At 48.0% G+C, this 121,896-nt stretch overlaps 1 protein-coding gene and 1 pseudogene across 3 annotated transcripts; both read left to right on the top strand.

The window, feature by feature from the left end:
• The first annotated feature begins 20,191 nt into the window (after positions 1 to 20,191).
• On the top strand, positions 20,192 to 61,797 carry LOC149353496 (nose resistant to fluoxetine protein 6-like). 3 transcript variants are annotated; one of them, XM_089577360.1, is made up of 15 exons: positions 20,192 to 20,683; positions 25,262 to 25,473; positions 27,756 to 27,867; positions 29,729 to 29,813; positions 29,920 to 30,011; positions 34,194 to 34,373; positions 36,570 to 36,663; positions 38,383 to 38,469; positions 40,571 to 40,742; positions 42,260 to 42,342; positions 46,331 to 46,453; positions 49,253 to 49,373; positions 54,553 to 54,742; positions 59,279 to 59,421; positions 61,264 to 61,797. In XM_089577360.1, exons 1-15 carry the CDS (start codon positions 20,383 to 20,385, stop codon positions 61,555 to 61,557), a joined length of 2,289 nt encoding a protein of 762 aa, XP_089433486.1. In that variant the 5' UTR covers positions 20,192 to 20,382; the 3' UTR covers positions 61,558 to 61,797. The 3 variants fall into 3 exon arrangements, with proteins under 3 accessions (XP_089433486.1, XP_089433487.1, XP_089433488.1); XM_089577361.1 differs by lacking the exon at positions 46,331 to 46,453; XM_089577362.1 differs by lacking the exon at positions 59,279 to 59,421 and having other exon boundaries at positions 61,264 to 61,560.
• Positions 61,798 to 105,292: 43,495 nt separating this feature from the next.
• On the top strand, positions 105,293 to 121,835 carry LOC149353495 (uncharacterized; annotated as a pseudogene).
• Positions 121,836 to 121,896: the final 61 nt, after the last annotated feature.

Below are 121,896 nucleotides of genomic sequence, written 5' to 3'. Positions count from 1 at the left end.
CCCTCCTTTCCCTTACAAGTGGAGAGGGCAATTTCCCGCTCTCCACTTACCCCCTGCCAACCATAACGGGTGGAGGCTTCTCACAGACGCCGACTCTTGACTGCTTTCGCCTTCATGGGACTGCTAATGCTACTGCAATACAAAATGTGGCTAAATGTCAGTCCCACATTGCAGACTCTACTATTACTCACTCTTCGCGCACTGTGGCCTCTGTGAGCCGAACTAACTTCTAAAAGTTGGTTTCTGGCTACTTGCAACGAAGACCAGGCACGACGCCCTCTGGAACCCAGTGCGTAGGACTACGCTCTCCTCCAGCGCACATTCTCGTACACCGAACTCTCCCAAACAAGGGAAGAACGGAATGCGAAAAGGCGTCGTTTCTGACTCCTTCCACTGATTGGAAAGCGAGCGTCGAGCATAGCGCACTGTAGACGCCTGCCGTGCCTTCCTGCACCAACTGCAATCTCATATTTCCGAACATGAACCAAAACAGTTTCAAGCAGAGCTAAACTGAACGTACTGTAGCGGTCACATGTTTCAAAAAAACCGACAAAACGGGTTCCAATAGAAGTAAGCTGACAGGACTGTAGCGTTCACACGTTTCAAGGCAGCAACAAAACAGGTACCAGCAGAAGTAAACTGCATCGCACTGTGGCGTTTGCATATTTCAGAAAACAAACAAAACAGGTTCCAGCAGAAGTAAACTGACCGTACGGTAGCGTTTAGTCCGCTCACGTATTAAGGCGAAAGCCTTGAAGGCCTCATCGTTTTAAGCAGGAATTGTCGACAGAAATGTCACGCTTTTCAATTGGCCGAAATGGTCGTGACGTCAAAGTGCGCGAATTTCAAACGGGGCCAATTTAGCTTTGGCAAGTAACCATGCAACCAAGTAAAGGGATCGTGTAGCGACACTCCAACTAAGCGGGACTGAGTTTAATTCACTGCTTAATTAACCGATTAGCCTAATTGAGTTTTCTAGTCAGACCAGATAAATAAATAAAACCGAGAAGGAATTTGGTCGAGTTTGGGAATCGAACCAGGGTCTCCGGAGTGCGAGACGAGCACGGTAACCAGTCCGCCATGCCAGCTCGATGGTCTGGAATGAACAAAGGCGCGTCTAGTGAGTACGGTGCCTTCGTTCACTCCCATAATCCTCCCTTCCCGTTACGGCGAGGTTCAGGTGTCCACCGAGATATGCGAGACAGATACATTTCCTTTCCTCAAAAACTGGTTTGGTTTGGTTTATGGGGTTTAACGTCCCAAAGCGACTAAGGCTATGAGAGACGCCGTAGTGGAGGGCTCCGGAAATTTCGACCACCTGGGGTTCTTTAACGTGCACTGACATCGCACAGTACACGGGCCTCTGGAATTTCTCCTCCAAAGAAATTCAAACGCCGCGGCCGGGATCGAACCCGCGTCTTTCGGGTCAGCAGCCGAGCACCATAGCCACTGAGCCACCGCGGCGGCTTTCCTCGAAAACTAATTTACCGGCAAGCAAGGCGTACAGCCGAACGGGCGATGGCGTTCTGTGGACTCCCTGGCAGCGTTGGAAGGTACTATCGCGTTCCACACTCAGAGGCGAAGCTTAACATCGTAACCACACATCAGTGACACAAAGCAGCAACACTGTGCTTAAGGCTTTCGCCTCTCCGCGCTTTAGGTCAACAAAGCGCCCCTCTGAATTTTTTCACTGTTCGGGGAGGTATATCGTGCTCATGGGCGTCAGCATTTGCGATAAGGCCGCGCGCAGGCGCAACAAGAACTGTTTATTTCTGCCAGAATTGGGGCCAATGCATTTAAATTGACGCCGCCATTTCCTCCGTCATAATCACTTTAAAGCTTTTTTAGCTGCACGAAAAAAAAGGGCTATAACAAGAAAAAGATAAATATGTAAAATATATTGTTATGGACTTCCTATTAGACGTACTACTATAATAGCATGAGATGTTGACAGAAAACACTCGGAACCCCGGCAGCCATCATTCAAGTCGATTTTATCATTTATCTCGTAAATGGCGTTCCACGAAAACAAAAAGCAAGATTTTGTTTTCCCTAGCGCGATGCCTATCACGTTTTGCTGCTAGCCCACTTTGCACCAGCCGTGTTTTGACTTAAGGGGACGGTAAACAAAGCCGAACCAGGAGTATACCTAAAAGCAGACGTGCTGCGAATCTAATCCTTACGCCACCCGCCGCAATGGCTCCAGTGGCTGTGGCGCTGCACTGCTGAGCACCGAACGACAGGCTTTCCTGAATTCACCTCCTGTGATTATCTTCTGCATGCATTACTGCACGTGGATTGCTTAGCTCTGGCTGCCATTGGCTTTTTTCCCAGCGTAACCGCTGCGGTTTGGCTGACGCCTGACGTAGCACCTGGGGAGAATCGCGAGGGAGACTGGCATGTGGAGACCACGTGGAAAGCATGCGAGGAACAGCATTGGGTCAAGCTTTGAATGGAGCTGAACATGGTAAGTGCTGATGAGAGTCGACGGCACGTGCACTGGGTGGTGCAGGAGTCGCAGTGTCCGCAGAAAAAAAAAAGAGAAAAGGCAGACTAGGAAATAGAATAAAAAAAACTCTAATTGACTCCCTGAGCTCCCAGATCAAGAATGCTGTAGGCTGAGAGGCCTCGACTTGTCCACAGCGTCTAAAAAATAGAAGATGAAAAGAACAAAATAAACAAGAGGGATCAATAACCCGTTCTCAGCGTATGGGCCATCACAACTGAAGGCCATGGGACACATCCCGGCTCTTTCGGGCTTGTCTTTCTGCACGCTGCCACAGAGAACGTTTCCTTAGCACCTGCTGAACGGACTCCAAAGGCGATCGCACGTCTAGTTCATAATCCTCCCTAAAACGGTGCACAGGGTCCTGAGACCACGTACACTAAGTTCCATGCACGCCGAAATGTTCCCCCCTCTTCTTTCTTTTCTTCAAAAGAGAGGGCACTTCCAACCATATTGCATTTTCGATAGTCTTGAAGGGGCATTGAAGGCAAAATTAAGCTAACCTGTATCAATCGACTATGTCATTCTAACAATAAGGAAACCACTCCTGCCGAGAATGAAGCTTTTATAAGCTTTGTAAGATAGAAAAGACCCCGGAACGAAATATAGGTGTCGAGATCACCGACCGATTTCGCAAGTAAACTGCGCGCATGCGTCGACTCCAAATTTTTCTGCTGATCCAAGAGGCTATGCTATACTACCGTTCACTTGAAATTGCTGCAACCAGTCCTTCTCGGTGTGGACGTCACAAGTTTGAAACAGTGGCGGGAAAATTTTCTAATTCTATTTTCTCAACCATAAATTATTTTTCTTTTTTTTTTTTTGCAGCCGGAAAAACGTTAACCAACCCAGAAAGAGCCTGAGAATTAGTTTTTGCTTGGAAAAATAACTGTACTGAGTTTTCTTCGCGGTCCTTTTACGCTACTTATGACGTAATTCACTACAAAAGAGCTGATAGAGGACGTTTGCATGGTGCTTCAAGCGACCTGTTATTTATTCCGACACCTTTCGAAAATTTGTTCCCTTGTATGCCTAGTTTGTTGGCGTTTAAATTTCTCGGAGTGCAGTGAGGCAACTATTTCATCGATATGCCTAGCTTCTCCAGTACTATAGCAGTGAACTGTATTGTGTAGAATACCCTGGAGATCAGCTTGCTGGTACATGTTGCAAGAATTCCGCCAGCACGGAAAAATGCCGAACAGACAACGGAAGCACACGCAGGAAAACGTTGCCAGTTCGTATTGCGTAAACGCATAGATAGATGTGTAGTTGTAGCGGAAACCTACCGCCGGCCTGCAAGACAGGCCTTGGGAAGAGCGCTGCTGAGTGCAAATGAAGTGAACTGGTGGCCCCGCCTGCCGGAAAAAGACAGCATCTGCATGTGCCAAGGGCAGGTTTGCTCATTCGTTTGCCGGCAGATGGCAAAACCAGTTGATTCCACTGTGCGAATTCAAAGGCTGCGTTCATTAATACCGCGCGAGAAATTAAGACAGATAACGTCGCTTAGTTTGTTACTGTAGAAAACAGGGCTCCACTTCGACATCCAGGAAAGACTTGAGCGCCAGCAAACTAGTGGAACAAGAGATAGAACTTTTGAAAGGTGCCAAAATGAATACTCAGGTTCATGTATTAATTCTGTCTGAAGCTATTAGTTTGGCTCGTCTTGGTCCTGCTGGCTTAGCTAACGCATGAGCCGAGGCTTACGCCAACATACTCAAAACAATGGGACTAAAATGGCAGCCAGCCTACTTTAATGCCACACCAGTGGGCCGCGTCAGCGCCGACAATTTAGGGTCACATTTCCTTTCTACGCTTCAAAAACAAATTCAAACTGGGGCATAACCGAATGGCCTAATAGGGTTCTATGCTATTAGTGTCTACCACGCGCAGACATAGCCTAAATTTATTGTGATGATCTCTAGCTGTTGCAGCAAATTCTAGCCTAGAAAGTCGCCGTTGTGTTTGAGTTCGCGACAGCTCGTGTCCGTCCGCCGCAGTGGCTCAGTGGTTACGGCGATCGGCTCCTGACCCGAAAGACGCGGGTGCATCCTGGCCGCAGCGGTCGCATTTTAGTTAAGGCGAAATGATAAAGTCCCGTGTACTGTGCGATGCCAGTACACGCTAAAGAACCCCAGGTAGTCTAAACTTCTGGAGCCCTTCACTACGGCGTCCATCGTAGCCTGAGTCGCTTTGGGACGTTAAACCCCAATAAACCAAACCTAACAGTTAGTGTCTGAATGCTGGGTTATCGTTTTTAAGCTAAAAATATTCTTTAAACAATAATGATTGGGTGCCACGGAAACCTTGTTCTCAGTATATGTCTCTTGATCGCAACGGACACCTGCGATTGTGTCTTATTCTGGATATTGCAACATTTCTGGTTACTATACGAACCACAAATGCGGTTTCCATACGAACAAAGAATGTTGTTATTAAGGCTGTCTGCAAGTATTTCTGCTTAATTGTGTGTCAATTCTTTAGTGCGATTTTTTGTACTGAGTGAAAATGAAAATTGATTTTTTAAGGAAAAGAAATTACCCAGCAACTGCTTAACTTCTCAGTGGGCGCCTTAACTGCGCCGCAGGGGAAGGGTGGAAGGTGGGAGTGAAAGAAGAAAGAGAGAAAGAGGTGCCGTAGTTGAGGGCTCCGGAAAAATTTCGACCACCTGGGGATCTTAAACGAGCACTGACATCGCACATAGCACGGGCGCCTTTTGCGTCTTTCGCATCCTTCGAAACGCGACTGCCGCGGCCGGGTTCGAACCCGCGTACTCCGGCTCAGAAGCGAGCGCATGGAGAAACAGTGGGGTAACTTTGCCTCAAGACGACAGTAGTGGCGCGAAAGCCAGCTTTGACGAGCAGTTACTACCGCGTTTCGCATGGCCTCACTAACCACAGTAGTTCCACTCAGTGTTGCCAACGCCAACAAATCGACTGAGGCTGAATGAACTGCATTCTTGTGAAACCTCGAAAATTACCCTGAGCACAGACGCATTTCAGAACTCTGTGAAGGTGCGGTAATTTTCCTGCGCTGCACGAACTGCGATAAGGCGTTGCACCCAACTGAGCCAAGGAGTTAGAAAAATGGTATTGTGAGCTTGAAATCATAGCGATATTAATGGACAAACAGGGCTACTATTCAATGCCGCAGAATTTCTTGGAATCGCCTTCCTATGGAAGTCTCTGAATTAATAATCGAAACGATTTGATGGGAGATTCAAATCGGAGATAAATGATAGTCTTCTAATAATTTCCACCCTTGATTTGTAACAGTTATTTACTAATACAGATATTTAGCACTAATAAGAAATAACATCTTAAAACATTAACAAGTGGAAGTCTATTAGTATTAGTTAATAATAAATTTAGATAGTAGCGTAGAGAGTTAGTGATACCTATCCGCAGTGGTCAATCGCACCAGATTGTAGATAAGCAATACTCAATCTGCACCGCAGCGATGGCCTAGTGGTAGAGCGCCCGCCTCGCATTCGGGAGGTGCGGGGTTCGATCCCCAGTGCCGCCGGGTACCCACCGGGGATACAATGAACACAAGCTTTTGCCTGTCTTCTGCTCGGCTACTTTAGGGTGAAATGCTTTGGAAATGGACCTCTGACCCCACCTTGAATAGAACAAAAATGCCTTGTGCCATGGCGCTTTTTGGTCAAAAGCTATCCTTGCGCTATTGCATTGTGTCATCGTGATCATCATTACTTAATCTGTTATAATATGTCATTGTCTTAATCTGTTATAAATTGTCAGGATATCATTCAAAGCAAAAAAAATGCATAATTAACGCTTAATTCCTGCTGATGATTCGTTGTAATGGCGCAAGGACATGTTTACCAGAGTGCGCCATTGTGGTTAATTCTTCGATAACACGCAGTGAGTGAAATTACCCTTGCAACCACTCACCTTTAATTTGTGATGAAATATTTTATTGCTATTTATTTCGTCACTCAGAAGCCATACAGTAATAGCTACTTCGTAGGTATTTAACAGCGAGTTGTCAATACTTAGTTAATAGTTCATATCTAAGACAGTTCGCGAACCGTACGCGTAGTGGCAGCTCTTTCTACCACTCCAGCAGGACATCGCTCGCGTCTCTCACCTTTTTCAACGGCTGAATACAAAATGCGATCTGCCGAGCGCCGCCGGCTTTCTCTCGGCGAGCTGTTGAGCTTTTCGCATCCGTGTCTTGTTTCTGCATGGGGCCCATAAATGTTAGCGCATTCCATCGTTATCCCGAACGAAGTGCGTGGAGACCCTGTCCATGTTTTCATTCGGAATTACGCTGTGCACTTAAAAAGCTTTTTTTTTTCAATGTCATCGAGTGATCTCTTATATAGCTTTAAGTATTTCCCTGTGAGTTAATTTCGTTTTTGCATGGAAAAGCCGTTCTAGGAATCTCAACCGCGACGGCCTTCAGTCCCCCGTCCACCTTCGACAGCCTGACGAGCACGAGCGCTCCTCATGCACCAATGGCCGCTTCGTCTTGTTTGCGACTCGGAGCCTAGGCTGCGCGTGGCGTGCTATGGCACACATTGGGGCCTTCGGATCAGCCGCGGTAAACAAGCGAGGTTCGACGTGCTCGCTAGCGAGAGAAGAAGCGTTGGCAGCGGCAAAATTCGGCCGCACGTGAGGCGGAATGCGAAGCCGCCAGGCAACGCGGCCAAACCAAACATCGTTGCCAAATGAGCGCAGTATGCATTCTAAGAGCCGGAACGCCGCAGCGGAGACAGCATTCCGCAAAATCGTTTCGTGTCGCTTTGCCGTCGTGCTTTTTTTCCCAACACTATAATGGAATGTGGTTTTTCAGATCTCTATTTAGTAGCGTTTAATGTTGACTCTGCAAAAGATCAAAAGGATTTACCCCAGATTTTTGTTTATCGCGCTTTAAAGTTGCGGAAAGTTATTTTTTTTCTTCTGGGGATTTTTCTGCTTTAATTATGCCCGTAAAAATAATATATTTGCGTATGGTGGTATCAAAGTTAACTGTTAAGCTGAAGAAACGTCATGAAATTGAGCATGTTTCTGTCTTAAAAGCCATCAAAATATCATAGAGACAAAGATCTATTTTCCTTTTATTGCGGAGCACAGATCCAGAGATCCGCAAATATTGCACCCAGTTGATCAGTGAGCTGGTCTTACAGATGTTCCCTTTCTTTCACCCCCTTTCCAGAAGGGAGGGGGGGGGGAAGTAAGGGTGCGGTGGGAGTGAGAAAGGAGACAAGACAGGGGAAAAAGCAATGTTCCAGGGTTCAGTGGGAAGGAGTGCTTTTGGGAAATGGAGGGAGGGGGGGGGGGGTCAGAACGCAAACGAAAAAGGAAGAGTCATGAGGGTATTTGGATTTTGCGAAGTGTCTGCGCTGCGTCGCGTAAGCACTTTGAATGGGGATGCGGTAAATGTAGGAATGAAATTTTGAGATGTTTAGCGTTGCCTAATTGTGCGTTTGTAGGCAGGCGTCTTGCTCCCCACTGGAAAAGCTAACCAGTGGATCACAAATGCCTGGGTGGGAAAATCGCGATCTAGTGATGACCCCGCTCATTTCCTGCAATCCCCGTGACACGCCCTATGGTGATTGAGGGTGGAGTCAGAGATTGCGAAGCTTCGTCAAAGTTCTTTGAGGTAGGAGGGAATTCACCGGCGCTGGTGTTCGTCACCCCTTGCGAAGTCGCTTCTGCAAACACTTCATATGAAAAATAAAAAATGTCTGTGTTAGAAAACGAGCGTTTCAGAACTGAATGTCTATCATAGTCTGTATAGCTACATTGTCAAATTCCTTGTTCGCTCTCTCTTGAATTTGCCTTCTTTATCATTTTCTTGAACTAAGCTTCTGTTCAGTGTCACAAATTGTGGCGCGGCTGCCGCCGCCACTGCATGATGTTTGTAACGGAGGCGCGGTTCGCGTCAGGCCGACGATTTTGTTGGCTTTTTTTTTTGACCGCGCTCCCAGCAGCATAAATGTGAAGCTGAATAAGGAAATTTAAAGTTAAATGTTACTGTTTCAAAGCGGCAGCTGTTAATGGCACGTTTCCCGGTTTCGGCGGCGTCGCCGTTGGCGTTGACGCAACAGCGCGCCACGCTTCTTTACATCATGATTGACAGCACTCTGACGCCATGCACATCCTCCCAGGGAAGAAGGCCAATCACGAAGCATAAACAATATTACATGTAACACCACGAACAACTGCCGCTGAACCTCACGTTACACGCTGATCACCGTCCAGTGAGTATCTTTTTTTTCTTTTTTTTTTTTTGCAACAAAACGGCACCATTTCAAAAAGTGAGTACTTACTCAATGGTATCCACCCAAGCGCAGCCAAATGGCTACAGATGAAAGCTATACAACTTTCTCAGAAACTTGAAAGTTCAAAGAAAATTCGTCCTGGCCCGAGGTTCGAACCTGAGACCACCGCTTCAATGGAGCAGTCGCTCTACAAACAGCTAACCGGGACGGCTAGCAACAGGAAGGGCGAGAGAAAACTTATCAATAACTCCAAGTGGAAGCCATGTTCGGTGCCACTGAGTAATTATTAATCTACTTCACCTCGGGGGATTCCCCTAGGGCATTTCACCAAACGATACTGTTCATTGCACAATTAATAATAATTCTTTGACTGATACGTCGTTCACTGTATTTCGGTACAACCTCGATAAAATACCCCTCTCATCGAAATTTTCAACTTACTTGTGTTTTAAATCCGAAGTTTCACTAACCGTATCCTGTTTGACTTAATATTGCGAACGCGGAAATATTTTATTTCAAGTTGGGGCAGGAAATCCAGTTTATGCACCGGATCTCATTGCAAAACCGGATTACCGCGTATTACCAGGCTGGAGCCGATCAAATGCATCCAGGTCACGTTTGCCGTGCTATCGAAAATAAGCGTGAATTTTTGCAACGGTGTGCCCCCACTGAGAAGAACGCATGCTCAACTGCATGGAGGGAGCCAAGTGAAAAGCTTTGTGCACACAAAAGGAAGAAATGAATCACTGCACTCTGTTCTCCTTATAGTCGCCCTCGATCACAATTCAGGAGATCCGAAGCGGTGTCGGCACAGATAAGTTGTTTATGAGGCTACGTAAGGGCGCATCATTGTTGGCAGTGTATCTGCACAGGAACTATATTTCTATAGCGCACGTACTAGTACTACATCGAAGCTCGGCACGCACGTACTTTAAGTCCATCTGAATGTTCGTGACTATGGAAACTTCACCACGCCTCTCTTTCTGATCGGTTGTTGTGCTCTTACAATTGCTGGGCACTGAAGACAAACTGCGCCTGGCGCCAGAAGGCGAGTCATCATAATTCGTTCACGCGTAAGAACGCTGCGGTATTTTCCGACGCTTTTGCTACCGTGTGACTTTAATGCGAGCCATCGCGAACTGTTCTTTATGCGCGAGATGACTCGATGGGTTCGCCTCTGATTCGGTGGCGTGTTGCTTCCACGCCAGTGCAAAATTCATGTGGTGCTGCCGCTGCTCCATGTAAGGATGCAAAGCGCCCCGTGAGCAGTGCGACTCTCACTTCGAATAAGGAACTCACCGAGGCTGCACTAGCGCCCCCGTGTCAATACAGAAGGCGAATTAATGCCATTGTTCTTTAGGCAAATTACGCCCTGAATCTGAAACACGAAATATATCACGTAGTTGCAAAGATGAAAAGTTGCACTGCAGACCGATAGAAAGCGTACTGCCACGTTCCGGTCTCAGAAACACCCGCTGCGGTGGTTCGCAGGCTGTGTCGTTTGGCTGCTGAGCCCAGTGTCGCGAAATCTATTCACTGCCTCAGAGGCCGTATTTGCATAGAAAGCCCCGTATGATCGCGCGCAGTGCCTGTCTGCAGTGTGATGTCTGTGCTCGTTAAAGAAAACAAGGTGGTCTAAAATAATATATAGCCTTCCGCTACGTAGACTCTCATGGCACACGTGCAGCTTCAGGATGCTAAACCCTACATACCATATCGTAGCGTACCGGTTTTTTATTTCTGACATGCTATTTTTTGCACGCATTTAGGTACAAGGTAAATGGCTATTCACACGCTATCTTTTTCTCAGATGCTATTTATTACATGCGTTTAGACACAAAGAAAAGGCTACACACCTTTTTTTTCTCACATGTTATTTATTTCACGCGTTTATGTACAAGGAAATGGCTATATAAACAGATTATTTGCAAAGAAATATAGCTAGTGTCTGTGCTGCACTAACTTAACAGGAAGCACAGCTACGCACAACACAACTAAAATGGTGGCAAGGGAAGATCACACATCATCAATGGAAACCGTGATCCGATGGAAAGCCATTTTCCTGTGAGACGAAACGTCACTGCTCTAAAATACATGTATCTATACTTCGCTTCGAGTCTTGGCACTGCTTCCTGAGTACGTTCTGCGAACTCCAGTGGTCCAACTGGCCAGTAATTCACAGATCACTGTCGTGTTAGCGTTTACACAGTTGAATAAACGATGAAACAATCCAGACAGTAGCTGCACACCGCGGACATTCTTCATTAGGAAGCAATTTGGTGGTGTACGGTGTGTCGAAGGCTCGCCCATCGCCATTCGGGTCCTGTTACATAATTCATTGTGTTAAGAAGTAAATGTATCTTCACTTACGCTCACCTTGATAACTCTCCACGTGACTGCACTGCAATACGAAGTATTTAAGAGTGATTATTCGGAGCGAACGATGAAGTTTTAAGGAGATTTCACGGAAGTGCTGTCATTTAACCGAAGCATCTGTCGTTTCCGCGGAGAGTTTTTTTCTGGGAAGGTTGGTGCTTTGAAAGAGACGTGAATGGTGCTCCAGATGGGCACAGAATGTTTTCGCTTAGCGATGGCGCTGTGTTGCGGAGAAACTGCGGCAGTTAGGAGACAGTCTCTTCTGAAAATTATGTACACCAGTGTATGCCTTCACTGTATGGTGCTTGTTAGAGTTTCTGCTGAGGTGTACCATTTTCTCCCCGCCGGTTGAAAATCGATTCCTTTATTTTTCTTCCAGCTCAATCTGCGACGGAAGTAATTTGCGAGAGATGCAGGTGACAGGCGACCATATAGCTCTGCTGCATTATAAAAGCAAATAAAATACAACCATCCTCCAACGTCTTTTGCCCATAAAGAGAGTGCGCAGGCAGTTTTACTCTGCACTAAAAAAGGCATTTCACTCCTTAGCCAATATAGGTGGAGCAAGCAGCTTCTAAAGAAAATACAGCAGCCGTTTAATTTTCGTGACAGAGTGTCAGTTTTTAGAGTGCGCACGAGGTGTGTTGACAGTACTATTGAAAGTCTGCAAAGCCGCTCCCTAAATTCTTCTCTAACCGCCTCAAGACTCTAAAAAGTGGCTTTGCGTTTTCCAGCCTAAGCTCGGTTTTGACAGTCATGTTGTCGCAAAGTAGGAATTTGTTTTCGTGATAAGATATCGCGGATATCGGTAGCAGGTTCCCAGTTGCTACCCAGTGTGCAAAGGTGCTGGTATGGGGTGAGATAATGGGGTTAAAAGAGCGAGAAGGACAGATGATTAGCTTTTAACCTACGGAATGCTCCTATGGGATAGCCTGCACTAAGGGAAACGGAAGACGGGTTACATAGGGTAAGCAGATAAATAGGGGCGAGTTCAAAATGAAGTGCTTCAAGTACAACACAGTAATAAGGCGCCAGCACGACGTCCTCGGGAAGCGGGAACAGTGACTGGCAAGCCTTAGTAGCTGATGATCGCTTTAGCCACCGCCTGAGGATCGAGACGGGCTAGTGCACAGCGTAGCGATTGTCTCTCAACGCTTAACACAGGGCACACACAAAGTGCTGTGTTCTCCGGAACACATAACGCCGACTACAGATATTTAGAATAAAATGTCGCACCTTGCGGACAAGCTACAGGTGCAGACTATGCAATATTTTTGTTTCCAAAACTGCTCATTATTGCACTTTTATGCTTGCATATCACTCTAAAAGCCCGAACGCTTACCCCTTCGTTAGCATACGGCGTTCTTGGCGCGGCTAGTGGAGTCGAAAGGTTGGTCGTGCCGCATTGGGTAAAGTGACGACCTTGCAGTCGCGGCGTCTCGCCTTCGATACCAGCGACTTAGTCAGTCAGGACGCCTTTTGAGCCGCCGAAGAGTTTGTGAGGCGTGTATAAAGGCGACAGCCATTTTTATTTTCTGGATCCAGGCGGAGAACGAGTTTGTGCTAAGTGTAGTGGCAATTGTTGGAGTCCAAAGAATTTAAATCACGTTTCTGTTAATGTGATCGATGAGGGCATCAGTACTATATTTATATTCCCATCGGGGCCACGTTTATTGCGTAGTTAGTTCTGGTATTAGTTACGGAGATAAGCAGCGTGCTTCGCTAATGCAAAATTTGAGAGAACTTTAATTTACTTTCTCCCGAGATAATACCACGCATGTATTCACTGGTAGTTATCATCTTTCAAAGGGGTTCCAATTAACAGCAAAAAGTAATGGGAACGACTGACACCCATGACGAACACAGCCTGGTGCATAGATTTTCTCTCTGGCGCGCGGAACCCTATTCATAAGCCTTTCCAACTCTGTTAACAAGAACTGAGCCCATACCAACATATTCAAGCAAGGAAGCACAGTATTTCGTGATATCCCCGGTCGAAGGCCTCATCGAGGTGACTTTGAAGCATAACAACCTTCCCGTGTAAGGTATTAAGGCGGATATAATTAAGCATCCGCCCACATTTTATTCCACATGTTTGGTGATGGCCGACAAAATCTTTTACAGTATTTTTAATCACTTCAATTAGTCTTTCAAATGTATTAATATTTTATAATCAACGTTCGTTAGCGTGATCGGCCTACATTGAACTTAACGCGCAGTGTCATGAATTTCCGAAATTCACACAGTATCAGAATTACTTCGGGTTGAAAATAATCTTCACGAAAACACCCTATAAAAAGGACATAAAACCAACCTGCTAATAAATTACTTATAATACGCGTCGCTCTAACCATCTAGTCCCTATGGTGTGCCGGCATTGAATTCATCAGTGCCCTGCTGGATTTCATAGATTATTTCACTCTCGTCTTTCGTAACCTCGTAACCTCGTTGTCTCTTTTTCGAATTAGTGGCAATTATTTTGTATATCAATCTCTTCTTCCCTTCGTACTTCGTACGCCTGGAGCTCGTGGTAACTCTTCGACGAGTCACCTTCCCTTCCTTTCTGTTGGTTACGCAGTTGCTCCTTATATTCGATAACTGCGGTTTAGTTCTAGCGTGCTTATCGCTTCTTTTATCCGCGAGCGGGCATTTTCTTGGAACGTTGCCGACGAACCATTTTGCCCAGCTCGCTCTTATCGCTGCACCTCGCTGTATTTCCGCCCATTGAAAGCTTCTTTCTTCGATCCCTTTCTTATCGATAACGAACATGTAAGGTGCTTGGTCCTCTTGCCGCCTTAATCAGCCAAGAGTGCACGCAAATTATTTTCTCCCCGCCTTCGGCTGCGTTTATGTTAAGCTTAAAACGTTCCCAAGTTTCAACGCAGGTCATTCCTCTATTGTCAAATATGTACGCGTGTTCCTGAATCGTACTTGCAAATGGCTTGAATCCAACTTCCACAAGTCACGGTCCGTTTCTTCCTTCTTTTACTTCCTTGCACCCACAGTAGCCATGATGACGCAGTGGTCGCTAATGACACTTGTCTCTTTTTATACTGCTCACGTGGAAGTGCTAACCATGGTGTCACCTAGGTTTTGTGAGCTCGTGCGTAGCTAACACCCGAAAAATGCGTGAAGTTCTCGCGCTTTTCGCCGTTCACTATGGCGCGTTAAGCCCTCTCGGCTGCACTCGCCAAGGAGGAATCAGCACTCGCACCTTTTGCAGCTTTTTCCGTTACAACTGAAATTAGGCTCAGAAAAACAATTTCAGTTCAATTCAATGCAGTTCATTTTTTCACGAAGTAGCCGGAGGGTCTCCTGGGCTAAAAGCTGCTAAAGAAGCTTGACTGAGGCCCAGGAGACCATTACTACAGAGTAGCAGTTTTCCGGATTGTGTTTAAAACAAATATGGCACAATTAATTGCAGTTTTTATCGCAAGTTAATACAAGAATGCAAATCACTAAAAAATAAAAATACTACCACTTTAACACCGTGAGTTAAACACTATACATCAAAAACACATCTCAAGAATAATACATCAAACACGATCAATTTTTAGAAACACAATACAAAAGAGAAGGCAGTAACAGAGCTGGAACAAAATATAACCGGAACATCATAACTGAGATGGCCCTAGAGCGGTCGAAAGGCATGAGCCCCGACCGCTTCCAAGGGTCTCGATTAATCTCAGACAAGGGATCATGCCGAATCTCGCAGAGAGAGGGAGGCAAGGGGAAAAGCTTAACAAAAACACTTTATTGGTTGCCCTTCGAAGGTGGTGGAAGAGTATGGCGACTGGCTCACCCGGCGCGTCGCATGATCTCCTTCATTGTGGTCCTGTGATAACCCATGTCGATAGGAGCCGCGCGGGGTTTTTTAATGGCCCCTCGATGGCGAACTCGGCGTGCCGGGATGCTGGGTGCTGGCGACTTATCCGGAGATTGCTCGCGGGAAGACGATCGTCCCTTCCCAGTAGTGACCAGAGCTCTACTGCCATCAACAACCATATGGGTCGTCACAGAATTACAAAGAAAGCAGATCTCAAACCTCTTGGGTTCAGTCCTGATGTGTGTGCGAATTTGTTTGGTATAAATGAGAGGTTGTGTGACAAAGCTTGGTGTTTATAAAACGTTGCAAAACGCGGAGCTTTCCATGCGTCAAGATTTCTTGTGTGTACCGACTGTTTCATAGAGGGAAGCAGGGGGCGCGCGCCCTTATAAAAATGGTCTATAGAAAGTCTATAGACTTTTCATTGACTCTGTTGGCTTCCTATAGGTATTGCTTTTTGTCTATTCATAGTCTATAGACTGTCTATAGACAAAAGTCTATTAAAAGTGTATTGTCTATAGATTGTCTATACACTGTCTATGGCATTTGTACTCCCTATAGACTGTTGTCTAGGATTTGTCTATAGACAATCTATAGAATTTATAGACAGAAGTCTGTAGACACTCTATAATCTGTCTAAAACTTTTTTTATAAGAGCGTGACCGCTGCGCTTCGAGCACCCCGGCCTCGAGCTTCGAGGCTTCGAGCGGCGCCGGCCGTGCATATTGCGCATGCGCCTTTATCGCCGACTCTACCCGACTATTTGGTGGCAGCGCTCCGCGAAGCGCAGGGGTTACTCGCTACCAATTTCCCCCTAAGTTTGAAACAGACTGTACATTAGGGTTTTGGTGCTATGGTGGTGGTAATGACGTTATTTGGTTAATGGCTGCACGGGAGGAAAAGCAGAATGCTTTCAATAGGCGAAATTCATAAATATGCTCTACGCGAACTATTTCCAATAACTTAAAAGCATTCTTTCTAGTGGCCAAGGATAGCATCTTCCGAATATGACGAACCGTTCTCTTCTGTATTGTCAGAAGCCTGTTTATATTTATCTTAGCTGCTGTGCGCCGTGTCAAGGGGGAATAATTTAGATGAGAGTTAAATAATGCTTGATATATCTGCAGTTCACCTTTCGAAGGACGTATATTGCTGCAACATTCAAGTTCCGTAATTGAAGATAGCTTTGTAGACAGATAATTGATATGAGTGTCCCAGCCTAAGTTAGTATACTCCAAGGATTTTGTGGCCGTCGACAGTCTCAATTTCCTGGTTTTCGAATTTAATTTAAGATTAGTTGTAACTTGGTTATTTCTAGCGCAATAAATCATGCTTTTAGTTATGGTGACATTAATTTTAATTCAGTTCACTTTGGACCAGACAGACAGTTCTGTGAGAACTTCTTTACATTTCTTAATTAAATTCTCTAGGTTTAAACCAGAAACAAGAAGAGCGCTGTCATCAGCATATGTACGATAAATTCTATTGAACTGTCTATATCTTAAATGTCGTTTATGTATGCATTGAATAAAAGCGGGCCATTCACGCTGCCTTCTGGGACTCTGTGTTTTACTGGTAGAGGCGTTGAATTTTGGTTGTTTAAGTGCAGAAACTGAGGTCTGTTTATAAAGTAAAATACAAATAAACTTAAGCACTGTCCGCGAATTCCATAAGATTCGAGTTCATTCAAATTTAGTTAAAATATCACAACCACCTGACCAGTCGTTTGCATTCAAGGAACATCAAATGCTGTGCAAAAAGCCTGCGCCATTCCTTCCGCTTCGTCGGCGCATAAACTGCGATCGCCTTCTCATCAACATCTTGGAATGGGAATTCACGCACAGTGAAAAGCTCCCTTGTAAAGGTTGTAACTCGCTCTTACGAAATTTCTGTTTTTCCTCAGGAAGAGATAATATCCCGCTGAAATACCAATCGCATGACTTACATCGGCGTGACTAACACGTGCGTCATCTCCACTGCCGACTATTTATCCTCAAATTTTGTTCATTATACGCACATTATATCAAAATCCGATTCGCCCAACAACTGCTCAAATGCACTTGTTTCAGCCTCGAGGCAACTCAGCGGCGGCGGTGGCTGTCTTGCCTTCCACTTTCCAAGGTATTTACGTCAGGCTTCACCGAACCTTCAGTGTGTTCACCAGCGCCACACCTCATTATAGCGGCGGGCGCGGTATATGAAGTTTGCATAGGTGAAGGAAAAATTTGGCAGATGAAAGAGAGTGACCAACAAGCCTAATTATGAACCTTGGCAGTCACTATTTCTTCTACAATGGGCCCTGTTAAATAGCTTTTTATGTTTCAAAATCTTTCCATTAGGTACGCCATCTTGACTGCCCTTAAAAGACTAGCGTTTGCCCTGTCTTTGCTCTCTTTTTAGTGTCTTTTTGCGCTGTCTGACAGCAGTGACCTACTAGCCCATTTAAGAGCCTTGGCTGCAGCTGCAGCTCGGTTGATAGAGTACTGACGAGACACGCGGACGTCGTGAGTTCGGATCCCACCAGCGCCACTTGGTTGTCTTTTATTCGGATGTGTATCAAATTATCTCTTTTCTAATGCGCAATAAATTTTCTCCTCTAATCAAACCCACCATAGAAAGAATTACCATTCCTCTTTGCTTCCCTTGGTTTCAATTAATGTTCCGTCCTCTCTGCTAAATATTAACAAAGCAATCGGTTTCCATATGGAAGACAATATTTAATCTGCGCCGTTTAATTGGAGGAATCGATTTTTGTTTAAAGTTTCTGAAAGAAGCTGTTCCATGTAGCGAGAACCACGCTTTAAAAAGTGGTGCATTTAGGAGAAACAATGAGTCAGCATCTTTCGAGGCCCCCGAGCGCAAACACGGACATTCACTATTCCTCTGCTAATTTGTTAAGACATTAATTAAGCACTCTTTAACCACAGGAAATACAGGTAGAAAGTGGCGGAGCGTCACAAGAAGCGACAGACTGCGCCATTTTCAAATACGTTGCTTTGCCTTTAACGCGTTTTTGGCGCACTGAATGACGTGCGGAACCTCAGACGCCTGCTTGATCGTGGCCGCTGGCGCATGATTTTAGGCACCGCATAAAAGTTGCCACAGCGCCCCAGATGTTCCCTGCCGCGCACATTTTCAATTGCGATCAAAGTGTAAGAAAAAAGAAAAACGCTCGAATTCACGCTGCCACTAAACTAGACGCATCGTACGGGGTTTCTTGTGGTGCTCTCCAACTTTGTAACTGAAACGGATTCGTTCTCTTCAGTAATTGCAAATTTAATGTCTCTACATTTACTGTTCAGCTACCTGGGCACGAAAATCTAAAACCTTGGTCAAAAGCACTAATCCTCTTTAGATTGCCACTTGTCACAGCCCCAATGTCTGGACAGTAAGCTTTTGAAGTTCACGTTCCTCATCTCGCCACCCTTCCCCTATCGCACCCTCCTCACCCTCACCGGCACTTCCTCCTCGGGGCGAAGGGCCTTTTTATCCCTTGCCAACGATAAACGCGTTGCCCAGACGAAGATAAGTTCTATAGTCGAAACGTTGGCTAGCTAGCTCAGGCTCCCCTTCGACCCTTTTTCACTTTGTTTTGTGTTATCAAGAATCCTATCTCACAGCCATTTTGCTGACGTTCGAGTTAGAGAGCTTGGTTTCGAGACCTATAATGGAGCCCTCACAGCGCCCCTAAAGACTGAAAGGTAGTGAAAGGTGATGGCGATGGTCCTCCTTACTTTACACTGATTTAGAGCATAAGGGATGCCATAAGGTCTCCACTGCAGGACGAGAAAGTAAACCACGGGGCCTAAAGACAGTGAGGGACCAAGGGACTGGTGCAAGGTAAAGGTAGTAAGCATCACCTCATCAATTTGTTACCCTGCAGAGTGAGCCCATCACTTTTACGAAAGCCTGGCTTGAGTTATGTGCCAATGCATGCCCGTACACACACGCACGCGCCCACACGCTCACGCTCATTCTGTGCCAATGGGTCGGTGAATATATCATGAAAAAATTTCACTGATCCTTCTGCAGTGAAAATGAGGTGCGAAGAAGAGGGATAAAAATAACAAGAGAAAATGAATTATCGCTTCATTTCATTCTTTAATTTCAGTATTGTTCGTACGAACCAAGATAATTCTTTTTCAACACACCAGTGTAACATGACTGGATAGGAAGAGTTCGCTTGCAGATGACTAGAAAACAGATTTCAGGGACCATGCGGGGAAAAACTACTGTTCACGTGCACAGTACTGCGGTGTGTGAATGAGCTTAACAAGTTGAAAGTGAAGAGGAATAGAAAAAGAATGATACGAAATCGTTTCGAATGGTTCTTTCCTCGTTGCGTTCACCACTTCGGTGTACTCCAAGTGTTATTACAAGTCGCGGAATGCCGATGCGTCGCCAAGTGAGCTTGGATGCAACTGCGACGGGAAGGCAATGCAGACGGCCTTGAATGTTGGCTGTCAGGCGCTGCTTTGAATGGGCGCTTCCATATTTGCATCAGAGCCGCAGTGCAGTCAGCGTCCCATGTGGACGGGCAGCCAAATGCAAGATGCACCTACGTGCGGTGGTTAACAAAGGTAGCCCATGGGTGATACACGAACGTCCTACAGCTGGCGGGCAGCATTTTTATACGGTTGGAGTCCCATGCTTCACATGAAGCTAGTATATTTATAGGTGTCTGTTTCGTGCGAATTTATGACGGTTCGCATGTACTCGCTGTTGAACCTTACGAGGGTCTTTGTTTCTTTAAGTAATCCTTATTTAGTGATATTGAGAAAGGGTTTTTGGCATTGCACCTTGCCAGGATTTTTTTCTTGATTCATCCCCCACCTACCTCCTCTCACTCGTTGTCATTGCCTGTGAATCCAGGACAGCTAGTTAGCAAGCAATATATAAGTTGCCGTCTCCTATCAAATGACGTCCTTACCACTTATGAATAAGCAAAACAATTACTCGGGAAATTAATTGTTGCAAAATATAGCTTCTTGTTGTTTAGTAAATTCTACGCAGAGAAGAAACGGTCAGCTTGGTGAAGAAAATGAAGAAAAGTCAAGGATACCGACTCATCTGCACCCTTCTCTCCTCGAAAGAGAAGCTACTTTAGGAGCAAGTTGTGCACGGACGTGATGATAGTAGGCCTGATAAGGTGTCGCGTGCCAAATTTACACCCTCTCCACGCTCCAGTCCCTTTCCCTTCGGGCACCTCGTCGTCGATTGCATTTAGCTGCTTGGCTCTTGGCATCGAAGCATGCATCAGTCGTCGCTAGGAGTGAAGTGGTCAACATGAAACTTAGGTAACCTGAGAAGAAAATTGGCTGCGGTGTGACAAATATCCGCCTTCCTCTGTCTGAAGGCAAATAATTCCGTTCGTTGCTGCCCATTGGACTCAAGCTCCACGGAGTTGCAAGGTTCAAGGTTTCCACCATGGTATCGTTAGTGAGAACGGACTCCCTTTCAGCGGCACTGTTCTTTTCTGTTGTTCTGATTCTGTTTGCGTGCTTGACACCGTGCATCGGCGACGGCAGTGAGAGCTCCGGGGCATCGACCGAGCAGCCCGAAGTAAACTACGTGGACAAACTCAAGGAATGGATCGCTAACGCTATGGACAGTGCGCCAAAGTCCTTGAAGCGCCAGCTGCTGTCATTGGACCTTTCGGTCGAATGTAGCCTCGGCCTTGTCAAGTTTGTGCGCGGAATCCGCAACCTGGACCCGTGGGCTGTTAGACGTGAGTTCCTTCCGTGCTCAGATTTCTTGTCCCGGGCAAGCGGCTTGTCGGCTGCCTTACACAAGGTTGTTCGTAGTCGATGAAATCGATTGCGGTTTATCCGAGATATTGTCGGGGCATTTCCCTGAAAAGACATTTCCCACCGGTACGTATTGTGAGAACTGTAATTTTGAGTAATTCTATTGGAGACACCTCCCCTTTTCCGAAGTTTCACTACCACGGGCCGGTTTTGCAGTGATACTTCTGTGGGGGACAGAGCGGGTTCGTAGTCATAGCGGTAATGCTGATAAGAATGTGATTAAAAAAAAAGAGGCATGCCAGCCGCGAATAAATCTCGGCATACGCGCTAGGTTATTGTCCATAACATGTCTTTTCTTTCGTGTATGTCCTTCACGTTGTGTCATAATTTAAGCGCAAAAAGAGAATTTGACGCTAAAAAAAGAGGAAAATTCAACCACTTGTAGGATTTTAATGAAATTTTCACGGTTGATGCATATTAGCTCTATATGCAAGGCTGAAAAGGTACTTTTTTTTGTCGCGCAGTTTAAAAGCAAGTCATGCGTTGAAAGGGGAAACTGAGCGTACTACCTTAATCACGGTTAGCGGGAACACCGAAGCGGAGCTTCCGTGTTCCCGCTAACCGCCGCGTAAAATGGCTCTTCCAAAGCTTTTATCCTCTCCCAGATGAGCTCTTTTCGAGCGCCGCAGGCCGTAGGCTCATTTTGAAAATTGCGTTCGGGGGAAGTTCTTCACAACACTTCACTAGCTTTAGCGACATCGAAATTCTTGTTTTCTACCGTACAAATAAAAAATGAAACTCTGAAGACTAATTTTCGAACAACTGAAGAACCGATCGCAACAATAATCCAAAAAGGGGTCTCTTTTGTGAAAAATTGCGAAATTTATGCCGAATCCTCCTTTAAGACAACTCAAGGTTGTTTTGGTGTGACGTGTGGGCTACGTGTTTTGTGCAGATCAGTGAAACACACACCATGATGAGGAAAGGGGGGGGGGGATTGTATGCATCTAGATGAATGCTTTGCATGCAAGTTTGTTCTCGCGATGAGCAATCCGTGTTGTAATGTGTGCGTAGGTAACCTATGAGAAGCTTATATTGACGACAAGCTTAGAATAGAAGCTTGTACAACGCGTGTGCGTTACATGGAGGGTGTACTCACATAAACCATGAGAAACGGCGTTTACCCGGCTTGCGACGCTATAGCAGTGCTGCCGACAGACAGACAGACGGACGGACGGACGGACGGACGGACGGACAGACAGACAGACAATGAGAAACGGCGTTTCCCCGGCTTGCGACGCGGTAGCAGCGCTGCCGACATACATACATACATACATACATACATACATACATACATACATACATACATACATACATACATACATACATACATACATACATACATACATACATACATACATAGATACATACATACACACGCACATACATACATACATACATACATACATACATACATACATACATACATACATACATACATACATACATACATACATACATACATACATACATACATACATACATACATACATACATACATGCGCTGTGAGAATGCTCGTGTTGCGCGCATATTGCCGGGGTTAGGATGATACGCCCTTGGATGTGGCCGTGCTTCGGAGCTCGCAGCTGTGGCAGGCTCGCCTTTAACTTCTCGAGATAGGCGCCCAGCAACAGTCTGGACAGTTACGCCGATTTTTGTTCTTATAAGGTTGATGGATCGACGACGGTGCGCTTGAAAGCGAGGAAAACTGGATACTGAAAGCCATGCAAGAACTTAGCAGCCACGCAGAGCAGCGGATTGCGCAGTCCTTGCATTTCGCTGCACCTATATTATGTATTCGCCAGGAGTTGCGCACTTGCCGCCCGAAAAAAAAAGCAAAGACGGTTTCTGACTTAATGTTTGCTGCTAATGGAAACCGATGAAACAACTACTGTTGTGTGGTACAATAGTTAAATGGCGAGCCACGGCAAGCAACGAAATTTAGCTCAACAGCAAAATACAGAATTCGCCATTGCGCAGGACTTGTCAAGCGAGTGATTTAAATGGTTCGCTTGTCTAATATGTTGTCCCTTGTAGACGAAATAAAATCCGGCGCCCGCCTGCTGCCATGCACCAGAAAATCCCTCTCGAACGAGACAACAGTCGTCGAGTTTCGCGCGGACAAGCGAACAGTTCAACAGTACATCTCGCTAGTTGGTGGAGCACTGCCTAACAAAAGGTAACAACAGCGCTAAATTTAACATAAACCACACAGAAAGACGGACAGGAGGGGCGCTGACTCCAACTGTGTTTATTGAAGGCAACATGTTGCATATAGATAGTTTTCACGCGACTTCACGGGCGCCATCTTTGGGTACTGCGGCTAGCTTCCACAGTGTACGCGAGAACAACAAAACGCCAAGGCTTTCGCTGCGCTTTAGGGACACAGAGATGGCGGCCGCTATGACGTCGGTGAAAACTATGTATATATAGCCCGAAGAAGGTGAACGCATGCGCCTTTTCATTATGGTAAAAAAGAAAAAACTAGAAAACCACGATTTGTTGTGGTCAAAATTCTAGCTAAAAGTAAAGATAGATTAGCTCGCGAACTGGCAGGAGCTTTTTTTATCAAATAGAGAGGCGACGCGTACGTCAGCACGACTTCTATCTCCCTGCAAGAAAGGGAATATAAGTGGCTAAAAAATACGCGATAATGAGTAGTTTTCGTCTCTTAGGTGTTTTCTAGTTTTTTTTTTACAATAATGTAAATGCGAATGCGTTCGCCTTCTTCGGGCTATATATATATAACATGTGGCCTTCAATAAACACAGCTGGAGTCAGTGCCCGTCCTGTCCGTCTTTCTGTGTGGTTTTTGTTAAATTTAGTGTTGTTTTTACCTCTTGTTGGACAAGCGAACAGTTACCGAAGCTTGCAAAACAAGGCACCTTCGTACTCATAAACAGCTCGACACTTAAGGTAAGAGCGCCTGGAAAGTTTTAAGCGTGGATCATGAATTAAGAACTGAACTCAAGAGTATTAAAAACTCACGGCACGTAAAAAAATCTAGAGCCGCTATTTAGTATTCTGCTCAGATTTCGGCAGCAAAGTTTACAGCTTTGAGAGAGAGAAAAAAAAAGAGAGCTGAAGGCGTCTCCAAGTTGCCAGGGCCGGATGTAGCCTGAACTAACAGAAAAAAAAAGACCTTGCAACTAAAATTACATAAGAACTGCGTTGTATAATGTGGCCACATTTAATTTTAAAGAAGTGGGGAAAATTGAGAAGCGCAGTTCCAATTCCTTTACCACGGGCTGTAACTTCTATTTTCAAAAACATGCAAAATTTTAAAATGGTTGCATTAAAACAGCAGAGGAGTGATTCGAAGAGCATTTTGTTTTGTGAGAAGAATTGCGTTCCCGGTATTCTAATAATGGTGACCAAAATTCGAGGAACCATAGAATTCCAAACTCATGTTACTCACATTGTAGCCTAAGAGCAACGTGAAGAAAGTGCGCACGTCGGGATATATAGGAGCAATAGGCTTCAACAGCCGAGCGTTGGCTAAGATTTCTAAAGGTCTATAAGCCAAGGTAGCCACGAAGAAAATTACAGTATAATTTCTGCTTTTTCATTCGTTATGATTCCGGCTCTTGACGCTGGCTGGCTTTATCGTTGTGGTGAATTAAAACAGCGAAGCAGTGGTTATTTCGCAGTTTTTCATGCCTCAGATGACCTATACTGTCCTTTGGCATCTTAGTCAGCTCTCGTCTGTTGAACCGGGTGAGAGAATAAATTCGATTATATATTATTTAGCGGTCGCAGGCGAATAACACGTGGTGAACCATGTACACTGTCTTACGCATAATAACAAAGAAGAAAACGGACGACCAAAAATGCCCTGCCTATATTCCTTTAATACCCTAACAAGTGTACTTTCAAGAATCTTAGTGATTGCTGTTCTGTTATATTACACATAAAAACTCGCATTTAAGTCATTTCATGTCTTTCAGTGTTTGTTTACTTATATTTGGAGCATTTTAACTCCACAAAAAAAAACGGTTCTACTTTCTAAAGGCTGGTAAATAAGCAGATTTGCGTGGTTCGTGAGTATATACGGAGCCTGAACTTAATCGTTATGTTAAAAACCACAACATCGCACGTTTACTTTGTTTTGATTGGACCCTTCTTCGCAGTGTTTCGTAGCTATGAGATGCAGTGCTAGCAAGCTTGGGCCGTCATACTACAGCCACAGACCTACAGGCGCAGCCCGTTGAAAAGGTAACCCCAGCTCAGGGGGGTAGTAAGCCGCTTACAGGTTTCTTAATTTGTGTTGAAAAACCTTAATTAAAAGCGTGAAAAAGGCTTCTAATTTTTCGCCCCTTCACTAGGATGAAAAAGTGACAGCTATAGATTTACTTAGACAGAAAGCAGCTGAACAGTACCACTAGGCGAGCTCTGGGTACCTTTATTACCGTTGATATGTCAAGACCTTGGTTTACGCTATAGTAACACATACGTGCAAGCGGGGCGCACTTGAACTTGAAAAGCGCATCTCGTGCAGTGTTGGACGCGACCGGCAAGTTCCCCACCGGAGCTCTGCAGATGTCACGGGCAGACCTGGGTGCCTTCGACGAGTGCGTCGAGACTGTGGTGTTGGACAGCTTCGGCCACGAAAGTGTGCGCGGGCAGTACTGCAACCTGCAAGTTTACGCCGGCAACATTAGCAAGCTGGAGGGATTCATTGCTTCCGCCATTGCCTTTACGCACCCCAGGGTAAGTGGCATTGCCTCTCCCGGTTACACCGCTGTGTGCAGTCATGATCTCGGTTAGGGTGAACACGGGAGCATGTGACCTCGCACGGCCAACATATTTCAACGGAGAATGCGTGCTTCGCTGACGACGCTAACAAATGGACGGGGACGCGGTTAAAGTTGTGATTGGTCTGGTTTGGTTTATGGGGTTTAACGTCCCAAAGCGACTAAGGCTATGAGAGACGCCGTAGTGATCGAATTTTAAGTTGCATGTGGTTTTGTAGGGTCGGGCTGAACTGTGTTCAGCAGCCCATCGCCTCGTTCCATGTTGAAGGGCCTGACCAGCGTATCGCAGATTCCCTGCAATCCTTGCATGGCCCTGTGAACTCTACTCATCCCCTTTCCTGCGCGCCTGAAAGACCAGCTCGCCAAGAGAAATAAAACATACTGTTTCTTTATTCGCCCACCTCCCATGATAAGGGCCCTAGATTAGATGAGCAGATTTGGGTCATAATCTCCAACAAGAGTCCAGGACGTAACACAGCCGCTTCAAGCCGACCGTTATAAGGCACCTGGTTTAATTTTACGCAGTAGAATAGTTGCAAGGTGCGGCTCATGAGCACTTTCAACAAGTGTGCTGACACTCTACCTTGGAGCGGTAAAACAGCAGGTGGACACTGGTTCAGTGCTCGAAAGACAGCCTAGCAGCCGTCAAGTTGAATACGTCTTACTTTTGAAAAGAGAAATGCATAAGCGTGCAAGAGCTGGTGCATGCAGACTGCCTTCAATGCGCTAAGTCTCACTAACACAATGCTTTCTGCATCTGGAATCCCTCAATTTTCACAATTTTGAGTGAAGGGATGGGACTCGGGTATCGACTCACCGACGCGCGGCTAGGAGCTAAAGAGTGGTCAATGAAATGGACATCTCATAAATAGACCTTCTGTAGACATGTAAAGCAAAATGATTCCGGTTCTGGCATCTTCACCCCTATAGCTGCACTAAACAGAGGCATGGTAAATGTCTGGATAACCTGGCATATTGGCGCAGGGCAAATGAATGACGATACAAAGCAGTTAACGTGTGTGGTTAACAATAAAAGATGGCGGTGTGGCATGGCTTTTCCTGTCCTGCATAGCAGAAAAACGGCCAAAACAGCTGATCTTCGCCAACGAAACGCGCGATTTGTACGATGCGCCCAAGAGGAGTGGTCTCGTCAGACACTGACTGCCCACGTGCACTATATGCACGTTCACTGGCCGCTCGAGACTCCTAAAGAAAGCGTAAATACTGCGAGAGGCCTAGAGAGGCCTACAGTTCACGTGTAGGTGCTCCCTGAACGATCATATGAAGAAACCCTACAGAGAAGCGACGCGCTGCCGCGTCTCGGCTAAGGCTTTTTCTGCAAACTGTTGTGGGTCGGGCTGAACATCTACAAAAAGGGTCTCAAGCACTCGGACCTCAAGCGGCATGCGGCCCGTGCAGCCTTCTCGTCCGGCTCTCTGGCCCTAAGAATTTCAGTCTTTCGTCCTGATGCCCTGGGCCAGTAGTATCTTCGTTTCTTATCCATTAACTTCCATCTTGTAATCGGTGTTAGCGGTTCCGCACCGGCCGGTAGCTCACCCTTTCTTACTTTCTGATAGAAATACTTCGTGGGAAAATCTTGGGATAGCAGTCGCCTGCCTGCACTATTCAAGCAGTCATAGATGGAATGAGAGGTGCGCTGTCCTCTCCCCTTTCGCCTCTTTTCTCGCTTGGCTACTGGCCTGTGGAGAGCTGAGTTTCAGGCCCCTTTTCTGCAATAACTGAACTTCTCTGAAACTGTATCCCTAAACCGGCATCCGTATAATGTCCTTTTAGGGAACTCATATCTGAAAGATTATAGAACTGCTCTAAAGGCATGTTCACACTAGAAAGTTGGGGACGTTTAGGCATACCGGTTTTAACAGATTCGTTTCTTTCGCACAGCCTCAACCAAGTCGCCAGTGACAGGACTAAATCGGCTAACACTGGTCCCATAGCCTCTTTCGTTTATTACCAGGAATTCGAGACAGCTCCCAGCCAGTGCCGCTAAGCCTAGCGGGCTGTCACGTTTTGTTCTACAGCCACTCGGTCACTCTCTTTATTTCTTACGTCACGGATTATGTCAGCGCGCTATTTTTTAATGTTAAAAGCCATGTTACTGGTAACATGGCTGGTAAAGTTTACTGGTAAAGTTTACTTGTAAAGTTTACTGAAGGGCATGCGTGATAAAGAACGAGAGTCTGCCGTTCATATATAAATGCAATTTGTCTCTTCTCACAGATTAAAAAATTCAGCGATCATATTAAGGAGCCAGGAGCGCCGCTCTTGCGCATCGGGATTTGCGCGATCGACGCCTGCAGTGATCAAGAAATTCAATCGCTGATAAAGGCGGGTAAGTTATTGCATATTTAAGTTTGCTCTACCCAAGTCAGTCTTAAAAGACTAGTAATCACCGTTAAATTTGTGCGCAAGCGTCAACAACCTTTAACTTAAAGACTCTTACGACGACCATATGAAAACAAATGTATGTACATATATATGTAATGTGCTTGTTAAGAGATCATTCTTTCGAACTGACGCGTTCACTTGAAGTGCGCTGGTTTTTATTCCTCTTAATTTATGAATTTTTGGAACTTTTCATTTCGCTCCTCAACCGCCTCATTATACCAATTTTAAAAGTTCTGAAATTACCTCACGCTAAAATGGACCTTACAAAACCACTGCACTGTGGCCCACTAAGCCTAATTTTTCTTCTTCTTGGACATTAGATCAGTATTACTGGAGTCATAGTACACAAATTATTTTATTGTATAGACCAAGTTTTTCAATGATAGCGCCTAGGAAACAAAACTTTATAGCTTTGTGCAAAACACTTTCGTTTGTGAGGGTTTAACGTCCCAAAGCGACTCAGGCTATGAGGGACGTCGTAGTGAAGGGCTCCGGAAATTTCGATCGCCTGGGGTTTTTTAACATACGCTGACATTGCACAGTACACGGACCTCTAGCATTTCGCCTCCATCGAAATACGACCGCCGCGGCCGGGATCGAACCCGCGTTTTTCGAGTCAGCAGCCGAGCGCCATACCACTGAACCACCGCGGCGGCTCAAAGCACTTCTGTAGTGACGACAGTCGAGCGCATGATATGTACTAACGCAAATACTTAACCAATCTTTACACATTATTATCATCAATAGCTTTAGGGTTATGCGTTGCACTGCGAAACTGCAGCGATTAGTTGCTCAACGGTTTCAAAGGTATTGGTAGCAGTGGTAGCAGTAGCCACCTGGATAACAATGAAGAGTACCCATGTCTTTGTAAGCGTCCACTGTACACAAGACCATGTACAGCGTACACAGCATACATGCCCGCGTATGCAGGATCATAGGTTATCTGTGTTATGGAGGTAATATTGCGACAAGAGGAAGAAATAGTAGGGGAGATAGATTAAGACAGCTTCGATAGAATACATGGGTTTCTATGGGAGCTCCCTCACGAAGAAGAAGGGTGGAAGAAAGGCGCAATTACCCGTCACCAACAGCAAGTGCAATCAGTGGGGAAGCAGCATCCGTGCAGCACTTAAACCCTGCGTATCACGGGCGTATCTTCATCTTTTTTTATTGTTAGAGTCTACATGCGCTGAATTAGTTGCAGCACTTGCTGTAAATAAAACTGCGCCTTCAGACATTTCGCTGATTTTAGTCTGTTTAGTTTACGTACTTTCGCTGTGATTTCGATAGTTTCAATAAGGAGGTCTTTCTGTTTACCTAGTTTGGTTTTATTTGCGCTTATGACCACCACGCTTTCAGAAGGGTGTATGCTTGGGCTTGTTGGTTCATATTTGAAAGGTAAAAACGTAGCGCAAATAGACAAGGACACAGAAAGACAAACAACACACGGCGCTAACTTCCAACACTGGAGTTGGAGTGTTGGAAGTTAGCGCCGTGTGTTGTTTGTCTTTCTGTGTCCTTGTCTCTTTTCGCTACGTTTTTACCACTACGCTGTTCATTTTTGGCCGTGAATACGATAATCACGTGGAATGAGAATGCAAAGGGGAAACTCAAAACACGTTTTCTTGGAATGGAAAATCCATGTGGTCGACATTATTTGCTGCCCAGCTGCGTGTTAATGCCGTTGGCGGAGCTTAAACGTTTCAGCTTATAGTTGTTTATGGAAATGAAACATTTTTTTCCGTAACTGGCAACAATATTTCATCAGTTTCTGCATCCACTGCCCCTCTCCCCTCGTTTTCCAGTGCTTCCACCCATTGTAGATATCAGCGTCTCAAACTGCGTCACCGCAATCCCTCCTGGATGGACGAAGGCGCAGTTCATGATCGCGTGAGTTCGTAACTTGGCAAACCTTGAGCGAAGCGCTGAAATGAAATTCATAGAACCGGTATTGGGCCATTGAGTACGGTACTTACATTTCGGTGTTCCTTTGCAGGGCATTTTTAGCGACCCTAGCCCTCATTATCGCACTCGGAAGTTATGTGGATGTGAGGCGGTCACGAGGGGATCACGAACCTGGTAACCCTGGTAAGTCGATGCGCTCAGCGCACCTTTTTAACCACGTAGCATCTCAACCATGCGTTTGTAATAAATACCCGGGAAATTTAAATCATGTTCAACCACTTCTTTTCTTATAAAAAAAAACATTTAACATCGTGTTCTCGGTTAAAGACATGGAGCAGGTTTTTTTACCGCGCAAATAGGCCTTTTGACGCGGAAATTCGTAACGCGTCTTTATTGAGAAGACTTCTTCAAGGGGCCCTTTTTCCGACGCATGGTAAGTCCGACTCAGGGCATTTAACAAATCTCGACCGAGTAAAGTAATCTGAAAGCAACGAAAGGCAGAGAAAGCGCACAGGGTTTTTCTGTCGCTCACTGTGTATAGGCGCGGTGTTAGAAACACTCATGTGTAAGCCGAGGCCTTGCAGGATACCAGCCTTTATACATAGGCGAGGACCTGTACACGAAATTTCAACGACCCCTACCTGAACGGAAACACGAGAAAAGCCAACGAGTGAGGAAGTGTTTACGTAAGTACAGTGACGGTAGTATGCAAAAAAAAAAAAGAAAATGAAATTGCGATCACTTCTCTCACAAACCATACACAAAAGTTTTGGAACGAGAAGTTCCAGACAGCAATAGTCCAAATCTACATACATTAAAGATATTCCGCTGACTACTAATAAAGTTCGTGAAAAACTTGTGAAAAACACTGTCTGGGGTGGCGAAGTTCGCTAAGAAGCTACTGTAGTTTAAGTCTTATTTTCTGGTTTTGCGAGCTAATTTTGAATCTGCGAGAGTGAGCCATTAGTTTTAATATATTTAGGATCAAGACTCTCTGAGCTAAGATCTTGTCGGGGCAAAACGCAGTACGTGCATGCTGTACTGGGGTACAGCATGCGCGTACTGCTGTTGACGACCAGACAAGGTGAGCGGAGATGCTTGGTCGGATATGTGCTGCGCGACTCGTCATGTGTAGGAAGCGCTGCAAATGTTAAGAAGGTGAGAGGAACTCGCGTTCTTAGCTCTCCTAAAGTTAGGGCGGCTTAGATGGAAATCCCCTGCGTTGCTTACTTTTGACAAGAGGGTGTCCCAGCTAACTGTAGCCAAGGTTTAAAGATATGCCATGGCACTCTAAGCCGACGTGACCAAATGCAAGTTGCTGGCTATTGTATGCAGCAAGTCAAACTATTTTTTTTTGTGTTGTGCGTAATTGCATAATTATTCGATATTAATTAACTAACTTCACAATCAACGAAGATGGGCGAAAAATTCCAATGGGAATGTTGGAGAACGGTCAGCGAAACGTCCGATGGAACAGTTTCTAACTTTCCATCTATTACGTGTTAGCTTTTTTTTCGCTCACTGCAGATGCCCGCGAAATACAAAAAAAAATGCCATGTGGCATGCCCATTTGCGCGCCGCGATTACAGTGCTCTCTAACGTTCCGCGTGGGAACGAACAGATCATTTAGCCTGGTGTGCTGCCGCTTAAAAGGCGACAGGGCAGCAACACAACAGCTGGCTGTTCAAATCATGCCAGTGGTATGCTCCCCTCGCGACGGTTCATGACAGGGACAGTAAGACGCAGCACTTATCGCTTGCGCTGGCGTAAATCGCACAGCCAGCGCCTGCGTCGCAGCCCTGTCCCCTTTACAGCGACATCACACCTGGTCAAATTCGTCCGTAGGCGGGACGTTTGAAAGCGTTGCATCGCGGCGCGCAGGCGGGCATGTCACGAGGTATTTTTTTCATTTCGCTGGCATCCGCAGAGAGCGAAAAAAAAAAACTACCATGTAATGGGTGGAAATTAAGAAACTGCTCAATCGGACGTTTTGCGGACCGTTCTACAACTTTCTCATTAAAATTTTACGCCTATCTTCGTTTGCGGAGTTGGTTAATTAATCTCGACTAATTATGCAATTCAGCACAATGCAAAAAAATAGTGCGACTTGCTCCGTACAACAGCCAGCAACATGCAATTGATCGTGTCGTGTTAGAGAACCGCTGCATATTTTTAAACACTGGCTAAAGTTAGCTCAGACGCCCTGTATATTCGGAAGTTTGACTCTGGCGGCTGGTATCTTTTAGAAAGTCCAGTGGACCAATAGGCCATAGATCGCAGCCGCGTTAGAGCTCGCACAGCTCGATGAGTGAAGAGACAATTCATAGAAGAGCTGCGCGCCGCAGAAACTCCTTGTTCGGAAGCGAGTTCATGGCTGGCGTTGAAGGTTTGCACTTCGCGAACGAAAAGCATGGTCATGTTCTTACATAATTCATTTCATTAAAAAAGCCCATGCAGCTTCACTTACGGCCAGCTCGCGCGCGTTCACACGCTGCAATGGGAAGTATTCCAGGTGTTTCAGAGAAGCCGGCCAGTAATTTTTAAAAATAGGTATTTTGAGGTAAAGCGAAGTTTTTTCTGCTTAGTAACACCAGTGTTGGCGGACGCCAGAAAACAGGCGAATCATGTTAAGTAATAAAGTGATTAGCTAAATTCTTATAGTTAATTTTTTAACATGTTATCGATAGGCGCCCGATTGCAATTAAAAGTTTGTAGCCGGCCGTTAGTAACAGCCATATAAGTTTTTAGAATTTGGAAAACGCTTTTATCCTCGCCGTGGCTCATCTAATTTGGGACCATTACTTGTACCATTCGAAAACGAAAACATGGATCTTTTGGGCTAGCTTTTTTAATAGCAAACCCGTGTTCTGTAACATATGCGTAAAAATGTGGAGAGCGACTCCGAGAAGGCGTATAATCTCCATGTTCCAATGAAGCTATACTTGTTTCGCAAAAAGTGCCACAACTATCAGATAGCTCGTTCAAACTTATGCAAGCAAGTGCATGCTTTCGCCTTTTATCTGGACTACAGATCGTAGAATCTTACGCAAACAGCACTTGCTCTTGTAATAGTCCCCTCGCAATCAGTCCGACATGATCAGCAACAGCGTTGCCAAAAACTGGCGCTAATTTCGTACGCAGAGCGAAGCGCGAGGAAGAGAACGAAGATTTGGCGTTAAGGGCACCGCGCGAGAGGTAACCTTTATCCGCGTACGAATGCACACTATCCTCACGTGACGGGCAGCGTAGAGACTCCTTGAAAGCGGCGCAGCTTTTTCACCGCGAGGGCCGCATCTGCAACGTCTCCCGAAAAGACGTGGGCGCCACCCGAGCACGTAGGCCGTGCCTGGTGCAATGTGCCATCTTCGTTGTCATCGGGTATACAGGGTGGGCGGTCGGCGCCGTCAGTCGCTTAACCCTTTCAGCCCTGAATTTTTTTTGCTACTTCGGGAATTTTTCTGAAGTGTTATTTTGCTTCACTGCCACCCAAGGAACACACTAATGCAAAAAATTTCTCTAGGACTCCCTTGGTTTTAAAGATGGCGCCGTGTCCAAAATATAGGACACCAGGGCTTAGTGGTCGGAAGAACACAAAAAAAAGGAAAGTTTGACGTTACTCTTTATTTCAAGACTTTCACAAAAATTCAGATATTGAGAAAACCCTGGTAACCTATCGCCTGTACCGGCGATAGGTTACCATTGTTGCCACGTGAGCGCTTACTACTGATGTCACGAAACCAAAACCCTTCTCGGACGTTCTGTATACGCGTCGGTGCAGGCGATCGTCTTTGCGTGGGGCGCGTGGTCGTTATAGACGCCGTCAAACACTTCGAAACGCTTTCAGAGTGGTCCGAAGTTCGAATGCCGCCTGGATTAGGCGCGTGGCGGGCTCCGATTCAGGTGGCCGTGAGGCATAGCCACGCTACAGCGTCGGAATCTAGAGCCGCCGCATGGAGGCGCGAGTATGGTTTACGCTCTCTCTCTCTCAATTCGTCGCGTGCATTAAATGTTTGCGCTTGTGCCAACTCTGGCGTCCTCGTTTCTTCACCTAGCCTCACCTGGTGCACACGTGTCTCCACACCGGGGAGAAAGTGAAAACAAAAGCTAGTGCCAAGGCGCCTAGAACAGGCGAGGACTCTGCAGGTGTAGGCGATAGGTTACCATTGTTGCCACGTGAGCGCTTACTACTGATGTCACGAAACCAGTGTATAAAGCTTTGTTTAGTGATACTACCTCGTGTGCACACGTGGTAACGAATCTCGACAAAGCACGCACATATCTGGCAGTGGGGGTAATCTAGGCCTAGCACTGATTAGACCGCAGATTTTTTTTTAATATATTTTTTTTTCATCCTTTCTCACCCAGGTGGCCTGTTATCCTTTCTGGCCTTATTTTCTGTGATTTCGAATACCATGATGATTCTGAAATCGGCGGCAGACGACAGCACCGACTCCTACAGCCTGAGGTTTCTGCACGGTATCCGGTTTTTGAGCCTCACCTGGATAGTCATCGGAGGGTGCTACGTCTCAACCTCGGTTGTATGGTGTACGTATTGCGCCGTCGCTTTCTGCAAACACAAACATCCCGCTTCTCGCGCTGCACGCGGAAGAAGCGAGCCCAAAGTGAGCGCTGCAGAGCCGAAAACAGGAACGAGTCGTCCGCGTAGTTTCTGTGTGATGCGCTCCCAGATATGGCGACCCGAAAGCCGGTGTTTAGCGCTCTGCGCCCATCCAAGTTGCCCCAATCATCCGGTGCTCTTTGGCTTGGCGTGAAGCGAGCGCTATCATTCGCCACTTGTTGACTCCACGATCAGTGATCTGGCACGTTTCCTGCCCAACCTGACCGCGGCGCATTTAGACGGCTATAGGAATTACGCCTGGGGGCACGGTGCGCGCTGGTGCGTGTTGTGCAATGAACAAAAGACGCTTATTTATAGTCCCATCTTTCCTCCATGCTCACCGTTTTATGCCGCACTTTCTGTTCCTTCTCTTTTTTTTTTTTTTGTCCCTCATAGCCCGTTTCAAACGTTGCTACCGACAAGTCTGGCTCAATGCCGCGTAAATTGCGCTGCACCAAGAGATAAGGAAGAATAGCCGGAGTGCATAATGAGCGGCTGTAAGACTTCTAAAGCGGAAACAAACTAAAAAAAAAAGTTCGCTCTGCAGAATCGAGTACCTCGGGAATGCGCCGCGAGCAAAAAAAAATATTTTGCTTTTTTCATTTCGATGATGCTGGTTCGCCTTCTCCTTAGAACATTATAGCTATTTAAATGTTTTTGAGGCTGACTTTAGTTTGGAAACGACTCCAACCAGGTACCGAATAAATTAAACATCAATTTAATTGATTCTCTTCTCACTCTTACGAGAGCCGTTATTGGTACGCAGTTGGCCCTACCAGTTAAAAGCAGTAAAGAGGTATTTTGTATGGATGTCTAACAGTTAGTACCCCTTATTTATTTGTTTGTCTGTTTGTTTGATTGTTTGTTTGTTCATTTGTTCGTTTGTTCGTTCGTTCGTTTGTATGTTTGTTTGTATGTTTGTTTGTCTGTTTGTTTGTTTGTTTGTTTGTTTGTTTGTTTGTTTATACTGCTGTCCCTCTATGGAGCTAATGCATGAGTGGGGGTGTACACAAACCAATGATCTCAATGCAGACAGCAACAAATATATGAAAAGGGAATTGACACGAAATACGGCACAGAACAAGAAATTTATGTGAAATAGAAACACATAATATATCAAAGTTGCAGTAGCGTGAAAGAAATGGAAGCAACGCACTGTAGACACAACAAAATGCATCAAATTGTATGGCATGAATCTCGGTTAGGAACGAGTTTAATGGGAGAGATCGATTATTCCAGGGATTAAGATGCATTTTCCAATTCTGCGCGAAAAAAAAAATGTGTTTGAAATTATCACTACGGGCGAAGTATGCCGTAACGATAAGGTTATAGCGACTCCTGCTTATGACGTAATGTATTACCACGCGCTGTTTCGATTGCAGGAAATGAATGAGCGACAGACTACAGAGACCTGTAAGGACGGCTCGCACTATCCGGAAACAGTCGCTTTTCGTCCCGGTGTCAGGTCCATCAGGGGCATCCCATTCTTGGTCTAAACAATAAATCAAAGCGTGAATAGCGGCGAGTTACTCGGGTAAGCTCGGGTAATTTCGGAGGAACGTCACGCAAGCTGCAGCCGATGGGAGGCAGGTGGCAGTTAAATTAATGATTAGTCGCAACAGGTTGCGCGGGAAGAGCAATATGGGTCGCACAATCCCTGGCGGTGGCTGGGATAGAAACAGCTACCTGCCAATGCAGTGGTCCATCGCTTAACCGCCGCGCCACTGCGCTGGTTGCGGTATATGAGGAATCGCCGCCATCTATGAATGTTAAATAGAGAATGACCAATTCTGCATGTATGGGCACTGACACACTAAAACCCTTAAGGCGGAGCTTAATACTCGGTTTAAATACACTAACCTTTTGCCACTTTTTTTTTCTTCCCATTGTTTCCAACGCTATTGGTAAAAACGTCACTTCCTATAAAAAAAAAAGTAATTAATACCGCCTGGTGCATGCGCCCCTAAGAGGATATGAAGGGAACAGAGGAATCTCGATGCTTCGCTTCTTTGGTTCTGTTTACCTGAAGCTCAAAATTTTGTGTACGAGCAAAATAGACCCAAATTACCAAAATAAGACCCAATGGAAACCATTAGAGCTCTATTTTCCTTCCATGTTTGCAGCTCGCATGGTGAACACAATAATATATGCCGACAACTGGGAAAACATACTGGCAGGACTGGGATACGCTGCCTTGGACACGTTCTTCTTTCTGAGGTGCGTACCAGTATAGATGCCTTTACAAGGCATGCTAGTACCATCACGACGAGCGAGCGGAAACTGCGGCGTTCACGTTAGCTCTAAAGTTACGGCCCGAAATAACTGGGCACTCCGCAGAACTGCGTCGGTCTAACGCTGTTTCATTTCAGCAACCTCTCGAATACAACATGCGTAAGCATTTGTGCTGTACAATCTTGAAAATTAGTAAAGTCTCTCGCAGCTTACAATGGCGAGCCGGCATGGGATCACGGCGCTGTGCCAATGGCAATGGAAGCATGTGATTCCTTGGCTTGATAGAGCTTTAAAAGGCCTATAAATCGCATTCACAATGTCTCGCTGAAGGCCGACGTACCCATCGGCCCATCAAGAAAAAGATGCGCCAAGGAGATTTCGAAGACGAGCTATCCATTGTGCGAAGCGAATTGGCGTGCGTCCATGGAAAGGTATCCTGTAAAAAAAGTCGTTTAATATGTGCACAATAATTACTCTTCTCAGAGAGGCACGTGCGCTAGGCGTGTAAAAAAGATACAGCAAGCGCTCATTGAGCCACTGTCTGCAGCAACTCGCCGTGCCGCAAGCTGCGCTGCGCCTAATAACATGGCACTTAAGAAGCGTTGCGTGTGGACCGTTCGCTACTTCGCGGCGAGCCTCTCCTCATCGGTCAGGTTAATGGCGGCGATGTGTGGCGGAACGTTTTTTAAGCATGAAATGCTTTTAGCCCCCGTTGTCGGCAGTGTGGTGACGTCACGCCGATACCGAGATCCACTCATCCGGGCATTGAAATCCACTCATCCGGGCATTGAAATCTACTCATCCGGGCACTGAAATCCACTCATCCGAGCACTGAAATCCACTCATCCGGGCACTGAATTCCAGTCATCCGGGCACTGAATTCCAGTCATCCGGGCTCTGAAACGAGAACATCCGGGCACCGTACGAGACTTAACGAGAATTAAGACTCTGTAAGCCCTCCTACGCGACCGGCATGCAAGCGCCGGTTGGTCTCCAAAGGAGTCACAAAAAATAACTACTGCCAGTGCCTTCTCAATGTTTATCAAGGTATCAGTCGCTGTGCGTTTGATAATGCACGGAATTATAATTTCCGATTTCTAATAACGCGTGCAAAAAGCACATAAATGCCACGATACACTTGGTTGTCGTACGTGATCTCTTAGGGGCTTCGCGCATCGAAGCAAAGCCGCGCAGGCGGACAGGGGCCCGGGGGAGAAGCGCTGCGTTCAAAGGGCAAGGCATCGCGCCGAACGGGTGGTGGCGTTCCTCCCTTCCTTTACGGTGCGGTTCGGGTGTCCACCGAGATGGCAGAGAATTACTCCGCCATTTCCTTTCCTCAAAAAACCTTGCGTTCAAATGGCAAGGCATCGCGCTGAACGGGTGGTGGCGTTCCTCCCTTCCTGTACGGTGCGGTTCGGGTGTCCACCGAGATGACATTAGGCCCGTAAACATTTCATGCTTACTCTACTCTCGGTTACGGGAGAGGCAGAGATTTTTTTTTTCTTCGGCCGCTACCATCGACTCTGCAGCTGCAGAAAGCGGAGAGCAAATGTAACAGCGTTACTCGAATTATAGGCAGAGGAGCTCCGGCCAGTCATGGCGGCCGGCGTGATGCCGGCTCATCACGCGCCAGGTTTAGGCCGAAAGAAGCGTTCTGAGCACGCTTTTCGCGAAATTTATTCAACAGGACTGTTTTTGTTGCAGTGGATTCCTCCTGGCTGTCGCCGTGTGCAACCAAAAAAGGGCCAGTCTTTGTGCCGTTATCTCTGCGGTGGTAAGAAGATATATCAGGTTCGTTCTTCGTAAATATGAAGATTTGAATTCCCAATTTTTGGGGTTAATAGCGTTTCAAACGTATTGCCAATGTTCATAAATATTAAGTCGATTACGTGAGCAAAAAATGACGGTGTGACAAAGCAGCGCAACGCTCGGGCCTATGCTCGTAAATGTGGGAACAATCCTGTGAACTGTGTCAAAATGAAACATAAAGACATAGTTCAAAACCAAAGTTTCAACCGTGCTGCTTGTAAGACCTGTAATGCTTGTAAGGCCTGCTTGTAAGGCTTGTAAGGCCTGTAAAAGAAAGTTTATAGAGAATAAATGTCCAAAATAAAGAAAAAAAAAACTGAAAAACGTACACGCACCCACAAATGTTTTCGGAACACAGGAACCACAAAAAAAAAACCTAACTTGACAGTCTAAGCATGCAGCCACAAACTCAATGCTGCGCCGTTACGTTGCCTATTCTACTGCAAGGTTAGCCGCCGCGGTGGCTCAGTGGCTATGGTGCTCGGCTGCTGTCCCAAAAGACGCGGGTTCGATCCCGGCCGCGGCGGCTGGAATTTCTTTGGAGGAGAAATTCTAGAGGCCCGTGTACTGTGCGATGTCAGTGCACGTTAAAGAACCCCAGGTGGTCGAAATTTCCGGAGCCCTCCACTACGGCGTCTCTCATAGCCTCAGTCGCTTTGGGACGTTAAACCCCATAAACCAAACCAAATCTACTGCAAGGTTAAGCTTTCATTCATCCATGTTCGGCTGTACAGCTGGGTCATACAACACTTTTTGGGCCTCCGTGTTCACAAAACTTTTTTGGGCCCCTGTACGTCAAGCAGTGGCTGCGGATGCCGGGCGACGCAAGATCACTGGCCTCTCCATTGTTCTTTTTCCGGCTCCAACACTGAAGAAAACGAGTGCGCTCAGCCGGGTTCTGCTACATCGGTGATGTGGCAGAACCCGGCACAGCCACGTGTACTTGATGCCCTCAGATGCCCTGTAAAGTGTGTCGACGGAGGCATTTTATTGATTAATAGTAAAGGCAACGATGATGATGAACACGCTTATTTTCGAGGGTTACGACTGTCCTTCCTGTCTGTCTCAAAGCTTCGGTTGTACAGGAAAGACGAGGAGTGGTAGGCTTCGAATGGCTTGGACCAATTTGAGCTTCGGAAGGTGCACGAAAATATTAGCGCACCAATATTTTTTTTCACTTCGCCCCATTTTCGAGGACGTGCAGCCAGGTACTGAACTTGGGACTTTATATACTCCGAAGGAGGACCTAAACCAAAAAAAAAAATAAGCTTTAATCTTGATATTGCCAAGAAGGAAGGGTGAATATTTATATTACGTGCTCGAATCGATCATATACTTATTAGTGCTGCTCATCTTAGTGTGTGCCACTAACTTGCGCATTGGAGTGCATCTTAGGAAGTTCGATTGATGAGACTGGTTCGGGGATCCGAAATTTTTTCACGGCGAGTCTCGTGATTGACACCCTATGTCGCGGAGCGCTATAAGGTGAAGGCAGCGACCAAACTGCATTTGCACGTCGCGGTTTAAAATATAACTTATTAAGAAAGCCGTCGTAATGCGCGGCAGGCAAAAAACTTTCGAAAGCGAATCTTTGCTTTCGACGCCCGACGCGCGAGAAGCCGCCGATACTTTTCCCGTGTTTTCTTTTTATCTCTGCATCTTGCATTTGGCTGAAACTCAATTCTTATCGATAACATCCCACATCACTTGACGCGTGCCTTGTGTTTGAGAAGCGGCTTGAATGCATCTTGTTTAGTTTGAAACAAAGAACTCAAACTTTTGCCAGCAAACCTCCTTTGGTAATGTTGGTAGCGCGCGCCTTGTAGAGCTCGCAGCTTAAGGTTTTTGGAATGCGTTCAACATCCACTGGCACCACAGCTGCCCTTCTGAGCGTATGAAACACTACAGCATCTGAGTTGAAGGTAATTAAAATCTGAGTGGGACTGCAACTTTTACGTGTGCTTAAAAGCACTGAAGCTTCCCGGCAAATTCGAAATTTACAGTCATCTGTAACTTGTCCGGCTTCATATGGAAGTATTCGCGCATGCGGTCGCACATTTCACTAAAAGATGCCTCGTTTCAGGACTACGGTGCCAGTGTTCTTCCTCATAATGTGCCTGTACCTGCTGCCTCTTGTTACTTCCGGGCCGGACGCAATCGGCTACTTTACGAAGGTCCATAACGACTTCATGTCCCAGTGGCCGCTGCTGCTGCTTCAAGTGCAAAACTACGGTTTCCCCATGGAAGTCAGAGGCGTAAGACATGTCATTTCATCTTCCTGCGCGAGGTGTCTGCGGTTTGCTTGTGACCAAGGGTACTGACTTGAGATGTAAGCACCAGATGGGACACTGAGATTCGCCTGGATGGTGCTTCGTGCGCCAAGAGCGTCCGCTCTTATCCTGGAACTACGTGTGCACTGCATTATTGATATGCGTGATGTATTTTCAATCCTTTATTTAAAGTGCGTTGCTCAGTTATCAAGGAATGACCATCCGCAATTTTGCCTAAAGTTAACTCAGGCGTCGTAATTCCTGAGACCCCATCCACTCCCCCGGCATCAACATTTCTTGTCAAGAAAGCGTTGCGACTGGGCGTGAACGATATGTTCCTGAAAGGGAAGAAAAAATTAGGTTTGCATGTGAGAGTAGGTGGCCGAATAATTGTATGCTAACTGATTCGTTTTCTGTATATATCTCCGACTGTAGTCCGTATTCCGTGGGCAAGGGCTTAATGATAGTCCGGGCAGCCCTGCCACAGTTAAGAGAATTGCACTGGCATAGAGCACAACGCGCTGTCTCCAATGCAGACTTACTCGCCCAAAAGATGTTGAGGTGGAGGGAGTGGTAGCGCTTAAGGCACACCGAGGAGAAATTTTTAGGAGAAAATAATTTATGCTTTATTGACAGATTACCGCTTTTTAATGGCGAAGACGCTTATTTCACTGAAAACGAACCTTTTATTAGTTAGAAAAGACCATTAAACGAAATGCAAGCGTCGCCATTACTGGCCTATTTCACAAGTAAACTGCGGTGCGTCGACTTTTTTCTCTTCACGGATCTGAGAGGCTAGGCTACGCCACCATTCACATTAAAACTGTGATCACCGAGTCGTTTTCGGTGTAAATGTCACGAGCTTGAATCGAAGAGCGGAAAGATTATTAAGTGCAATTTTCTCAGGAATAAATGCGTATTTTATTGTCCGACAAACATCAACACAGCCAAAAGGAGCATTAGAATTTATTTGTACTAAGAACACAAATTAGTCGCGTCAGCGTTCCTTCAAAGGTTCCGAAGGCGCCAAACCTTATTTCGCCCAAGCAAGCCGAAGCTATCTAACACCGGGCAGTTTCTCGAGGGCGCCAGCCAGCAAGAGGCGCCGTTGGTGACAATGTAACATATTTCTTGGCCGATCGTAGCCTGGTTAGGATTTGCAGGTTGGTCGCAAATATACCGTCCTAGATGGTGCAAGAGGTCTGGAGGCCCTCTCCTGGGAATGCCCTGGAATAAGGTTAACCCTGTATTTTTAAAGTAACAGAAAAAGATTATTTAAGCGTGGTAATGTGCAGACCTCAGAATGGCAAGCACTGCCAATGAATTTTGCCTCCCGTTTGAATTGGCAGTTCTCGGTAAGCGGGCTCCAGAAACAGATTTTTCGACGCCAGTTGTAAGAGCTAAGTAACAGAAAACAGCGGTGTCAAAGCTGCTAATCGACATTCATGCTTGAAGAAATATATATATGGCTAAATATGCTATTCATTTTCGTTTTAACGCAGCCATCATTGGCACATCTCTGGTACCTATCCCTGGACTTCCAGTTCTTTCTCCTGTGCTTGCCGATACTCATCCTGTTGAGAAAGTAAGTGACATTCGGGTCGATACACTCTATTAACTCGCATTGTCTGTTTTCAGTTGCTCTGTTATGCACGCATGCACACTTCTTTAGCTCGATCTTTACAATATATTGTGCCACGCTTGTGCGTAAGTTTCACGGGATAACTGAAATTTAAGCCGCGTAGCTCGCTCTGCTCTAGAGCGGTATTTGCCCCGGGGAGCCCAGAGATTGGTCTTTTAACGGCGATCAACCACATTCTCTACTGTTCTCCTTTGATAGATCCTTGGCAAAAATTAGAAACCGGAGGCCGTATTTTGCAACGTTTCATTTCGTTTCATTTGAACATCTGCCATTAGTCGCTGAGTTCCGGTGACCTACACCGTAGGAGATGACATCACGTTGGTCACGTCAGAAAAATGTTAGTGGTGCCATTCACTAGCATAAACGCGCTCCACGCCCATGTCGCTCTGGCGGACCGGCGCCGACGTCGAAGAAGAAGAAACACGACGACGCGTTTGATACGTCTGACAAGCTTTTCAGAGTGACTTTTGTCTCTGCAAAGAAACTCCGCGGTGACTCAGCGACGACTTGGTGGAGCATGACGCCTGTCACACGGCCGGACTGGATGCGGCGCCGCCGCGTCCAGGGTGGACGTGTCTGTGGTTGGTAGTGTGCGCATGTGGTAGTCTGCGCATGTGGTGCACCTTTCTTGTTTGTGTCCTTGTTGCGCCGCCTTTAATTTCATCTTGAGCTGCTTAATGTTCCGTCTAAGGCTTCATAAAATTCTATAATACAGTCAAGCCCACTTATAACACCCGCAGATATAACCAGCGCTCACCTTCTACGAACGAGGGCGGAGCTACAGTAAAAAAAAAATATATGTATTACGCTGATGGCATCGCTTCTCGATACAGTGAACAACTTTGGCAACGCCACTAGGTTACAGTGAACGAGAAAGCGCCGCAAACTGGCCGCCAGAGTAACAACGCTCGCGCTTCCCGTTAGCGCGGAGACCGAAGAGCGCCTTACAGCACTAGTTATACTAACCGCGAAAGAACCTGGCAGCCTAAAAAAAAATAAAACCCAAAACAACTGCCGGCAAAGCGCACTCCAGTGGCCTACAAGGTGTATCAATTCCAGCGTGCGTGCCGGCTTTGCAAAACGCCGCAAGTGAAAAGAGAAGCGCTAGGAGCGCGAGACGGAGACAGTGCCGAGAGCTAAACTACTGCGCACATTCGGGCATCAACCAACAGTAGTGGTTTGTACGTCTAGCTGGCCCCGACGTTGTTGATATGGTACGCGTCGCCCGCGCATCCGGCTATCCATCTTCTGCGCTGCTACAGCGTACAGGCAGCAGCCCACACAGAGCAGACAGTGGAGCTGGTATGTTCTGTGCGCAGTACGCAGAGCTAACTTCGTCGCTGCGTGGGCCCGGGAGTGACAGATGACTTTGTAAAAAACCCGCCTGATATGACGCATGAGGATTCGGGGCAACTTGTCGCTGACGCATACAGCTGGCAGGATCTGTCACCTGGGGTGACTTCGTTGACACAAACATCGACACCGCCGAGCCATGCCCTGACGAAGTCACTGCACACGAAGTATGGGCACTCATCCTCCGCCAGGAACCTGTTGAACACGATGACAAGGAAGCCGGCCGGCCACGAGCTGATATATTTGCTTCAACCGCGGCTAGTTATACAGTCGAACCCGGATATATCGAGTTGGAGGGGATAGCCAGGCAGTTCGATATATATCTTACTCGATATACAAAAAAAGTGGCAGTGTACCGTGCGCTAGGATTTTATTAGGATGAATGTCAGGACTAGTTCGCACATTATTATAAAACTACAGAAGAGCAGAAACAACGCCCTAGAAGGAACACATAGCACCGTCCTCGTCTGTGTATTCCTTCTATATTGTGGTTTCTTCTCTGTTAGGCTTTTTGCTAGTCCTAACCTGCTGTGCACCGAAGCCGTTGTGTACGGTGCTTTGGAACTAACCACTGCCTATCATAAGATGTTTAATCGCATTATCAGTATTCTGTAAATAACCCGCCGCGGTGGCTCAGTGGTTACGGTGCTCAACTGCTGACCCGAAAGACGCGGGTTCGATCCCGGCCACGGCGGCTGAATTTCTTGAAGGCGAAATTCTAGAGGCCCGTGTGCTGTGCGATGTCAGAACCCCAGAACCCCAGGTGGTCGAAATTTCCGGAGCCCTTCACTACGGCGTCTCTCATAGCCTCAGTCGCTTTGGGACGTTAAACCCCACCAAACCAAACCAAACCAAACCAAACCAAGTATTCTGTAAATAAAATAATCGCTTATTAAAATTAAGGTACAGTTGGCATCCGCAACGTATTTGGCAGCGGAGCACGCCCGGTGAGGGCTGCCGCTAAGCTTTGGGTAGATAGGGTTCACCTCATAACCGTGATGTGTGCGCTACTTTCCTATACTTTTACATATAATTTTCAAGAGGATGGCCTATCCCTTCGATAGAGTCAATAATTCGAAATATCTCGGTTCGATATATCTGCGCTCGACTGCATCGCGTCAGAGCAGATTGTTAGCATCAAAGATATCGGCGAGGAGCTCATGACCGCGCTAGAGAATTTGGATGGCTCCGCCGTGAGGTCCGCTTTGAAGGAGCAGATGAGGATATTGCACTCAAGAAATAAGAAGCACTTTCGTTTGGTTTAGTAATTTTATTTTTTAATATGGAAAATTCACTTACTACGAACTTGGGTTACGACGAACACAATGCGCGCGACCGTCAGGTTTGTTATAAGAGGGCCTGACTTAAACACTTTCATGTCGGGGCAAAAATGTTCGTTGTCTTAGCAGCTCCCACAAAATGCCGCAAAATTGAGATGTGGAAGACTTCCAGATGCATTTCGATGCCCGCTTTGTTTATGCATGTGATGCGTGAACAGCGTTTTACTTGGAAGCGGTCATTATTCGCAATGAATGTCCATGCTGCTTTCGAAATAATAGCCTTGCAGGTGGGTCGTCTTCACATTTTTCGACAAGAATGACGTGTCACTTAGAGTTTTCTAACTGTATTTTGGTCAGTGTACAAGTAATCACAAAGGCAGGGGCCATTTATTGATATATTTACACATTAATTTCTAACGCGCACTGTACACGCGTTGCCCCAGTGTCGCTTTGAAGGCGTCACCGAGGCAAAACATTGTGACTGTAAGCTGATGTACTACCCATATGCAATCCGTTAAACACTGATTTGAACGAAAACAAGTCTTACATCAAACTAGTCGATCCATCAGCAACTCAGGGCTGAATTTTCCTTTCCCAGCGTCTCTCGCTCGTAAGCTGCCATGAATTTGAGCGACTGTCGGAGTACCAAAGGGCACCACAGTGGTTCAGCTGTGCAGAGACAACAGGAAATCCGCAGAAATATATCTCTAGCTTCGCCGCATTGTCGCAGGCACGAATACACCGAGATTCGGATAAAAGCGTCGGGTTTCGTGGAATCGCGTAGACAGCCGTCAAACGAGCTTCTCAGTTAAGGCCCTCCAATGAAGGCACCGCGTCTGATGAAATAGAAACTGCGCCGAGCGCGCACCGCGCAGTTACCAAAGGGTTCGTTTCACGCATATCATTTCTGGAGCGAAATAAAGATACACTTCTTAGTTCTTTTGTACAAAAAGGAGGCGTAGATCTTGCTAAGTGATGAATTTGAGTTTATCAAACTTTTTTATCGAACAATCGCCGCCTGTATATATGACCGTTTGTGACGTCATGAATTGGGTAGCAGCATGGGCATCCATCGTCCGCGTATTTTACACTTTCATCTCCTTTACCAAAGCTGTGTCGTCGGTGAAAGTTCTAGATTTGTTTTCTCCGATGAGGGATGTGTCGGTGCACTTTGACGAGCTTTGTGTGCGCAGTTTCTTTTAACACGTTTGCTTTCTCTCTGTGTGCGTGCGTGTGTCTGTCTGTGCTGTAAACAATATGCGTCATCAACGCGGCAATCTATCTGTTTGCTTTTACAGTCGTCCAAAGCTTGCCGTTGCCACATTACTGCTCCTGTCTGTCGTCGGCTGTTCCGTGGCAGCGTGGCAGGTGGCCAGTCACAATATGACACCCTTCCTTGTGGCTCTGACCGAATCACCATTGTAAGCGCAATCATTTTACTTTTTGAAGTCTTACTCCATGTGTCGTAAGATACTTTATTCCAGCACCAAAATAAGCACCCAAGCATCCAGCAGGTCGGCGGCTTGATGGACCAGTGCCAGTTGACCCGCCTGTGCGGAAGACTCGAGCCAAGCACTCCAAGAGACAGGAGGAGGGTGGGGATATACTGAAACGAAAACAACATGTGTCGATGGTTCCAGAACACTGTTTTAATACTGCCACTGCTTGCGATAAATACCAGGGCAACTCAGCTCAATAACAAGAGTGATGCTTCTGCCCAGCTAAGTTTAGCAAGAATGTAAAAGCTGTTACGCTGCAATGCACAGAACTAGAGCTGACTTCTACTGACACGACCATATCTGAGCATACGAAATTTGTTGAAAGTTTTGCAAGCTCGCACAACAATATGCGTTCGAAATTTGCTCCGGAGTAAGCTATTTAGTCTTGAAACATCTTGCGATGGCTGTTCGTTTTCGTGCTCGGAAAGTTGGCCTTATACAGTCTTGTCGAATCGAATAGGCGCTGTAAAACATCATGGGCATGGTCAGGTTTTCCAAGAACGAAAAGGCCTTTGTACTCCTCTGGTGACATTACGCACCTTGCCCCGTTGACCGTACCACTACAAGAGTATAGAACACAATGCCCAGGAAGCGACGGTCATTAGTGTTGGCGGCCATCGCTTATTGAGCATCGTGCTCTAAATTCATGCCGTTGTATGAAAAACCGGGCAAGGCGCGTGACGTCACAAGTGGAGTGCAGATGCCTTTTGTTTCTTGGGGGCACTGGCATGGTCGTCGTGTTCAACGAACTGCTCAGCAGTACAGCTTCTACACCAGCAGCAGCTGGCCATGGTTCCTGGACATAGCCTTCGTAATCACTACTGCTGTCTGACTGAATAATGAGGCGTTGTAGGGCGTCAACTAATCAGAGGCCTAGTTCACAAAGCTGACTGTACGAAAAAAAGAAAACAGTATACGTGACTGGTCAAGGCATGAGAACTGACGAGAAATTACAGCTGACGCTCTTAACTTTGCCTATTTCCTGCCGCCAAAGGCGGCTAGGCGATGCCTTGTCACTTTAACCCCCTGATTATTTCGAGAAAAAAAATTAAAAATCTCAGCTATTTTCATATTTGCTCATACCTCGTCTTTTGTCATTCCTGTTATAGAAGTGAGTTGCTAATGCGGATTGTTTCTTTTTTTTTCTGTTGAGTCAAGAAAAACTGTACCAAGGACAGCCTTCACAGGACATAGCTTTCCCAGGATACACAGACGGATTGTGACCGTGGCTATGATTCCTCGCCTGTTAAAATGTGCAACATTTATCTGCACACACATGTCAAAACTATAGGAATCGATCGCTGAATCGAAGGTGTTACATTCTCATCGGTTACGGATGTCTTCGCACGAGCATTCTCTGTTGTGTTTTAGTCTTCGTTTAGCATTATTCGAGTCTACAAAAGATTAGTTCTGAGCCGACTTCATTAAAGGACCAATTAAACGTGTTCGTCAAAATACTTCTCACTAGTAAAAAAAAAGCTCGCCCTCTGTCTGCTTTATTTTTCGGGTGCGTAATCATTCCTACATCATGGATAACATAAGAACGAGCTTAAAAGGCCAAAGCACGTCACTAAATTTCTTGCGCGGTCCCATGATGTGAAAGAAAAAAAAACTGAATAGGTTTGCTTATTTCAAGCTAAGCAGGATCTACGAGTACGACTGGTAACTGGCGATACTAGCGGGATCTGTTATGACGAGTACAGACTCAGGCCTTGCGAACAAAACTGAAGTTGCAGTGGCTGTCAGCTAACTACAAAATCATGCTCTTATTTATGCCCTGCGTTGAGAAAACAATTTGGCAGCCCGCTTCGCTGAAATCAGTGCTCGTGAGAGAAATCAGGTGCCTTATTTTGTAACGTTCAGTTTCATTTTACATTGGCCGTTGCTCCTGCTGACGTAAGCCGAGGGGAATGACGTCACACAGGCCAGGCTAGGGTCGCGCCCATCACGAAACTTGCGTGAACGCTCCCCACGTAAAATTCGCACATGTGGAACGGCTCCGACGCCAATGAATAATGGAGCACGATCAAGCGTCTGATACGCCTGATAAGCGTTATCAGCAGGAACATGGCCCCTGTTGACTTGGCCAACTACCTGTTGTTTTTGTCATGATTCACATCACGACCAAATTAAATAAGAACGAAATGAAACGTTACAGAATACGGCCGTAGCCTAGTGGTACGTGGGTAAGTTTGATATTTCTGGCTATAAAGACGTGTTCACGCAAATTATTTCAGTCTTATTCCTCATACAATGTTAATTCATTTCTCGTGCAGCCAATTTCAGACCAAATCCGTTATGCTTTTTTTGATCCGCTTGTCTGGGCATTGAGCGAGTGCCAAATTAGACGCGTGAATTCGCGTGCATGTTACCAATAATAGGAGTGACTTCGAAGTTGCACGCTGAAAAGATCCTTCTTTTTCCGCCTTTTGATTTTGTATAATCTGGCCTTTCCGAACCAGCGTTGCAATACAAGGACGTGACCAATAATTTCTCGTGCTCTTTTCGGCAGCTTAAATTGCATTACGGATATGTACACTGAAAAAAAAAAGGATTTGTGACAGAATCTAGTACAGCTTGTAACACCGCAAGTGCCAGAGACAGTTTCGCGCCATTTAAATGTATGGCCTTCACACTGCTCTGACAATTTTCAGTTCATGAAACTAGTATGTGACAAAAAATCACGAGCATGCCTTTCTTCCCCCCCTTTTTTTTCTGCAGAACGTTCCTGGCCACTCGTTCCTACTACTTCTTTTACCCGCACTATCACGCTGTTTGCTACTTCATGGGATGCATCACATTTTTCTTCGTTAGGAGGTACAGAGAGAGAAAGGTATCTGAGGTGAGTATATTCGCTCATATATTCGCGTAACTTGAAACAAGGAAATATTTCAATAAGTCAAAGCATGCACGGAATGTGCGAATTTATTTTTGGATAATTATGTTATGAGGCGCACTTTGTAATATGCCGGTAACATAATTCAAATTCGTGACTCTTCTGCAATGAAAATGTACCCAAATAAATAAATTTGTCTTCATTCCTTGAAATGGGAAACGCGGGCTGACTTGCTTCGAAGCTTCACCTTTCACAAGCCTCACCTTTCATCAGCCCAGAACGGCAACTTAGCACTACTTGAGCGTATAAGATATTACCACTCTATCCAAAAGGAGGGTAGCTAATGGGACATTCTGACTGGCAGAACCTAATTGTCGTTGCCCTTCTTTTCGCTCTCCTTCACTCCTCCAGAGCGGAAAAAAATGCTAGTGTTTTAACGTAGCTGAGCCACGTAGACGTGCGAAAGCATGTGTTTAACCTGAATGGTTCATGGTATTGATTTGCTCGGTCGTCAGCTCGTCTGGCGACAATATTACACTCAGGATAAGCTCTGATGGAGGTTAAGCTTATCTGTTCTGTTCTGTTCTTGCCGCAGATGGAAGTTGATGGAGACGATGATGTGCAATGCACAGCGTAAGAGTATGTGGCAGTTTAGCAGGAGGTGTGTTAGGCTGCGGCGATAGCCTAGTGCTCTCGCTAGGCTGTCGCCGCTAAGTCAAGGACAAGGATTCAGAGATGAGTCGGCTTTTGCAACTTTGGCCATGAAGTAGAGCTTTAGCTTTAAAAAGAATGGTTTCGCTAGAGACGCCGGGGAAGTGTTCGAAGTGTGGAAAGATTCATGCGTGTAACATGAAGAAATGAGCGGACATATATACATGTATGCTTAAAGGGGTAGAGGCAACAAAACTTTAGTGATGTATTTTTGCATTCTAATGTTGCGTAAGGCCGTAGTAAACATGAATCACCGCGTTAAATTCGCCTACGCTCGGTACCTAACTTATAGAAGCCACAGCTGTGGATCAGTGGTTATGGTGCTCGGCTGCTGACCCCGAAAGACGTGGGTTCGATCCCGGCCGCGGCGGTCGCATTTCGATGGAGGCGACATGCTTAAGGCCCGTGTACTGAAGCGATGTCAGTGCACGTTAAAGAAACCCAGGTGGTCGAAATTATCCGAAGCCCTCCACTACGGCGGCGCTCAGTGCACCAAACCTAACTTAATTATGAGTGACATTATTCTTCCAGCTGTCGGATTCGGCAGTCGAAATATTGTTTCGAGGTCACAAGTAAGCACCAGATCCCGGGAGGCATACAAAAACTGCAATACAATAGTTATTTGCTCACTTGCTGCCATTCCGGCCCCTGGAGCAGTTTACTGTAAGAGTTTGAATAAACTAAAACAGCAAAGAGGAGGTTATGCTCCAGTTTTAGTAAGCCTCATGTGATCTCACGCTCATTTGTGATGACGCAACCATGGTCTGGCAACTGAAACCGAAACCAAAACTACAGAGGAAAGAATTTAATCACAAAAATTATTCATGTAGCGCAGACGAATTCCACATGCTGATCTAAGTTTACTAATGTTGTAAGCATCATTTCACAGCAAAAACACACTACGAAAAATTCGGCGTTTCGTCGTCTTTCACAGGAAATGTACTCCTTTGTAACTTATAGTACACCCTCCCTATGCCACTTAAGTAATATACTATTTTGCATGTCACATGCATGCCTGCAATAACTGCCAGTCATCGTCTTGTTTCGGCTTAAGGTTCGCGCCTACTACTAGATGCGGTCAGAAATCAGATGGCGTACAGTGGTCTAGATAGTGCCAGTAAGTCATAACAGTTCTCAATGTATAACTTAATAGATTAGCCTGCGAAGAATGACTTAGGCCTTTGCTTTGCCGAAAAGAGCGCTCTTCTAACTCAAAAAGTCTTTTTTTTTTAATTGCTAGCAGTCTTCGATGAAGCGCTCTGCGTATGCCGAATGAATGACGTTCAGAAGGGACTGATGGTGGGATCCCTGTGTCTAAGCAGTATAGGACGCTGCGCTGTCCTGCGAGAGACTCGTTGCTGCCAGGTGTCGGATCCTGGTTGGTAGCAGTGCAGGGCAGACCCACTGTTGGTGGTAGATGTGTCCATCTACGTCTCTGCGCAGGTTACGTTTCGGATGACTGCAGCCGAAGAAAGTCATATAACTAGCGATGTTTCCCGGCGAAATCGTCCCTAAGACCATAGAGGTGTTGGTTACCACCAAGGGGTGTGTGCGAGCTTTGTGTATGCGAGCAGACTGCACTGGGTGCGGAAATTTCTTTATTTTGCCTCGTGTTGCAAACACGGGGATGAGCTAAAAACTTGCTGGCTGAAGAAATGGCATCTTTCTTTAAAATATCGAGTTGTTTCAGCCCTGAATAAGGGAGGAATTAAATAATGAAAGGACAATGTATGATCTGGCTCCAGCGTATATGTTTACGTCACCTAGAATTACAATTACCTGCAACAAGCGAGCGAGAGCCCTTTTCTTTCTCATTTCTCTAGCAGACTCCAGCGTGTTTCAGAGAGGTATTTATTTCGACAGACCAGAATTTGGCCCCAAAGCGACGGTCTTCAAGAGGGAGCAGCGCTGCTACGTGACAAGAGGAAATGAAGCAACATAAAAAAGGCTGAAATGTCACAGGGATTGTATAAATTGAAAGACAGACGTTCTTTGAAAACAACATCTGAGTGCAGTTAATGCGGGAGCAGTTCTATGGCAACTGGAAGTTGACTCTGGCACCTTATCTTGCGTGGCCTTGAAAGCTATTAGTGCCGACGTGATGCAAGTAAATAAGGAGCCTCTCTCTTGCGCAACTTGAGACAACGATTGCATTCGATAGCTTCCTTGCGCTGCTTTTACGCTCTGGCAAAAGATCACAACATACTTTTTTTTTTAGTATGCAGCCAGCTTTTGCAGCGTACTTCCAGAGACATACCCAAGTTTTTCACCCAAGAAATGCCCAAATTGTCATAGACAGCGCCAATAAAGACGATGACAACGTAGCGCGGAACGCTGAACACTATGTCTTGTCCAATCGGAAATCACCAAAGCCCTTTAAAGAAAAAAAATGACGCTGAACAGAATGAATCTAGCTAGATGACGCTAACAGGGCTGTTTCGTTGTTTCTTTTTTTTTTCGTGGCTGTTCCCGCGCGCAAATGGTTTGATGATATTTTTATGGGTTTTGATTGAACAAGCCGGTAGTCAGAGACAGTGGCGCCCTCTCTGTTTAAGAACAATAAATGTCTGGGTGAGCTGGTGGATGCTTGCTCTTGACGTCCTCGTCAGATTCTGCCGCGCCATTCTTCGCATAGCCTTCTCTGTTTCTTGATACGGGAGCCCTTATTTCCGCCTTTATTGCATCGTTTTGCGTGAACAACTGTCTTGTAACCAGAACCGCCGTCTCTTTGTTTCTCCGTGCTGTTTACATGACTTGCGCACAGTTGTCATTTCATCACTTCCGTAGTGAAAATTCTTTTTCATACCGAACATTACCTTTGGGCGCCGTTACAGCGCGAGTGTTAACTGCAGCTTCAAATAGATGCGTAGCCTCGTACCGCTTACAATTCGGCATTGCCTTCATGACAGCTGCCTTAAGAATGCCGCAGATGCGAAAAGGAATATTACAGTCCGCTGAATTAAGCCAGCTCCTCAAGGATTTTAGCGCGACTCTCGCTCATTTGCATATCTTCTGATAGACATTCAGTGAGGCACCTCGTCGCCTATTTTAGGCGGTATTATGTATGCTTTCGTTCTCTTCTTCCTTATTGTGGAATATAACAAGTGAAAAAAAAGTGGAGAAACAAGTGGTAAAAAGGAAGGGAGTTACTGAGAAAGAGGGAAAAACACACAGCGGTGTCGAGACCGAACCCAAGCGCGCCAAAAACCTTCAATTCCAGTGCGATAGCAATAGTAGTTCCGTTCATGAGAAAATACGGTGGCAATCTGCCTATCGTAACAGGAGGCAATGAAATTAATTCAAATAAATTCAATGCAATTTCCACCTGCATACCGTGGCACTGCGCATCAGTTCATTAGTCGAGATATATAGGCAGCCTCCCGAAAAACTATCTGTGCATAAATTAGCCTATCGCATTGTGCGCTATCGCATTGTACAATTAAGGGTAGGTTAAGCGTCGTATAATTTTTTAATGTCGACGTTCTTGCGATTGGGATATTCTTTTTTTTTCTGCGCTTTCTGAAAGGAAAAAAAAAGAACTATTTCACAGAACGCTGGTCCACTTTAGGGATCATAGGGTACAATACGGCAACAGGCGGCAGCTTGCGCGAACAGAGACACGTGATTTGTAATTTTAGCGAGACCGAATCGCGAAAATGCCTTTACATAATATCTGTGCGCATCAGACAAGGTCAGCGTGCCAGGCCACGGCGGTGTGCGAAACGGATGCTAAGGGATGAAAGATAGCGAAGACAACGAAGAGAGAGGGAGGAAAAAAGACTTTATTATATGAATGGAATTCGGGGCAGCCCCTGGGTCCCCGCACGACCGCATTGCACTCAGAGACAACCAGATGAACTCACAGCGCAAGAGCCTGCGCCGAGGGCCAAGTGGTCAAGGCGTCGGGAAACCAAGCTGATCTGTTTGCTCCGGCGGTCGTTCGAATCGGATTCGGAAGTGTTCGGATAAGTTCGGCCTCGTTATCGGCTTCAGGTCTGCCCCAAGGTTCACCACAGTTTCCGGACGATGTTGGCCTCAGCTTGTCGAAAGTCGGAACTAAAAGCATTTCGTGCGTAACGATTTATTTATTGCGTTGTTTCGGGCGCATGCGTGGCAGTACGAGCTGTGTCCGCATGCGCCATGCATGGCTGCGTACTTTCATTCATTATGCCAAGGAATGAATCTCAATAAGCGCGCGCAGCATTTTTGTTTGCTTCTTTCATTACGCATGCGTGATGTGTGCGAGCAAATGCGTAAGCGTGTGTATAATGACGTCAGTATGTTTGTAGCCAGTCTCACACTTTGTTTCATTGAGCGGGAGGCCACCTGTTATATAGGCTGTTATATACGGCCGGTCTTAATTCTAAGACGTTCTTACTATATTGACAATAATGCGGGGCAATAAATTTCCGCACGAATGCGGAAAACAACGATCTTTTCAAGAAGTTACTGACACGTAACCATCTCCATCAAGGTGCTGCAGAGGGCAGCTTGGTGCATAGCCATTGCCGGTGGGCTCTGCTCCATCTGCATGAAGGGGCCATGGTACCGGACCAAGGAGCCGACCACAGTGTTCGGCAACCTGTGCACGGCGTTCTCTGACCGCATCCTCTGGTCCGTTTTCCTGGCCTGGTTTACCTTCGCTTCTGCCACCGGACGAGGAGGTATGGGCTGGTACTGCACATGTCTGAGTCACAGAGAGAAAAAGAGACGACGTGTATCGGCTATAGTTGGCAACGACTGCTGACCTGATTACTTTCAGCGCTAATTCCGGAAAGAACAGAGGACCTATAATAGGCCGCAGCCCTTACAACAAGCAAAACTTAGACGCCGTACTATAGCCGCTTTGACTGGTTTTACTCGGTTGGGTGGTTAGAGAACTCCGAGACACCTCTGCACTTCGTTCTTACAGGTGTAAAGCCCCGTAGCCTTTCTATGACGCCATGCAAAGTGTGACGTCAGCTCGCGGACTGCGTGCCATTGTCTTGTTCACTATAGATCTCGCACAGATGGATACATTGAGGGATATGCTTGGCCTGTAGTCTTGTGCATTCTGCCGGCTTTGGCTTCATGTCAGATAAAGCACTTTAACCTTAGGGGCGCGTTAACATACATATGTATCAGCAGCGCGAACACCACACAGGAAGAAGAAGGAGAAGAAGGTAAAGAGCGCTGCTGATACATATGGATCGCAACCAACTAGCCCGACAGATGGTGTTATGCGTTAACATAGCAGCTGCGGGTATGTGCAACCAACGCCGGCGACCTTAATATATCGTTTTTTTTAAATCTCCGCACATTTTTTTTAAAAAGGCGGTCAAAGACATTACAATGCAGTCAATGCACTGCGCGGCATGTCGAACATTATGTCCGCGGTCGTGAGTAGTGAAAATACTAATTGTTCACTATCAGCTTTATAGTTTTCGGTTTCGGTGCACATTATACGGCGGAATCGGAGGCATTCAACATTATATGCAAACCCAGTTTCTAAAATGTCTAAGTTTCTAAAATGTCTAAATCTTTATTGTGGCTCGTGATATAGAACGCGGAATTATGCGCGCAAAACGAGCCGATTCTGAAACCAACACGCGAGATGCGCCGGATATATAATAAGACCGCACTTCACGCCGGGAATACGCGTTTGACGGACAAAAAAACAAAGCAGCTTTCCTTGGGCTCGGGCCGACTGGTGCGTTTTCGTTCTGCGCCACCGGACACAAAGCTTCAACCTGAGGGAGGCGGCGCTCCGAGCGCAGAGGCGCAAAGTCAAAGAAACACTGCTGTGGTTTTGTAAAAAATTCAGGGGGCACGTTGACTGCCTAAAGTGCGTAGAGGCGAAAGCGTGTTCCGCACCACTTTGACTGCCTCTGTGGCACTGGTGACATCACTACCGGATGACGTCACACACAATTAATGACCAATTACTAAGTAACGGCAAATTACTAATTAATGACTAATTACTAAGTAATGACTAAATACTAATTAACTGCTAATTAATGAAGCTTCAGCTTCGCCTTTAGTGGTGGAATGCGACAGCGTGCTGTAGCGCTGCCAGGGAGTCCACGGAACACCACCACCCGTTCGGCGCGATGCCTTGCCCTTTGAACGCAACGCTTTTTGAGGAAAGGAAATAGCGCAGTAATTCTCTATCATCTCGGTGGACACCTGAACCGCACCGTAGAGGAAGGGAGGAAGTGGGAGTGAAAAGAAAGAGAAAGAGGGGCCGTAATGAAGAAAATATATACTCCATCCCTTGTACATGAGTGCGTTTGTATCCGCTATGCACCCTGGCCAATCCCCCGCCGTGGGTATATGCCATTCAGCCTGAGGACATCATCATCATCATCATCATCATCAAAATGAAAATTGTATTTGAGGAAAGGAAATTACGCAGTAACTGTCTCACATATCTCGGTGGACACCCGTCAAAACGCGCACACATCTGCTGACAAGCTTCTGCTGACAGCCTTCTGTCGACAACGATGAGGCATTAAAGGCTTGCGCATTAAAAATTACATGGCTGATTCAGTGCTCAGCGTGGCAGCGGAGCGGGTGAAAATGCGTCGGCGTGGCCTGCTAGGTAAAGCGACAAACTATGCCGGCAGCCGTCGGTGCATCCTCACATCACCAGGAATTTATAGCGAAGGCCCATGTATAGCCCGCGTCTTCTTAAATACGCCGTGTCAAGTGGCCGAGTCGTGAGCATCTAAAGAGGAACGCTATACGAGTCAGGTGCGCGTATCTCATAACTACAAATGTGGGCGTGCGTTTTTCCGTGACCGACAGTCGCTCGGCTCGAAGTAGGGCTTACGGCGCAAGCGCGTCTGTTGTTTGTTAAAGGGTGGCTTTGCGCGCTAAATTGCATGTTCGGCTTCTCGAATCACAATGTCTATTTAGGAATTTAAAAAAAACTGGGCTCGCCTTGGATGTTTAATGACTTCGATTCCTCAGTTTAAATTTGTGCCCTAAAAAAAATGAAGATAATTAGTTAATGATAGCTAACTGTCTTTTAACTACCTACTACCGCGAACATAACGCTTTCAAGGCTTTTTAAACAAAAATCTATAGATTAAAAAGAAAAAACTCCCGGTGCGTGAAATACATATCAGAGCGTGTGAAGGGGAGGCAACCGCTTTGCACAACCAGATACGAAGAGCTGGAAAAGTGAGGTACAGCTTTCATGCAGGTTATGTGTCATTTAAAGAGCTATTGTACAAATTGCGCGTATACATACACTTCGGACAGTAAACGCAGTACGCGAGCGACCGCTGGGCGGCGCTCCCGGTGATTTAAGTCCTCGCTTTGTTGGACGGAAGCCTGGATCGGGCACGCCGCATGTGCAGTTGAGGCGCCCGTGGCAGTTCGCTGCTGCTATACTGCCTTGCGACGCCAAGGTCACCTGCGGCGGAGCTTCTTTCTTCCCGCGCTGCACGCCAGCTAGAATGATGTTGCAACAGAATCTCCGATAGACCTTGGCCAGGCTTTGCGAGCAATCTTTTAAATAATTGAGTTGCCAGAGGCCATAAACAGGCGACAGCGATAAATCCCGTTGATAGCCCGAGGTTTGCGCGAAGCCTTAATTATGAAGCTGCGGAAAAATTTCCAAATGGTGCAATTTTCGTAAGATAAGATTGATACGCAAGAGTGGCCTATCTTGTTTTGTTTTTTTTTTCCTCCGTGCTGAACAAAGCGCGCTGGGACCGAAAATGCCTGCGGCTGATGCGCATGCTTTAAACATCTCGCATGACGGTGCCCAGCGGCGCATCACGACGACGACGACCTCTTGAGTCAATAGGAGAATGTTCACAGTACCGCGATACTTTTCTAAGGCCGCTGGTCTAATGTGACCAGCACCTTGCGTTGTTGACACACCGAACATCGTGCATATTGAAAATCAACTTCCGCAAGAAAACGACGAGAATTTTTCCAACTCGTTTCAACTCTGAATTACACTGCCTTTACGCGTTTCAGATAATTATACGTAGAGTCGTGCAAATGACGACGACTGGTTTAGAGGCTTTGGAAAATGCTGAACAATTTGGATCACATAGGGCCCGGTGTCTGTTATGAAGGCTAATTGTCGACGTGACGTGTTTTCGCCATTTCCATTTTTTTTTTTTCTGAACAGCGCGTGAAGCTGTGACCTTCTAAGACTGGCAGAGCATGCAAAATGATGGCGGTTCTGTGACAGCTGTTCCAGTGACCCTAAAACGACCACAAATGCGGCTGAGCTGGCGCAGATTCAATCACTGTCACAGCCCACAGGCGGCCAGTCTTATTCACCTTCTATATTTTCAGTGCTTCGGGATGTGGTTGCAACTAATGTCTCTCTCTCTCTCTCTCTCTCTTCGTAACGAGTATTGAGAATGCGTCCAGAGTAAAGTAGCCTGCACTCTACTTCAGACTACAGTTGAACATCCTTATAACGAAGTCGAAGGGGCCCCGAAATTTCTTCGTTATAGAGAGCGATTCGTTACAGCCGCACGCGACTTTGACCGCAACTGTCGCATGCCAACGTACTTGCTTGTCACCGTGTGTGCTGAGGACAGTATAGCTGGCGCTTAGTCTACCGCCGATTTGTGTTGAGGGAGCTTTCAACACGTGCACTGAGTCCCCACCACGCGGCCGAATATGCCTACACCAACCGAACATGCTGCAGCCTTGCCAATTCATGCCCGTTTTTTTCTGCGGCCCGCATAGGATTCAGCGCATATACGGGTCTTGGAGGTAAACGAGCGTTGAAAGAATAATGTCGCAGAGTATTGAGGGAGATCTATTCGAAATATTTCGCTCCGTTTTCGAAGTTCTGAAGCCGATATATGTGCCGTTCTAAAACAACGCACGTGCCGCAGCGTTCTTCGCCAGTGCCCGTATTGATTGGATTCCACATTCCCCATCATAACGCGCCCTTAACCAGGGCACTATCGCAGCGGGCTCTGTGCAGGGAAGAGGTTGAAGAACGGCGGAATTGCAAAGACCCTGGAACCAATGAAAAAATGCAAAATGCAAAATGCTGGAATCAATGAAAAAATATGCTTTTCGCACCGCTAGTTATTGCAGTGCCATGCATCCACTGCCTATGTGTCCTTAAGATCGTTCTGTAATTATGCGAGTGCGCTATGTTGTCACGTTAAATGTTGCTGCTTAAAAAAATGCTACTTCATGCATTTCTCCTTGTGCTTTTCCTTTCTGACACGCAGGATTCGCGAGCACTCTTCTGTCGTGGAGCGCTTTTGCGCCCCTGAGCAGATTGGCCTTCAGCGTGTACATCATCCACGCATTCTTCATTGGGCTCACAGTGCACATTACCAGGGAGAGGATGTTCTTTTCACACTTCTTCGTGGTGAGTGCTCACGATAAGCGACGTAAATCTCGCAAAAGACTGAATCACCTCGCACCTTCTTAGTGACACCAGTGAATTTAACCTGAATCAAATGGATTTAGTCCCTGTTCTGTTCACGATAGGGAACAAAGTGGCGCATATAGATAAATGGGCAAAACCCTTGTGCTCACGAGTAAGTTTAGCAGAATTACTTTGATAGAACGGTGACACCGAACAAAACGCCACCCACGAGCTCATGAAAAAGTACAGTCATAGGAAGTACAGGGGTAGCTATAATATGAAAGGGGGCAGTCAGTTTGCATACAATGAATTCTGTTGATATTTCCACAATAATGCTTAAAATACGTGACGACCATTGCTTGCATGCTCACGATATGTTCCCTTTCATATTGGAGTTGTCTGTATGCATGATGGAGATTATGAGCCGGACAAGCAACACAAGCTGTACGTAAGCAGTCAGGCGTAACAAATTCACGCGTTTTTGACCGACCGACTTCAGTGTCAGGGAGAATTAACTGGTTTGATCGTACCGAACGACAGCTCTAAAGTATGCGTACTTTATTTCGCCTATTTTTGGTAAGCGCACGCACAGGCACGCACACGCACGCACGCAGGCACGCACACACGCGTATATATTTTGCGAATACTACCAATGTGTCTGTGTTTTGAAAGCGGGGCTGCGCCGTGCGGTACTGCGCCGTGCTACACACCTTCACGTCGAAAAGGGACATTATTTGCATATGAAAGATGCGTGCATATTAACTGAAGAATAAAAGAGACAACTGGGAATTGAACACCAATCCCACCTCGTTGGAATCAAATTAGCTATATGCGGGCTGAGCTGTTCCAAACGGCCTCAACGTCGTGAACATGCCTGCTGTTACAAAATACTGCATCTTTGTTACCGCTGCTGCCAAAGAAGCAGTTATGGAGCACCGGAACAAACGCAAAAAGCAGCTCGTGAATCATCGTAGCAATTGATGAGAGGTGGTCGTGCTCTCCCGAGCATACACAGGTCGTGCCCGACCCCTGTTAATATGAACGGCTCGAATTATGGAGAGTTTTTTCTGGTGACCTGTGCCGTGCACCTTCATGTGCGTGAACAGTTAGGCTGCCCACCACAAACGACAGCAGCAATAAAAAGAAAGAAAACAGCCACATGCGAGCCAATACATTCGCTCATCTTAAATGGGCTCGAAAAGGGCTCTAATAAAGTTTCGGTATGCCTGCAATGCTAAAGCCCCCCGCTTAACGAATATTGTCCAGGAAGAATTTTTTTTATTTCGCTTTGTAGAAGAAGATGAGTTATCTGCAGTCAAAATCTGAATTTCAGCGTCTTCGCGCCTTTCCCTCTCCCCTCGCCACTTTTTGCACGCTGGAAGGTTGGCGCTCCTCTTCCGGCCCCACCACTGGCGGCAGAGTTTCTTGCCCGCCATAACCACGCGGATTATTGGCCGCGGCCATGGTAGCTGCCTGACGTCTAACCAATCTAACCAATAGCCATCTCTCAACTAGTATACGCAGCGGCGAGTGACAGAGAAGGGCGCGAGCCAGAAAAAGTCGCCCGGAAGGGCTCGCCAACTTTCGCGCGTGATTGTGGGTTCTCTGCTTCGCGTAGAAGTGTACTATTTGGTTCAGGTGTTCGTGACAACACAGTGCACTGATTGAGCTAGTCGATGTACTCTCCTCGGAAGGCGTTTCAGAGCCCCTTTAACTAAGCTTGTCGTCCAGTTCAAAAAGAATGTCTTTAGTAAGCAGCATGCGCGCTATAATCCGATTACGGTTTATCCGCAACTCCTACAAACTAGCTCCCTGTTGATTCCCCTCTGACGTTCTTCGCAGGTCTCCTTCTCCTTCACCGTACTCGTGTGGAGCTACATGCTTGGTTACCTGCTGTTCGTCCTCTGCGAAGCGCCGACGGAAAGACTGGGGAAACTGATCTTCGGGCCACGACTCAGGAAGACGCACAATGGCAGAGACGACGAAAAGCTGAACGCTAACGGACCGGAAGAGAAATTAATACGCGTCATCGCCACGCTCGGGAATCCAGAAATTAACACAGCAAACAGCAAGGGCAAGAGCATATTCAATGACTTTCACTACGGTAGTGGCAACTTGACGAGCTGTCATCTTTAGATGCCTATCTCAAGGGTTAGTTTTTGATGGCACGTATACTGCCCGAGGCCACAAGTCAGCAGAAAATGCGCGCAGGTGAAACCAAGAGTCAGGGACGCAATACGACGTGTATTTTTGCTTGGTACGCAGGACTTTGAGCAGCGCTACGCCATACACACGTCAGAAGGTGTTACCTTTAACTGACGACCTGAGATCACGCGAACTTTGTCCAGAAATAAATAATATTCATGGATAGCCTATTATTACTTATGTTACTTGTTCACTTAGCCAACGCAGAACGGCTTTTTTATTTTGTACTCCTTCTAGCTGGTTATTTGAAACTAATTTGAATGGTTGGTGTCACGCCTCCGACAACGCGGTGTTTTCATCACGATTTTGGAGGCTTCGTCTGCGCGCTGGCTCGCTGGAGCCACAGGGATCGCGGCTGGCTATTGTCGGGCAATAGACTACCTGACGTCCAGAGAGAGGCTCTCTAGAGTTTATGGTGTCATGCTGGTAGAGGTAATGGTAATTTAATAGTGGTAAAAATAGCAACAGCAATCAAAAATCAGTAATATTTAAGATGCATTAGAAGTAAGGCAGCATTACTAATAGTAACAGCAGCATCAGAAGTAGCATCATGAGTAGGAGCATAATGCATATCCTCGTAACCAATACCTCTCGTCACCTAACATCACCGTTCAGCGACTGCGGCGCCCCGCCGTCCGGAATGCTGACTCAAACGGCGCTGCAGGAATGCGTCAGACGGTTCAGCGGCTGTTCGCGCCCCCCGTGCCATGCCTGGGCGTTTTGTGGACGCCCGTAGGGCGCGGCAAGATCATTTTGGTGCACTGGTTAGCACGGCGCCCGGCTTCAACACAGGCGGTCAGCGGAGGGAACTTTTGTTGTGAAACTCCTCGCACAACACCGCTGAGAATGGCAGCCTCCTGTGGTACTGGATAAAAACGTACCGTCTGTGGTCATGCGACTCTATAGTCTCGTGTCTCTCACACCACCGACGCAACAGGGGCCATATTACTGAATGATCACAAATCCGATCCAAAGTTATTGACAGTGAAGTCAAAATGACGAGACGATAAGACGTCGCCACTTGAAGCAACGATGAATCAGCCAATTACAGCCCGGTGCTGCCCCTAGGACGTTTATTTGCACTGTGAGAGGCCGTCTGCTAATTTTTTGCAGAAAGATTTGAGAAAAACGCAGCCATAAAATAAACAACGTTTTACTTTGCCAAAAAGCTGTGCTTAAACTTGAAAAATATTAAGGAAAACAAGGAGCGTACGAAGTTTTGCTATTAAATTTGCCGGTGGGTAACTTTTGCTGCCGCGGAGGACTTTTGCGAGCGCACGATCACGCTGACAAGCGAGCGCAGCTACGCGCGGAGCATCGCGCATGCGCAATGAGGAGCATAGCTGAGACGATGGAACAGCCGATGGAAACCGAGTCAGAGATACAGGCTAAGCACGTGATTCGCCTCAGTGAATTTGGGACTGCAACGAGGAGATTTCGCCAGAAATTCAAGGATAACCCGTTCCGCAGCGTGTGAGACCCTTTCGCGTACACGCTAGGTTTAACCAAGCTAAACCATCAACATTTTTTTACATTTAAATCGTAAGTCTTTAAAGTACTTAAAGAGGCTACACGCGCGAAAGCATGTCTTTTCTCGGATTGGCTCCTGGTTTCCATGAAAACCGGTTGCCATGGAAACGGCGCATGCGCAGATGTGGCTTGCGCCCGACCCGGCGAAACGATCCGCAGTTAGCGTAGTGATGTTTTCGCTTCAAAAGAAGACGACCACAAAGTGCGATTTGCGGGGAAAAATAAAGTTCTTTGTCAGCCGTGTTTTGTTTATGTGTGGCAAAGAACCGCAGTGCTGCCACCCCACCTACATCGCGCTCGCACGCACACCCCCCAACTCATCGACGACTGCTTCTCAAGTGGAAAAAGGCGTCGAAACAGCTCGTCCAGCAAGTCAAACGCGTCTTCGTGCTCCCTCTGTCGCCACTGCTCGCACCGACGCAGCCGCCTCAGTCGTATCGCCACGTACACCGCCGCCATTATACGTCACAAACGCAACGGTAAAATTGACCGCCTCGAGGCGATCACAAAAAGCAATAAATTTGCCCCTGCAGATGCAGCTGTGCAACGTCATCACTTCTGTCACATGCATGACGTAATCTGCAGCCGCCCATGACGCAAAAAAGCAATATGGCCGCCGGCCACGGACGACCAATAGGAGCGAGGCTTGATGATCCTTTATGAAGAGTTTGGGATTTGACCCTTCAGTAATTCGGCCCCTGGCATGAGGTCAAAAAACTCTGATGTGAATCCCATCTGTGGCGCTGTGCAGAGAAAAAACAAACGCAGGTTCCTGTTTTATTCCCTTTCTTTGACGAGCACGTCATTTGGCGACAGAGGGGGGCAAATGCCCCAATTTTTTTCTTTTCCTCCCTCGCTCTCTCTTTGAATCTATGACCCTCCTTCACCCTCGCCCTCAAAATGAAAAATTTTCCGGCCCACCCTTACGCCATAGCTCGGCGCCATGATGGGTGGCTCAATCACACTCACGGCCACTCGCACTCACCTACACTCACTCTCACTCACACTCATGTCCACTCACACTCACAACCACTCACTCACACTCACAATCATTACCAATCGCCCTCACAACCACTCACTCGCACTCTCGTCGACTCTTACTGACAACCACTCACTCGCACCCTTGTCGACTCTCACTGACAACCACTCACTCTCACTCGCACTCATGTCCACGCACACTCGCAACCACTCACTCATGACCCCTCACACTCACTTATGACCACTCACAACCATTCACTTGCGCTCATGACCACTCACTACATTAACGCTCACTCAGCCCTAGCACAGCCTGGGTCGCATAGATGTGGTGGTGAGCCACCAGGTGCTTGGTCGATCTCTTTGGCCAATTCTCACAGTTTCGATGCTCGAAGGAAGAGGTCACTTATCACGCATCATCCATGGCTCGAGCCAATGTAACGCACATGCGCTTCCGCGTTTCCTGTTCAGACGATAAGTGCCTGTTTAGCGTCAGCTAAGATGCTTTGACATGTCTTTGAACTGTCCAAGTAACAATAATAAGTTTTCTTTGAAAATGACGTACCTGTGAGTATGCATGAACACCTTGGAGGCATGTGACGACTACGAATACTTTTTGCAGCGTGGGAATTCCAGAGTGCTTTTGAAAATCTAGAGCGAGTTTATCACGCAAAAGAAAATAGCTGGAATGGGCCCCAAATAAAGATTAGCCCTGCAAAAAAAAAATCCAGATGGGGAGTGGCCGTTTTCAATCCCTTTACAACAGATTCTTGAGCTTACTTTTGGTCATAGTTAAGAGCAGGGCTGGCTTCGTCTAGCCAGAGCAGGCATGTATGACCGATTTGTGGACACGACTGCATTGCATCATGTTGTCCGCGCTGCGCATAGTCCCTGTCTGAAGGAGGCTTGAGAAGTCAGCGCAGTGTCCTCGCTTGAGGACGGTGAGTGCGGAGACCCTGAGAGCATCTGCGTGGGCATATATGCAGTGTACTAACACTGCATCTAGTTAAACTCCTGTAGTCCACTGCGTTGTTTATGGAGAAAATGTCGTTCGTCGAAGAGTACGTATACAGCAAACTTGTGAGCCATTTTGCAGTGCCTGCCCTTTTGAAATGGAAGTTACCGAGGAAAAAAAACTCTATCCAGAAGATTTTAAAGGAAATCGTATACCATCGGGTACAAAGGATTCCTCTTGCTGTCGAGATATCAGTGGGGATAGAATTGGTGAAATCGGAGCGTCCGAACAGAATTTATTCCACTTACAGTATTGCAAATACAAAGATAAAACAGAATCTCGTTTCACATGCCTATTTCACTCACCCAATGCCGAATATTGGGCCCCACAAATCAGAAACACGCTGTGCACACAGGCAGCACTTGGCAGGTCAGCCTGCGTTCCGCGTACATGATGCAGACGGGAGCCTCTTCATGACCCTAAAAAACAGCGTTTTTTTTGTGTACTCTGGGGAGAACATGGGGGAGCTTAATTCTCAACTGTTCCCTGTTCTATGCGCAGTCCTTGGTGCAAATGCCGGCACCCTTCGACCTATTTGTGAAACGTTCCCCTGTACCCCAATCCCGCAACCCCTTTCTTCACCCCGCCCCCACCATCCTGTTCTGTTCTCGTCACATTTTTGGCTATGGTGTCCGTCGGACGGTTTTTCTTCGCTGTCTTCTCGGTATCGGCAGTTTGAACAGCAGCACTCACTTGCAGGATACATTTAGGCGAAAAAAAAACTGTCGCCCCCAGCTTGATTCTCATAAGCTCTATTTCGCTTGTACTGCTTTTCTTTTGTAGTCTTTTCTCGACCAAAAATGTGGCAACACTGACAGACATTACATTTGATATCCCTTTCCCGAGTATAGAAGAATGAAGTTCGAACTGTATGTCCTACCAGTAGAAAAGGGTGCGGCAAATTTGGTGGCCGCCTCATATCCACTGCCGAAAACCACCGCAAAGTTTCGCCACCATCGGCACGAAACAAACATTTCTGGAGGAGATTATAACATCAGATATTACAACTACGGTTATCTCCTCAGCGTCAAGGCATCACCATGACTGATGATATGCATACAGGAAACTAAAACCACATGATTGATTGGCAACGACCGGTTCCTTCAAGTACATGATTGAAGCAAGAATATCTGGCGTTACCAAAAAGCGCGCTTGATTTTCGCGTCATTTGCAGGCTTCAGCCGAGCTTGTGCAGTTCAAGAGCTACGTAGGTCAGGTTCTTTGCGTCGGCAATGGAAGCCTCTGCCGGTTCCGCGTCCGGCCCAATAAAAAAAAATTACGACCAGAGCAGAGTTCTACAATGCACACTCCCGGGTACATAAAAAAACCTACGCGTCCACTGCAGTGCTCACTATCCCTCTTTACGCTAGTGACTGCTGAGAAGTGGACAGTCATGTTTTTAGCAGCAAGTACTGTAACTGTGCGTAGGTGAGCTCGACCCGTGTATAGAGACGTGACAAGAGACATCTACCTTTCTAGAAGTGGCAACGCGAAATTTGATCAAAAGATCTGACCACCCGTTGTGGCTTATTGCATCAGTGAGGATCTTTGGCCAATGCCAGCGGTGAACTAGTAAGGCCAACAGCAAATAAAGATTACTATTCCCACGCCAGCGGAATCCTCTGCTTTCGGCGTCCAAAGACACCGACATGATGTCGTACGCTGTCTCGAGCACGCTCAGCAGTGAATATTTGCTTGGCTTAGCTGTCAGCCACATAAATATAGCTAAGCGGATACCATCGTCGAAAAACACAAGTGGCAAACTTCACTGTCGCGTACAACCACCACTCACATCCACTCACGACCCTCGTCTACTGAGAGCCACTCACATCGACTCACATCTGCTCATCACTCACCCCTCACCACTCTCTACTCACACTCATCTCCCCTCACATTTACATCCACTCAATCACACTCATCTTCACTCACTCACATCCACTCACTCGCACTCACACTCGTGACCACCCATGCTGACATCCACCCACTCGCACTCACTCTCATGACCATCCACACTCACATCCACTCACTCGCATTCACACTAATCCTTACTCACACTCACATCCACTCACTCGCACTCACGCTCGTGACCACCCACACCCACTCACTCTCATGATCACCCACACTCACATCCACCCACTCGCACTCACACTCATGACCACCCACACTCACATCCACCCACTCGCATTCACACTCACGGAAGTGAGTGAGTGAGTTGGCGTGTGTATGAGTGGACGTGAGTGTGAGTGAGGCGATATGATTGCACTCAGTGAATGTGCCGACCTATGCCTCACGCACGTTTACTTCGCAAAATTTTGCGGGCCCTCCCTCGCCCTCAACAATAGTTGTTTTGAAACTCGAGTTATTGTTTCGAGTCGCCAACTTCTGGCGACACTATTGGTAATGCACATACAGAGTGTTTAACCTAAGATTTTACAAATTAAAAAAAATGGACTTTTTGAGTTAGAAGAGCGCTTTTTCCGGAGTAGCATTGTGAATGGTGTAGTACATCAGAATACAGCTAAGACGTGCTAACTAGCAGGCTGGTTAGCTAATATTGAATAGCTGACCTTTTAACTAAATTACCGTTAGGCTCCTTAATTATTGAAAGACATGTAGCCCATCGTAAGTAATATTCATATCAGTTTTTATAATTTCGAAAAAGCGGGTACCCTCGGCGCCATTACCCAACAAATCTTAACTATTTCGACGAGTTACTTGCACTGGAGAGGTTGCTTCGCCTGCAAGCTTCTCGAAAGCGCATGCATTTTGGCGCTGTGTATGCAAAATTAGTCGGACCACAGCGCCGAAGGTAACTGCGCTTTCGAAATTGTGAAAACTGATATGTATATAACTTACAATCGGCTACACGCCTATAAATAATTAAGGGGCCTAACAGTAATAGTTACAAAGGTAACTTTCTAGAGGCCCGTGTACTGTGCGATGTCAGTGCACGTTAAAGAACCCCAGGTGGTCGAAATTTCCGGAGCCCTTCACTACGGCGTCTCTCATAGCCTGAGTCGCTTTGAGACGTTAAACCCCATAAACCAAACCGTAAGCCAAACCTAAAAAGCTAACTATTTAACATTAGTTAACCAGCCTGCTAGTGAGCACATCTTAGCTGTATTCTAATGTATACTTCATCCCTGACAATCCTAAGCCGAATAAAGCGCTCTTCTAACCCAAAAAGCATATTTTTAAAAATTGTGTAAAGTCTTAAGTTAAACACCCTGTATAAGGCAAGCCCTCGAGGCATTGTTGCACGAGAGGCTAGACGCTTATATCGAGTGTGTGCGTTGTGTGTGTTGTTAGAGCTGATACGTGAGACATAATCGAGGTAGTTACGAGTTGAGCCCCAAAATATCACTCTGCCTTTACATCTGGCACGCACTCTATGCATACAGTAGTAGTAGTAGTAAGACTTTTAATCGACCATAATTTACAGGCCGAGCATTTCGACCGCCTGGGCGACCAGAAGCCGCTGTTCTTCCCCTTCAGCGCCAAGCCAGTCGAGCCAGGTGGTGATGGATAGAGAGGGTAGGGGGAAGGAACCCGACTGCTGAGCAGCCGGGCAATAGAAGAGGCAATGGGCCAGGTCCGCATAGATACAGGGGCAGTTGGGACAGGAAGGGTCCGATCGATGGCGATAGAGGAAGAGGCGGGACGGGGTGATGATTGCATTCATTTGAATGTGCCGAAGAAGGCGAGCCTCCGGCACTGTGAGTGATGGATGAGGGGGAGGGTAAAGGCGTTTGTCGAGGCGGAGCTCGAGGTAGACCTCTTTTATGGTGTGGCGAAGGGTGAGTCTCCCACCGTCCTCCGAGGGCTTGGGCCAGGGGATCAACGGTGCCCGGAAAAGTGTGTCACGGGCGAGCTGATGAGCCAGCTCATTGCCGTCAATCCCTGAATGCCCAGGGACCCAGCGGAGGAAAACGGTGGAAGGCTGCAATGCGGAGACCGCTCGTTCGACCTCCTGTTGAAGAGAAGGGGTTAGGGTGCGTTTCTGTATGTGGTGTATAGCGGCTTGTGAGTCTGAATAGACTGTGTACTCTTGAAGAGAGGGAAGGAGGGAAAATGACTGGAGGGCATGCGCAATGGCGAGGACCTCGAGGGACAATGCATCCGGAGGGCGTAGAAACGGCCCACTGGTGTGAGTTTCAGGAGCGGGGAGGTGGGGGTGGTACAGGGCGTAGCCGCAGGAACCTCGGGGAGCCACGAAGGAGGCATCCGTGTAAGCTACACCCTGGGTATCAAAGAGAGGGGAATGGTGCTGTGCGGCCGCATGACGACGGCCGGCGTGCAGAACGGGGGACATGTTTGACGGAAGGGGGAGGATCCGAAGATTGGGAGCCGGGGTGGGAATAGGAGAGGTAAACGGGGCGCAGGGAATGGGCGAGATACCCGCTTGAGTCAGTAACCACTGACCCTGACGGGTAAGGGAAAGCCGGGCAATCTGCGAGTCATGATGGAGAGAGAGCAGAGAACGGAGAGGATGAAAGAGGCCTGTTGCAAAGATCTTTGCAGTAGAGGTAGTGATAGGGAGGTTGAGAGCTGCCTTGTAGAGGCCCACAAGGGCAGTCTCAAGAGCGTTAAGTTGAGTCTGATTGAAGGAAACGTAGGGTGCAAAGTACAAGACCTTGTTGAGGGCCAGCGCGTGGGCAACTCGGCACGCATGAGCCTCGTGGAGACCTGAGCGCCGAGTGACCACGCGCCGCAGGAGGTGAGTTACGGAGTGGCAGGTGGTGACAGCACGGTGGAGGGCTTGCACGTTCTTGGCTGCATGCAAAGGAAAGCCAAGAACTTTGCACTGCGTGACGACAGGAATGGGAGAGCCAGAAAGGTGGAGAGAGACGAATTGGTTGTGTGAGCGCTGGTATGAGGAATGGTTGAGGAGAAGGAGCTCGGATTTTTCAGGAGCAGGAGAGAGGCCAGCAGTGGTGAGAAAGGAGTCAATGAGATCTAGGCCACGTTGCAGGGTGTCCTGTACGTGACCGGGAGAGTCATGCAGACGAACACCAGAGAGTGATGTCATCGGCGTAAAATATATGATGCAGGTCGGGAATTTCAGCTAGCTATACATGTTCCCTGTACGTGCATCGCAATTTTATCTGCATGCACTGCTGAAATAAATCAGCGCGTTGTTGTGTCTGTGTACAGAAACTAATACTCGCCAAGAATATTCAGAAAACAATGCAGTACCATTTACCTTGACAATTTCAATAAGCGCTAAGCACAAAATAGACTCAAAGATGAAAAGTTTGTAAGTCGCTTACTAACCACTCTCCGATCACATTGCGACAGCACTGGGTATTCAAACAGAATTTCATTGCTTCTAATCTCCAGCCATTTCGTGCGGGTTAATAACTGCATGCTCATCTGATGTCGCTTCCACGCGCACGGATGGAAGATGATGACCACCGCGTTTTCAACCTATAGCGCGAGAGATTGACAGTGTAAGTAACATGCCTGAACGCGGGTAGGTGACGAAGACGGCGGCATTGAAACCACAGTTCGAGAGCCTGGCAGTTCGAAAAGGCAGGATGTTAAGATTTCCGCCAAATGATTGTTCATATGAGGGATGTGTATGCACCGACTGACTTTAAACTGGAGTGGCACTCCCTCTTGGTGAAATGTTTAGTTTCACTTCCCGTCTAATGCTCTGTTGCTCTGGCTTTTTGCGATGGCTTTCGTGGCGTTTCGTAAAAGCCTTGCAAATAATTGATGCAAATAGAATATATTTTTAGTGTAATAAATATCATGTTTATTTACAAAAAGCTGCTGCGATGGCGTAGTGGTCCGAAGCAGCTGTCAGCGGAACTGATCTGTTCGCGCCGACGCGGGTTCGAATCCGGTTACCACGGCTTTGAAGTGTTTTATTTGTTTAATGTCTTCCCCAGACGCGATGCCGCCTTTCCACTGCAGTGAGGCACTTACGACGTTGCTTAAAATAAAAAAAAATTATTCAGACTGCTTCAAAATCAAACGGGTCGCCTAAAATGCAGCATTTCGGATGGGCTGTTATAATCACAAACATCCCGAGTCTCGAGTGAACGATTCCTGTGGTTGCCATTTTAGTGCCCTAGCGCTGCCACTCCGCTGAAAAGCGGTTGTCTGTCTGCCTGAAGCCTACTCTTGGCACGTGGGCTACCTAGGTCATGTAACATTGTGACGTCGTCACAACGTGTCCACCGCATTGTGAGCAAACTGCCCACCGTGGCACTTCAGTTAATGATTGATCGCGATAGGCTCCTCAGGAAAAACAACCTGGGTCTCACAAGCCCAATCAATGGCGGCACCTGCCATCGCAGGGCCATCGCTTAACCGCTGCATCACGGCGCCGGAAATGGAACCAGGACTCCCAGGGATCTGTGAATGCAGAGAATGACCAATTATACCGCAGTGCAAGTATAAAAGGATACCATATAACGCAAACTTGCATAATATGACATATCAACCAAGTTAACCCAGTTTAGGTCAAGCAAAAGCAAAGAAAGTCAAAATACACAATGCAAAAATAGGGCCAATGGTGGTAGCGCACCATGACTCGTGGTTAACCTCGAGCTAAACCTCTTTTGCTGGCACATCTACGCATTACCCAAACGCTGAATATCAAGCGATTACTCGGAACAAGGTGGTGAATCTGCTGCTTTATGGCCATGGTAAGACTACAGTGGTTGGCTCTGCCCATCAGATTTTCCGGCAACTCTTTGCTATAGACCTTATGCAAAATTGCTGCCATCTATCGGAGAAAAGAAGAACCAGCGGAAAACCGCCATGTTGGAGGATGACTGAAGCTCGTTCCGCCTCTGCTCTCTGGATTTAGGCGTGCCCTGCGTTAGCTTCCTTACTGCTGTGCTGGCTCGAAAATCTTATTTCCTGTCACTTGAGCCTGTAAACATGACTGAATGGTGAGTCGACCTGTTTCTGCTGCCCAAGTTTCCAAGTGACTTCTCAGACGCTTACTACGCGACCAAAACACTTTCCGAACGCCACCGGGTACGACGCTACAGGTTTTTCACTGAGTCCTTCGTCAGTTTGCCGACGCTGAACACCAAGAAATGTACGAAGCAAGTGTAATTTTCGTTTACGGCTAAAAATGTGCGCATTTCGGTCTAGTTTGAGTCAGTTTTTATTTGGTTGGATACTTTGAACGGGCGTGCCGCTTGAATTGCTACTGTTGCGGTAGCGTTCTCTGTGTGTTGCGTCGACACCGAAAGCAAACGATAATAAACTTCACGCTCATGTTGGCAGTGTCGAAAGAAGTGGCCTCTCAACATGCGACCCTTTTCATTTTCCTTCAAATGTTCTATCGCATTTGTTTGTTTGCCCTAGTGCTCTAGTGCCCAGAGCCCCTAGTTTGCGCTAGTGCCCTAGACAGAGAAAGAAAACGTTATTATTATTACCGGGCACATAGACCTCTAGGTCCCCGCACGACCCCACTACACAATTGTTTACCATTCTCGGACTATCGCAGTTAAAAACACGTAGCCCGTGAATGCAGCAGTGTCTATGGTCTTACCACGACGAGCAAGCAGTTGTGCGCTGATATTTTTGGAGGATTCTACACGCGTTATTCATTCCCGCTACTAGTTTAAACTATGGTACCGCTTGAGCGGCTTCCCTTACGGTCCTTTCTTTTTTTTTTTACACAACACACGGTTTCGTGGAAACCGGTCGGTTAAGTGAAATCGCTACATGCAAACAAGCCGTCGCTCCACAACATAGGCACCTTTCCCTGGTGAACGATTGACTGACTTGCAGTGCACAAACGTTCCGTGCCACGGGCACTTGACCCTTGCTAGTGTTTCCGTCGAAACAAATATTCGCACTAAAAGCTAATGCGTGTAACCGCTGCGGCGGATAACGCTAGGAGCGACGGTTCTCACAAAGCGCGACCCGTACCACTGAACAGCTGATCACGATTACCCTCTTGCGAGGCCGATAATCGCAGCACTTCACGGGCAATCGCAGGAGAAAAACTACTTTTGTGTGATATTTTCTTCGTGCCTACAAAGCTTATTTCTAATTTCATTTGCTACATGGCGATAACGAAATGCGTTTCGCGACGTCTCGGCATGTAGCGACGGTACTGCAACATTTGTGTCGCGGATGTCGGGGACCGCAGTCCAAAAATAGAAATGCGCTCAAATCAAGCGCTCTTGCCTTTTTTCCCTGGGCGCCTTTGTGACCCTTCTGCTTACAGCAAGGCACTAAGCAATATGTGGGCATATTGAGGACGGTGAAACTCGAGCGCGCGGCTAGCGTGCACCAGTACGTGCTGTGAATCCTGCGGCTATCCTCCAACATGGCGGATCGCGCGCGGCGACCGCTAGATGGCAGTGCATTTCGCATAAGGTCTATACCGCAACTGCAGCGAAAATAGAAAATAGAAAGAAGATACAGAAAAACACCCAGCGGGGCAAGTTGGTCCATAGCTTCTAGAATTCAAGAGCGACGGGACAGGCGCTAGGTTGCAACCAAGCGCATGTCCCATCGTTCTCCTATTCTGGGCGCAGTCTTTGATGCGTTTGAATGGTAGAAGAAAAGAAGAAAATACGACTGTACTGAACAACTCACAGTGTGAATGAAGACTATGCCCGCCAACGTCGTTAGCAGACTGTTCCCCACTTTTATTTCACAGCGGCATTTCGTAAAGCATTTTTTTTTTTTTGGGGGGGGGGGGGGGAGGGGGGCTGCAGCAAGTTCTTTGAAACCTCATTGAGCTTAAATCGGACTTGTTTCGTGAAACAAGGCTTCGCAGAAGAGAATTCAACGCCCTTACCAGGCATAATGTCTACATGTTTTACTCTGCAATTTGAGCATCTGACACACTCGCGGCTGATAATGAAAATGTTGATGCGGTACCACGGTTACCGTTGGACAGGTGGCCGCCCGCACGGCACGGCCAGTGCCTCCTTCTCAGAGCACTGACTATGGCGCCTTCCCCCGCACAGACGGCGCCAGTCGTCTCCACGGGGCGGGGGGGGGGGGGGGGGGGGGGCGCACACGTGACGTCTGGCTCGGTGCGCTGGCCCTAGAATGCCTACTGCATCGCCTGCCTATCCTCCTTCCTCTCTTCCCGACGCCGTCTGGACGCCGGTTTTCTATTTGTGATGTTTGTTTTTGCGTGGACTCATCTGCGTGGACGGCGGGAAGCGGAGTGTGGCACACACTGCGCTTCCCGTGTCTCCTCCAGAAATCTGCTCCAGAAATGCTTGTTTCGCGCCGATGGTGACGCAACTTTGCGGCGATTTTCGGCAGTGGTTATGAGGTGGCCACCAAATTGGCCGCACCCTTTTCTATTGGTAGGACATACAGTTCGAACCTGATTCTTCCATACTCGGGAAAGGGATACAAAATATAATGTATGTCAGTATTGTCACATTTTTAGTCGACTACAAAAGAAAAGCAGTACAAGCGAATGGGAGCTCAAGAAAATCAAGCGAGGGGCGAGAGTTTTTGTTTTGCCTAAAAGTATCTTGCAAGTGAGTGCTCCTGTTCAAACTGCCGATACCGAGAAGGCAGCGAGGCACCGAAAATCAGCAGAAATCTACTGATTTCTGCTAATTTTTGACGCCAAAATTGGCTACTATTAAGGCGAAAGCCTTTAATGCCTCATACTGTCGTGACCAAGACGTGTTAGCAAATGTGTTCGCGTTTCAGATTGGTCGAAATGGTCGTGACGTCACTGCGCGCGAATTTCAAACGGGCCCAATTGTACTTTGGCTAGTAACCATGCAACCAATTAAAGGGATGGTATAGTGATGCTCCAAGTAAGTGGGACTGAGTTTAGTTAATTAACCAATTAGCCTAATTAACCTTTCTAGCAAGACCGGATAGATAAATAAAACCGAGTAGGAAATCGGTCGAGTTGGGGAATCGAACCCCGGTCTCCGGAATGCGAGACGAGCATGCTAACCACTCCGCCATGCCAGCTCGATGGTTTGGAATGAACAAAGGCGCGTCTAGTGAATACGGTGTCTTCGTTCACTCCCATCTTCCTCCCTTCCCTTACGGCGAGGTTCAGGTGTCCACCGAGATATGCGAGACGGATACATTTCCTTTCCTCAAAAAACAATTTACCGTCGAGCAAGGCGTAGAGCCGAACGGACGATGGCGTTCTTTGAACTCCCTGGCAGCGTTGCAAGACGCTGTCGCGTTCCACTCTTAGAGGCGAAGCTTAACATCTTAACCACACACCACTGGCACAAGCAGCAACACTTAAGGCTTCCGCCTCACAGCACTTTAGGTCAACAAAGTGCCCCCATGAATTTCTTTTTTCTAACTGCTGTGGCAACACTGACCCGGAGACGCACTTTTGAAAGCATACGAACTTTTGAAGGCCTTCCTCCATGGGCGGAAAGAGCGCCGTACGCTGCACCGAAAATCGCGTGGTACGGTGAAGGGATTTTCGAACCTTCCACTAGCGCCGCCTGCCCCATCAGCTGATCAGCCTCATCTAAATACCGATGAAATACTGATAAAGTATTGCCATCGCCTTGACTAAACTTGAAGCCGAAAATTTTTGGTAAATTATTAATGGCATGCTATTTTGGATTCAGATAGTCTCTAATATTTACTGTATAGTTTTGATACTCAGAATACAGTTTTGAAAATGGGAAGAGCATTTAAATTTCAATGGTAAATACCGCGGTTTCATTGGGCCGCATTTTATCGCCTTTCGGATCGCACGATCACGCTGTTCCGGAGTACGCCCGCATTGCGTTTGGGATGGAAGCCCTTGGAGATGGCTACTGGAAACCGGATGCTGCGGGAACACGGACAAGTCTTCGCGTTCGGTCTAAAAACAAGTTTTGCTGTTTGCACTACTTGGCTTGAGCCGCGGTGCTCGGGCGCTGGCGTACCCGAGGCTCCATTGACCTGCGAGGATTTCTGTATCTTAACTCCGGTTGGTGGAAGTGGCGCGTGAGTAGCTATAATTTTTCCTTGTTTTTTTTAATGTTTAATTTCTGCGGGAGAGGGCGAGAAGAGCAGTGATTAGCTAGAAGCGAGAAACTGACACGAAATTGACGGACTGCATGCGCGCGATAAAGAGCTAGGGCAGTTGCGTTGCGGTGACCGAACGAGGCGGTCCGATTCGGTCGTGTGTCAGAGGCTGACGGAGATCCGGCTTGGTTCGGATTCCGGCCTCTTCGAGAGCGGAAGGCAGATAGCTCGCTTGGTGGCGCGTTCTGGCCGCTTTCCGTGGTATTAAACTGGTAGTTTGTGTGCTTGACTCTTGAATAGTGGCAGGCTTGCTGAGATTCCGCTTGGTGTGACTCCGGCCTTCTTGAGAGTTTCAGTTTGTAGCATTTACTGGCGCGCCTGCCGACCTCAGTAACATAACTCTAAATAAACGGGTATAGTTGAAGAAGGTGTTGTACTCTCCACCCGCCGCAACGTATCGTCCGGTCACGAAAAAAGCGGGAACAGCATCAAGGAAAAACACTAACATCTTTGCATCATCTAACCTCACTACTTGCTACGGCGAATTTCTTCGAGCAAGAGATGCTCCAATAACACTGATACAAGCTTTATAGACGCTTCACAGACAGCTCCCATTCAAGAGAGCGGAATGGCGAGAGGTTTGCATAACCTACGGCGGAGCCGCCGTTGAGACGCTCCATCCACGCCGCGATGCAGAGAACTCTAGACAGCCATGATCCATCCGATCATTCACTTTTATGTGAAGAGCGTCGGTTCGAGCAGACATGGCCAAATTTATTATCACAACGTTGTAATGATTGCCGCGCGACGGCACACTTTCTTCATCAATGCGTGGTACTTTGTCGCGCATTCCGCTCGCGGTTGTTCCTCAATCCGTAAGCCTTCGTTCACCAAGTGTGCCGACTGTTTTATGATTTTTGTTCCCTCTTCTTCTCCGTTTCCTGCGTTTTTCCTTTTCCTTCAAATCCTAGCTCCGGCTGTCCTAGCACGTCCTAGCACGCATGTCCCAGACGTCCTAGCTTCTTCTCGGCGCTCAAGTGATGGACGACACTCTTCTGGGGAACAGGAAACTTCATAGGCTTCGTATAACTTCTTACAGCGCTGAAAACCGAAGCGCCCACAGGAAACACGACGATTAGCAGGCTGCTACTAAACAGACCGACGTCTTTCACGAGTAACGCATAATAACAGCACAATCGAAACGAGACAAAAGCCGATTAAGAAGGGCATCAGAACTGCTCTAAGAAGCGCACGTGTATGTTTGGTCGCGTTTGCAGATAAATTCCCTTTTAGCATGCGCCTCGTCATTCCGCGCGTGCGAAGGCTCACGGAACAGTCCAGCTGCATCATGAAGCCGTAGTGCTCTATGCGTTCTCCAGGGCAGTTTGACGGCAGGAGACCTACGCAGTACCGCACGAAAGCCAATGGTTCGACCCCCTCCCACGCACACACATGCCCATTTATTGAATTATTTTAATTCGTCTTCTCTCGAGAACCGTGTTTAGTTTCCTTTTTTCTTCGCTGGGCATGAGTCCCAGCCGCTGAAAGGCAGCCCGAAAAACTTTTTTTTTTTACGGCGGGTGCACCAAAAGGGTTCTCCATAGACTCCATATGCCCCATGTATTTTCCATGTATTTTTCGTTCCCACCATGTATTTTCTTGACTTTTTTTTCGCTGAAAAATTTCTCGCCTTAGAGAGGGGGGCCACCTCCCCCCACAAATCCCCCTCTTCACCAGGCCGGAATTTCAGGCCGATCTGCACCTTCCTGCAAGCGTATTTACGCGTACTAAGCTCCAAAATTAGAAGGCGAATATCTTGGAACCTCGGCGAACTACGAGACTCCTGCGAAGAAATTATGGGGACGCTGAAGTAACTTTAAGAGTAGAATGCGGCAGTATCAGAAGCAACATTGCTGTTACATGTTTCTGTGTTTGTGTCAGTTCTTTCACCAGGTATACAATGCGGTCACTGTCATCATATCTTCACTAGCGCACACATAATCATGCGTTGAGTATAACTTCATCCACTTCCTCTTCATACGTCTCTTCTGTGTCCTCGTCCACGTCGGGGGCCCAGATTGCACCGACACCTTCCACCCGACTGGTTCCAATAGACCGATTTCACCAGCAGTTGCGCTACGCCACCGCCGCCGCGATGCACTCTGGGAGTTGTGGTACTCCGGCCGGCGGCCGCGTCGGCGCGGTGCTTGGCGCACGCGCGAGGAGCAGCCCTGTTTGCGTCGCCACACGATGTTTCTCTGCATGAATGCTGGAATTGCGGGACAAGTTTGTTCACCTGAGGGGTGTCATGAGCTCCAACAACTGTGCGAAGTAGAGGGTCCCGGATTTTCCGTTTTCTAGAAGAGAAATGTCCAAACGACGTTGCACAGAAGCTGTTAACGAGATGCAGCTGAAGAAGACCTGTTCAATACATTTAGCCGTCTTGTTCCTGTTGATCAGTGGACATTGACAAATGGCAAATTTTCAAGTTCTGAAGCTGTTTGAAATGTCTTTTACGCGCCGTTCAGCTTTGAGGCAGTCCCCTAAATTGGTAAAAAGAAGGTGATCGGATTTACCTTCGTGCTGCGTCGTCAAGCTTATTTGTAGCGATTTCTGCCCGGTGTAAGGTTGTAAGGGAACAAGTGTGCTCAGTTTTATTATAATATTCAGGAATCCACAATGTACTTTTAATGCGCATATTCACTCCTGATATCTCGAGCTGCCATACTATAGCCATAGTGCTTTCTCTATTTCACGGAATGAGAAAGCGAGGGTATAAAACCGTGAAATGTGGAATAATTCCTAACGTTTTGTGCACACTGGTCGTTTAGCATACGTGTCATTCCAGTTTCAGCCACATGCCATTTATGGCGGGAAAGCACCCACTTTTGCTGGCTACTTCCGGTAAACGCGCGCATGCGCAGTAACCTTTGAGAAATCGGTGTATTGCTTGTCTTGCCGCTTCCGGTCGCGCAAGAAAGGGCGAGACCAGCGCCATGATCACGTGGCATTGTGAAGTCATCTCCCTCGCGGCCAGGCACCGACTTTTAACGAGATAGCGTTAAAGGCCTCGTTCTCCGGAAAATCTGGCGTCGGCGTTGTGAGAGAAAAATCACAAGCATGGCTCTGACAGGAGGCGCCCTTAGAGCAGCGCAGTAGCTCGCAGACGCGAGCTACTGAAAGAAACGATTTCGAGAAATTTTTTTTAAGTTATAAAATCCACGCAGAGCTTTCAAATTAGACTCGAATACCCGCAAAGACTACCTCTACAGATCTTTTGCACTAGAATATGCCCATAAAAATCATTTTAGGGGCCCATTAAGTCTCAGCGGAATCAACGATGACACCTGGCATAGCACCTGGCATAGCACACTAACGCCCTTTAAATGGGCCCTGAAAGGGGCTCTCAACAAAGTTTTGATATGCCCGGGACGTTAAAGGGCTTCAGGAATATTCTCCAGAAGAATATTTTAGTACTTTTGTTAGAAGCTAAGTTATATCTAGTCAAATTTTGATTCTACCGTTCGTGCGCCTTTACTTCTCTTGTCACTTTTTGCACGCTGCAAGGTCGACGCTCCTCCGCCGGCCCCACCCACTCGGCCCTATCGGTACGCTGAGATTCTTAGCCCATCTGAGCAACGCGGCTGATTGGCCACGGCCATTGTAGCAGCATGGCGTTTGAAAGAGCCTAACTGATCGCCAACTCTTAACAGAGATACGCAGGAGCTTGAAATGGAGGAGGGCGCGAGCATGAAAAAGTCTCTGGAAAGGGCTCGCCAACTTATGCGCGTGATTGTGGGCCCTCTGCTGTGGGTTCAATTGTGTTATTTGTCATGACAACACAATGTAGTGGCAGAGTAAGTTTATGCTCTCCATCAGAAGGTTTTTCAGGGCCTTAAGCACAAACCACAAATTAGCGCTTACCCGGCGCTGCGTAAGAGTCAAGTCTACTAGCGTTGTCGCTCGGCGACGAGGCGACCGAACACGTGAGGGATGGCATGCGAACTGTCGTCGCCAAATGGAGGTGGGGAGAGATTGTGAATGTCCGGAAAATTATCTCCTGCCCGTAGCTGATCGTCCTATTCAGCGGCAACGAGAACCTACTGCAGTATAAAAGCAGACCCCTGCCTTCTCAGGAATGGGCCGCGCCTGTGGCGGGTGCAGCAGCACGGATTAATCCGGTAGACGCTGCCGATGTGCAGTAAGAATGATAAGTAAGAATGATACGTAGCGATATGAAACGTGGCTTGTGGGGCGAATCGCTTCGACTCCATCCGCGCCTAAGCAGTAGCTCACACTCAGTGAAAATTATGGCCAGAGGGGCCGAACAGTGATCGCCTCAACTTTAACCGCGATCCCCAATGCCAGCACTTCGTTTTATACAACTCTTTGTTTTCATCCAAAAGATCACCGATTTGCCGAGAAGGTTGATTGTTACGTGGCGGGGTAATATCGCTTTGCGGGCGCACTACTTCCGCAGCCTTCGCAGCGTTGGCTGTTACGTATGAAACGGAGTACAGTGACTGCGTACCGCGTCGGCCACGAGGGCGAACTTTTTTTTCTTTCTCGCGGTTTTCGGATCCGGCCGAAAACTTCGTTTCTCCGTGACGATTATATTCAAGAGACGACATGATTACATCGGCGACACGTGCTTCGAAAGAATACCAGCTGCGTGCATGCAAAACGCGATCTACCAGCAAAAAAATTATCAGCTCCTCACGATGTTAACCACGGTAATGGAGCCAGTACGCGTAATTAGTAAGAACGTCGTGGCGAGTTCAGCTCATCAGAATTTACAACAAATGGAGACGGCAAAGCACGAAAGCAAAACGGTCATTGGAAACAATTCAAACTCGACTGGCATTGAAATTTTAAATTGTATGCAGTGGTCTGTCATTGGATGAACGATGTCGGGAGACGTGAGTCATCAAAGGCAGTTAGTGGGAGAGGGGAATGATTTACACCCCTAAACTCAGTAGCATTTGGAAGTTAACCAAAAAAGTATAAACGAACGCGTAAGCACGGTTAATGACTCGAGACCCCGCTCCCCCCCCCCCCCCCCCTCTCCCCATCGGTTCCCTTGCTCTTCTTGCGCCCTCCTTGCAGAGAAGGAAAGTGGATTGATGCTGTTAGGGATGTTTTGCTTGTTTCTTCCGTTGCCTCGCTCTTCCTGGCTCGAAAAAATTGATGCCTCGGCGGGATTTGCGGGGCGGTCAGCAAACGAACGTTAAGAAATGAGGTCTGTGCGTTCGTGGCGTTAGCATTCAAAAGCTCAAAGCTTCGTTTCTCCTTCACTTCTCTTTAGCACCGTGTTTGGTGTTCGCTGTACAAAGTGGAAGCTCTCGCAACCTGCTTCATTCCTGTCTCCTCAATAAATACCTCTGTAAAGAAGCACCGAGGCAATTTGTAATCATGCAAATTTGCAAAACTATGAGGCGACGCTGCTCCGCAGTTTTTTTTTTTTTTTGAGGCGAATAAAAAACTGTACTAGACGAAGGCGCCCCCGCCGAAACCTCCATCGTCTGCTACCGGTGCCCTTTGTTTGTAAACGTGGTGCAGTAATGGGCGATATTCGTTTCGACGACCCGCGTTAGTGCTAACGTAAATCAGCTGCTCCTGTCACTTAACGTTCATAGAGTGCACGTGGTTACGAACTGCTGTGACTGGTGGTTCGTACATTCACCTGTGGTTGCCGCGTTCATATCATTCATAGCTCGAATATCGCCGCCTAGACAACTCATATCCTGTGCAGTTTCGTACTTTGGATGCAGGATTCGACAAACCCTCGTAGCAAGCTCGTGCTGTCCTGTTTTACCAGTGGCTACGCAGCCCCCAACAGGCAGCAGCTTCATACGTGGACTTCCCTCGCGACGCTCAGGCGTCTGCGTCAGCGTGCATCGTTCTTATCACGGTGTAAGAAATATTTCTTACACCGTGGTTCTTATGCTTCGCGGCATTAAAAAGCGCCGAAAATGCACAGAACAGGACAGTAGCAATGTATACGCCTCCATGGGTCTCCAGGGTGCATTTATGCGATTAGGCCGAAGGCTGCGCCGGCGTGCGTTTTACAGGGGGCCCACATTACCGACTGCCAAAAAAAAAAAAAACATGCAGAAACTGCCGTCGGCAGTGTGCGTGAGTCCAGTCGTGTAGAACTGCTGTAGTCCAGTCGTGTAGAACTGAAATCCTTGCTTCCTGTTCGGATGTCCATTCTTGATTTCATGCTAGAAAAGTGCGGAGCTTAGCTCCAGTACCCGAGTTACAAACGATCTAAACGCGGCATCCACTCCTGGATTACGTTTAATATTGTGTGGTTATAATTTGCATCGCGGCAATGTTAAGTGCATTCCTGCGTTAATGATTTTGTACACTGATGTATTGATCGTTCAGCATGCAATATTTCAGTATTATCTTACTATTACCGTTATGTACCATTAGAATGGACAAAATAGGAGCGCTGGAAACTGAGGCGAAGAGCGAAATTTTCTGTACGTGCAGGTCCGGGCGACTAGGCAAGCGACACGGGCAGAATGCTTCGCGCGATGGTGGTGTTGCCGCTTTGACAAATCGGTAAAGGCCAGTGGGATCGGATTGGCTATCGTAGGGGGGGCTTCTGGTCGACAAGCGAAATTTTCTGTAGGCTCAGGTCCGTGCGACAAGGCAAGCGGCACGGGCAAAATGTTTCGCGCGATGGTGGTGTTGCCGCTTTGACAAATCGGTAATGGCCAGTGGGATCGGATTGGTATCGGAGGGGGGGCTTCCGGTCGACGAGCGAAATTTTCTGTAGGCGCAGGTCCGTGCGACTAGGCAAGCGGCACGGGCAAAATGTTTCGCGCGATGGTGGTGTTGCCGCTTTGACAAATCGGTAATGGCCAGTGGGATCGGATTGGTATCGGAGGGGGGGCTTCCGGTCGACGAGCGAAATTTTCTGTAGGCTCAGGTCCGTGCGACTAGGCAAGCGGCACGGGCAAAATGTTTCGCGCGATGGTGGTGTTGCCGCTTTGACAAATCGGTAATGGCCAGTGGGATCGGATTGGCTATCGGAGGGGGGGCTTCCGGTCGACGAGCGAAATTTTCTGTAGGCGCAGGTCCGTGCGACTAGGCAAGCGGCACGGGCAAAATGTTTCGCGCGATGGTGGTGTTGCCGCTTTGACAAATCGGTAATGGCCAGTGGGATCGGATTGGCTATCGGAGGGGGGGCTTCCGGTCGACGAGCGAAATTTTCTGTAGGCGCAGGTCCGTGCGACTAGGCAAGCGGCACGGGCAAAATGTTTCGCGCGATGGTGGTGTTGCCGCTTTGACAAATCGGTAATGGCCAGTGGGATCGGATTGGTATCGGAGGGGGGGCTTCCGGTCGACGAGCGAAATTTTCTGTAGGCGCAGGTCCGTGCGACTAGGCAAGCGGCACGGGCAAAATGTTTCGCGCGATGGTGGTGTTGCCGCTTTGACAAATCGGTAATGGCCAGTGGGATCGGATTGGCTATCGGAGGGGGGGCTTCCGGTCGACGAGCGAAATTTTCTGTAGGCGCAGGTCCGTGCGACTAGGCAAGCGGCACGGGCAAAATGTTTCGCGCGATGGTGGTGTTGCCGCTTTGACAAATCGGTAAGGGCCAGTGGGATCGGATTGGCTATCGGAGGGGGGGGGGGGGGGGGGTGCTTCTGGTCGACGAGCGAAATTTTCTGTAGGCTCAGGTCCGGGCGACTAGGCAAGCGACACGGGCAAAATGTTTGGTGCTTCTGGGCGACGAGAGAAATTTTCTGTGGGTGCAGGTCGGGGCGACGAGGCAAGCGACGAGATTCGCGCGGCGGCGCCGCTGGTCGCTTGCCGCTGTTGCCTTCACGTACATGGTGCTCAGCCTTCATGCGCCCGTTCCTCTGTTCCGCGTCGTAGTAGTCGTCGGCGTAGCCGGTGAGTGCGCAGCCGTGGGAGCCACGCGGAGTGTGGATATTGTGGAAGGAGGAGGAGGGTATGGTGAGAGCGGAGGATTGCGTAACTGGGGGTTGGATAGCACCGAAACCACCCGGAAGGTGACTACCGTTGAAGGCGGAGGGTATCACGAGTGCTGAGGAATCCCAAACCAGGAGGGTAGTTATCCTGGAAGGAGGAGGCTATGGCGAGAGCGTAGCAAGGCGTAAACGGGGGGTGGTTACCATGGGAACCACCTGGAATGTGGTCAGCATGGAAGCAGGAGGATGTGGCAAGAGCGGAGGAATCGGAAACCTTGCCCTGGAAGGAGGAAGGCTACCGTTCAAGGAAGAGGGTATGACGAGGGCGTACAGATGCATTACCAGATGGTGGTGAGCACGGGAAACATCCGGTCGGTGGTTACCGTGGAAGGAGGAGAAATACCTTTACAGCTGCCGCTGAATCTCGCGTTACTAGTGGTAACCGTCCTGTTTCTTCTTTTTTTTTAATGGGAGAGGCTCATTGTGCGAAAACCTCGCCGTCAGCAGAAACCCGTGGCTGACACGTGGCACGCAAATGACATCATCATCCCTCCTGGAGCAATACGCTACCGACGTCACCATCGTCACGTACCTCAAAGCGCGATTGAGGTGTCCACTGATCCAGGGAGCCAATTACATTTGTTCTCGCGTTTACACAGCATATGAATTGCTTCGGTGCCCTCATAATTTTGTTATTGTTTTTTGTTGTTTCTTTGTGGCAGCTGATGTCACAATATTAGCGCAACTGACGATCGACCCTTGGCTTTGTTAAACTGAACTTGGCCTCTTCGTGATCTTATATTTGTCGTACTTCAGAATTATTCTCCGAGCGAAAAGAACTGACCGATGATGATGACACTCCCTAATCCAAAGTTTGAGCGCAGTTTGATTTTTCGAAGCATTGAGACATGAAACTTCGACGGCGCTTAGTCGCGTAAGTCATTTGAACTGTCGCGCTGAAGAAATGCTCCGCAGTAGTGTATAGCGGCGCGGTGAAACCCTTGCCCGATTACGGCGTCTTCTCCCGCGTTTGCTGCTTCCTGCGAGAACCAGTTGCAACGTGCTTGTCTCATTGCTTTAAGGAGGAACACTGAAAGGACTCGTCTTCGTTTATAGTGGGCGAGGTGGCTCTTGCCACCGCATGTTCTGAGTTGCGCGTACCGTTCCCATGATAAGCGGCGTGGACTCTACAAAAGGTCCCTATAGACGCCCATGTATGTGCTGGTTGACGATTCGTCTGCCGATTCGCGGTCAACGCAAGTCCTGAAACGGAGGGTTGCGGCTGTATCTGCTTGCTACCGCATCTACTACTGCAGTCCCTTTTGCACAGGTGGTTCTGCTGCACGTTCTAAGCACGACGGCCTCCGGCAACGCGTTTAGGAAGTCATGACGAAACAGCCGGCGCTAGCAGAGAGCTGCACCTCGTGTGCATGCCCCTCCCCCGCATTCTCCTCATCCACTTGCCACCGTGTACCTCTGCCTTTCTCTCTTCCACCGCTGCCCCCCTCCTCCGCCCTTTCATTCTCGCTCTCCGTTCGTTACCGCCCTACTTTCATCCTTCGCCTTGCTCCGGCAGGTTACGCGATAGCGCGCAAGCTGCAGGATGGGGCGCCTAAGATCTGCGCTCTGTTAGTTTTCTATCTATCTTAGTCGCCAGGTAATGGCGCAACAATATTTCGACCACCGGCCAATATATTTTCGTTCGACTTTACACGATGCGGCTCTGCTGAGCTCTGTGCGTCGCTGTCGGTGAGTTGTATTTCGGGAGTATCGCTTAGTTTCTCAGAGATATGTAATCTCGTCGCATACCGTAGAGTTCGAGCATCGCGACTGAGGGATGTCTTTCGTGTGCAGCCCAGCCTCGGGGAGCTCTGGCCTCGTGACGAACGAGGAAGACAACAGCGGCGGATGCCAACAGCCGGAGCAGCGCCGGGCACAGCCGACAAGGTCAGGAATCGGGACCTGGGTCCAAGCATTACGGCGTCGACGCACCTATCGTCAACGCCGGCTCGCCGTGGCACTTCGACGCTTGCGCCAGGACCGCTTTTGGGGCAGTTTCGAGGCGATACGCAAGCTTGGTGGTTACACCGAAGTTCTAGATATGCTGATGATTGGTCTTGAATAAATCAAGCGAGACGGCTGTCTTTGCCGCCAAGTTTCCCGAAATGTGGTATTTCTTTACGTCTGCGTTCACTAATTAATATCAGCACAGCTTATAAAGAAAAGAGGCGCTCAGCGTTCTTGTTTTTAGAAGATTTTTTTCTTGTTCTGTTTCTTTTTTTTTTACAGTGCTAGTTGCACGTCAGACACCACCTCGTTGCCGTCCGCTAAAATGTGGAGCAGTCCGTAGTGACGCCAGTGCGTGCCACAACAGTTGTGTCGTGATTCGGGCGCTGCGTAGCTTGTGGTGCGTGACTAAACTTCGCTTCTGCTTCGTGAGGACGCTAACGTGCAAGCTCGCCATGCTGGGACGATGTGACAGTGGCGCCGGGATCAGGGAGTGATTCTGTAAGCCTGCTGTTTATCAACGTTTTACCGATCACACTTCCCAGGCTGGAGGAGCGTTTTGCGCCAATGCTTGGCGGGTGTAAACGCATATTTTGACATGCTTGTGGCAACGGGCCGTTTTTTCTACACTCGGATGGTGGCTATCTCCTATATCTCTCAAAAAGTTCAGAAGTATGGAGTTGTCATCCCCGAGCTGAAGCTCTGGGCTTACCTGTATCGCTCATTCCGCCGGATCGCTTAAACCGCGCAAAGAAATCGCGCTTTCTGCTTACTGCCGACAAAATTTGGTTCTCATAGTGGCAGAACATGAAGTGGAAACATACTTTAGTGCGATAATCGGGAGCACTGAGTGGGGCTATAGCTAGGTCTCCACGAAGTTTCGGAGAACGCATCTCCTCTCAGAAAGAGACGCATTCAGGACGCTCCTTGGAAGTTAGTTTTTTTACACACTGGAGAGCATCATGCGACGCCAGATTTTTAATTTATTTTTATTTTTTTACTCTTCTGGGGCACTAGGCAGCGTCGCGAAAGTCTGGCAGCGGGAAATGGAAGGTCGGTATGCACGCCTGGCGCAGTGGGGTATCACTTTGCAAGGCAGTGCGCAGTCCAGGTTGCACCGAGAAGAAATTGTCCCGGGGAACCCAGGCGAAAGTAGGTTCTGCCTTCTTATTTTCCCCGTGTTTTCTACCATTTTGAACAGGCTTTGAGTGGCCGTTTCGAAGTAAATCGCATACCTTCCTCCCTTTTTCCAACAACAGCACGTAGAAGTAAATATATACATTGGAGGGGACACTTAAACTCCGTCTTAAGGCGATAGCGTTAATGTGTTAATGCCCACTCTTAATCATAATCAACGCAACTTGATTTCACAACTTTACAAGGCCAAAAAGCTGGCTGGAGAAAAAGCTACTACACTGCAGCTTGACTGGGCTCCAGCCACCCGTCAGCAGTGGACGCGGCGAAAATACATTCAACACTAATAAAGTACTAGAATAAATAAAACAGAAATGCACTAGAAATCAAACGCGCAACGAAAAGGACATATTAATATACACTAATGAAGAATAACTAAATAGAATGTGTGTGATAATAAAAAGGGACGCAGCTATGAGGTATACACAAGTTCTACAAGAACAACTAAAAAAGAAAAAAGGGACAAAAAAAATGCTACAAATGGTCTGAAAGGCAACAGTCAATTCGCAATATGGCACGTAGCATATATTGAACCATACTGAAGCAGTAATGAAGCATGCTGAAACATATATCAAAGAAGCGTAAATGCATATCTCAGAGAAAAGGTGGTTGTATGACAGGCCAAATCGGTTGAAAGCGAAAAGCATAAGTTCTAGGAGTGTGCTCAAGATGTGCACTATCAAGAAAAACATGTAGTCTGCCTTGAACCGCCTTCTTGTAAGCACATAATAGTGCGTAAGTGTACAAGTCGTGAACTCTAATGATTTTATGCTTTTTGAAAAGAGGCCCAGTGTGTTCTAAATAGAAAGCATTTGATACCGCGCGGACTGCCTTTTTTTGTATTACAGTGAGCTTGTGTATGTTTTCAGTTGTAGTGTTACCCCAAACCAGTACACAATAACACTAATCAGAGCTGAACAGGGCATCATAAAGTAATCGCCTAATTGTCACCGGGAGAATTTTACTTTGACGATTCATTATGCCGACTGTTTTGCTTAATTTAACCAATAACGACTGAATGCGCTGGTTCCAGGACTTATGTTCATTAAATATTACACCAAGTGTTTTCGCTCTTTTTTTCAATGGAAACATTGCACGGTCCAAGGATAATGGATTAAGGCACTTTAACAGACGTTCCTAGCGCACGAAACAGAACACACTTTGTTTTGGATTCGTTCAGCGTCAGGCAATTTGCCTTGCACCATTCGTTTAAACTATAGCCTGAATGCATCTGCCTCGATAGTGACGTGCGCTATATCTTTTCCTGCAAAGAACACCGAGCAATCATCTGCGTAGATAACAAGTTTGAAGTTTTATTTATTTGTACTGTGTCGTCGATGTAGAAAAGGAACAGAATAGGTCCCAAAATACCTCCGCGAGGCACCCCTGATACCATCTCTCTCAAGCGCGATTTGTGTTTTCCTATCTCGCTATCTTACGATCAACCTCTGAGGTATGAACGAATTAGTTCCAGAGCTACTCCTCTGAACCCATAATGCTTTATTTTATCCAGTAAGATGGCGTGATTTACACGGTGGAAGCTTTGCTAAATTCTAAGTACAGCCCCAGTGTCATCAATTTATTTTGCATGTTTTCTAATGTCATTTCTTTGTTCACCAAAAGAGCACTTTGTGTGGAACGGCATTTCCTAAACCGAAATTGATGACTGGTTAAGAGGTGATGTTTGCCGCAAAAACTATCAATTCGAGCATTAATCACCTTTTAAAAGCCTTTCGAAAACACAGGTAAAATTGAGACTAGACGAATGTTAGAAATAGTGTTTTCATCCCCACCTTCATGGATTACCGTCACCTGAGCTAGCTGCAAGTTATTTGGAAAAATGGAAGTAGCAATTGCTATGTTGAAGACATGCGAAACGACAGGCGCGATCACATCTATCACATACTTAATGGGCTTAATTTGGAGGTCATCGGCATCCCGACTATGGCTCTTCTTAAGGCCTTCAAAAATCCTTATCTCTTCTGCAATAAAAGTAGGCTGAGGGAAGAGAGAATGCGGAGGTCGCGGAATACACGCAGCAGATATGGAAGTGTTCGCTGTATTACCTATGCGAGCAAAAAAGTCATTAAAGTGTTTCACTAGTTCTTCTCCCTTCAATACGGCATTATCAACGACAAGGTGATCAATACAATGTATGGGGTTTTAAAATTAGGGAGATACATCCGTTCTCCCCGTTTAACCGCGACTGACAGAGTTCAAAGCCGCCCGGACCCCACTCCGTGGTCGCGTACGCTACCGAGCGCTCGCCGACCGCGGCGGGCCTTGCTCTGCGGGAACAAAGGAACGACACACTGGCTGACACAAACAAGACATTTATTGCTATAACAACAATAACGCCAGCTAGCAACAAAATACACTGAGGAATCGAGGAAGGATGGAAGAAAGCGCCAACGTTGGCGACATTGCTTCAGACATTCGAAGAAGCGCAGGGAAAGAACAGTTCAGTGAAAAAGCGCTAACAAAAAAGGGGGAGAACTCAAATGCGCGAGACGCAAGGCAAGACTCGGACCAACCCAAACGGGAGGCGGCAGGAACACAGAGGCCGGACACGAAGCAAAAGTACAAAGGGTGCTTTTCTTGTGGATCAGTGGATAACAGGAGGGCCGAATGCCCACGCAACTCAGAGCGAACACCCACGAAGGCGCCTAACGCTAAAGGAGACACTCTCACTGCATGAGCGGCGACACAGGAAGGGGTGGCCACACAACGCGAACTAAGACCGATAACTCTGACTTGTCATAATTGGCAAATTAATGCAATTCTAGACACAGGCGCGGAAATCACGGTTGTGCGGGAGAGCATAGTGCCCTCGGGATTGGTGGAGCCACACGGGTCCATCGAACTGGTGTCAGCCTTCGGTGAAAAGGTGCGGGCCAAACTCGCAGTTGTGCCCCTAACGTTAAAACGCGATGCAGGCATTTTCTCCGACATTAGAGAAGCGGTGCCAGTGATATGCGCTCTGACCGACAAGCTGGTGTCGAGAACGGACTGCTTGCTTTCAGAGGAAGCCTGGGAGTCCCTGAGAGATGAGAGTGACATGAAAGATGCAATAGAGGCGAATGACGGTCAGGTTTCAGACCGCACGGGGGTCGAACTTAAAAAGCAAGCGTTATGCTTGCGGCCGGAAAAGGAACCAGTCGAAGAAGGCGTAACTCCCCTCACTGAAGTGCACGCAGTAACCGGCAAAGAGAGCTAGAGCTGTGCACAAGTCGCCGAGGACACAGCTCGCAGTGTAGCCGGGGAAAGAAGTGTCGCGGCGGTTTTCAAGGAGGAGCAGCGGAATGACATCACGTTGCAGTAAGTGTGGAAAAACGCCGGGACTGGGAAAGGAGGCATAACGGAGGTAACAGCCTTCTCTGCCACAAGGAAAACTTACTTGGGCAACCAGTAATGCAGTTGGTGCTCTCTAAATCCCGGCGTCAGGAAGTACTTAAGTTAATTTATGAATCAAAACTGGGGAGGTCACCTTGGGTTCAGGAAAACAAACCAAGGCGCGAATTAAGTACAGTTTTTATTGGCCGGTATTGAAGGGGATGTAAGGCATACTGTAACAGCTGCCATGGGTGCCAGACGAGGGCCGATCGCCGCCAGACGGACAGAGTGCCGATAGAGCCGTTAACGAGGCCGCGATACCCGTTTAAACAGGTCAACGTCGATGCTATAAGACCATAGAATCCGCCCTCAGGAAGGGGCCACAGGTACGCAATGTGCATCATCGGCTTGCTCACACGATGGCCTGAGGTGGTGTGCTTGCGCTCCCTCAGTGCGAAAGCTACCTGTGACGCCCTCCTGGCGGTGCTCAGCTGGACAGGAATTCCTGAAGTGGTCGCCTGTGATTGCGGGACAAACTTTAGGGCCGAACTCACGCAAGAGTTTTTGAATAGGCGAGGCTGCTCACCAAGGTTTCCAACACCGGGGCATAACGAGAGTAACGGCACAGTCGAGCGGTGGAACCAGATATTTAAGAACATGCTGTACTATATTATCCAGAAAGAAGAAAATAATGAGACAAATTTGTGCCCTTCCTGTTATGGGCGTACCGCGAGGTGCCACACGACACGACGGGCGTCGCCCCATTCCAGATGCTGCACGAGCGAGAGCCAACCGGTCCGTTCGCTGTTTTAAAGTGCAACTGGTCGGGCGGGAAGTGTACCAGCAGTGCTGGGGCTGTCCCCATCACAGTATATGCGAGAGCTGAAGGCGCGCTTAGAGCGCGTACGAGACCCAGTACAAAGGCGGGCGAAGGACAAAACCTTTCAGGTAGGAGACAGCGTTCTGGTTTGACGAGCAACGTTTAGGAAAGATGTTTCCATGTTTCCGCAGTGGAAACGGCCGGGAAGTGTTGACGGAAAGTTCCGCAAGCGCTCTTCTTCGTGTAGATGCCAGGAGGAGATCGGAAACTGGTGCACGCCTGCAAATTACGGTCGTATCAGAAGCGCGTAATGACAGTTGGTGTGACCTTTGATGAGGACAGGGCGTTTGGCGAAGTATAGTACGTACCTAGATCGGTGTCGACGTGGGCGACGGTATCGACCCTCCCCGAGGACATGACGGTTCACCTGAAGGCGGAATAGGGTGATCTCATGCTCAAAGTGTTCGCCGAACATAACATCGAGGCGTATTTGACGACAAGCCAGGGGAGGCTAAAATAGGAGAACATAGGATCATCCTGGAGGAGGGCTTCACACCGAAGTCGGTTACCCTTGTCGAATACCCGCAAGCCTAGAAGCCGAAGTGGGCAAGCAAGTAGACGAGCTGCTCGAGATATGGGTCTGATTTTTCCTTGCGAAAGCTTCCACGCCCATCCCGTGGTCTGTGTCCCCAAAAAAGGACGGATCGGGGGGAATGAGTGCAGACTTTAGGACGCTTAATGCGAGGACAGTGGCGGATTCCTACCCTATGGCGTTGCAGAAGGAGCTCATCCTCAGCGTAGGAAGGGCTAGCTATATCACGCTTCTCGACTATAGAAGAGGGTATTGGCAGGTGCCGCTGGCACAGTCGGCGCAGCTACTCACTGCTTTTGTCTGCCACCGAAGGCAGTCTGCGTGGACGGTAATGCCGTTTGGACTGAAAAACGCGACCCAGATGTTCCAGAGAGCCATGAACGAGCTTTTACTCCCGCGTTCTGCCTACGCGTGTGCGTACTTAGACGACATCGGGTGTTCAGCGAGACGCTGCGTGATCCCATACGACACTTGCACGCCATTTTCGCAGCTTTAGAAAGGTCGAACCTAAAAGTTAAGCTGAAAAAGTGCAAGGTGGCAAGGGAGTCCATTCGTTACTTGGGACACGTAGTGGGTTCGGGAAATCACGCACCCGATCCCGAAAAATTTATAGCAGTTAGGGGACTGAAGGCACCAGAAACGAAAAAAGAGCTCTGTAGAGTGTTTGGGCTGTGCGGTTATTACCGGGACTACGTGCCTAACTATGCGGAGGTGGCAGCGCAGCAGACAGCTAACGAGGAAGAGATCCCTAACAAAATTCCGTAGCCAGCAGAAGCTGAAAGCACGTTTCAGCGATTCAAAGCGGCACTCTGTGAAGCCGCAGCTCTCGGGACGCCTCTGGCAAGCCGTTTTGGCTGTACACCGACGCCTCAGCAGTTGCAGCGGGAGCCTGTCTCTCCCAGTGTGTTGAGGACGGCTACGAGCGACCGATCGCGTTCGCAAGTCACAGATTCTCTCCAATTCAGGCTCGATGGTCAACCATAGAAAGAGAGGCATTTGCAGTGATCTGGGTGCTGGGGAAGTTCGACCAAGGGCTGTTCGGCGCTCATGTTACGGTGGTGTCTGCCCACAACCCCCTCTCCTTTCTTAACCTGACTAAAGCCCCTCCATGACGTTTTTGCCGACCGACGCCAGCGACAGTAGAGGGGCTTTAACCCTCACCACACCTCAGGGAGCGAAGCTGACGCGCTGGGCATTTGCCCTGCAGAGGTATAATGTGGTGATAAAACATCGGAAAGGGAACGCCCATGGTAACGCTGATGCGTTGTCTGGGTTGCCGAACGACAGCGGGGAAGCAGACAGCAATGGCTGCGCCGGGAGGCAAGGAAGAGAGGACATGTTAGCAAAATGACAAACTCAGTGACGTGTACTGTGGCAGTAACGGGAACTGCAGTGAACTCCTCGCGTCTGTGTGTATCAGTGTGGTTGTCTGCATGCGTACAACCAAATTTGCGGTGTTCTGTACGTGTCTCATGTTTTCATGTCATATGTACTGTTCGTTTACGTGTGCACAGTGTGCTATGAACGCTCCTCAAGTGCTTCCACTGCTTAGGGCGCCCCTCCGGGCGGTTTTGTGGCCGAAAACAATCATTGGTTGGTTATAATTCTACAGATGCTGTTTGGGCCCCTTGTAGAATATTGGGAAGGGCGTGTAAGGGATCGGCCAATTTTCCTCTGAGGAGTTGCTTCGCGCCAGAGGTGCCAACAATGCTAGGGGCCGTAGCCCTGTCGAAGCCGCCATACGCCGACCGTCCCCTCGTCCTGACATAGCAAAAATCGTCTGGGAGCAATTAAGTGTGACGTACGGTCAGCAAGGACACGGCTAACAGGTTCCGTGACATTGTGACAGTGTGTGTCAGCAGCTCTCGGGAAACGGGCTGGCAGAACGAAACGCAGCCGGACAAAAGGGATGTTCCTGTATGTACAAGGGCAGCAAGGGCAGGCTTTGTGCCACTTCCCGGATTTCGGTGAACACATGTCAACAGTCGTCTTGAAGACGAGTGGCATAGAAACGCGGTTCAGTGCTTCCGTCTTTTTTTTTCTCAGGGCAGTAGCGTCTCGCTGGAGGCCGATAATTGCCCTGATGGAGAGGGGGGGGGGGGGGCGTCGCCAGGGTCATGCATGTGTTTTCAGGAAGCCGGAGACGCACGGGAATGTTTTTGATGTCTTGTCATGTGTTTTCCTTTCTTTTTTCTTTCGTCAGGGAGAGGGTGTTGAACCTTGCGGAAAGTGGAAGACGTGCCACGCAGTTTGGGGCCCCGGAGCCTGGAAAATTGTTCTGAGATATATTTATATCCCTTGCATCTTCGGGGATGCTAAGCAGGGAAGAGTTTCTTTTAGCCAGTTCCATGTTGTTGTGCTCGCTGCTGAATCTGTTGTAAATGCGTAAATTCCTGTATAAAGCTCCAGTTCACTTTCCCTCAGGTCAAGTGTTGCCTGATCTCGTCTGCTATACCGTCTCGGACGGTGGGGCACCTTTGGTGGAGCCCGAAAAACGAACCTTGAAGCGTAAATTCGAGGTATTGAAATTAATCGTTGTGGTTAAACACTATATGACGCCCGTCTCTCAAATGTATTCATCCTATTATTATGTTTTGTTGTTGCTGATCGCTGCGTTTGGGTAAAACTGCGTTTCTTAGGACACTTTTTTTCACTCGTGCTGTATTTGTATTTATTTGTGCGCTTCTAGGGTTTCGCTTGCCATTTAAATTGTATTTATCCTATTATTGCTTTTGTGAATTGTTGTTAAGCATTGTTTTCAGGGATGAAATTCGTTTTTTGAAGACACTTTCTAACACTCTGGCGCGGTTTTTAATTATATTTCTGGGCTTCTATGCATTCCCCCGCATATCTCTCGCTAAAAAATGTTACAAACAGTGACATAATTTTGTGTGTATCCTGTGTTTTCGAGTCTCCGGTTTTCCTTTCGGCTAATGCAGTGCAATTTTCTGCCTTTATTATTCTTTTTTCCATTCCTGTAAACTAGCATTTCCATGCGGTTCTCGTATGGGAACCTCATCTGGTTTTAGCGGCTGATCATTTGTCACCGTGTGGAGACACTTTCGGCAGCCGCAACCTGTTGTTGAGATCGGCGTCAGCGGGTCCCGTTTGGAAGCTGCCAGCACACGTTTCTACTGCATGGCTCCGAGCAACTTGAGAGTGATTGCTTTCGGGCCTGCCGTCATGGACCGCACAGAGAAGACCCAGGTGACAGCTGATTCCAATTAACTGGAAGAGTTAAATATCAGTCTCGAGCGATCAAGCTTCTTCGAGAAGAGCCAGTGGATTAAACTTAGCGTGGGCCGAATCTTAACCAGACTTTCGATATTAGGGTGGTGTAGGGTGGTGGTGGTGTGACATTTTTTATTCGAACATCCTTTTTGTTAGGCGTTCAGTACATCCTGGGCCAAGGCGACGAGGGCACGTTGCAGTCTCAGATCCAGGGAGGCGAGCCAGATGGGCCACGGTGGGGGTAGGGGGAAAGGATAGGCGGGGGACTGGAAGGCTGCGTGGCACTGTATAAGGCAGTGTTCTATGTCTGCATATGTGTGTGGACAGTTTGGGCACTGAGGTGTGGAAGTGTACCGGTATAGGTAAAGTTTGGCTGGTGTATGTAGGAGATTAAACTGTATTCGGCGAAGAATGCGAGCTTCACGGATCGATAAGGATGGGTGCGGTGGTGGTAAATCAGCTAAATCCAATTTTTGCTGCGCGTAGTATTCGTCGACAGTGCGTTTGTAAGCCCTGACCGCCTGCTCCGTCGGTGGGCTCGTCCATGGGATCCCCGGCGCCCGGTGTATAGTTTCGCAGGCAAGCTGGTGAGCCAGCTCATTGCCGGGGATGCCCATGTGACCAGGGCTCCACCGAAGGGTCACCGGTCGTGGGCTTAATGCTAAGAGGGCGGCATCTAAGGCCGATCGAGTAGGGAAAGGGAGGGCTCTTTCATGGAAGGCACGCAGAGCTGCCTGCGAGTCTGTATAGACAACGTATTGGGGGGCGGGGGGTAGGGTGGCAAAGTGTGTGATGGCACCGGCGATCCCGTGTATTTCTAGGACGAGCGTGGAGGGTGGGGAGGTGTATGGACCGGTTGTGTGAGTGCTGGTTGTAGAGAGGGAAGGGTGGAGGAAGCAGGCTGCTGTGGAGCCCGCGGTTTCCGTGAGACAGGCGTCTGTCACCGCCGCAGCGTCCAAAGGTGGCTTGTGGTTGTATGCGTATGCCTGGCGGCGGCCTGCGTGTGTGTGTGCGGACATGTTGCGTGGAATGGGTGCGAGGCGGAGGTTAGGGGGATAGATCGGAGACTTCGGTGGGTCTGGGAAAGAGATGGGTGTGTAGGGAGTCTGGGAAAGTATCCACCGTCCAGCTGTTGTACTGGACAGGCGGATGATTTGTCTCTCCCGGTGCAGGTTAAGGAGGGCTTGAAGAGGGTGGAAGAGGCCTGTTCTGTACAGGGTGTCTGTAGAAGCCTGAGGGGGGAGTCCTAGTGTTGCTTTATATAGTGTATTGAGGGCCCGGGTTAGTTTGTCTTGTTGTGTACTTGTAAGTGGGCAGTAAGGTATGTAGTACAGGAATTTGTTCAGAGCCAGCGCTTGAGCAAGGCGGCTGGCGTGTGTCTCGGAGAGGCCGGCATGTTTTAAAACTACGCGGCGCAGTAAGTGTGTTACTGAGTGGCATGTGCGTATGGACTGATTGATGGCAGAGGTGAAAGTGTTGGAGTTGAGTGGCATACCCAGGATGCGACAAGATTCGACGCGGGGAATGCGCTGTCCGGCAAGGGTGAGGGAGATGGAGGGGTTCATCATCCGTTGATATTTACTGCGTGTTATGAGTAAAAGTTCTGATTTCTCCGGAGCGGGTTGCAGGCCCGCTTGGGAGAGGTGTGAGGAAATGGTGTTAAGTGCATGTTGGAGTGTGGTTTGGACCTCTCCCGGTGAGCCAGCGGTGACCCACAAGGTGAGATCGTCTGCACAGAAGACTAAATGAAGGTTGGGAATATCGGCTAAGGCCCGGGCGAGTGGGACCATGCCTAGGTTAAAGAGGATGGGAGAGAGGACGGCACCTTGTGGAGTGCTACGAGTGAGTGGGATTGGGTTAGACAGTTTGTCGAGGTACCGAATACGGGCAGAGCGGTGCGAGAGGAAAGCTCTTATGTAATTGTGCATGATGTGTCCGCACCGCGTATCAGCTAGTATGGTGAGGATGTGGTCGTGTGATATGTAGTCGAAAGCCTTGCGTATGTCAACAGTTACTAAGGCTTTGACCTGCGCAGCGTCTGAGGCATTTGAGTTAAAGAAAGTGTGTTGAAGGAGAAGGAAAAGGTTTTGGGTGGATAGTGCTCGGCGAAATCCAATGAGGGTGTGGGGGAGATAGTCGGTGGCTTGAAGATGGGAAGTGAGGCGGGCAAGCACCATGTGCTCCATGAGCTTGCCCGCGCAGGAGGTAAGGGAAATAGGACGGAGGTTATTTATGCTCGAGGGTTTATTGGGTTTCGGTATGAATGAGACCAGGGACGATGTCCAGTCCACTGGCAGGGTGCCCGAGGTCCAGGTGTCGTTGATGACATTAAGAAGAAATTTGTTGGCTTCGGGGGGAAGGTTCTTGAGAGTTTTGTATGTGATTTTGTCTGCACCGGGGGCAGAGTGTGTGTTACAGCGCGCGAGTGCTGTGTCAAGTTCTGTGTGCGTGAAGGGGATGTCTAGTGCGGGAAGGGCTGGACAATGATATGATGAGTTTAAAGAGGATTGTGAGGGTGGGAAATAAAGTTGTTGGACGTCAGTGAAAACCTCTGTTGGAGTATGGGAGGCGAAGAGGCTTTCAAGAGTGGGTGTGGGATGAGGTTGAGGTCCGAGAAGGGAGCTGAGAAGGTACCAGGATGATTTTTGATGTAAAGTTCCGTCTAAGCGGTCGCATGTTCGTGTCCAGTGTTTGGTGTCGAGTGTCTTGCAGTGGTAGATAATATCGTTGCGGATTGATTGTATTCTGTCGCGGAGCTGTGTGTTGTGTGGTTGTGTAGCAAATGTGCGTTGGAGACGTTTTCTCCGCTTCCACAATCGTAGAAGGTGAGGATCAGGGTTGTCACGGGGAGTAGGATTCGAAATTTCACGTGTTGCCCGTGACTGGGTGTTTCTGAGATCATCGACCCATGAAGCGTAGTCGGAGGGGTTAGATGGGGATGGGGGTAAGAACCGGCGAAGGTCTGACCACGAAGTGTGTCGCACCTTCGCTCTGCGTCGGGGGTGTTCTGTGGGTATGTTGATGACAAGGATGGAATGGTCGCTAAGTAGGTATGTGTCAGTATTGTGCCAAGTAACATGTGGAATTCATAGAGCGAAGGTCAGGTCGGGTGTGGTGTCTCTGTGATAGGAGGAACCCTGTCTAGTGGGGCGTAAAAACTCATTCAGCAAAGAGTAGTGTCGAGAGTATATATGATCGTGGAGTAAACGCCCTGCTTTTTGTGTGGTTGTGTAACCCCACTGTGTGTGTGGTGCGTTGAAGTCGCCTGCCAAGGCTGCGTCTGAAGTTCCTTGCGACAATACAAGCATATGTTTAGGTCGCGCGTGTACGCTCTATCCTAAATATTGTCTAAAGACAAACATAATGAACTTACAGCACGTTGGTGGCGGGCGCGCGCGGTAGACCGAGCAAGTTGAAAATCTGCAGCCGGGCTCAGTAGGCTTTGTGAGGTCCTCGCTTTCTTCGTTTTCGCGAAGAATGCATCTCTGATTTGAAATTCAGTGGCGACCAGGAAGCATGAAAACTTTATCTACTGCACTCCAGAATATTAACTCTATGACTCCAAACTGCCTTTGACAGCAGCACACAGACAAACAAAGCTGACAGCCGCATCTTAAAAATAATTGTCTAGCCGATCCAGTCGATGTTACTGCTCCGCTTCGTATTCATTGTAGAAGTGTTATATCTTTGGTATGTGTTTCTTTCTCCAGCAAAAATGTATCAATAAAATGTCAATTTTATAACATTAAAACACATAGAGAACAAGCTTCTGCTGTGTTAAAGTTTGTTACGTTATTACTTGTAAAGTGGGAAACTGACTGCCAAATCCTTTTACTGTCCAACAGAAAGAGGGTAGCCAGAGGGCTACCCGCCTAGACGACGGCCGTAAGGTCTTGACTCTCGGCGGCGGCTTCGGCCAGTCGGACGAGTTGTAACTGAGTCGCCGGGTCGGAGCTCAGTAGTAAGGTCTCCCATTGATCTTTTGTGGTTATACCTCGTCCCTCCCGGGGGGCATGAGGACATTCCCATAGTATGTGGTCCAAGGTGGCCCTAAGTTCGCAATTTGCGCATTTCTCTGAAAATTGCCCTGGGTACATAAGACTTCAGAGGGCCGGGTTTGGAAAGATGTAAGTTTGTAACCGGCGCCAGTTGATGGCTTGGTATCTGGACAAAGATCTATACGTTGGAGAAAGTCTAGCTCGTTGCAAAACGATAGTACTGTGTAATTTCTCTGTAGGTCACCATGCGATCCTTGTCTGTAAAAACCACCTCGCTCGGGTCCGCCCGTAAGGAAAAGCCTCGGGCGAATTCGTGGGCCGTCTCAATACCAGGCAGGTATGCATGTGCTGGTGCCCAGACGTGTAATTTTCCTGTCTATTACATGACTGCTTAGAATTGTATTTGTTAGGGGGGAGACCTGGCTCCTGCTGAAATTTACTAGGGCAACTTTGGAGTCACTGATGATGTACCTCGCTTTTGTGCCTACACAAGCCAGTTCTATGGCAGCTTCCTCTGCAGTTTCTGGGTTACCCGAGAGTATGGAGGCACTTATTTTGAGGAGTTGTTTATTATTGACGACCGCGACGGTCGTCGTGTTCTTACCATACTCAGCGGCATCCACGTAGACCACGTCCTCGTCTTTGTAGGAGCGGAAGCGTTTCTCTAGCGCCTCTGCCCGTTTGGCCCGGCGCACTGAGTGATGAATAGGATGCATATTCCTGGGTAATGGGGGCACAACTATATTGTCCCGAAATTCTCCGAGCATGTCAACTTTGGCGGTTGTTCTGTTATCTTGGCTCAGATTGAGTTTTTCTAGAATGGCCCTGCCGGTTGTGGTCGCGGCTAAGCATTCGATTTGGGACGTTCTCACTGCTTCCGTAATTTCTTTCAGGGTATTATGCATGCCTAGCTCTAGGAGGCGGTGAGTGGATGTACGGATGGGCAATCCTAGAGCTTGTTTCGTGCACCGCCTGATAATTCCATTTATCTTTTCCTTTTCTGAAACTTTAAGATCAAGGAAGGGGGCAGCATACGAGATACGGCGAACTACGAACGCCTGTACCAGCCGTAGGAGATTCTGCTCTTTCATGCCGTGTCTCCTGTTGGCAATCCGCTGTATGAGTCACTAAGCGTAGAAAGTTGGGCTAGTTGGTTGGTAGTACTATTATGATACATTCCAGCGGGTAAAAAGACACGGACGAAGGTAGACGAGACAGGACGAACGCCGGCGTTCGTCCTGTCTCGTCTACCTTCGTCCGTGTCTTTTTACCCGCTGGAATGTATCATAATAGTATGAGTCACATCGTTTGTTGCGCGCAGTTTTCCATCTTAGTTATTGCATCACGGTTATACCCGTTTCTTTGTATAATCATTCCTAAATTCTGATTTTTTCAACATGAGGAATCTCCGCCCCTTGAGTTTGTAAGTTGGTGTTAGGAATGGTTCTAGTTTGTCTTTGATGCAGAGGTTGATAAAAAAGAAGTTCAGACTTCTGCGGCGAGCATTGCAAGCCCCTACGGCTGACATAGTTTTCTACCTCATTTATGGCCTTCTGTAGCGTACTTTCGATGTGCGCGTCGTGTCCACGGGTCATCCACATGGTGATGTCGTCCGCATACATGCAGAAATTCAAGCCATCTATCCCCTCCAGCCTCTTCGGGAGTCGTATCATGGCCACGTTGAAGAGAAGAGGGGAAAGTACCGAACCCTGAGGGGTGCTTATGCTGCCCAAGTGTATGTCTTGAGACTGACTTTCACCAAAGTGGATGCGTGCTATCCTGCCCGAAAGGAAATTGGCAATGTAGTTGTATGTGCACTCCCCGACGTTTAAAAGAGCCAGGTTTTCAAGTATCGCCTCGTGTTTTACATTATCGAAAGCTTTAGTGAGGTCAAGTCCCAATACTACCTCCGCGTCGAGCGACTTAGTGTCTAGAAAACCTCTGCAGGCCACGTGGTTTCAGTCGGTTCTGTCTATATGCAGCCTCGTTGTGCTAGTTGCACCTTGTTGTTTCTTAATGATGATCAGCCATGCTTATGTGCGCTATGAAGACGATAAAAAATATGCCATCGTCTCCATTGATGACATCAAAGAATTCCAACCTCGGAACGAAAAAGACTTTTCTTCAAGGACATATGCCGTGAAGTGTACAGCGGCGGACGACAGTTCCGATTATTACCGCTCGCGCGTTTTAATCTTGGGCGGTAAGTGCATTTCAACTGGCTTGTTGAATATGTATAGATTTATTTTATGGTGCCTTGCATGACGGCAGAGCCTCCGAATTGTTCCCCAGAAAAAAAAAGTGCTGTTAGTGTCACTTGTCAGTCACTTATCAGCTTCGCAAGCAGGTTTTACTTCACAGGCATTGAAAACACGCACTTGTAGCCTCATTCGATTATTTCTTTTTGATGATCTCAACGCAAGGTGCATATATGCGATCACATTAAATCTGATATTTGTAGAAGTACCTTTTGAAGGCCAGATGGTTCATTATCAAATGGAGTAAACATGGCGTGCTAATGTACAGTCTAAGAACGGAAGGAAAACAACGAGAATGAAGCCGGCTCCCACATTGCAGGGTTTTTTTTTAATTAATTACCTTAACTCCCCGCACGATTTTTTCTTGACTGCATATTTTGCTGTCAGTCGCCATCTCTTGTATGACAGTGCTGTCTAAAAAGTGTGTTCCCCCCGAAAGGTATTTGGTAGTCGGCACTCGTCATTGTCTTCTTCGTTCTTCCCGTATCTTTCGCGCCTTGTTAACCTAGATGAGAAGATTGACAAAGATTACTTTGCTCTATTTTAATCTTTTTTTAGCGATGCTATCATGGCTCAGAGGTGAACTGATGCAGCGAAAAATACGCCATGGGGAAACTTGTTCTGACGGGTTTCATTGTTATTCATTACATTATATGCATATTACATCATTGATGTAAGTTTGCTATATGTTACAACTTCTTTTTTGTCCTGGATTGACATAATTTTCAGTCAGAAGATGATGTGGCCTCGAAGGTTGCCCACAGCAGAGTCAGGATAAATAGATGGCTGGACTCGAGTGGCCATGATGATGATGTGCTCCAAGAGGTAAGTACCTGATTGCATGGGTTCTGTCTGGTGCCTGTGACTTATGTTTTCTTTCGGGGAGTTGAAGGTGACAAAGTGATTTTTTCCTACACAGCCTCCTCCAAAAAAAGAAGAGGGATGGGCCTAGACAACTTCTTTTGGAAATCTTAGATGCAAAAACAAAAAAGCAGCTTAGGCATGCAGTGGATGACTATAGGATAGTAACGATGGAGGAGCACTTGTAAAACCTTTGCTGTGTATAAAAAAACGTGCAGATGACAGCTATTTTTTTTATTGAATATAGTTTGCAGACAAGCTGTAAATTCTCAATTGTAATTTGCAATTGTGTTTGTATTGTGGTGAAATATTTATTTGGTGTAATGCATGGTGTCTGATGAAGCTTCTGACAAGATATCTGAATTTTTCTGAGAGATTCAGCTTAGTAGCACAACGTGTATTTGCTTTACATTTTTACTCTAACAGCATTTTTACTAACAGCAAAGACAACATTTAAACGGGGGTGGGAAAAAGCATACAGCAAATCTGTCGCCAACCGTCTGGAATAAAGCACTCTTTTTACTGCTGTAGCAGTGGCAGTGGCAACTGTAGTAACTGTGCAGTAACTGTAGCAGTGGCAACATACTGCTACAGTTACTGCACTGCATTCTGATGCAATAGGACTCTAGATGTTTGCATTCTCGATGCCCTTACCTGTTCCGAGAATGCCAACATTGCTGAACAGTGGATGGCGTCCACACTGTCAACGGTGGTGAGGTAGATCTGATCTTCCAGTGGAAAACTAAAGAAGCAGTATTCTCGCCACCTATCATTGATGCGCTGGCCCGTTTGGCCAATGTAAAACTTTCTGCATGTAAGGGCAATGTTATGGGGCACACACACGGCACATGTGGAAAAGTTTTCACATTGTGTTATGCATGCTTCATTTCTCGACCTGAAGCAAGTTTTTTCCTTATGAGGCAGCAATTTCTCTCGTCTTCATTGAATGACACACTACAGCTTGAATCCCATTTTATAGTCCCAGTCATCATTCAAGCACCTGCATTGGCATTATGGGCTCATTTCATTGTTAACAGTACTCGACTTAAGCCCTGTAAATTTGTTCATGTAATTTACGTTTTATACATTTCTTTCAGTCTTCCGGAAAAATGCGCTCCGTATTCTCCACATTTTGTGGATTCGTTTAGATAATATGGCGGATCAGATGAATATTCTCACAAACTGAAGGCTTCTTCAAGATGACCAGCCGAAGCCTGACCTCATTTTGAAGCCTTTTGAGCCCCTGGATGAACTTAAGCAGTTTGACTCACGTCTAACAACCGGCAAGCAGGAGCAGCTGGTAAAATTTCACTATATGTAACTATAGAAGCGGGAAGGATGGGTATATAGATGTTATCAACAGTGTAACGGAATCTATGTGGAAGGCAAACATGTCTGCTTACAGGAAGCCCTTGTGTAGTTGGTCAGGTCAGGTTGAACTATGTAATTTTTATTTTTTGGAAAATTTGGTGGACATTTTTCAGTGCCTATTTCAGTACAGTTTTAACTTTTTCTTCTCCGGCAAATATTATTTTTTATGCATGAATTGCTATAATTTTTTTCCGTGATGTTTGTGGTATTCTTTTGCGGTCAAAAGTCTCAAGTTTAAAGACTATTTTGTCAACCTGGCTATTCAGTTTTCTAGTACTTAATGCACTACTTCTCATTAATTACTGGTCAACACAGCAGTGCTTAATTGCAGAAGGAAATGCTGGCATATGTTAAAAAATTAACAGAAGTTAAAGGTTAGAACTATTGAACAAAAACACAATTGGAAGGTCGGTCGGCCGGTCGGTCGGTTGGGCTATTGAGCAAGAGTGTAGTAATCACGTGATCTGTGTGGTGACAGCAGCAATGAAACTACCGCTGAGCCGTCATGGCAGCCAAAACACTTTTTCTTGGCATCTCAGCGTGGTTTCGAGCGTCCCTGCATGCAATGGAGACACATGTGTGACCATGTAACTGCCCTAAGCAAGGATTTCGGTGAACAGCACTATGCTCTCAGACACTTTGCTGCGATGTGAAGCCCTCTACTCTGCAGGTGCTTGTTATGCAGTGGAGTGATTCCTTGAATGCACAACCTTGCTACTTAATCAAATGGTACACAGTCTCACCACACCCCTGGCTTCTGCAGATTATTTCTTTCTTTTGTCTGAGTGCAAATCCTACTCGAACTGCCAGTTGGCTGCAGAGTGCATGTCAAGAATAATAACGTTTTTCAGTTAAAACTGAATTTAAAAAATTGAATTCAGCATTCTTTTAATCGCTTTCTTTTTTTTTTAGTTTAAGTCGAAAAGTCCGCCTCCTACCTGAGTTATTATTGGTAAATCGACTGTGGGTGTAGCAATATTTTACTGATGAAACATCTGGCTAGTGTTAGACCGTAGCTTACACATGTGCTGGCTCATTTCAGTATCTTATATTCTGTGTGCCTTCTTTGTCTTTGAACCTCACTTAACTTGGAACTGCATTAGAATAGAGGTCAGCAAAGAATGAGCTCATGATATCTCAAAGGATTTTATGTTGTAGGAAACCAAATGTTATAAACTGATAAAATTTATTAATCAGCCTTGATTATTTGGAGTGCATGTATCATGTATGATGTACTGAGGTCAAGTGTTCTGGAATTCTTGTTTTATACTGGAAATTTTGAAGCTAACTTCCTTGTTGTATGTCTGTCCTATTTATTTTAATAGGTTGCAGAGCTTGCAAGGTTTGGTGGGGGTAATGTACTATCCATGGTCAGGCGGATGCTGAAGTATTTGATGGCTGACACCGTTGCCATTGAATTTAGCTGGATAGGCCAAAAAGGAAAAAAAGAGTCCCCGCAGGAAGTCAAATGTTACTTTTTAGCTGATATCAATCTTTGATATTGCATTATATTCTGTGTTCAAACTGATAACAGAGTGCTTGTATTCTACCCATTACTTATACTTTCATGATATTCATGAAAGCTTGGCAGCCGTGATCAGAACTTAAATATCAAGTGAGGGCTTTTCTTTAGTGCATGTTCCCTGCTCTATTCAAGCAGTTCATTTAAGTGGCCTGTGTGAGATTTTTTTTTGCCTATAGTTGATACTGTAACTTTAATGTTTTCACTCTTAGTAAATTCAATTATCAGTTTAGGAGCTTGATAGGTCTTGTTTAAATGTTTAATATACTATGGATCTGCTGGAAAGCTCAAAACTGTCAGCGATTTCCTCCTGGCAATTTTAGAAATCACTTCAAGCAAATTATCTAATGGCTGTTTCACTGTTTTTTTGGGCTGATTAGATTTTGATATCAGTGAGGCATAACTTACATTATGAAAATAGTAAATTTGGTTGATTTGAAAAAGTACAAATAGCTGTCGGTAGGTCATACTAGTGCATACAAAGCTTTCATCAAATTTATTCTTGTAGTTGAGTAAAAAGAAATAGTAGCCTTATAGGTGCACTGAAGAGGATTCTGAACTTGTCTTTTTGCCGCGGGAACTCGATCTACACGTTTCTGGCATTCTTAGAAACTGCAACTTATTGCCCTGTATGGCCGATTTTCCTAATGAAATCGAATTAACATCCGGCTCCCGCATTTTTTTTTATTCTCGCTCGTACGATGGGCGGAGTCGACCAACGCGTGAAGTTCCTTTCAGCCAGCTCCGTGGAGGCTTTGCTTTCGCTTTATATTGTTTTTTAGGTTTCCATGAATAAATAGTTTCATTCGCAGATAATATAGCCGCAAAATAAGCCCGCAGAAATAAAAATACGCACGGACTATTTGCTACTACGGACTACTACGTATTACTCCGCCGATGGCAGAGCGGCAAGCCGCCACAGGAGTGGGTGAAAGGCACTCCACGCGTTTGTCGACTCCGCCCCACCGTACGAGGGAGAATTAAAAAAAAGGGCGGGAGCCGGACGTTAATTCGATTTAATTTGGGAAATCGGCCATACAGGGCAATAAGTCGCAGTTTCTAAGAATGCTAGGAACGTGTAGATCGAGTTCACGCGGCAAAAAGACAAGTTGAGATTCCTCTTCAGTGCACCCTTAAAGTTTTGGTATGCTTTATTTTGTATTTCAATTTTTTTTTCAGTGGCAACACGTACAACTTTAAAAGAAATGGGATTTCTAAAAGCACAAAAATAGGTCATAATTTCATTATTTGGTCAGGGTGAATTTCATACTGAGGAGCCTGCATGGCACAATTACCCTTTGATGACTGTAAATGATGTGGAAGTGATGGAGAAGAGCCTGAAAAACTCTGAGGCAGCTTGCAAGCAACTGGTAAGCAGGACATGGATTCTTTAAGATTGCACAAGGTAATGCTTGGCTATTTTGCAACAGCGCAAGGTTCTCTCACGCGTCGGTGGCACCACTGTGCACAATACTACAGCCAATATGCTGAAGCAACTTCTCCATGACTCGAGTGTCAACTACAGTTTCTACGGACAGAAGGGGAAGAAGGCTTTGGTGAGCATGGAGCTCTTCAAGGTTATTGTTGATGAGTGTTCATTAAATCTGCACTTTACAGTTGAGAGCAATTAGGAGCATTTGTCTTTAGTGCAGCTTTAGGTGGTGGCAGTGATTTTGCTACTTTTTGTTGTCCTTTAACTATATAGTCAGCCAGTGGATATTGTTTTACTTGGTGCTTCAGAGCCATGCAGAGCAGTTTGTAGTCCCTGTTATTGTGTCGCATAGTTGGTGATGACTGTCGAGCTAGTATAAAAATAGCACAACACTTCCTGAGGGGAACAGGTCAAAGGTCAATAGCTGCAAGTGCACTTAATGCGAGTCAAGAACAGAAAGTCGGTCTCACACATGCTCAGTTTAAAGAGAGTGTCTATCTGAAACATGAGCCATTATACTAAACATAGAAATTGGCACACATTACCATGATTTGTTAAGACATCCCTGGTCGCATCTCTTGTAGCAGATAATAAAAAGGCAGTATGCTGCAGGCAACGAACAGACCACAAGTGCCCAAAAACGTTCTGGCAAATGCACATTACATTTTAGCTTTGTGCACAAATATTTTTAAAACGCTTCTTGTAGGATATGTTTAACTGTGCAGTTGAGTTATTTACCTCGACAGCTGCTCATAGAAAGGAACATGTTATTTTAAGGATATTGCTTAATATCTATAAAATAACATGTTCACTTTGGATGGTATAATGCATTTTAAGGATGGAAGCCCTACTTTCTTGTAATCTGATTTAGTAAAAAATATCAGCAGGGTAACTAATCTGGGCTGAAGTATGCCAATTACCTCTGCAATATCTGACTACTGCATAGTGAGAATGAATAGGTGAGGAGCACTTGTTAATCATTTCTACGGATTCTTCTTTTCACAGACAGGTTTCATCACTACAGATGCAAGAAAAGTGCAGCAGGACCAGCTAGTATTCCTTTTGTCTGTCACTTGTGCAGTGAAGGTGAACAGTGGGCTTAGACATAGATATGGAAAAGCACAGCAGAGCTGAGATAAGCAGAATGGGCAATTCATGACAGGTGCATGCAATCTATATTTTGCCTGGTGAAAGCTATTTGTGAACATAGAGGCCAGAGCTGGCAACAGGCATTTTGTATAATCATTCATTCTTACTGTGGGATTAGTATGTTACGAGAGTAATCTGCCTATGTGATTGGTCTTTCATGTTTGTTTTGCCTTTCTTAAGGCAATATGAAGATATGTTTCAGCTTATAATGTGGCGTACCTGTTGTAGAGTCTGTCCGGAATAATCCCAACACGCATTCAGCGTCAAACATGGAAGTACGTTCCGCTGTTATGGCTTGACTCAAAAACTGCCAGGCACCTTTGAACACCACAACGAAGAGGTAACTACTTCTGTGTATGATAATGTTGTGGTCATCTGTCCATTTTATGGGGATTTGTCGTGCCCAGCCTGCATTTACAAGTGTTCTGGGTAAACCTGTTCACAATATTACGCACTTCTCAAAGTCTGTTATATCTAGATAATTTATTATTTGTAATTACTGCAATCCCACAAGAAATTTTTGTAGGGTGGGCACAGGAATACAAGGAAAAAAAAGTACAGGTGTCACAAGTTCAGGCAATAATCAGAAGTAACAATAATAAACAACCACTCAGTGGCAGTGAACAAAGAAAATAATAATACAAAAACATACTATAGCTATACTTCAACCAGTCAGTAACAAATGCGTTTTAAACCAAATGAAAAAATATAACGTAATATAGCAACGAAGTAGTTGTTAGCAAAACTTAGACTTCTAGTCAGTGGCACTAGAGATTGCTGCAAAATTTTGTCATTTTTTAGCCAATTCCACTCTTTCACTGTGCTTGGAAAAGAGAAATATTTAAAGCAAATATCGCATGGCTAAAAAGGGGTAATGAATCAAACATAGCTCATGGGCATCGTCATTGGCAAAACGCATTTATTTTCTTTGTTCCAAGTTGAAAGAAAAAAATGAGAAGATAGAATACCAGAGAGCACAGTTTGTGGGAATCCTGGCTTTCCGCCGTCGCCTTTGCGCGGCTTTGCCGGCCTCCCGCGTTGTTTCTCCTCTTTCCCTTGCTCCCGCCTCAGGCGGTGGAGAGGCGGCTGGGTGACTAATCACTGTCATTTAGCCACAGCTCCGCCCCGGCTCCCCAAGGGCCTTTGCCATTGGCGCCTTTTGGCGGGAATTCGAGACCCATTTTGGGCGGCCGCGTACCGCGCGACCGTCCGAGCGGGGCCCAGAGAGAGAGATCCCTCCGAGACAGCGTAAGGTGCGTACGCAACTGTTTTGTTCCTGCCGGCCTTTGCCGCTCGGACCAGTGCATACTCGAGCTCGCCCGCACGTGTCCTCTGACCTGCAGCGGCTCGAGCCTGTCCAGCGGGGTCCAGCGACCTCCGACAGGCGTACATTGCGTTGTGTGCCCACTCTCTCTCGCAACCGGCCCAACGGTCGACACGAGAGAGAGATCACAGCACTGCCGCGGGGACGTTCTCCTGCAGCGGCGTGCTAGCGGCGCGCATTAAGGGCGACCCACATGGAGCGAACTTGCGCTGCGGATTTTGAGCGGCGCGGCGGAACGCGGACGCACCGCCGCTGTGCCGCACCACAAGAGGCGGAAAACGGGCGGCTGCCGCCAAACCGCTGCCGACAAAAACAAAAAAAAAGATTTGGAAGCTTACTCTAAAGCCATTGTTTATTGGAGGGCGCATTCTCACTTTTTAGTTCAGCGTATGCTATCTCTCCACTCCACCCCCACTCGGTTTCACCGGCGCGCCGAGCCACCGGCAGCTGCTGCTAGCAGAGACGCAAAAATAGACTCAGCCTATAGTAGCGCCATCTGGTTCTCGGGACAGGAACCATTACTGTAAACAAACTGGTTCTCCTCTTAAGCCTAGAAGTGGGAGAATCGTCACTCTAAATAAAAAAACAAAGCAAATTTATCACTTATAAGTTTTATTATAGGCAAGGCGAGACGAAACGAAAGACCGGTGCTCCATTTACGGCCAGTGAACGCAGTGAAAAAGGCAGCAACAACGAGAATTCAGTCCAAAGCGAGGGGTCCGGCTTCGAAAGGCGCCGCCATGTTTGTCGCCGCGCGCGGGCGGAAGCTAGATGCGGGAAGAGAGCGCCCTGATTGGTCCGCGCTGACAGCTCGCATTCGCCGCTTCCGGTGAGCGGCTGACCGCCGGGCGAACGTATCTAGCACTGCTTGGTCGGCGGCGAACGGCCGCCGGCGGCCAAGCGGCCGCCGCCGGGCGGCCGTACGCAGGTTTTCCGCGAGAAAACCGCTCCATGTGGGTCGGGCTTTACTCGAGTCGCTTCGTGCGCGCAGCGGAGCCTTGCTCCTCGCGCGCCCCGGGACGGGGTGACGATTGAGTGTGTGTGTATCTGCTGGAGGACGACGTGAATAAACGTCTCCTTTGTGAACTTGGAGGCCTATTTCTTTGCGGCGAATCGCTCTCCTCCCAGCGGAGGTTGAGTGCGCCGCATCGGTGTCCCAGTGTGTGTGTGGTGACGGCTGATCGGGGCCCTTGGCTAGCGCGAAGCTCGAACCCGCGGTGGGTGGTGGCCTGTGTCCACGTAGAAACCCACAACTGGCGCCCAACGTGCTAAGTCATTGGCGCTTACGCCTTTGATGGCACATTAGCCGAGCAGGTCGCCTTGACGATCACGCTTGCGCACCATGTCTAACACCCCCAGCGGGGCCCTCGGCAGCTACATGTCGGCTCCCTACGGAGTTGTAGCGTCGTTTTATCCGCTGGCTGCTGTTCCTACGAATAGCTAGACACCGTGGTTGGCCGCGGCCCCCATTGGGGTTTACGGCGACACAACCCAAAATGTCGACCACGCGGCTCCCATTGGAGCTGTATCGGAAGCACCCTGCGGTGCATCCGCTGGTCACATGCCTCAGCTGTGCAAGCTTTCCGCCCAGTGCGAAAGCAGTTCGTGTCACGCTGCCACAACCGGCAGTTTCGAACAGCAGCAGCCGTGCCCCGCGAGCAGTCAATTCTGCTCTGGGAACGGCGAGGCGCTGGCCCGGTTCCCTGTGGAAACCACGCCGCTCATCGAACTAGGAGCCTTGCCTCCCTCGTTCGTGCAGCCCGCCCAAGCCTCCACTGAGGCAGAGGCGCAGTCGCTGAGGCCGGGGCTCCATTGAGCCAGATGCGCAGAAACTTCGAGTCATACTCGAATTTCCCGCGCCCAAGGACGTACGCGGCCTGCGCCGTTGTGTGGGAATGGCCAACTTTTATCGTCCTGTGCCCGCGTGCAGGCACCCTTGACCGAGCTCTTGGGAAGACCGCCGCGTGGCGATGGGAGCCCGAGCAAGAGCGATCCTTTCGCCTCCTGTCTAGTGCCATTGCCGAGACAGCGCAGCTCAGGCTACCCGACCTGACCAGACAGTTCGTAGTCCAGATTGACGCGAGCGATCTGGGTTTAGGAGCAGTTCTCCTACAGGAATTCGATGGCGTGCTGCAACCGCTGGCCTTTGCCAGCCGCTCCTTGCTGCCCTCGGAGAGGAATTATTCCGTGACCGAGAAGGAGTGCCTCGCCATCGTGTTTGCACTGCGCAAATTCGACGTCTACCTTGATAGAACGCAATTCGTGGTGCAGACAGACCACAGTGCGCTCAGTTGGCTGATGCGGCTCCGCGAGCCTGCGGGTCGGCTGGCGCGCTGGGCTCTCCTGATACAGCATTACGACTTTTCCGTGCAGTATCGAAAGGGGAGCACGAACGTGGTAGCTGACGCGCTATCCCGTGCCCCACTCGCCAGCGGCACCTTGACGCCTGTAGGCGGAGGGGGCGAAACAGCGGACGAGCCGCCGGGCGGCAAGGAGGGGGAGCCCGCAAACGGGTTAACCCATTCCGCTAACCAGGCAAGCAGCGCTTCGCAAAGCGGACGAGAGGCAAAGCTCTTCGTGAGCGCCTCGGAGGTGCCGACGCGAACGGAAATTTTGGCTGCAAACCTGAGTGGGGACGAGACCAGGCTCCCCTCTGGGATGACTGGAATCGTTTTCAGCCCTAAAGAGCTACTGAAAGCCCAGCAAAATGACCCGTTTTGTCGCGAGGTGAGCGACGGTCTCAGGGAGACGGAGCGCCGTGACGCTACTTGTATTGTAGCGGGCGCAGGGGGGCAGAAGCCAGCGTGTGTCGCGGCGAACCCCGGGGATTCATATTTGCTGGACAATGACGGGCTCGTGCTGAAGTACATAGCCACCGATGACGAGTCCATCGACCCGTTCTAGGTGGTTATCCCCAAAAGTCTAAGAGGCGCACTTTTGCGATTCTCTAATGACGAGCCACTGGCCGGTCATCTGAGTGGCTCCAAAGTTTTTGCAAAACTGAGTCATTCGGTGACGTGGCCCGGCATGAAGCGTGACATTTTCCGCTATTGCCGTTCCTGCCATGTCTGTCAAGCGGTGAAGTCACGGGGCGGCAAGCCGCCTGGAATGATGAAACCGATTGACAGTGTGCGTCCGTGGCAGATGGCCACCTGCGATTTGATGGGGCCTTTCCCCAGGAGCAAGCAGGGGTTCATAGACCTGAAGGCCTACGCGTCACGGTCTGACGAGCTTGCGCCGGTACCCATTGGTATCAAAGGCAAGCGCAAAGGCACAACTGGTGCTGCGGAACGCAAGCGTACGGAGCACCGGTACAATCTGAGGCGACGGTCACCGGTGTGATTGATGCCGGACGGCGGACTTTTCCGCAACCGAAGGCACGCAGCCTCAGCTAGCTGGCGAGCTTTCTCGTCAGGCCCTACCCAGGCGAAGCACGGTGTGTTATTTTTTTTTGTTTGTTTTTGCAGTATGCTCAGTTCCAGTCTTGTGTGTTTATCAGTTTATTTATTTGTTTGTTTTAGTCAATTTCTAGCCACTTTCGTTTCCTGCTGGTTCGTCTGTTTTTGTTCTAACGTACCGAGATATACATAGGTAACATGCGTTTGTGTTGGCGTTCAGTTTTTTTTACCAGACATGTACATAGGCAAACTTCAGCCCGCTCGTGCTGACTCTTATCTTCTAGAAGCAAAAGATGGGTGTCGTTTGTACGGCGCGCCTTTTCTCATTTCCGGCCCGACTGTGGGTGGTTGGCTCGTTAAGGAGCCGTGTGTCGCGGTGCGAGTTTTGTGCGGCCCGTATGGAGGGGAAGTGGCGGGGCGTTTGGGGCGATGGGGGGCGGAAAGTGCACCCTTTGACCCTCGCCGCGGCGCCTCTGGACGCTTCTGATGAGGGGATCGTTGTCGCCGACCACCGTCCGCGCACGTGCCGGTGTATGCGTGTTTGTGGCTGTGGCTGTGTGCGCGCGTAACCATGAGCCAAGGCGACGCCTGTGAGTTGTGCCGCTGTGCTTCTGCGTGAGCGCGAGGATGAGAAGGACCCCTTGCTGTGGCCAAGGTTACACATCAGGACGCCGCCGAACGTCCTCGCCCGTTTCAGCCGGCGTGAAGAGGGTGCACTAACTCTCTTGTGCCGAACTTGATGTCGTGTCCAAGGGCGCGAGGTCAGTGCTCTGCCGCGGCCCCGTCGTCATCAACGCACCCTACATCAACGGAAAGAAGACCGCCATCAGTCGTCGGCCCTCCCAACCCGTTCAACTTGAAGTCTGCGAGCGGTGAGTCGCCGACAGGCCCATTGGGCCGCGCCATCGAACTTTGAGGCTGACATCCACCTGTCACATAGCTGTACAGTTTTATTCTCATCGTCTTGTGTACCGTGTATATAATCTGCAAGCTGTTTTGATTTACTGAAGCGTATGCCAGTGTTTGTTCGTTTGCCTTGTTTTCCCTTTGTTTTCTTACGTTGTTCTGGCTGGAACTGAACTGTAGCTAGTTTTTTTTGTGTATTCATTTCTTTATTTTGGAACTGAAGTGTAGCTAGTTTTTTTTGTGTGTATTCATTTCTTTATTTTGGAACTGAAGTGTAGCTTATTTTTTTGTGTATTGATTTCTTTATTTTGGCCGCGTGCTTTGCCGATGGGTAGGAGGGCATTTAAGGAGAGGGGGATGTGGGAATCCTGGCTTTCCGCCGTCGCCTTTGCGCGGCTGTGCCGGCCTCCCGCGTTGTTTCTCCTCTTTCCCTTGCTCCCGCCTCAGGCGGTGGAGAGGCGGCTGGGTGACTAATCACTGTCATTTAGCCACAGCTCCGCCCCGGCTCCCCAAGGGCCTTTGCCATTGGCGCCTTTTGGCGGGAATTCGGGACCCATTTTGGGCGGCCGCGTACCGCGCGACCGTCCGAGCGGGGCCCAGAGAGAGAGATCCCTCCGAGACAGCGTAAGGTGCGTACGCAACTGTTTTGTTCCTGCCGGCCTTTGCCGCTCGGACCAGTGCATACTCGAGCTCGCCCGCACGTGTCCTCTGACCTGCAGCGGCTCGAGCCTGTCCAGCGGGGTCCAGCGACCTCCGACAGGCGTACATTGCGTTGTGTGCCCACTCTCTCTCGCAACCGGCCCAACGGTCGACACGAGAGAGAGATCACAGCACTGCCGCGGGGACGTTCTCCTGCAGCGGCGTGCTAGCGGCGCGCATTACTCGAGTCGCTTCGTGCGCGCAGCGGAGCCTTGCTCCTCGCGCGCCCCGGGACGGGGTGACGATTGAGTGTGTGTGTATCTGCTGGAGGACGACGTGAATAAACGTCTCCTTTGTGAACTTGGAGGCCTATTTCTTTGCGGCGAATCGCTCTCCTCCCAGCGGAGGTTGAGTGCGCCGCATCGGTGTCCCAGTGTGTGTGTGGTGACGGCTGATCGGGGCCCTTGGCTAGCGCGAAGCTCGAACCCGCGGTGGGTGGTGGCCTGTGTCCACGTAGAAACCCACAACTGGCGCCCAACGTGCTAAGTCATTGGCGCTTACGCCTTTGATGGCACATTAGCCGAGCAGGTCGCCTTGACGATCACGCTTGCGCACCATGTCTAACACCCCCAGCGGGGCCCTCGGCAGCTACATGTCGGCTCCCTACGGAGTTGTAGCGTCGTTTTATCCGCTGGCTGCTGTTCCTACGAATAGCTAGACACCGTGGTTGGCCGCGGCCCCCATTGGGGTTTACGGCGACACAACCCAAAATGTCGACCACGCGGCTCCCATTGGAGCTGTATCGGAAGCACCCTGCGGTGCATCCGCTGGTCACATGCCTCAGCTGTGCAAGCTTTCCGCCCAGTGCGAAAGCAGTTCGTGTCACGCTGCCACAACCGGCAGTTTCGAACAGCAGCAGCCGTGCCCCGCGAGCAGTCAATTCTGCTCTGGGAACGGCGAGGCGCTGGCCCGGTTCCCTGTGGAAACCACGCCGCTCATCGAACTAGGAGCCTTGCCTCCCTCGTTCGTGCAGCCCGCCCAAGCCTCCACTGAGGCAGAGGCGCAGTCGCTGAGGCCGGGGCTCCATTGAGCCAGATGCGCAGAAACTTCGAGTCATACTCGAATTTCCCGCGCCCAAGGACGTACGCGGCCTGCGCCGTTGTGTGGGAATGGCCAACTTTTATCGTCCTGTGCCCGCGTGCAGGCACCCTTGACCGAGCTCTTGGGAAGACCGCCGCGTGGCGATGGGAGCCCGAGCAAGAGCGATCCTTTCGCCTCCTGTCTAGTGCCATTGCCGAGACAGCGCAGCTCAGGCTACCCGACCTGACCAGACAGTTCGTAGTCCAGATTGACGCGAGCGATCTGGGTTTAGGAGCAGTTCTCCTACAGGAATTCGATGGCGTGCTGCAACCGCTGGCCTTTGCCAGCCGCTCCTTGCTGCCCTCGGAGAGGAATTATTCCGTGACCGAGAAGGAGTGCCTCGCCATCGTGTTTGCACTGCGCAAATTCGACGTCTACCTTGATAGAACGCAATTCGTGGTGCAGACAGACCACAGTGCGCTCAGTTGGCTGATGCGGCTCCGCGAGCCTGCGGGTCGGCTGGCGCGCTGGGCTCTCCTGATACAGCATTACGACTTTTCCGTGCAGTATCGAAAGGGGAGCACGAACGTGGTAGCTGACGCGCTATCCCGTGCCCCACTCGCCAGCGGCACCTTGACGCCTGTAGGCGGAGGGGGCGAAACAGCGGACGAGCCGCCGGGCGGCAAGGAGGGGGAGCCCGCAAACGGGTTAACCCATTCCGCTAACCAGGCAAGCAGCGCTTCGCAAAGCGGACGAGAGGCAAAGCTCTTCGTGAGCGCCTCGGAGGTGCCGACGCGAACGGAAATTTTGGCTGCAAACCTGAGTGGGGACGAGACCAGGCTCCCCTCTGGGATGACTGGAATCGTTTTCAGCCCTAAAGAGCTACTGAAAGCCCAGCAAAATGACCCGTTTTGTCGCGAGGTGAGCGACGGTCTCAGGGAGACGGAGCGCCGTGACGCTACTTGTATTGTAGCGGGCGCAGGGGGGCAGAAGCCAGCGTGTGTCGCGGCGAACCCCGGGGATTCATATTTGCTGGACAATGACGGGCTCGTGCTGAAGTACATAGCCACCGATGACGAGTCCATCGACCCGTTCTAGGTGGTTATCCCCAAAAGTCTAAGAGGCGCACTTTTGCGATTCTCTAATGACGAGCCACTGGCCGGTCATCTGAGTGGCTCCAAAGTTTTTGCAAAACTGAGTCATTCGGTGACGTGGCCCGGCATGAAGCGTGACATTTTCCGCTATTGCCGTTCCTGCCATGTCTGTCAAGCGGTGAAGTCACGGGGCGGCAAGCCGCCTGGAATGATGAAACCGATTGACAGTGTGCGTCCGTGGCAGATGGCCACCTGCGATTTGATGGGGCCTTTCCCCAGGAGCAAGCAGGGGTTCATAGACCTGAAGGCCTACGCGTCACGGTCTGACGAGCTTGCGCCGGTACCCATTGGTATCAAAGGCAAGCGCAAAGGCACAACTGGTGCTGCGGAACGCAAGCGTACGGAGCACCGGTACAATCTGAGGCGACGGTCACCGGTGTGATTGATGCCGGACGGCGGACTTTTCCGCAACCGAAGGCACGCAGCCTCAGCTAGCTGGCGAGCTTTCTCGTCAGGCCCTACCCAGGCGAAGCACGGTGTGTTATTTTTTTTTGTTTGTTTTTGCAGTATGCTCAGTTCCAGTCTTGTGTGTTTATCAGTTTATTTATTTGTTTGTTTTAGTCAATTTCTAGCCACTTTCGTTTCCTGCTGGTTCGTCTGTTTTTGTTCTAACGTACCGAGATATACATAGGTAACATGCGTTTGTGTTGGCGTTCAGTTTTTTTTACCAGACATGTACATAGGCAAACTTCAGCCCGCTCGTGCTGACTCTTATCTTCTAGAAGCAAAAGATGGGTGTCGTTTGTACGGCGCGCCTTTTCTCATTTCCGGCCCGACTGTGGGTGGTTGGCTCGTTAAGGAGCCGTGTGTCGCGGTGCGAGTTTTGTGCGGCCCGTATGGAGGGGAAGTGGCGGGGCGTTTGGGGCGATGGGGGGCGGAAAGTGCACCCTTTGACCCTCGCCGCGGCGCCTCTGGACGCTTCTGATGAGGGGATCGTTGTCGCCGACCACCGTCCGCGCACGTGCCGGTGTATGCGTGTTTGTGGCTGTGGCTGTGTGCGCGCGTAACCATGAGCCAAGGCGACGCCTGTGAGTTGTGCCGCTGTGCTTCTGCGTGAGCGCGAGGATGAGAAGGACCCCTTGCTGTGGCCAAGGTTACACATCAGGACGCCGCCGAACGTCCTCGCCCGTTTCAGCCGGCGTGAAGAGGGTGCACTAACTCTCTTGTGCCGAACTTGATGTCGTGTCCAAGGGCGCGAGGTCAGTGCTCTGCCGCGGCCCCGTCGTCATCAACGCACCCTACATCAACGGAAAGAAGACCGCCATCAGTCGTCGGCCCTCCCAACCCGTTCAACTTGAAGTCTGCGAGCGGTGAGTCGCCGACAGGCCCATTGGGCCGCGCCATCGAACTTTGAGGCTGACATCCACCTGTCACATAGCTGTACAGTTTTATTCTCATCGTCTTGTGTACCGTGTATATAATCTGCAAGCTGTTTTGATTTACTGAAGCGTATGCCAGTGTTTGTTCGTTTGCCTTGTTTTCCCTTTGTTTTCTTACGTTGTTCTGGCTGGAACTGAACTGTAGCTAGTTTTTTTTGTGTATTCATTTCTTTATTTTGGAACTGAAGTGTAGCTAGTTTTTTTTGTGTGTATTCATTTCTTTATTTTGGAACTGAAGTGTAGCTTATTTTTTTGTGTATTGATTTCTTTATTTTGGCCGCGTGCTTTGCCGATGGGTAGGAGGGCATTTAAGGAGAGGGGGATGTGGGAATCCTGGCTTTCCGCCGTCGCCTTTGCGCGGCTGTGCCGGCCTCCCGCGTTGTTTCTCCTCTTTCCCTTGCTCCCGCCTCAGGCGGTGGAGAGGCGGCTGGGTGACTAATCACTGTCATTTAGCCACAGCTCCGCCCCGGCTCCCCAAGGGCCTTTGCCATTGGCGCCTTTTGGCGGGAATTCGGGACCCATTTTGGGCGGCCGCGTACCGCGCGACCGTCCGAGCGGGGCCCAGAGAGAGAGATCCCTCCGAGACAGCGTAAGGTGCGTACGCAACTGTTTTGTTCCTGCCGGCCTTTGCCGCTCGGACCAGTGCATACTCGAGCTCGCCCGCACGTGTCCTCTGACCTGCAGCGGCTCGAGCCTGTCCAGCGGGGTCCAGCGACCTCCGACAGGCGTACATTGCGTTGTGTGCCCACTCTCTCTCGCAACCGGCCCAACGGTCGACACGAGAGAGAGATCACAGCACTGCCGCGGGGACGTTCTCCTGCAGCGGCGTGCTAGCGGCGCGCATTACTCGAGTCGCTTCGTGCGCGCAGCGGAGCCTTGCTCCTCGCGCGCCCCGGGACGGGGTGACGATTGAGTGTGTGTGTATCTGCTGGAGGACGACGTGAATAAACGTCTCCTTTGTGAACTTGGAGGCATATTTCTTTGCGGCGAATCGCTCTCCTCCCAGCGGAGGTTGAGTGCGCCGCATCGGTGTCCCAGTGTGTGTGTGGTGATGGCTGATCGGGGCCCTTGGCCCGCGCGAAGCTCGAACCCGCGGTGGGTGGTGGCCTGTGTCCACGTAGAAACCCACAAGTTAAACTGCCATTTGCTGCTGCATAAGAACTGGGTTAATACTGTTCTCGGCAATTTCAGCGATTTTCTAAAAAATTTCCGGACAAATTGTTGACTTCCGATAGCTCTGCGTCACTCCAGTTGTGTGCTGTACTACATTCCAAAGAAGTAGAACAAAAGGCAGGTTTGCTTCTTCAAAGATGTTTCTTTTTTGTTTTGGTATAGTGAGAGTTTATTGAAGAGAATTCAAAACGTGCCCTGGCTTTGTTCATTTTAGGTATTGCTGACTTGAAGAAAGGGAATATCTAAAAAAATTGCTCAGCGTAAAATGAAAATAAAATAAAAAGAATATTAGATCCGGTGGAGTCGTGTCAGCCATTTAAACAGGATGTCAACAAAGCAAGATGCTTGTCTCGGGTTCCAGTTAAGAGCACAGGGCAGTTTGTGTGCTTATGATTAGCAATAGTCAAGACCTGGCTACCTGTGATGCCCTCTGCTTAGTAGCATCTGCCTGTGGGCTGTGCATACGAAACATCGCTTTATTGTAATCCATGCAAGTTGCCTTCCTATGGACATAAAAACAAGGAAAGTCTTTCACGTTCCACGCACACAAAAAAATGTGTCGGTCTAGTTTGCTTTTTGTAAGTGGGGTGTTCTTCGGGCTTTTCAAGTTTATTTTCATTTGCTGTAGGACTGCCAGTTCCCAAGAGAATGAATAGGTGCCTGACAAGGATGTGCTTCAAGGCAGCAGCGTCATCGTTTGTACTTCCAGTTCCCAAGGGGATGAATAGGTGCCCGACAAAGATGTGCTGCAAGGAAGCAGCGTCATCGTTTGCACAAGTAGTGCGATTGCAATTCATCACCCTCTAACGTATACTGGACAATAGCAGCTGGCCAGCATGTGGGCATCACGTTTGTTTACATCAGGTAAACCAAATTGTGCATTAATTAGCTCTGTTATTACCTCACATTCTCTTTATATCTGCGCAACCATCTTGGTGACAGTTGTGTCCTGCTCAAGGCCGGAACAGAGAATGGCAGTGACGTTCATTGTTTTTCTGGTAAGCTGATTTAAATGCATTTTATTTTTATTTATTCACACTCTTCCGCATCTAGGCAGGCATCGGGTTGTGTATTCGGCTCTTTGCCTTCATTTCCCTGTGGCCTGCACCATCGTACTGCTGTAATGAGAGCTGCCTGCTAATTCTAATGAGCATTTTATAAGGATCCAGCAGTGAATGTGCAGAACTATAATAAAAACAGCCCTTTTTTGCCAATCTGATATTTGCTGCATGTAAATATTTGTCTGAGTGGCCTAGTGGCTGTTCCAAAGTGCTTTTATAAGTATACAGTATGCATATACTTGCTAAAACTGATTTTTCTGCTCTCGCAACAACAGATGCTTTTCCAAGTGGTGCTTTAAGGTCTTTAAGGATGGTGCTGGTCAGTTTCGTTTATTTTGTAATGGTGCTTTTTTGTTGTCACAAAACTTCGTTGCATAGTCAGCGGTCTTCGCATTAAAGTGAAAATCATAAACATTTCTGTAAGTAATAAGGGAGTAATTACTCATTGACGTCCACCCGAGCGCAGCCATACGGCTACAAAGGAAAGCTATACAGCTTTCTCAGAAACTTCGTAGTTAAAGAGAAATTTGTCCTCGTCCGGGGTTCGAACCCGGGACCACCGCTTCACCGGAGCAGTCGCTCTACCAACTGAGCTAACCGGAACGGCAAGCTTATGGCAGGGCGAGAGCGAATTGATCAATAACTCGAAGTGGGAACAGTGTTGACCAAATGTTTAGGGGAATCCCCCAAGGTGGAGTAGATTTGTAATAAGGGAGTAAATACTCATTGACGTCCACCCAAGCGCAGCCATACGGCTACAAAGGAAAGCTATACAGCTTTCTCAGAAACTTCATAGTTAAAGACAAATTTGGCCTGGTCCGGTTTTCGAACCCGGACCAGGACCATAAGCTTGCCGTCCCGGTTAGCTCAGTTGGTAGAGCGACTGCTCCGGTGAAGCGGTGGTCCCGGGTTCGAACCCCGGACCAGGACAAATTTTTTTTTACTACGAAGTTTCTGAGAAAGCTGTATAGCTTTCCTTTGTAGCTGTATGGCTGCGCTCGGGTGTACGTCAATGAGTAATTACTCCCTTATTACAAATCTACTCCACCTTGGGGGATTCCCCTAAACATTTGGTCATTTCTGTAAGTAATTTAAGGTACCGTGTTTTACATGTTACTGAAAGGAATTGGCAGTTTGAACTTCATGCCATCGGCTTGAGGACCATGCCGCATTAATTACTCTCATTATTCTTAAGGTTCAATTTGAGGTCTTTTGGAAAGAGTAGAAGAAAGTGAATTGGGCCTTTTTACCGGCACTAGGCTTAGATACCATGTATGTTGAGGGGATTGTAGAAAATGGACGGATGGTAGAGATAAAACAGAAGCAAGCTTCATGTTCTTCAAGAAGACAGACAAAGGCCAAGGGAGTAGGCATAGATCAATCTGCCTTTTTCACAAGATGTGGCACCCTCTGGAATGTGGCGAAAATTCGTCTGGTAGTGGTTCAGAACAAACGCACGTGGGAGAAAAAGCCGCGATTTGGTTCCACGAGGCGCCAACTGCACCTGAGTGGCATGTGTGTGCTTGACAGCTGTCGCCATTTGTCGCATACGCCTGTCATTAACATAAATTGTGCATGTGCGATAGGAGCTCGTGGTTGATTTTAAACCAGTGGAGCTGGAGGAAGACAGGGCCGAATTCCATCAGTGAATTCCTGCTTTAGCTTTTTGTTGCATCTGTTTGGGTTGACCTCATTACTGTGCGACTGTTGTCTATGACTATCGTGCCCATTTTTTTAATGCAGGTATTCCGATTCTTCTAAGGCAGTGCCTGCTTAGGACCGTGCAGTGCAAGCCTCCAGTGCAAGTCTGCTACATCGTGGACTGCCGGCGTGCCCAAGATACGAGCATCTCACATAAAATGGAAGTCCGTATCTATTTCTGTTCAGGCTTGCTATTTCTAGATCAGTGCTTTTAATTAAAACTGTCGAACTTCTCCTTCTTGCTTAGTCTTTTAGGCAATAAAATCTTTGTTCACA

This window comes from Amblyomma mixtum, chromosome 3 (genome assembly GCF_055824585.1).
Source record: "Amblyomma mixtum isolate Tamu chromosome 3, ASM5582458v1, whole genome shotgun sequence".
NCBI lineage: Eukaryota > Metazoa > Arthropoda > Arachnida > Ixodida > Ixodidae > Amblyomma > Amblyomma mixtum.
This window is presented reverse-complemented; position numbering and strand designations above follow the sequence as displayed.

Bases quoted from the DNA above. Each gene is read 5' to 3' on its own strand.
- LOC149353496 (XM_089577360.1), top strand. From the start codon at position 20,383: ATGGTATCGTTAGTGAGAACGGACTCCCTTTCAGCGGCACTGTTCTTT. The intron at 38,470-40,570 runs GTTCGTTCTTCG...GCCTCGTTTCAG, and splicing joins GTGGTAAGAAGATATATCAG to GACTACGGTGCCAGTGTTCT. The intron at 54,743-59,278 runs GTATGGGCTGGT...TCTGACACGCAG, and splicing joins TTCTGCCACCGGACGAGGAG to GATTCGCGAGCACTCTTCTG.